This window comes from Centrocercus urophasianus, unplaced genomic scaffold (genome assembly GCF_019232065.1).
Source record: "Centrocercus urophasianus isolate 14NV4802_14NV808 unplaced genomic scaffold, USGS_Curo_1.0 seq_33, whole genome shotgun sequence".
NCBI classification, from domain to species: Eukaryota; Metazoa; Chordata; class Aves; order Galliformes; family Phasianidae; genus Centrocercus; species Centrocercus urophasianus.
In genome coordinates this window covers 4,730,447-4,870,994 of record NW_024884900.1, presented here as the reverse complement: position 1 = coordinate 4,870,994, position 140,548 = coordinate 4,730,447, and the positions used below count along the sequence as shown (strand labels likewise).

At 45.4% G+C, this 140,548-nt stretch overlaps 5 protein-coding genes and 2 non-coding genes across 15 annotated transcripts in view; 4 read left to right on the top strand and 3 right to left on the bottom strand.

Annotated features, from left to right (window-relative positions):
• RABGEF1 (RAB guanine nucleotide exchange factor 1) overlaps positions 1-16,780 on the top strand; it is a 21,774-nt gene extending 4,994 nt beyond the window's left edge. Inside the window, exons 2-10 of one of the 4 annotated variants that reach the window (XM_042830002.1) lie at positions 3,267-3,452; positions 4,919-5,085; positions 6,036-6,155; positions 9,011-9,177; positions 10,385-10,466; positions 11,225-11,357; positions 12,064-12,155; positions 12,486-12,742; positions 13,669-16,780. In XM_042830002.1, coding sequence (XP_042685936.1) covers positions 3,274-3,452; positions 4,919-5,085; positions 6,036-6,155; positions 9,011-9,177; positions 10,385-10,466; positions 11,225-11,357; positions 12,064-12,155; positions 12,486-12,742; positions 13,669-14,067 — 1,596 coding nt within the window. In that variant the 5' untranslated portion in view covers positions 3,267-3,273 and the 3' untranslated portion in view covers positions 14,068-16,780. Of the gene's footprint in view, positions 1-3,266; positions 3,453-4,918; positions 5,086-6,035; positions 6,156-9,007; positions 9,178-10,384; positions 10,467-11,224; positions 11,358-12,063; positions 12,156-12,485; positions 12,743-13,668 lie in introns of all 4 variants that reach the window. The other 3 variants (XM_042830001.1, XM_042830004.1, XM_042830003.1) reach the window with 3 other exon arrangements.
• Positions 16,781-17,668: 888 nt separating this feature from the next.
• On the top strand, positions 17,669-32,501 carry TMEM248 (transmembrane protein 248). Of its 3 annotated transcripts, none has more exons than XM_042830212.1 (8): positions 17,669-17,739; positions 24,206-24,350; positions 24,841-25,015; positions 25,664-25,949; positions 27,294-27,444; positions 28,231-28,414; positions 28,874-29,017; positions 29,762-32,501. In XM_042830212.1, the coding sequence occupies exons 3-8, from the start codon at positions 24,857-24,859 to the stop codon at positions 29,780-29,782; spliced, it is 945 nt and encodes a 314-aa protein (XP_042686146.1). In that variant the 5' UTR covers positions 17,669-17,739; positions 24,206-24,350; positions 24,841-24,856; the 3' UTR covers positions 29,783-32,501. The 3 variants fall into 3 exon arrangements, with proteins under 3 accessions (XP_042686146.1, XP_042686149.1, XP_042686148.1); XM_042830214.1 differs by lacking the exon at positions 17,669-17,739 and adding an exon at positions 22,104-22,372; XM_042830215.1 differs by lacking the exon at positions 24,206-24,350.
• A 15,801-nt stretch (positions 32,502-48,302) lies between these two features.
• LRRC75A (leucine rich repeat containing 75A) lies at positions 48,303-95,116 on the top strand. Its single transcript, XM_042830249.1, has 4 exons — positions 48,303-49,321; positions 63,464-63,592; positions 76,002-76,114; positions 92,820-95,116. The coding sequence occupies exons 1-4, from the start codon at positions 49,061-49,063 to the stop codon at positions 93,379-93,381; spliced, it is 1,065 nt and encodes a 354-aa protein (XP_042686183.1). The 5' UTR covers positions 48,303-49,060; the 3' UTR covers positions 93,382-95,116.
• An 8,594-nt stretch (positions 95,117-103,710) lies between these two features.
• On the bottom strand, positions 103,711-121,655 carry NCBP3 (nuclear cap binding subunit 3). Of its 2 annotated transcripts, none has more exons than XM_042830175.1 (16): positions 121,439-121,655; positions 119,886-119,951; positions 119,036-119,141; positions 117,921-118,046; positions 116,326-116,454; positions 114,315-114,388; positions 113,287-113,395; positions 112,446-112,545; positions 112,006-112,112; positions 111,247-111,532; positions 110,308-110,465; positions 109,077-109,241; positions 105,595-108,992; positions 104,672-104,746; positions 104,311-104,375; positions 103,711-103,882 (listed from the first exon to the last, which is right to left on the bottom strand). In XM_042830175.1, the coding sequence occupies exons 1-13, from the start codon at positions 121,643-121,645 to the stop codon at positions 108,757-108,759; spliced, it is 1,869 nt and encodes a 622-aa protein (XP_042686109.1). In that variant the 5' UTR covers positions 121,646-121,655; the 3' UTR covers positions 103,711-103,882; positions 104,311-104,375; positions 104,672-104,746; positions 105,595-108,756. The 2 variants fall into 2 exon arrangements, with proteins under 2 accessions (XP_042686109.1, XP_042686110.1); XM_042830176.1 differs by having other exon boundaries at positions 121,493-121,655.
• On the bottom strand, positions 103,956-104,029 carry LOC122166605. The gene has a single exon (XR_006170840.1). It is a non-coding gene; the product is annotated as a small nucleolar RNA SNORD65 (small nucleolar RNA).
• LOC122166608 lies at positions 104,828-104,902 on the bottom strand. The gene has a single exon (XR_006170843.1). It is a non-coding gene; the product is annotated as a small nucleolar RNA SNORD49 (small nucleolar RNA).
• A 3,708-nt stretch (positions 121,656-125,363) lies between the features above and the next one.
• CRK (CRK proto-oncogene, adaptor protein) lies at positions 125,364-139,002 on the top strand. Of its 3 annotated transcripts, none has more exons than XM_042830030.1 (3): positions 125,364-125,616; positions 131,733-132,268; positions 137,764-139,002. In XM_042830030.1, exons 1-3 carry the CDS (start codon positions 125,379-125,381, stop codon positions 137,899-137,901), a joined length of 912 nt encoding a protein of 303 aa, XP_042685964.1. In that variant the 5' UTR covers positions 125,364-125,378; the 3' UTR covers positions 137,902-139,002. The 3 variants fall into 3 exon arrangements, with proteins under 3 accessions (XP_042685964.1, XP_042685963.1, XP_042685965.1); XM_042830029.1 differs by lacking the exon at positions 125,364-125,616 and adding an exon at positions 125,744-125,987; XM_042830031.1 differs by lacking the exon at positions 125,364-125,616 and adding an exon at positions 125,744-125,987 and having other exon boundaries at positions 131,733-132,098; positions 137,764-137,854.
• The last annotated feature ends 1,546 nt before the right edge of the window (positions 139,003-140,548 follow it).

Sequence of the window (140,548 nt, the reverse complement as noted above, 5' to 3'; positions counted from 1 at the left end):
CTCTGTGATCCTGCTTGATGGCAACTGTTATTTCAGTGTGGAGATTTGTTGCTTTCCTTACTGTTGTTATTCTGTCCTCCCAGTGCTCAGGCAGCCCAGAGGCTGCTCAGCATTGCCTCCCCCTCTGGCTGCTGAGAACACACTGGGTTGTGTTACTGAGAACATCCAGGGCACGAGCGCAAAGATGAGGTCTGGCCTTGCAAATACATCAAGCAGCTGGTGTTTGAATGGAGTGATATATATCTAGCTGGAGGAGAAAAAGAAGGGACTAGGGAGAGGAATGGAGCATTTTGGATTCTCAGAAGCTCCAACAAAGCTTTTTTAGGAATGGTGTAAGATGGTAAATGATGGAGTGATTCGCTTGTAGGAAAACTGATGTGGGGTGGATTGTTCATAGTCAGGTTTAATGTTTAATAAACTTGTTGTTGTGCTGACATGCCGAACTTGGCTGTGAAGCCTTTTTTTAATGGCCCTGTGTCTTTAAAGGAAGAAAGGCTGTGCTCTGAGTGCAGCATGTGATTTCTTCCTATTGATTCAGGGTGACCTCCTTCGTCCCTGGCTCCAAAACTGATGTAACTGCAATTTAAACTACTTGAAGGGGAAGAAAAAGAACAGGTTGTTTGCTAGTGCCTTGGCCTTCAGCTTTGTAAAAACCCCTCCAGAAAGAATGCAAAAAAACCTGCATTTCACCCCCAAGAGCCCACGTTGCTCCCTGCAGTGTAAGCTGCTGAACTTTGGTTGTTCAGAGCACTGTTTTCAGTCCCAGTGTAGGAGAAGGGTGGGATGTGAAAGGTAACCTCAGTGCTGGTATGTAGCTCGAGCCCTGCAGGTGATGGGAGCTGATTTCTGTGCCTGTGGGGTGGTGGAACATCCAGGTGCCCGAGGCATGATGCTGCTCATTAGGAACAGCAAATACTTGAATTTGTGGAAGTGTCCCCAGAACGGAGTTGCAGAACTGTAGTAACTTGCTCCGTGTTGGTGGGTGATGAGGTCAGACAGCATTTCCTTGAGCGATAGAGATGTGTGTACATTTCTGTGATGTTGTGTTAGGATTTATGTGGCATGTGTTGATAGCTTGCTGCAGCTCCGGCCTGTCAGCCTTACCATTCATGGCAGTGTGCACAGCTGCACGTGTGGTGGCTTTGTGCTTTGCTTTGTTCTCATCTCAGGCATCTGCTTTAGAAGTCTGTGACCAAAACGCTGCAGCACCCTCAGCTTTGGGAAGCAATGTTTAACGTGCAGGTCAGGAGCAGCTGTGGAAGTTGCAAACCTTCACCTCCCTGTAAGGGTGTGTGTAGCACTGAGAAAGGGCTGTGCTTCCAGATCCCAACACCATGCCGTTTCCAGCCTGTTATCCCAGTGAACTTCAGGTGTTGCAGCTGACAAAACTGTGATTTCTAATTTCTGGTCTTTGTTAAACAGTGTTCTGTGCACCATCAGCGAGAGGAGCAATGATTTGAGGAAGGAAAAAATGGTGGTAGTGCAGAAATGAAAACATTTTGGGAAAGGCAGTGGGAGATGGAAAGCTGTCTGGAATGTTTAAAATGTGTTGCTTTCCTCTTTGGTTTGTAGGAATGTATTGATTTCTGCTTAAGGCATTTCTAGGAAAGGGAAGGAAAAGGACCTGTACAGCTACTGGGTCTGTGTAAATAAATGAGAAAACTTGTCTTTAGAAATAATGTCGTTGTGAAATTGATTCTTTTGATCAACAGAATCAATTTCACAGCGACATTATTTCTATTATTTTGATAAACAGATCCATACAGTGATCTTTAGATTACTTTAGGAAGTCATGACTTTTTTCCAGAGATGCTGAAAGAGGGAACCTTAATCCTTGCATCCTTGGATGAGATGGAGAATTTAATTTGTTCGTACCTCAGAGAAAATCATACATTGCTTAAAATAACTTGTTTAGGTTAACAGGAAGCCTTACACATGATGAGTCTTTAAAAACAATTGATCATCTTGCTGTCGTTTCCCATAATGGAAATCTGCTACTGGCAGCCGTGCATCTCCCTGTGTGTTTTGCTGGATGGCCCAGAGCAGAGCTGAGGGATCTTCCTGAGGTGCCGAGTGCCAGAACTTCCAGCAGTGAGTAACCTTTGCTGGGCAGAAATGCAAAACCAAGGAGAACCACATTCTTCAAACACAGGAGCATTAAGTCTCCTTATGAGCCTTGGGGAGAAACAAGATTCCTTCAGCAGTTGCTGACATTGTTTATTTTAAGATTACTTTTCATCTCCCTTTCCATGCGCCGCATCTTAATGAAAACACAGCACACCTTCCACGTGGTGCCCTGATGTTCTGCACAAAGGGGAGCATGTCCTGGAGGCACTGATGGACACGTGTTGGACACGGGGCTGTGGGCAGCCTGATGGAGTGCTTGGCAGCACTGCCTGTTGCAGGGGCTTGGAACCAAATGATCTTTAAGTCCCCTCCAACAGAAGCCACTCTGTGATGTGAGGTACAGCTTCACTAATGAGCATGAGAGCAGGAACCCAACCTGCTGAGATGCTTCTGCAGCATATGCAAGGCACTGTTGTGGATCCAGGAGTGAGAAGGGCAGGTTTGGGAGGCTCAGACTTGCCCTGCTGTGCTGCACTATTCCTAGTTTCTGTGCATGTCAGTATTGCAATTCAAATGGTTTATCATGCAGGCCATAAAACTTGCTAGGGCAGGTGATCGTGTGCTGCCTTAATCCTAAAATGAATCCAGCATTTACAATTGGTAGTTGAAATGCCCCTGGGACTGAGCTGGCAGGTGGGAAGGTTTCTGTCTAAAAACAAAAAAAAGAGAGAGAGCAGGGCTGCAGAGCTACAAAACAAATCATCTTCTTGCAGTCTCTCTATATAAATGCAGCAGAGTTGCACTGGCTCAGTTCTCTTTGGTGGTGGCAGCTGTCATTCTGTTTGCCTTGGTGTTTGTGCCTCTGGTTGTCAGAAGGCTGTGCTGCTGAGCTCAGAGCACTGTGCCTTTGCACACACACGTGCCCATTGCTGCAGGGCTGGCAGTGCTGGCCTGCTTGTCACCCAGCTGCAGAGCACTGTTTACAGGTCACAGCTATGCAAATGTCTGCTATTGCTGCAGTTGGCTTTGTGTGCTTATATAACTGCGCCTTTCCTTCTTTAGAATTTATTTTGTTACTATGGAACTAATTGTTCAATAATTAAAAGGGGTGACATCTTTCTAAGAGACAAGCCTGCAAAAGAAACTGGTTGGAGCAGGTTATTGCTGATTCTGTCTTTAACCATTTTCTCTTTAAACAGGAAGAAAATGAGCCTGAAATCTGAGCGCAGAGGAATTCACGTTGATCAGTCAGAGCTCCTGTGCAAGAAGGGATGTGGTTACTATGGCAATCCTGCTTGGCAGGGCTTCTGCTCCAAGTGCTGGAGAGAGGAATACCATAAGGCCAGGCAGAAACAGATCCAAGAGGATTGGGAGCTGGCAGAGCGGTAAAGAGCCCTCTTTATTCCTTTGTCTCTCACAGTAGGGTGACTTCACTAAATGCTGTCCCTGTCTCGTGTTTTCTGGTGCTGTTTGCTGTGGCTTTTTCATCACCAGTTCTCGAACTTGACCTTTCCAGCAGGAATGAAAGCCTTCCTTTTGATACAAAGATGAATTTTGATGATGTTCTAGTTTAAGACATTTCAAACATAAGTCTGACGTGAGAAATGTAAACACCCCCCAACTTCTCAACAAATAATTTGACCTAATTTGCATACTGAAATCTGCAACTCTAACTAGCAGTTAGAAGGGTGAAAGTGACAATTTTGATTAAAATACTTCTGCCTCTGGAGACAAAGTTATTGTCTTGAACACAGCCAGCACAGTGGTTCTGTGTTTCAGCTGCTGCTTGAAAAATAGCTTGTCTCATCTGTGGTCATTCTGTTAAACTGCAAAGTTAAGCCCAGAGACATCAAAGCTTTTGCTTTATTAACTTGAGAAATACTAATTATTTGAGTAACCATTCATGAGGAAGATGCTAAAGGAGCAGAGAAGCTGCGACTGTTTGCTGCAGTGAGCAGACAGGCTTCACAGCACAGATGAGATGCAATTCCTGCCTCCAGATTATATCATGCAAGGTCATTTATGGGCCATTCTGAGTTGGATGGGAGCTTGAAGATGCTCGACCTTTGAGCAGCATGAAGAACAATAAATTTGACCCATTTTAATCATTCTGCATAAGAAAAAGAGTAGCTGCTGAAGGATTAGTATGTCTCCCCCCCTTGTATATTGAAAGGGGCTTTGTCTTTGCACAACACCTATTAGTGCTGCAGTGAAGGGCTTGCCTCATTCATTCAAGCAAGTGTGTGACTTTGAAATCAAGTTTTGACAGCAATAATCTGTTTCTCAGAGTATTTTTGAGATTGTGGCAGGGTATTTCACTTCCTCAGCTGCGTGCCATGATTTATCTTCAGTCAGATGATAAAGGAAGATGACTGACTGTCTGTGAATGGAAACGCACTTTAACGGCTGACGAGAATGGAGGAGTTGTCTGAAGACAGCCAAGTCATATTTGGGGTTGAAAGGGATTGAATGTCAGTTGGAGGCATCTTAAAACAAAAAGTAGTTCTGGTGATATGCAGCAAAGACCCCCAGGCTAGGACGTGGGCAGGAAACTTACTTGGAGGATTGTTGGAAATGCTTCCATAGTCTTTCCCTTCATCTCTACCTCTGCTTCAGCCTCCTTCCTTTTGATATTTTCCCCTCCCTATTTTAAACCTTCCTTCACGTTCCCCATTACAATGTGGGAATGAATTCAGTGTAGTGAAGGGGTGTGTGAGAGGAAGCTAGAAATGAAGGTGAGCATAGAAGAGAATTGATGTGTCAAAAGACTAATTAATTTACTGCACAGACAGTTAACTTATTTGTGCTGGCATTAACCAGTGAAATTGGACTGATGTCTTTCTAATCCCAGGCTGCAGCGTGAGGAGGAAGAAGCGTATGCCAGCAGTCAGAGTACCCAAGGGGCGCAGTCACTGACCTTCTCAAAGTTTGAGGAGAAGAAAACCAATGAGAAAACACGAAAGGTCACAACTGTGAAGAAGTTCTTCACTGCTTCCTCCAGAACAGGAGCTAAGAAGGGTAACTTTTTCGTTTTTAATGATTCCGTGCGTGTGAAGTCAAAAATGATTTTTGGCAGATGTACTGTCCTGAAAGCAGTGGAATGCTCTGTGGCTCTAAAAAGTTGGAATAATTATTGTGTTTGGGAGTATGTGACATCTTAGTGAAAACACAGAAAAACGTGAGCTTGTAAGTGATGCTGAACTACACTGCTGAGTGGAAGTGTTGCACATGATGCCCATTCATATGAGAATATTGAGTCAATCACTGTGTGATAATATGGTTTAAGACTTGTAGATGAACCTTTCTGTAAGAAAACAGAGAAAAGGTACTGGCTGTCAGTCGTGTGGAACAAGCTAGTATGTGTAAGTGCCATAGAAATGCTGATACAAAGCATCAAGTGATGCTAATTTATCACTTCAGCATCTTTAAGAGGAAAACTGGAATGTGTAAGCATGGTGGCTTTAAATGAAAGGAAACGTGCAAGGAAAGTTGTGGTATGTCTGCATATGTGAGTTGTGAATATCAAGTTTGTGGTTGACTGAAAGTCTGTGCTGGGGCAGATGTACAAGTAAGTGGAATTGGTCACACCATGCCATCCCCCAGCAGTACCTTGTAATGGCCAACATTTTATACTGTTGGACTGTGGAGGAGGAATTCCAGAAGGAAAAAAAAATGCCATTAATGCATCTTAACCTGATAGGTGATGCATTTCCTTAGGAACAAGTCTTAAATGTGTCTTCATTTCATCTTAGAATTTGTCTTGCAAATATATATATATGCATATGCATGTTTATATATATATATAAGCAGCAGATTGCTAAATGAAGCATTCAGCTATGTATGGAAACCATTGTTTTTTACAGTCATTCTTCCCATTTCCCATATTTTCTTTTTTTTTAATCCCATTCACCATCTCTCATGTTGTGCTCCTGCTCTTGGTGTCTTGCTTGATTTTGCATCTATTTCAGTGGCTCAAGAGAAAGTCGTTAAGCAAGGACAGCTTGGGAGGGAGCGAAATGCTGATAACATTCTAAGGGATTTGAAGGAGATTTTTACTCCCTCCTGGGAACTGGCTTCCCCTACTGAAGGTAATGCAGCACAGCTTGAGCAAGCTGTCTGCTTGGTTGTAGAAAGCTTACTCTTTAGTTGGGCTTTGCAAAATACCAGCTAGGGTTGTGCCAGTTATATCTTGTGCTGCTGGGTACAAAAGGCAAGTCTGGAATCTTCAGCTGAAGCTTCTTTCTGCTCTACCTTCGTTTGATACTGAAGGATAATGAAGTTTCAGAAAAAGAATTTTTGGAAGAAGTTCTGGGTCTTGTGCTGCTTTGTGTTTTTATCCAAAAAAAAAAATTCCAGGCTGCCTTTATAAATCTGATTATGAAGTACTTCAGTTGAAGAATTCACACTTCAAGAACTTTTACAATCTCAAAGCATCTCCAGATGTCTGTCATTAAGAAGACAGTTTCATATCACGAGAACATTGGTTTTTTTTTAAACAGAAAAGCACCAAAACCTCTGATACTGACAGCTCTTCAGTTTTTGTCCTGTGTTACCTGTGTGCACTCTCGTCCTGTTGTGCCTACTAAACAAAATTGAAGATGTTTGTGCCTCTGTTTTACAAATTACATGAAGATTCTGAATGCATTTGTGTAGTGAAGCTGATAACACACACTTCACGTTCTTTACTTGGACTCAGATCCACAACATGGCACAACCATAGTGAATCATGGAGTGCTGATGTTCTGCTGTGACAATTAGCATTGTAGTAGAATGCCTTGAAAGGTTTTAATATAAATGATGTTTATTCTTTGTAGAAGATTATCCTTTCTTAATTCTTCCTGAACTCTTCCATTTTGGCATATCTCCTCTAGTCGGTTCTCTTGTTCAGATGGAATCTCCCCCCTGCAATCTGCTGCTTTGTATTTCAATTTGATTCTTGGACAAACTGTGACAAAGCCGAAAACATTTTGTTGCTGGAGCTACACTGGTTCCTGCAGATTCATTTTCCTTAGATCAAGGTTTCAACACAAATCAGTGAAGCTGAAGTATTTGAGTAGCTACATGGAGTGCTTGTGGCTAAGGCAGTTCATTCTGACACTTGATTTTCTTGCTGCCTCTATTAGCAGCAATCTGCCTCAGTTGTCTGCATCTCTCTTGTCCTGTTTTAAATCTGCAACTGAAAAATTCATGTCTATATTCCTTAAGCACAAATAGCAGAATGAGGTTTGTTATTTTTGTGATATAGTGAGGTCACTGTTGAAATAAATGAAAGAACTGCTGAAGGTTTCTTTTCAATTAAACCACTAATTAACTGTCAAAAATAACTTACAATTCTGTCCTTTCGAAGGTGGATCTACTTTTCTTGTTTATTATTTTGAAGAGATGTTTTCTATTTGCTGGTTGTGAAATATTAAAAGTGACAATATTACATCAATAGTAACTCTTGAATACAGTACAGGCATTACACTTTGCATCTTAGTTAAAAAGACTGGAGTAACTCCCTCTGAAAAGGTGTTGCAGTATAACTATAAAGGAGAATGATTTGCACTTCTATCTTCATCACTACAGTTGGAATTTAAATATATGTGAAGCCTTCTGCATTCCTCAATGCTTAAATAACATAAGTGCTCTGATGGTGCCTGTCCAAATCATCATCCAGAGAAGCTTGTGCTGAAGCCTGGAGGCCCTAAGCAAGCCTTGTGCTTTGGTCAGGTGATACATGTTTGTTAGTCATTGAATCACAGAGCTCTGAAACACAGCAAACAAAGCAACAAGCTGCTTCAGTCCAAATTAAACATACTAACTTAAATATGCTAATCCCATCTATTTTCTTTTGCTTTGGAGTTCTGCATGTGTGCTTATTGAAACGAGGAGCTGTTGTTGTGCATGTTAGTATTTCCAGCTTGAAAGATGTGTGTGTATCCCATTGATTATGAATATATTTATGTTTTTTGTTTCTTTGCTGCTTGCTATTCATCATGTTCATTTACATCACCTCTGTTCAATCCTTCATTGTGAACAGTGTTGGCTGGCAAGCTGAAAGGTGGGTGAACTAAATTTGGGTAGGAAAGGTACTGGATTGGTACAGTTAACTTCCTTGAAAGCATACCTTGCAAAATCAGATGTGTTTGTGGAAGAAAACTGTGCTTGCAGCTATGTAAACCTGCATCCAGTGCTGTGTTCCTGCCTCCTTGAGAGCCAAGCAGATTCTTCCTTGAACAGATGCTTCTGCTTTTGCAGAGATGCAATTGGCCACGTTCCTGTTTGGGCTGCAGGTGTGGCCCCATGGCTTCTGCTGCTTTGCCATAGAGGGGCTGCTGTGTTTGCACCAACCTCGTGCTCCCGTTCCTTGTCTTGTGCTGCTCCTGGTGGTAAAGTGGCCTTTTAGTGTGCCAGTTTGGGGCCTAATGCAGCTGGAAAACCCGTAAGAAAGACTGATTTCCGACTAGGATTACTGTGAATTGCTACTCCCCAAGCTAATGAGCCAATTGAGTGAATGCTTGTGTTGATGGAAGAACAGGAGAGGAGCAGGAATTTGAAGGTGAGGGAGAATGGAAATGGGACCACGGCATTAGTTTGAGCTGCTGTGGAATCCCATCAGGAGGCCTTGATCTCATCTGGGAAGGAAAACGTAAGGAACCTGAAAGCAAACGAACACTACAGCAGTTTGCTGATATAAAAGGCCATTTGTTTAATGGGTATGTGGCTGTCAGTGTTTCACTTCTCTAGCACTGAGTAACTCTCTAATTTCTGAGTATTTCACTGTTCCATTTAATAATATCCCACCATTTCACCTCTAAAATTCAAGAAATGGAATGGTTTCTTTCAACTGCAAGATTGAAGGGGAAAAGAAATTCTGAAAATGTAATACATATTAAATGCTTTCTGAATTCATACACTGGTGTGAAAAGGTTAATCTGTTGTGTCCAAACTTTCCCAGCAGAGATCCAAGAAGCCAAAGCTCCCAGCCCTTCTATAAACAGGCAGGCTAGCATCGAGACAGACCGAGTATCCAAGGAATTCATAGAATTTCTCAAGACCTACCAGAAACCAGGACAAGATATCTATAAGCAATGTAAATTATTTTTAGACACAATGAATCATAAAAGGGTAAGTGATTTGCATTCCTTTTACATAAATAAAATGGGGAAACAAGGGAGAAATTGAGAAAATGCTGCACTTCTTCCAGTAGTTTTTTATGTATCATGTTCAGGAGTTTTAAGCTGATGTGCTTAGTCAAATGAAGATGTAGTGGCAATCTTCAGTTCTGAATGCACTGCTTTTTGTAGGTTTGATGTGTTGTGTGCCCCAAAACTTCACTGTCTTGGGTACCCTAAGGGAGGTATGGATAGATCTGTAGTGCCACCTATGGTTGAAATGAGTCAGTATTCAGTACTACATTTTTTCCCCTACCTTTTTTACTTAATAAGTAGCTGCTCATATCCTCAAATTCAACTGGAAATTAAAAGGGAATTCTGAAGGAGCCTTACATGCCCTCTGTTTTGAAAGCATCTTAATTTTTCTTATTTCTTTACTTTTAGAACGGATTCATTCTGAACACAGAGTTTGTGAAAACAGTGAATTATTATTAGTTTTAACCACTTGAGTTGCTCTTAACCGACCTGATTCCTTGACAGCTTGTGCTAATCAAGGAAGTTTCTCAAAACTTAATTTGCTGTTACATATGAGCCAGGTATAAAATGCAGCACTGCTGTCAGAGCTGAGGCATCATCATGTTCAGGCTTGGGTTTGGCCTCAGTTTTCTCTGCATTTGTTGTTGCTAAGTTATGGTATTGTGCTCCCGTTTAGTAGGGAAAAGTGGCTCAGTGAGTAATGTTAATTCTAACCCTGTAGTAGGACAGGATTATTTCACAAACATTGTGAATATATTTCATAGTAACTTCATTAGGAGTGTTCACTGTACAGACATCCTTTGAAATTTATAATTTACACTCGTTTGGTTGTTTTTCTTGGTGTATTGCACATCATTTTTGAAAAGTTAGAGACAGAATCGAGTGCAAACATTCTGCTTTAATAGTCTGCATTCTTAGCATTACTCAGAGATGTGATGGGGGAAATTGCACCTGTCTAGTTTCATTGCTGGTATGTATTTTTGCTGAACAGCTGTATAAGCCTTTCACAAATTAAGGAGCCAACCTTAGTTTCTCATGTTTTTGGATGTAATGTAGCCAATGTAAACACCTCTGGGGAGGATATATTTGCATTCTCAGACTGTTATTGCAGCTGGACACTTGCCATCAAAGGCATTGCTGCCATTTCTTCCCCACGTGCACACTTAATCAATGTTCTGTTACAGGACTTAAGTATTGAGGAACAATCTGAGTGTGCCCAGGACTTCTATCAAAATGTAGCAGAGAAATTGCAGACACGCTGGAAAGGTATCCATGTTCTCCTTCCTCGTATCTGAGTGCTGAAAAAGTAATAAAGAATAAAACTGCTTATATTTTCAAGTAAAAACAGAGTGTTCATAACCACACCTGATATGCTGTTGATAAATTCTAGTCCCAAAGTTACCTGCTATTCCCTGCAGCACCATTTCTGTAGAGTTTGATGATCTAAATGATTTGTTTTTAAAGGTTTTCTTTAAGTGGTTCAGTTGTTTTAATTTCCTGTTTTCAATTCAGTGGTGTTTGCTTAGAACTGAGGTTGAATGTGTAGCCTCAACCCAATCCACAGGCTGTGGTCACTGCATTGCACTGTGATGCACAAGGAGCAAATGAGAGGGAAGTGCTACTGTTGCAGCCTATGTTTCTGTGTCTGGAATGTAAGTGGCACATCTTAAACATACTTAAGGATTGCTTTTAGAGGGTAAACAGGCACGGAGGACCTGGAGGACCTCACTGGATTTATTCTCAAAGACTTTTTCAAGAAATGTTCTCGTGAGCTGCAAACAGCTGAACCAAATTAGCTGCTGAGTGCATGTGCTCCACTGTGATCTTGACCTGTCATCGTGGTGCTTTTCCTGCTGCAAAGAGTGGAAATACTCCAAGTCTATCAACTCAAAAATGTTTATATGACTTGGCTCAAGTCAGTAATACTGATTTAGTGGCATTATAATCAAACTGTATGGAATCTTCCAAAGAATCACGGAATACTGTGTTCACTGTAGTGGGGTCGGGGGATTTGTACCTTGCAGTGCCACCTGAGAAAGTTGAGAAAGCAATGGATCAGATTGAAAAATACATTATGACTCGACAGTATAAATACGTCTTTTGTCCTGAAACAACTGATGATGAGAAGAAGGATCTCGCTGTCCAGAAGAGGATCAGGTGAGCCTCTCAAAGAAAAACAGCTGGGTAATCCACAGTCTGTCAGAGGGCTCTGAATCAGAAGTGCTGGGAGTTTGTTGCTGTGTACACAAAAGGCTTTTTAACCAGAAGGTGTTGAAAGAACTTTCTTTTAGAAATAGGATAAATGAATGAAATGAGTAATGAATATTACTACACTAGGAAAATGAATTGGTATACTTTTGTAAAATTAAATCAAAAAGGGATTATTATTATTATTATTATTATTATTTTTAATAGCAACTTCAGTGAAAGAAGCTTCATGTAATGTCAGCATTCTCTCTGGTGTGTCCAGTCCATGTGGCAGCTTTACTGGTAGCACTTGTGAAGGGAATGATGAGCCAGGCTTCATACGTATGAGGGAAGACTTTTAATAAAACCTGTGTGATTTAGAACAAAAGTGGGGAGAGAAAGAGAGAATGCAAGAAAAAATTTCATCACTGGGTTTTGTTATGGTGTTAATGATTAACGTGAATATAATTGTGACTGATTCTGATTTATCTGTATTTGGGGGCAGAGAATTATTATTTTTTTTAATAGTAACTTCAGTGGAACAAACTGTCTTATAACTGGACTGGTGCCTCACCTCCACAAAGCACTCCTTGTGCATTGAACTCAAGAAGCAGCTGGCTTCGAACACCTGAATGTTACTGGCAAGGAATGGTTTCACTTTTTGTTTTTGTTGTAGGGCTTTGCACTGGGTAACTCCACAAATGCTGTGTGTTCCCGTCAATGAAGAGATTCCAGAAGTCTCTGATATGGTTGTAAAAGCAATTACAGGTTTGTGAGTGATAACACTTACAGGTTTAAATTTCAGGTCTCCTGGTCAGAGAGATTTTCTGCTGTCTTCAGAGAGAGGCTCAGGCTTTTAGTTTGGCAGTAGGCTTTGTTATGTTTCTCATAGTTTGTCATCTGTGAAGCAGGAATAACTTTGCACTGAGAGAAGTGTTTAGACTTACCTAATCTATTTGAGATGCTTGGACTCAACCAAGAAAAAGTTGAATAAACAGACTGAAAACCAAGACTCGCAGTTTTCAGTATCGTTCTCTACTTGTTTGGGTGACTGATTAAAATGGTTGTAATGATTTGAACAACTTTTGTATCTTACAGATATTATTGAGATGGATTCAAAGCGTGTTCCTCGTGATAAGTTGGCATGCATCACCAAGTGCAGCAAGCACATCTTTAATGCTATAAAGATAACCAAAAACGAACCAGCTTCTGCTGATGACTTTCTTCCAACGCTTATATACATTGTTTTGAAGGGAAACCCACCCCGTCTGCAGTCCAACATCCAGTATATAACACGCTTTTGTAATCCAAGCAGGTTAATGACAGGAGAAGATGGCTACTATTTTACCAACTTGGTAAGTGCAGGACCAGCAGTGACACTTTATACAAGAAGATTGTCTTTTATTTAGATACGGAAGAAAAAGTGAAACAACTCTCCCAGTAATACTTGCAGTTGTTTAGAGTATAAGAAGCTTTTTTGCTGTGTATCTCCTCTGTCTTCCTTCTTTGCTTTCCAAACCAGACAGTGTTTTGCTCTTTGAAGTATGAACAGTCTGGTGCTAGAACTTCAGTATGTTTTTATTCTGTAAGGAGATAAATGCTTTCTGTTCCTAAAATCCTGGGCTTGGGCACTGCAGGGTTCCCCATGTAAGTCCATGAGATTTCATCAGGGGTTTGCAGAATTAGACTGTGGAGGTAAACAGACTTAAACTTTCTGTAGGAGGCATTTGCATGTGTGCTTGTTTATGCTAGAAAGAATTGTGATTATGAACTACATGGCTTCCCTACATTTCATCTTATAGCAGCTCTCAAAGAAAATATGTAGTTGAATGAGATAGTTGGAATGTTAGATATTGCTGTCAGTAGAAGTGTGTCCATGAGGTAAGGTGGGCATTCAACGTTCCTTCTTTTAGAAAATGGAGAGAGCATACTGGATCTCACTGCTTGGCTTATTAAATATTAACACAGTGCTTCTGTCTAGTTATCATGTTCTTTCTCATCCCACTTCCAGAATGCAGTGACCCTGTGGTGGGTGCTGTAGGTTATTCAGCTGAAATGACTGGTGTCTTCCTGCATCATTCTCTGAGTTTGACTTCTTCAAACTTTGGGGAGAAGAGAGAGGCCTGGGAGCTGTCTGATAGAGCTAGCTGTCTGAAAAGCTCCTTAGGAATGATCTGAGGCATAAAATAATCAGTTTTGGATCTAACAGCAGGATTAAAAAATAGAGCACCCAAGTTCCAGTCTGTAGCTTGCAATGATACTTCTTCTGTTTTGTTTGTAGTGCTGCGCTGTGGCCTTCATTGAAAAACTGGATGCTCAGTCTTTAAATTTAAGCCAAGAGGATTTTGATCGTTTTATGACTGGTCAGACATCCCCGAAGAAGCAAGAATCTGACAGCTGGTCACCCGATGTGTGCCTGGGTGTTAAGCAGATGTATAAAAACTTAGATCTCCTGTCTCAGTTGAATGAGAGACAGGATAGAATTGTCAGTGAAGCCAAGAAGCTTGAGAAAGACCTAATAGATTGGACTGATGGAGTTGCAAAGGAAGTCCAAGATATTGTTGAGAAATACCCATTAGAAATAAAACCAAAAAATCAAGCCTTAGCAGCTATTGACTCTGAAAATGTGGAGAATGACAAGCTGCCCCCACCACTGCAGCCTCAGGTTTATGCAGGATAATAATAGGTGTTAAATTTGAAGAGCATCATTGTTCTCACCTAGCACTATCTGCTTCTTGGGAAGGGAAGTAAATTCAAGGCTAAAAATCGGATGAGCTTAAATCGATACATTTTTAAAGGTGCATTTTTTGGTTAAGTGTAATAAACTGTATTTATTTTAGTCAATTAGATTTCTATTAGGCTTTTGTGAGTTTTTGAACTGAACTTAAATTTTCTACACAAACCAGTGTAATTTTTAAGCAACACTAGTTCACTGACATCTTTCCTGCAAGCTTCCTCATAGGCATGCACTTAAACGTTTTTAATTATTAAGTTTAACATAAAGATTTCAAGTTCCAGCTGAAACTTGAACGCTACCAATGTTAGTTTGGTTTTATTCTGTAGCTGTAAAGATGAAATGTATCTTGTAAAATATGTACAATTGTAAATAGATTTCAAATCTAATGTCTGAGCTGTGCATGACATCTTGTGTATTAGTGGAAATGAGATGGGTGTGTTCATATTAGCACCTTTTGGTTGAATTGCATTGCAGTCTACAGCCAAGTACACTGTTGGTCTTTCAATAAGCTAAATGGTGTAACTGGTGAATTAGAGAGGGTGTTCTTGTACATGAAGACATCTTCATGTCAGCTTCCTGGTTTTTGGTGGTTTTAATTTTTTTTTCAAGTGCCATCTTAAAGTATGACATTTCTTCATGTAATGTCAGCATTCTCTCTGGTGTGTCCAGTACACGTGACAGCTTTACTGGTAGCACTTGTGAAGAGAATGATGAGCCAGGCTTCATACGTATGAGGGAAGACTTTTAATAAAACCTGTGTAATTTAGAACAAAAGTGGGGAGAGAAAGAGAGAATGCAAGAATTATGCCCAAAGTGGCTTTCTTTTCTGGCACTGCCTGGCAATTTCCTTCAAATTCCACCATTGCACTGGGTCTTGATTGCTTTTCTGACAATCCTGGTTGATAAATGAGATCATATAATTAGAAGTTGCTTTTTAGCAGAAGGATGAGCCGTGGCTCCGAGCAGAAAAGTGCACTTTATTTTCACGAACCATCACTCTTCTGATCTCCAGTGACCCTAAAATTACCTTGCTAAGCTGTTGAGCATCAAGATAAATATGGCATTATGTCACTACAAGTTCAGATCAGTGAATTGCAAATTAAGAACAGTTCACCAAAAAAGTAACCTCTCGCAATGGAACTTTTTAATGCTAGAGAAACATTTTATGTATCATTTTAAATCTCTCAGTTCATCCAGTCTGCCGCGACCTGTCAGCGTACCCGAGATATCTAACATGGAGCTGCTTAGCTTGAACTACTCTAAAGCAACATTAAATTCTTAGCAAGGAGGAGGAGTGTACCTACCTCTGTATGTTCCACTGCTCTGCAAACACGTATTTTAGATTTGCACTGCAATAACTTCAGACCGAAACTGTGGTTTGTTCCTTTTTGTCACGTGTACTCAGCTGTACGAACTATGCACTCCTCTGGGAGAGAACCAGTTACTCAGAATTCCCCTGGTAAGGTGAAGCAATGAGCTAACCAGAATTCACAGAAGTTGGATTGTTTCATACATCCATGTTGTCCACGTTGCCTAGGATCTGACCAGTGCTTACGGTAAATAATAGTGCAAAGCCTTTATTGGGTTTATGAGCATTAGGTGCTAATTTTGATATCTGGGTACGCAGGCTTTCTGCGGGGTGGAAATTAGCTGTTGTGTAAATTGCTATGTTTGAATAAAACTGTGTACGTTACACCCTTGTTAATGAGCTAAAAAATTTCATCACTGGGTTTTGTTATGGTGTTCATGATTAACGTGAATATAATTGTGACTGATTCTGATTTATCTGTATTTGGGGGGAGAGAATTCCTAGTCATTCAAGTGAAGTTTGGGAAACAATGTCTTTTTCTTTGCAGAAAGTTAAGTGGTTAAATACTTTAGATAGACTGACCCGGTGCATTTGTAACTAAGGTATCTCTAATCCATATGCCATCTTGTTATCAAGCCACTGAAGTGGGAGTGGTTCTGGCAAACAAATCCTCCAGATCCTTGTAAGGCAGGTAATGTGGATTTCCGTATCCCGGCTGAATACCTTGTCAGTATTTTATTAGGTGACCAACTTGTCTATAGGTAAAACAATAGTTTGTCTTGCTTAAAAATAAGGTAGTTCAGTCGCTAAAGTAATAACTACAGAATATTGTTGTAGTGTTTGAGATTCAGAATGGGCCAGCTGTCGTGCAGAGTGCTGAGCTGGAGGATGCTGTGTCACCTCACATAAGATGATGATCCCTCTCCTATGCAACACCAGGTGGGCTTGGTGCTCAGTATTGGGCATCACTGTAGTATGAGGAGCTCTGGTCTCACAGATGAGATTGAGACAGAAAGTTCTGTTAGGAAATAGTAGCTATGAACAAGCTGCAAGTGAACAGGAGAGTTTAACTGAAAAAGTGAATTGGCAAAAGGGCTTTGGTAACAGTCACAGCACCAGAATGTCCTTGTTTTTTCCACAGCCTGCTGCTAGTTCTGGGTTACTGAAAATGAAGACTGTGCGTCTCATTACCAGGAATCAGAACATGCTGTAAGCTACTTTGCATGTGAGCTACCTATTTATTTTGCTGTAGTAAGGAGCCTGTTTTGGAGTAGCATTGGTTAATTGAACTGTGCATCTTTGGTTTTGCGTAACTGAGTTATGAAATTAAACTGATTCTTCTACCTAGTTATGAATATTTCCCCGTCTTGTGGTGTATGTTGTCTTTGTGAGGCTCTTTGTGGGGCATCTCGTGAGTCAGGGAAGGATAGAGGTAGACAGTGCTATTTAACAGCAACTTTTAATGAAGTTTAAAATTGTTGGGGGGCAGAAGGAGGCTGTTCCAGCCTACAGCTCCTGAGCTGGGAATGAGGCGGGGGTCGGCTGCTGCTTCTTCATGTTATCTCGGGTAACGGAGGTAGCATGAAGGGCGACGGCCTGAGGGTGGGCGAGGTGGGCATTGGGAACAATTTCATCTCCAAAGAGCGGTGCTGCAGCGGCACAGCAGCACGGGGAGCGCCTCACCAGTCCTGGAGGCGGTCAGGCACCGTAGGGGTGCGGCACTGAGGGCTGCGGTTCGGTGGCAATGAGCTCATAGCGAACGGCCTTTTTTTTTTTTCCTGCTGGTTTTTGAACGCCTCGCGCAAACCCTCGCTCAGGGCGGGCGGGCCTTGAGGGGAGGAGAACGGGGGAGAGAAGAGCGGGATTACAGGCGGTGTCTCTGCGGGAGGTGAGGACCCAAGCTCCGCCCGCCTCGCAGCGCCGCGAGCCCCGACGCCACGTTAGGCGCTGTGCGGTGGCTCCGCCCGCGCTGAGGCTGAGGGCCGGGCCGCGCACCGTCGCCGCCGCCGCCACAATTTTGTCCGCCCCGCGCCGCCGTCGTTGGGGCCGGCCGGGGTGAGAGGTGACGGCTGCGTCCCCGGAAGCGGCGGCGGCAGAGGGAGGAGGAGGCGGAGGAGGCGGAGGAGGCGGCTGTCCGGGTGTCCGGGCCGCGGCGACGGACGGGAGCGGCCCTCCCCGCCCCGCAGCCCCCCGGCAGGGCAGGGCAGGAGGATGCTGCAGAGCCCGGCCCGCCGCCCCTGAGCCCCGCCGCCGCCTCCGGGCCTCCACCCGCCCGGCCCGGCGGCATCTTCCCCCTTCGGGCGCCGGTAAGGCGGGCTGGGACGGGCCGGGGGTCGGTCGGGCCGTGGGATCGCAGCGGGCCTTCACTACGGGGCACTGTAGATATTTCCGTTTCTGAGTAGCAATTCTTTTGCTATTTTTTCTTTTTTTTTTCTTTTTTTTTTTCCCCTTCCTGTTTCCTTATCGCGTTCTCTGTTTGCTTTAATCTCTATCTGAAGGTTTTATCCTGTTTTAAAAATAACACTTCCCGTGCGGTACGGCCGCTGGGTGTCTGAAGTTCGGATCGAGCAGTGCATCATAAGCACAGAACTGCGCACCATGGGAACGCTTCAGCCTGACAAAGGAACGAGCAGAGCCCAGGGCTCCCTGCCTCCTCTTCCCTTGCGCTTCAAGGCTCTGCCTTCCTCAGGAGATGTCCTGAAATTACTTCTGCCCCCTGTTATCTGTTTTTCTCTGCCCACGTTCCTGTGAGACAACCCCGTGGCTCTGGGTATGAATCCCTAAATGCTGCTTTCTGCATCCTCGTTTGTACTTTAGGGAAGTTTGATAATGCATAGCATGTCCTGAAATGTGAGTGGTGTTTAAGCCTGGTCAGTCATTAAGTCGGTTTTATAACTGTTGGTGTTCTGAGTAAATGGGTGTTGGATGTGCCAGTGCCAGTGCCAGGCTGGGAGCATGGGGTGGCTGTGGGTTCACCCTGTGCCACACACCCACCTGCACAATGGGGGATAGCATTGCCAGCAACCGAGTGGAGATAAGAAAATTCTGAGTCCTGCCCAGAAACTGAGTGCTCTCTGACCCCAGAGCTCACTTCTCCCAAGGAGGATTGAGGCCTCTGCAGCTCTGTTGCTTCCCATGATTTGAGGAGTGGCTCTGCACAGGTGAACGTGATTCTTTTCCACTTGAAAAACAAGAATTGAAACAGCAGTGCAGGATTGGCTCTGTGCCGTCTGAGGTTTGGAGCAGGGCAGCAATTGCATGACCAGGTGTCCTTCAATGTGGGCAGGGGCTGGGACTGCACGGTCTCAGGGCAGAGCTCATACCCAGGGGTGCAGCTCCCTTCCCCAGTGAGCACTGCCTGGCAGCTGAACTTCTTTTAGGCATGATCCTATTTTACTAAATGAGCCCCAAGCGAAGCATTAATGAAAACGTTTGGTTTGTTGCTTTTTCCCAGATCTCCTCATGCCACTATTAGGAGTTTTATTTTTGGAGAATAAAACTGCTTCCCAGGTGTCAGAACTCCCCACTTTTGTGTATGGAAAGCTGTGCCCTGGCTGACAGGCTTTGTTGGTTATCCATGTGTAGAATGACAGCCATATTCAGGCTAGTTTGGGTTAAGCAAATTACAGTTATGCATCTTTGGGTCAGGTGTAGATACAGACACAATATTACTAACCCAGCTTTGACATTTGATATTGCTATCAGCTGTTGCCTACTTGTTTCAGTCCTTTTGGCCATATTTGCATTCTTTTCCCTCGCTGTGGCTGCCGGCTCTGCTTCTGCCCTTCTTAGCAGTCAGCATTACCCTCTGTCCCCATGCTCTGCTTTGCCATTTATTTCCACTAACACCATTTCTGCAGTCATCATTCTTGGGATTCAGGCTGCATACCTGTCTGCTCTCTGTCTCATTACAGTTCTCATTACAAACTGTCTGAAGAAGCTTTTTGGGGTGTTCTTACTGAAGAATTCCATGCCTCATTCCTTAATGTGTAGCCTTAATGAAGTCAACCATTAACCTGTGTACACTGGTTGCTAAACCAGTGTGTATTAAAATGTTATTGAGATTTTAATTGCTTCCTGAGCTGAGCCTTTCTGTGAACTGTGTTTTTTTTGGCTGCCATCAGTACAGTAAAGAAAATTTGCTTTCTAATGGAAATTTATAACAACTGCTTCTACTGAGCAGATCCTATACAAATGAATCATTTGCCTTTTGCTTTCCACTCCCAGGCTGTCATATGTAAGAGCTGGGCTAATGGTTGGGCTAGATGATGTTACTCCTCATTCCAACCTTAATGATTCTGTGGTATATAATTTGTAACATCTAAATTTTAGATGCGAGGACTTTGAAGTTCTATGCTGTTTTATGTTATCCTGCTGTTATGCTGCAGTCTGCATGATCCAGACTATAAGTCATGCCGTAAGTCATCACTTTGGCTTCTAACAGTTGGAAGGTTTTAGAGATGCCCAAGCCAGAACTCTTGCATATGAAAACACACTCTTCCCGTCGCTCTGATCATTGGCAGACGGGGCTGTGTTCTGCACTTTGGCAGCAAAATGGCTGTTTTCAGGCAAAAGTTGGGTTTACTTTTTATTTTACAGCTGTTTGGATGAATAACAGTTTTAGATAAGCGTTCCTTTTTGTTTTTTAACCCTTTGGCCTTTATTCTGTTTTCTGCCTTTGACAGAAGTTATGCACAGGAACTTGGGCTTATGAAATTCAGTATTTATTTGAGCCTTCAGATTGACTCCAATGATCAGATCGCTTCCCTTCTCTGCCTTTGTTTTAAGGGTGGAGCTGAGATGTTTGCTGGTTCTGTAGCTCTTGAGAATGTTGAAATGTTTAATTGCGCTTCAAAACGTGTTTCAAGAGGTGGAAAAATACACTTGGTGCAAGTATGAAGGGTTCGACTCTGTTGAGTCCCAGGGCTCTCACACTTCTCTTAATAATCTGCTTGTGGAATGACTCCATTACCACAGTAACATCAGGAAATAATCTCTTTTTCAGCAGTAAGGCTCTCACGGTCACTCAGCATCGTGAAGCATCTTTGGTCTGTGCTCCTCAGTTGGCCGTTTCCATGGCAGAGTTGTGTGCTTCCTTCTTCCTGGGAAAATGTTCCTTTATCAGGAGAGAGATTTATGGGATGGAATAGGTCTGAGAACAAGCAGAGGTTGCCATGAGCCTGCTGAGCTCAGGGTTATTGTGCTTACAGTGATGGAAGGACACCAGGGCATGTGATCTTTTCTCCTGTCCTTGCTAAGGCTGCCTTGCTGTTAGTCTTTTCCTGGCTGAAGAGCCATGCAGTTGTTTGAGTTGGAATGGTCGTCTGGTGCAACTCCCACAGAAGACCAATGGCGTTTCCTCTGAGGCTGAAGGATGGAAGGAGGGGAGGAGAATCAGCCATTGGGGAAAGCCTTGTGTTCAGGTGGATTCTTCAGTCCCAAGGCAGAGATGTCAGCAGGCTGTGCAGTTTCACCCCACAGTGACTCCGTATGGTTTCTACAAGATGAACTGAAGAACCTCCTTTATTTTATTCTTCCATAGTCATCAGTATGGAAAATGGCGAAGGGTTGGACGTTGGACTTGATGATCTCAGTGGTCCTTTCCAACCTCAATGGTTCTATGAAAAATAAGTCCTCTTATGACATAAGTGGGAAAGCTCTCTATTTTTTGCCAGCTGCATGTTTTCTGGAAATGTTTTGATTGCAAAAAGAAAATATTTATCTCATGACTTTTGGTGTTTTAGGTGCTAGACATTCCATTTTGTTTGAAGAGAAGGAAGCCAAATTAAATCCAAGATAATTTTGGTGCCCGCTGCTGTTTACTCTTCTGAAACGAGAAGTGCTTTGGTGTGAGATCAGCACTGTGTCTTTGTTTGTGTGTCACTCATGGGCAATCACAGCTCAGCTGATTTGTGCTGGAGGGTTTTTCTGGCACAGAGCATCGCTTTGGATCAGGGTGGTTAACCCTGAGGTGACCCATCCCCAGTGCCCAGAGTGGTGCTGATAGTGGTGCATCTCAAAGAACGTCATTGGTCATAAAAATGAACTGCAGAGTGGGGGTGAGGTGCTTTTAAGTGCAGAGAGATGGGCAGACGTGGAACACGCAGAAGGGGAAATATCTTGAAGGAAATGAGTTGATTCAAAGCTGCCTGTGCAAACGATGTTAGGCAACACCATGGCAAGAGACGTGAAGAGGTTATGTCATGTGTTTACTTTCATCACTTTGAAATTCATCTTTTGGTTTTTTCTTTTGGCAGTGGCAGTTTTAGTCCTGTAACACCTGTACTAATACAACATGAGGTTCTGTTGTTGTTGTTGTGAGTCGGGCTCTTTTGATGTGAACTCCCAAAAAGTGGATTTTTACCCTTCTGCCGTGATTTTACTGCATTCACTTTTTGGTCTTTGCGGTAGACATCAAGATTTCCCTTGTTTGTAATTTACTCTTGGAAGAACTCATGGATGTGTATCAGCCATCACCTTTTCTCCATACCCTTTTAAATACAAACCAGGAGCAATTGCTTGTGCTGCTTTCCTGAGGTTGCTGTTTTAACCCCTGAGCTATCCTGGTGGAAAAGTGCTCTAAACTGCAGAACCAGAGGGAGAGCAGCCGGCAGCAGCGCTCCAGGCCTCTCTCTCGATTACTTATTCATTCAGCTAAAAGTGTAATGTGATCTTGTTTGCCTGACCTGCCAGGAGGTAATAGCATTCCGTTTCTTTTCTTAACTATGTGAAAGAGAAATGGAAGTTTCAATGGCATCCTTCAGGTTATTCATTTACACAGGGGAAGCTGTGAGCTCCGAGGAGAGGCGCAGCCGCCCTGCGTTCCTAACCAGCTCAGCAGAAAGGAACAGCATCAGTGTACGGACCATTACCCAAACCCAGAGCTGTGGGAGTGCACAGTTTGGCTTCTCTGCCCTGATCTCTTGCACAAATTCATTGGTAATTAATGCTGTTCAAACATTATTTTCCTAAAAATTGTTTCTTGAGGCAGCAGCGTGGCGATGCTGCTCATAATTCTGCTTTGCACAAGCTGTGTCCAATTGCTGTTTTCGTGGCAGCTTGGGTATTAAAATCCACAGTTGTTCCCTTTTCTCTCCAAAGGCACATTACAGTTCAGCTTTCAGCTTTTTCTAATTGCTTGCAAAGCTGCTGACTTGTGGAAGCACATTAGGCGCCCGGCGCTGTAAAGCTGGTGATCTCTTACATAAAAATATTAGCCCCAATATTTTTGTGTGCGTGCTTTTCAGCATGTTGGCTTTTATGGCCTAGTTTAGACGCTCTGGTAAAACAAGAACCTTAATGGAACAGTTGGAAGCCCCTTTAAAAGGGGATCACAGCACTGCGTGTGCTCTGGGTGATGTTCAGCTTTGATTAACGGCTGTAATAAAGCTTGCATCTGTGGTGTTATTTTCCCAAGGAAATCCAGGAGGGAACACTGAATACAAGCCTGCTTTTGGTTTGTCTGGTCTATTTCCATCCCACTGTGCTTTTAGGTGGGTTGCGGGGGGGGTTTAACGAGGGCTGGTGTGGGAGATGGGCTGCCAGCAGGAGGATGAGAGGCAGGATGTGCTGAGCAGCCCAGCATTGATCCTCCCAACAGCAGCACTCCCTGCCCCTCTGTGCCACCTCCAAGGCTTCTCTGGTGGAGCTTCTGCTGCTCCTGGATGAGGACAGCAGTCTTGGTAAGGTGTGTGCTTGTCATCACCTCTCATCTTTCCCTCTTTCCCTTCTTCTCTCTGCTTTCTCTGCACTGTGCAGGACACTGTTTGTGTGACGAGGTGCTTGCAGCATCCCGTCCATCTTGCTGCCAGCTTTCCTGGGCTTTGCAGAAGGGCCAAAAATCAGTCGATGGTGTGAAAAATAAACCCAGGTTGTGATTTTGTGCTGTGCAGTGAGCCCTGATTCCCTGTTTCAGCAGGGTTCTCTGCAGAACCCCTCTCTGCAGGGGAGCAGACAGGGAAGGCTCTGTGCTGTGTTACTGCTGCAGCCCAGGGCTGCCTCACACACCTCATGATCTCTTCTCTGGAGCCATGGTGCAGGTTTAGTCTACGTTTCTGCCATCAGAAATAAACAGAAGAAGTTGCAGTTGTTGTACATGGTGGGATCTGAAGAAACTTTGGAAGCTTGTCCTTTTCCTGTTCTTGCTTGCTTTTGGCTCCCTGTGTCAGAGCACAGCTCTCACTCTCCCTCCTCCAAACCTATCCCCCTGCATCCTTCCACTGGTCAGGCTCCAGCTGGGCTGGAAGTGACATGTGCTTCTGATAAGAGTCAATGAGAACCATACAGACCTGCAGGCAGCAGTCTCCAGCTTAATTAAAGGTTATCAGATCTGTATGAATGCTCAAACGTTAACCACTTCAGTGCTGAATTCTTCAGACACTGGTCTCAAAGCTTGCCTTTTCCTGGGAGTTTTTGGGGCAGGTGGTCTGTAGCTATAGGAGTAGCCACCTTCCTTATGATTTAGCTGGGATTAGAACCTTTGTAAGCCATGCTGTCAGACAGCAGTAAGAGGTTTGCTTCACCTTTCCTTCTTGCAGCTCTGGAGGTAGTGCTGCGGGGCTGCCTCCAATGCTTGAACGTTTGCTTCTTGTGCAGGGATGTAGGAAAGCTGACACAGATTTAACACAGCCTGCAAGTCAAACTCTGCAAATGGGAAAAAATAAATAAGTAAATAAATGTAGGAGGTGAATCAGACAAAATATTGGATTTTGGACAAAAGTAATGATTCGGTGCATTTCCTCAGCACATTTGGAGTCCTCTCCTTGTTCACAGACTCTAGCAGAAGTTCCCTAGCTGCGTGAATCAAAGAGCCGTGCTCTTCTCCCCACCAGTGCTGCTGTTGGGTGTTTCTGACAACAGGATTCCTGATGAAGAAGCCTAAAATCCCCCTGGGCTGCTTCTTGATTCCATTTTGAAGGTACTGTGCTTTAGGGATAGGGGGGAAAGAGGTGTTTTAAGGCTTTAGCTCTGACTTGAAGAGCAGTTGAAGCAGACATGTGTAGAGTTTGATCTGTGGGCTGCATTACGACTTGCATTTGAGGAGTCTGAATATTACTGGGATTGGAGAGTCACAGCATATTCTGCATGGGTAAGTGGGGAGGTGGCTGGTTTCATTGCTCCTCACCAGTATCTGTGCTAGAAGCTGTCCTCGTTTCTTAAAAATCTCTTCCCAGGGAGCTAAGAATGTGAGGTTGAATGTATTTTGATTCTTGTGAACGTGTTTTGATTTGTTTTACCTGAGACGCACCAGTCTGTGTTCAGTGACCAGTAGCAGGGTTCTATCATTTAATCTCATTTTCAGTGCACAATTGGATGTTTTTATTGCCAAACTTCCGTCTTCCCTACTCGCCCACCCCACCCCGGAGCACACAGCCCCAATCACTGCTGTGACATTCTTTCTTTTTCAGGTGAACAATCAGAATAATGTTCAACATAAACCTGTTGGAGAACCTGAAGGTTTACATCAGCAGCCGGCCTCCGCTCGTGGTCTTTATGATCAGCGTAAGCGCTATGGCAATAGCTTTCCTGACACTGGGTTATTTCTTTAAGATCAAGGAGATCAAGTCACCAGAAATGACAGAGGTATGGTACAGGCACTGATTTGTAAAACATCCCCAACACTAACGAATTCTATTTTCCCCCCCCTCAGAAACCCTTCGATGGAAGTACACAGTCTTATGGGATATTGTCTTTGATATGCTCCCTGCTGATTTTAATAGGAAGGTGACATTGGTGTGAATGTTTGAATAGTTTATTTTAGTTTCTGGGTGAGGCCGAACCATCTGACGTGGATCTTCCTTAGAGTAACCAGGAGCCATTCTTTTCCTTAATCCCTTGTGTCAGCTAGCTTGTTTGTGAAACTTCTGATCTTATCTAGCACTGCTGTTCCATAATGAGGGGAGCCTTGTTGGAGTGTGCTCATACTTTGAGCTTGGTGAGAATGGACCGAACCAGTGCATTCTTTCTGGAGTTTAAAGGAGGATGTTCCTGCTGCTTAAGCCAAGCAGCAGTCAGGCAGTGGTTGGGACTGAACACCAAACACTCATAAACTACTTGCCTGTTGTTGAGATGGCCGTGCAGGTGTTTGTGTTCACTTCCTGAGCTGTGTAACTTGCATTGGGTGGCTTGGAACTGCAGCTCAGTGGTATGCAGCAAGGACTGTGCTGCTGCAGGAGGGGCAGCCTGTGGTTAGCTTGCTGATCTGTGCTAAATCTTTGCATTTGTTTTAAGGACTGGAATACTTTCCTCCTGAGATTTAATGATTTGGACTTCTGTATATCTGAGAACGAAACCCTGAAGCATCTCATCAATGACACCACAACTCCAGAAAGTACAGTCACCAGCGGGCAGGCGAGATCTTCCACGCAGTCCCCACAGACTCTTGAGGACTCTGGTCCCATCAACATCTCTGTTACAATCACTTTGACACTGGACCCACTCAGACCATTTGGCGGATATTCCCGCAACATCACACATCTAAGTTCCACCATTTTTGGACACCAGATTGGACTCTCAGGTATGCAAGACTTGGCTTTTATAAGTTTGAACGATACCCTAAACTCTCCAGTGTCATAAATAAGAATCGTTAAGGTTGAAAAGACCACTGAGATCATCTCTGCCAACCACTGATCACTTAGTCCAACCATCAGCTTTAGCTTTGATAATGTATCTTTAGCTTCAGAAATGTATGTTACCAGGTATGTTGTGAGTGCAGTCCTATGTGGAGCCCTTTTCTTTGCTAGAGAAACTTTTCCCTGCGTTCAGAATGGGAAAGAATCTTCAGATTTACCAGGATGAGGCTTTGCAGTGTGAAGCGACAAACTGAATGACAATGGAAGGTTATTTTTAAGCCAAAAAGCTCTAGGCAACAAAACCTTCAACAAGTGACCCTTGGGAGAGTTGTGTCTCGATACAACTTCAAGTGTTGGTCACATTTCAAAGGCATTAATGGTGTGTGCTCCAGCATATCTTCTAAGAAATACAGATCTAATATCTGAAGTGTGTACAGCATTTTAATATTGCAGACAGCAACAAATGCTTGAAATTTCTGTGGTGTGAAGACCTCTTACGTGGCTGTTCTGACAGTTTTGTTAGGAGATAACACTGTTAGTAATAGAACCTCAGTGAATGTAAGCTTTTAGCCCAGGTTTCATTTCATAATCATATCAGAAGGTGTCTTCAGCCCAAGAGATCTGGAAACAAACAGTAGTCATAGCTGTAAATCTGTGTTCTTGTATTGTGTGTTGTTTTGTTACTGCTTTATGAGCTATCAGATGCAAGTTCCGTTTCAAGTAGCCTGGATTTATTTTCCATATGAAGATGAACAAATCCACGTGGAGTACAGTGCTCAATCTGCAGTCCAGTATCTGCTAGCATCCTTTCAGAAATGTGAACTTCTGATAAAGCAAGTGTTCAACAAAATCTTAAGCGGGAGAAAGGCAATAAGTTATTTTACTTTCTAATACAATTATCTGAACGTGTATGGGTTCACTTACAAGTATTGAGGTTTTCATTTCTGAGAGGAGCCTGATGCCCTCACTTCTTCTGGGGACAGGAGATATTAGAGAGGCCAGCAGCTGTTGGCTTTTGTTGCTGTTCCCGGGTTGGTTTTGTTGGTTTGCTTTGCAGTTTCTTTGTTTGCAGGGGCTTTGTTTCGTTTTGTTTATTTGGTTTTATTTGGTTTTAAACATTCTCTTTGCTTTCTGCATTGTTAGTAGAGATGCCAAGTGACTTCAAAGGTATAGACTCAGGCTAAGGTTGCCTTCTTCATCAGTTGCACACTGTCCTATCCCTGTGGTTGTTGCTCAGATACTTCTATGATTGAAAACCAGCTTTCTTCCTCTCTTCTCTTTTCTCAAAGGCAGAGAATCCCACGAGGAGATAAACATTACGTTCACACTGCCGGCTGCCTGGAATTCAGACGACTGTGTTCTTCATGGTCACTGCGAGCAGGTTGTCTTCACAACCTGCATGACTGTGACAGCAGCCAGCAATGTATTCCCTGTCACAGTGTAAGTGGATTTTAAACACTTCATAGACTGGTTGCTGGGAGATTAACCTCTCGGCAGCTTCTTTGAGGCTGGCACATCCTGATGGATGATGTTGTGACTGTGCAAATGGTGTGCTTGCTTTCCTTCCCCCATTGATAGAACCCTGTCTTGAGTCTGGAGGGCTTTGCTGTCTTTCTGCAACGCTAGATTTTTCTGAGGGTGTTTTGACTCCAGGCACACCTGCCTTTCAGCATGCAACCTGTGATTTAAACTTCAGTAGGAACAACAGAATCAGTGAAATTTAAGATATCCTATAATGCAGTTTCACTGCCTGGTATGAGAGCTAAGGCTTGACTCGGAGGTTCTTATCCTCTTCCCTGCTGACAGATCAGCAGAAGCTGAATGTTGCTTTGCTGCCAAACCCACTAAGCACAGCCCTTTCATCACAACCATTTCTCTTTGTCTCCTCTGAACCCCTGACACTATGCACTGTACTCGGGAAGACCATCAGAGGGGTTCTCTTGACTGTACGAAGCCATATGAAAGCCAGTGTTTTTCTAATTAAGCTGTGGGGTGCTGGCTTACTGGCACAACATGCAGTTAAATCCTAATGTTAGGATAGTGATCATTTGGTGTTATATGCTCTCTTGGCTAATCCTTGGGTTTTTTTTTACTGTTTTGGAGATCCAGAATAAAATTGTATTTTATGCAGCTGCAAAGACTTAGGCATGACTCTGTCTTGTAACTCAGTCTTACTGAATGTAGAGAATGGCAATTAGCATGCTAATTATTTCTGTTTTTCTGCAGTCAGCCACCACATTGTGTCCCTGAAACATACAGCAATGCTACGCTTTGGTACAAGATCTTTACCACAGCAAGGGACTCTAATACCAAGTATGCACAGGATTATAACCCCTTCTGGTGTTACAAAGGAGCAATTGGAAAAGTGTATCATGCTTTAAATCCCAAACTAACTGTTATAGTTCCAGATGTAAGTGCCACATCATTTTTCTATCTTATGTTGAGGAAATGCTTAGCTGTAGTTTAAGTGAATACAATTCTGTTCATGTCCTAAAATAGTCAGATGTAGTGATGGCTTACTGTGTAGTGCAGGGGCTGAGACAGAGTTAGGTGTGCTTTACCTGTGGTGGGTGTGATGCTCTTTGTGTTATCTCCAAGGTCCTTGCAACTTGTAATAACCAGCTTTTATGTTTGGAAGTCATTTGGCAAAAAGCACTGCTGGTATATGGGAAGAGATCTCTAGCACAGATTTTTAACATGAGGAGCATTTTTGGCTCTTTATGTGCCACAGTCATTACAATGCCAGCCTTGTATAGGGGAGAAAGCTGATTCATGAAGTAATTTCTGTGCTGATTTGGTAATTATTGCTTTAATAGAAAGTGTCAACTACTGGTGCATTGTCAGTGAATGGTTTTAATTCCCCATGCAGGATGATCGCTCTCTAATAAACCTACATCTCATGCATACCAGTTACTTTCTTTTTGTGATGGTGATTACAATGTTCTGCTATGCAGTTATTAAAGGCAGACCAAGCAAACTGAGACAAAGCAATACAGAATTCTGCTCTGAAAAGGTGAGTTTGTGTAATAACAAAGTACTGACTCTGATAACATAAAGCCTCCTTTTGTATGTACTGCAGACTGGTTGCTCTTATCTCTTGAAATGTAGATTTAATTCCTTTTCAAAGAGACAGGAGTTTTTTCATCCTGGGCAGTAAGGAAGGGTGCTGCAAAATGCAGGTGTGTGCTGTGTAGATCCTCAGGTAGATTTCTCTCCTGCAGAGGTGGATTAGTGCAGTTCAGTGCCATAATACGACTGCCACTCCACTTCTGATGTTATTTTGTATGTAACATGGAATAGATAGCACTGAGTGGGTTTATCTTTCACCACAACTGACTGAAAATAAAATACAATTTTTGAATCAAATGTAAAAATACAATTTTTAGTGGCTGCTAATCAGAATTAAAGCAATCACAAAGGTAATGGAACAGTCGTTATTCAGTACTGCATTGGAGCTGCATGTTGCTTGCAGGATTAAATATGAATGTGTTTATTGTAAAGTAGGAAGTGAATGCTGGCTCCTTTTGATCTTAATGACGTTTTATAGTATAAGCAGTTTTGTTCTGTATTGTTTTTAAACAGATTATGCGGAGCACAAAACATTTTCAGACTTACTTTGATCCTTTCCAAGTTAGACTTTCAAGGTTCTTTGAAAAGCTGGAGGGCAGATATGCCAGCTGTGTGGAGATAAGCAATATCACTGTTACCAGATCAAGAATTTGACTTTAACAAAATGTTTTCTTTTTCTTCTGTTTAGGTTGCTTTGTCAGAAGCGTAATCCATCCTCTCATCTTACTGAGAATGACTGAGAACCGTAATCATTGCCTGCTGAACCCAGAATGGGTCTTGACACTCTGTGAATACATTATCTTGCAATGTTGGTTTATTCCAACCAAAGACATTTCAAGTGCCTGTAATTGACTTGTACATATTTATAAAGGTGTATTCAGAGTAGATGATGCACTTGTTCCGCATTGTAGTGCGGCCAGAAGCGTTCAGTCTTTACCTGTGGACATAGCTGAATGTTGGTGTAGATATGTTTAGTGATATGGCTACATATAGTCAGAGCAAGATATTTTTGTCTAGCTGCATCTGGGCAGGTTAAGATGCCTTTGCAAATGTCTCAAACCAACAAATCTTTGTTATTTGCCCAATGATATGTACAGTGTGTTTGAAACGGTATGCACCTTTGATATAATACTGCATTTCCAGAGCCACCAATCTACTACATGAGTTCAATGTGTGTTTGTGTGGCCTGATACCTTCTTCCATTTGCTCCTTGCTTGCGAGAAAAGATATCAACAGTTTTAGGTTTATTTTTGGGGGAAAAAAGAAATACATATACACGTTTTAATAGTGCTGTATTTAGGACAAACTTGTGCTTTTATTCATAGTAAAAACTTAAGAGGTGAAGTCCCATTTTAAAATCTTTCTTATTGAAAACTAAGTTTGATTCTTATTGTTATTTTTTTTTTCCATTTGGCCCGCTGAATGCCAGAGGGTCAGTCAGCACTGAGACTGCCTGGGAAGCTTTCTGCTTGGCCTCCCATCTGCAGCCCTCAACCCCGGAACGTGCATCCATGCTGCAGAGCAGCTCTCTGTCAGCCTTCTTTCTAGAAAGTGACACTTGGTAAAAAGATGCATTGTGCTGTCTGTGGGGGCTCTGCACAGCCTCAGGCAAGTGCAAATAATGAAAGGAAAAGAAATCCTGTCCTCTGTTACAAAGCCTCACTCTGGGGCTCTCCATCCATCTCTGAAGGGCAGCGGAAAGTGTCACTTTTATTAGCTTAGGCCAATCTCCATTTAATGCTGTCCACTCAGGGGAAGATGACAAGGAGGGAACCAGGGCTGTCGTAATCAAGGTCAAAGAAACCACACAGTAAAATTCATACTGTTCTCTGTGTCCATTCTTCAATCAGAGGAGCTTTATTATGTGTTTTTTTTTCTCTTTTCCATTCTGGCTTTTGCTGTTTATTTCCCTCCTGTTATTCAGTAACCTCATTAATTTTCAGGAGTTGTGGTTTTCCTGCAGACATTTCCACCACTGCTTTTAAAATCTCACTGGTTGCCTTAACTGACCTTCCATCTTCTCTGTGTAGCCTAGGTCTGCAAAAATACACTTAGGAGCTTTTTTCTCTCTCTTTTCCTTTGATAAACTTCACTCTACACAAAACAAGACGACTCAAGTCAAAATCTTACAGTCTCCATTGTGCTGGCATAAGATTCTTAGTTTATTATCAATAGACACTGTTGTGGATGGTACCCTGCTGGTCTGTGGGCCTGTATATATAGGACTTCAGCATTCAGTAAGTTTGCTTCAGATGCTCTGAAGAGCAGTCAAGGGCCACACTTTTTGATTAGAACATTTCCATTCCAGAATTCAGTTACTTAAGCAGTGGTAACTAATATATTTTTTTCTCCAGCGATGTTAAAGCAAAGCTCAAGAGATGGCCCACTTTGAAGTCTAGGGATAAAAGGAAGCTTCCAGTTTTCTCCTGATGCTGCTATGGGCTAATATTGTTTCATTGGCGTGGGTCAGCAAGGTAAAGCAGCTTCTCTTGGAAATTGTCTGGGCTGTTCCTGATCCATGCAAACCACCTTCTGCTTTAGTGCTGACTGTGTTGCCTGGGAGGGTGGCTTGGTGTGGGGACCAAAGGCAGGAAGAGGAAAGTGATTGGGGTGGTGCTGCAGGTTCTAGAAATACCTAGAGGACACTGATAGTGACTCCTTTAAAAAAAACAAACCCACCTCCTTCCAGCAAACTAAAAATCCACCTCCAGATGTCCCATTTACAAATTGATCTGTTGGGGGAAAACATATGGATGTATATTTATTTTTTTTTTAATTTGGTTTTGCTATTTGGTAATGAGAGGAGCCTGCTTTGTGGTTCATTACCCACTGTATGGAAATACAGAGAAATAGTTGAGATTGTGACCAATGGAAGCAAAAGGGAAAACGTTAAAGAGCTGTGTTTTTGGCCTTAGTTTTTCCCTTTGCCCCATTATTGCAGCAGGGAGGAAGGTGTCCATCAGGTTGGGTTGCTGCAATCCTGAGGAATATCAGATTGTTCCTAGGCATGATGTAAAACAAGTTAAATGCAGCCAAACAGAAAAATAAAAACTTAATATTAGAGTTCAGATCATATTGATCTTTCCTTTTTTTTTTTTTTTTTTTTTTTTTTGTTGTTTTCTTTTTCTTTTGAACTATGACTTGAATCAGTTTTGATTCTATTTGTATGTGTTTTCTTGTTCTTAGAAAGCTGCCATTTTCTTTTGCGTTTTTCTTTGGCATTACATAGAAAATCTGAGCCTTGGTTTTCAACCCTCTGCAGGTGGTTGTAGGGTTAAGATGGCTTTTTTGTTTTGTTCTTACATTTCACTTGTCTTGTTGCATGACAGTTCATAGCTGATTTGGAAATGACATTTCTCTCCTAGATTAATTTTGTGTTTGTATGATGATGTGCATATTGCTTTGCAGAATAAAAACAGTGAAGTTTACTCTGTTGTCTTTATTTCTCCCCTAGTTGCTATGGAGGTTTCAGAAACCATTTACATTACATTGACCCTTGGAAGAAATTGGTAGTGAAGTTGGTAATAGGTTGGAATTTCAAACGTTGCTGTACTCGCAGTGCATGTAGAATTGATGGAGGAGTTTTGTATGTATCGTGGGGCAGGGAATCTAATGCTATAGAGTTGCTATAATGGAGAATTTATGACCTTGTCTCTCCTGTTGCTTTTTTGGGGCTCTGCTTGTCTTTTTGTCCCTCTTATCAGGGACATAAGGCTCGCCTTATTGATACAATGCAGGTCTCTGTGCTGAACACATAGGTGGAGCAAATGCTGTTTGTCCTTCGTGTTGGCAACGTTCTTTAGGTTTAGCAGCAGAATGCTCAGTGTGTTGATTTCTCACTGCAGCAAGGTCCTCTGAAAGGAACACAAGAGAAATGAACCCTTGTTTGCTCTGGTCTCAGCTTCCTGCTGGCCTTGGTGGTTATCAGGCCCTCCTTCCCAGCCTCCTTGCTGCAGGTGCTGTGTTACTCAGCTGAACCCAAACCAGTTCCTGAGCATTCCTCAGTGCCTGCAGGTGGCTTGGGATCGTTAAAGGGCATCTGTGGATGGCTGTTGAAATCAAGATAATAGAACTCGTTAAATTCCAGCTCCAGTTACTGCACAGCTGGAACAGGCTGCACCTGTTTGTTTTCAGTGCTGGAGAAAAGGAGAGAAAGACTTGGGGCTGTCCTTCAAAGCTTGTTACAAGCTGGGCACCGTGTGCTCAACAGACACAAGGCCAGCCTGTGTTGCTTTTCTGGAGGATGTGGTTCAAAGCATTCATGCAGTGTTCTGACTCTGGGTGTTTCCAGATGGGGCCTATTGAAATCCTGTGACAAATGGGAGCATTGTTTAAAAGCGGAGCTGTAAAGTTGTTGCAGAGTTTTTGCTGGGGAAAGAAACTCTGAGAATTAACAGGGGAGGGAAAAAGTGAATTTAAGAGAATGGCTGTGACAAATCCCTTTGGTCTGGCTGTAGGAAGTCTGACTAGTTCTGAAATATCTGTCCAGAGTTAGCACAAACGCCCTGTGCCAGCATGGTCTCTGAGTTCATCCATCACTATGAGTTAGCAGAGCAATCCTCTTGGCCTCTGCTGCGCTCAGTCTGTCAGCAGTGAGGAAGAGAGACACTAGCACACGTCTGTGCTTGTTTTCCTGTTAAACAAACCCTCCCTCCTAACACACACAGCCTCTGGTTGGGAAATGCACACGTATGTTCAGCAAGCTCTGTAGACGTGTAACTTCCTTGAAGAAAATCCTGTTTCTAGAGCTATTACTGCATAGCATTACGTGTGAGTAAAAGCAAGGAGGATCAGCTGTGAATTCCCATTGGGGAAAACAATAAATGAAACCAGCCGAGGTCAGGCTGATGGGGCTGTGAGCTGTGAGTGTCCCTGTGCACTGCAGGCGGTGGGACCAGATGGCCTTTGGGGGTCCCTTCCAACTCCAACCGTTCCATGATTAAATCCTTCGTCTTTTTTCTAGAGCAAAGGCTGTCAGGGGTACTTGACAAACCTCCTACATAGGGAGAGTCTTGCTGTCATACAGTGCCAAAGCATTAAGCTGAGTTCTTTCAGGGCCCTCTCCTGGCTCCTCATAGCATGAGCAGCCCGAGGGATGTTTTATGCTGGTGGTGCAACAGAAGAAAACCTGGCTGCTGGGCTAATGTGCAACAGGACGTTTCCCAAAGCTGGAAGGGTGGGGTGAGCAGAAGGGATTCATTTGATAACGCTGTAATCGGGCTGTTTACTTCGTAACAGCAATGTTGGTTAACAAACTAAAATGAAAAATTATGTAAAGGTTGTTCAGCTGGAAAAAATGCATGCACAGTGTTTGCAATCAGATTACATCCAACGTTAGCGGGATTGGGCTGAGAAGCACCATCTGCCAGCAGCCATGGCAGTTCTTTAATCAGATGTTTTGTGCCAAATATTTTGGTATTATGTGGAAGCATTGCTGAAAATGAAGAGCAGCATCTGTCTTGATGCAGCGCCTTCGTCCTGCAAGCAGATTTCTGTCGCTGCCTTTTTGAAAGAGAAGGGTTTCAAGGAAATGTTGTGCTAGGAGATAACGTGAATAAGTATGCTGGCAGCTGCTGAAACGTAGATTGCAAGCTTTTCTCTGCCATCCAGCCTTAATCAAAATGCTGCTAGTGATGAACTGCTTGGGAGAGATCTGTAGCAAGAAGCAGAAAGCCACACAGATGTGTTAAACCCTTTTGGGCCTGTCTGCCTTTAACCATTCATCTCAATGACTTCAAAACTTGATATTTGAGCTCACCATCGTCCTCCTGGAAGATCCCTCAGGATTTGTGTGGACAAAGGTTTCTTTGTGGCCCTTGCTCACTTGAGCAGTTTCTCTGTGAGCCTTTGCCAACTGCTCAGATGTGGGGCACTGACCTTGAGGTGCCCATTAGTGCTGTGTTGAAAAAAAGTTCAGCTAAATAAATGGCAGAAATGCTAAGAACCAGGGTGCAGAGTTGCTGGATTTGGATCTTTGTTCAGCACTGATGCAGGCAGTGTTCCTGCCCATCAGCACTCTTGATTCCTAGCTCTGCCTTGCTGCTAGGTGACTTGGGCAACTTGCTTTGTGTTTCTGTGTCTCAGTTTTCTCCTTTATAAAGGGCTTTTGAAGTGCTGTGACCTTGGTGGAGGTTTCCTAACCTGAGGGCTTCCCAGCAGAATCAATATTCCCCTTTCATCCTTTGAAGATGTCTTTTTATAGCATGCTAAAACTCGAGGACCTGAGCATAGACTTCCTTGCATTATCTCTATCATTTGCTCCTTGCACTGTGATTTGTGCATCTTAAGTAACAAGTAACGATGTAAGATGTCAAATCCATGGACCTTTTGTAGACATTACGAAGGTATTTCCCAATACACTGCACTGATTGGCGAAGATCACCTGACCTCCAACGTAGAACAAAAGGGGCTTTGCAGTGAGGAGGCTGGCAGTGTCCTTTCTATGCTCTGCACAAACCAAGCCATGGAGATGCTCAGTCTGCTCCCACTGTGCAACCACATCTGGAGAAGAAGGAGAAAGCCTTAAAGCAGTTCAGGCAAGGTGACAGAGTGCAAAATGTTGATAAACCCATGAGATTCTTTTTCCCTATTGACCCTTGAGCCCCATATAAACAAAATTACAACCTGGCTGGCCTAAATGGGTAAGGAGAGTAATTTTGTGACCTACAGAGAGAGATGTGGCCGCTTGGAGCTCATCCACAGCGCTCAACACCAACAGGAGGATTTTTGTCCTAGAGCTGAATTCTGGTTTCTTCTGTTGCCTTTTGCTGAGCAGCTGAGGCCGGGTTGCTGACTGGTCCCAGGGGGTGGGTTGTGTTGTGTGCCACAGGAGCTGCTGATCGCCTCTGATTGCAGCTCAGCTGCCTGGGGAGAGGTGATGATTGTGCTGCGGGCACATGAGGTTTTAACAGGGGGGGAGAGGCAGTTCAGGCACTAAGTTGGTGTGGGTGCAGTGTAAGAAGTGCTTGGGAAAGGAGCTCGAGCTGCTGGATTCCTCCCAGGTAAGTCTCAGTAAGCGGTGGTTGTGGTGTGCTGGGCAGTGGGCATATCCTCGTTTGGATGTTTGTATGGAGTGGCAAACATGGATCCCAAAAGTGCTTCGGGAGGAGGCTTTTGTAGGCTGAGAGCTCGGCTTAAAGCAGCCAGGACTGGCTGAGCACTTGACTTTGAGCCTGAAAGCTTGTTTGTGTTGGTTAAGCCTTGGGGAAGGAGGGAGCAGCTTGGAAGGGATGCTTTGCGAGGCGATCCCTAGCGAGACCGGGCTCAGCGGGCAAAAACCTAGCAATGGGGAAAATGAGTTTAGTTTAGGTGTCCGTAGCTTCTGCAAGGAGCTTTTTTAGAGCTCGCAGGGCCGCGGGACGAACTGCGAACCTCCCGAGGGGACGCGTTCAGCTCCGACCCTGCACTGCCCGCCCGGCGCCACCAGGGGGCGACAGAGCCCGGCATGGAGCCGCGGGGCCCGGCCTGGCTGCGGGGCGACCCGGGGGAGGGGCGAAGCGAGCCGCGGTGCGGGCTGTGCTGCATCGAAAGGCGATGTTTGCGGCTGTTCCCAGGTTTCTGGAGAACCTCGGGTGATCCCATCTTTCCCCCTGGATGCCTGCGTGTTCTCGTTTCACACAAAGCCTTCCTGACCCCAAAGGGATGCTGGAGCATCCCTGGAGCTGGTGCTGGCAAACAAGCGTGGGGTCAACCACGTTCAGAACTGATACAGGAGGAGGGAGGTGCTGTTTCCAGGAAGATGACTCAATCGTTTGCTAGCAGCAAGTTAATGCCTCTTGACCAAGACCTGGCTCCTGTGCCTATCTTCCCTGAAAGCAACAGGAGTTAGGTACCTAATTTAATTTATTTGTTTGAGGATTTGAGTTTTTCCTCATCTCCTCTTAGATGTAAAGTCAGATCTCTGTGTTTTCTTGGCTGTAGTGCATCAGGGAAATCTCCTTTCTCCCCCTGCTTTGCATCTTGCTTGAACACACATACATACACCTCCTGCTGGCTGTTGGAGAACAGCAAAGCAAGTGAGGCAAACCCTGGCACAACGTGCAGTCCTTTGGGAGCACAGCCGGTTTGAAATTATTTATGCTGTTTTATTGTGCATGAACAAAGTGGTTTGTAGGAACACAGGAAGCTTTCATCACTGGAGATGTCCCAGCAGTGCCCGTGGCCGTGTGCTCATACAAGGTGTTGGAGCTGTCTGTGTGGTTAATGTCTCATTGGCTTCTTCTGAAGGGACACAGATGGGATCTGTTTGAAGCAGAAAAGCTCTGCCCACGAAGTGGCTGCCCAGATACGATTGTGAATGCCTGGAGCAAACAAGTGACCGCAGTGCAGTGCAAAGCCCTGGCACGAGAAGTGGCCATCATCATCTCCAATCCTGGGTGCAGCTGGAGGCCAGCAGGGACCTTGCTGTTGATTAGAGCAGACAGAAAACTGCTGTGTTTGAGCACAGTGACTTCAAGGAGTCCCCAGTTTTTGAGGCTGTTTGAAGCCCAGCACTGCTCGGGTTCGCTGCCCCTACCTGCTGGGGTAGCACACTGTCAGTGCAGGCACAGCTGCCCTGAAAAAGTCAAAATACTTAACGAAGCTTTTCTCTGTTGCTGAATAATTGGGATCTGAGCAGATCTGCTGACAATTGAGTGGCTGAGCGTGAACAGTGAATAATACAACCTTGAGTCAATGCACCAGATACTTCAGCATCAGAATTTCCCCTTGACTCATTGGTGGCATCGTAGCAGGAGGCAGAGCTAAATTTGGGCTTAAACTCATTATGGCCCGAGAACAAAATCTGGATTTCCACAACATAATGAGTTGGAGAGGATGTGGTGGAGCTCCCAGAAGACAGAATTCTGTACGTGGGGTTTCTCCCATGACTGGGTTCTCCACTGAACTCCTGCAAGCTCCAGGTCCCATCTGGTGCTACGCTGATCTGGCTGCCTACAGGAATCTCTGAACTGTGCTGGGTTAGGGCTGAGTGGTCTTTGTTGAGGTGCAGAGAGCATCAACCTTTGTTCTTGATGTCAATCTGGGGTTAGCACAACATGTCTGTTGTTTCTGGCCAAGTTTCCTGAGAGCAGCTTGCAGGTGCTCCCCTGGAAGCGTGATGTCCCTGAGAGCTGCTGCATCATACAGTCATTCAGGTTGGAAAAGAGATCTCAGATCCCCAACCCCACCCCATCCCACCATTCCCAATGATCACATGCCCACAGTTCTTAACACCTCCAGTGGGTTGGGGATCTCACTGCCTCCCTAGGCAGCTGTGCCAATGCATTTCTAATATCCAGTCTGTGCTGGCACAGCCTGTGAGGAGCTCGGGGGTCTGTCTGTCTGAGGGCTTCCTGGTGATGCTGGCTGCTTCCAGCTTCTCCCAGCAGGATTTCATGTGACGCACAGCTTTGCCCATAAGTGCAGTGAGGATTGCAAAACCAGAGGGTCCCCTTGTTGCCAAAAGGTTTTGCGAAACGCTCCTCTGTGGGGCTCCCTGTGCCAGAGAGAGGGTGCTTTGTTCATTGTTCTGTCGGTCCAAAATAAGTCACTTCCAACCACAGGCATCTGAGGGTTTTGTTGTTGCAGAAAGCTGCTGAAGTGAACACAACCTTCGACAAGCCCATTCCTGGAAATGGGAAGATCTCCATTAAACTGTCAGCCCATCACATTGCCTAGGCTTCTCCATTAGGAGCATGCTGAGTGCGTGCACGGATTGCTGCTCCTCCTGGCAAAGAAAGTGTTTGTTCCTGCTTATTAGTTTGTTTTAACCTTCTGGGAGGAGATGCCAAGGATACGTTGGGGAAATTTAATTTCTTATACTTCCAGAAGTGCTGAAACCAGAGGGTGAATCACCATTGCCTGTGGGAAGTCATGCCTGTGTGGTACCAGCACAGTGTCTGAACAGGGCCATTCTAGAGGCTGACATAAAGGAAAAGCAAAGGGATCGATTTATTTACTACCAAAGCCTCCCCCCAGCAGTGGTAGAAAAAGCACTTAAGATCTCCAATGTCTTTGGGTTGGCTCAGAATGTACGTGTGGGGCATTTTGCCTTCCTTACGCAGGAGCATTGCTAACAGTGAGGGCAGCTGGTGGCACTGGTTTGGCTTTCTTTTTTTCTTTTTTTGCTTCCTTTTTGAATGTTCTCTTTTGGTCTGTCATAATTTTGACAAATGCTGGTGCAGGATGCCCTGCTGTGATGCACGACCCAACCAAGGAGATTCCCAAACTGCTTCGCCATGCTCTCACCCACTGCAAAAATTTGCTGTGACTGCTTTTAAAAACAGGCAGCAACAAAGAAAAAAGGGAAGAAAAGCCAACAGTAGGACCTCTCACTTGTACAAACTTCATGTTCTTGATCACCTGGTGCTGAGGGATGGCAGTTTGTGTGTATTTCTATTAAAATTCATGGCACACAGTGGAAACTGTGGCACGACTAACTGCTGTTCATGAAGAATTTAAGGCTGCTGTTGCTAGTTGGGAAATGCCTTGCTAGGGATGCATCAGGAGAAGGCAGCTCTGAATAAGCATTGTTGTATCTCTGCAGTTGGGGTTTTGTAATAAAGGAATCAGGTCTGTAGTTCTGGCAATGGTGTGAGCTCAGGGAAGGGTGAGGCTGATGGAGACCCTGAGCTCGGCTATTGGAGAACACCACGTGCTCCTGCTCCAGTCTGCCTTGTGCTTCGAGTCCAAAATGGGGATAAAAGCCCTCTGCCCTATGGTTGAGAAGAGAGGAAGAGCCCCTGTTGTGGACAGGGTGGATAAAGGCAGTGTGGAGCAGTGTTGGTGAGAGGCTCTGTGGTTGTTTCGTGGCGGTTGTGCATCTCTGCATCAATTTTGGATAAATGAGTGGTTATGAGTTGGAAGGGTTTGTTGGGGGTGTCAAGATTAAAACAACTCTCCAGGCTGGCCAAGAAGAAAGGCAGGCTCTGATGTACCCCGTGTGCTGTGGATGAAAGCTGTTGGTGCTCCCTGCTCTGCACTGTAGCTGGAATCCCAAATAAGGTGCTTCCAAACCTCTGCGGGAGCAGCTGGAATTCAAAGCACTCCTGGATTATTTCTGCACCAAAGGTTATAGCAAGAGGAACAGCAGCAGCATTTAGCTTTGATTTGATCTCTTTCTTCTCGTGCCTTCTAAGAATCATGCCTGTAACCTTCTTTAGTACCCATCCTTCCATTCATAACTTATCTGCAGGCAGCTGGCCTCGCTCCTGTGCTTGCAGTGGAGATGTGGCTGGTTGTGATGATTGTTGCCTTGATAGTGAGGACCAGAAGGTGCCTGGCAGTGGAGCTTTCTGATGCTTTCATGAGGTTTTTCCCTCTATTTAAGTCCAGGGCAATCCTGCACAAGGCAGGGGGAAGCCTGGTGTGGCTGTGGGTTGACGTTCCAATGCCTGATGTGCCCTTTTCATAATGTGGCCAAGCACAGATATTTTTTTCTGAAGGTTTTGTATGGAAATCTGGACTCTTTCCTTGTTAACAGCTTTTAGCGTGCTGCAAAGAAAGCCAAAGCTTTCCCCCATGAGTTTGTTTTAGAACTTGGGAACCAGGATATCTTGCACACCTGTGCCCCAAATGTCAACACACGTTGGCAAAATAGTTATTTTGGGGCTCTGAGCTCTGCTCAGGGTCACCTGAAATCCCTTTGAAGAGCTTTGCCTCTTTTCTGGCCAGCATAGGCTACCCCAGGCCACCTATTGATCTGTTCCCACTGACGGAGGAGCAACACTGGGGATATTTGGTGCAAGGCCTGAGACTGTTGGGTCTTGGGATGTCTCATCTCATCCTCCAAATAACAGTTTTCTTGTGGCTCTCCGAGATATAACAGCCTCATCTTCTTACTGAGGAAAGTAAGCTCTTTGCCGAGGATGCAAGGGCTTTAGATTAGGGCTGAGAAGACTAAGTAGGGAAGAGGCCTTTGTGTTCGGTCAGCCCTGCTGCCATCTGGTGCTCAGTGGAGCTGTGCTCTCATGTCTCCTTACTGAGCCTTCTGGGCACTCTACATTTTGATTTGCAGCTCATCTGCACAACTCGTCTTTCTGAAATGGCTGTGAAGCAAAGTTCAGAAGCTAAAGAGCCCAAATGCCCTAAGAAAGGGATGCAAGATGTGTACCCAGCTTGGTCTATCAAATCCCAGCCCCAAACTTTCACTGTTTACATGTGCAAGGAGTTGGGCTATCCATCTGTGTCAGCTTCAGCTGGCCTGAGGTTTCCTTGAGAAACCTGTCACTTCTTTTCTTCCTCCTGCTTTCTCCAGCAGGCTTGAGCTCTTCTTGTCTTGTTCCACCTCTTCAAGGAATATGAATCCCATTTGTGTTGCTTAAAAAAGCACAGAGCGACAACAAAAAACACACACAAAGAAAGAAAATAAAAAGACAAAACCATTTAGAAGAGCACTTTCTGCTCCTTTTGGGATTTCCCAGAGCCACGTGACCTGAGCTGCTTCCCTGCCTTCCCTTTGGAACTCCCACACCATTGGTATATAGTGAGCATGTGATGGCATCTTCCTTTAACAAGCCCATTTTCTGTCTGGGCTGCATTATTTTAACATCCCAAGGAATATTTTAAGCTGCTTCTACTCTCCTTACCTTCCTGGGAATGTAATATTTTATGGCAAAGACTTTACTGGCACGCTGGTGGATCAGCAGCTACTGGCCTTGTGTTGAGCTGGCGATTGGGTGTGAGGCTCTTGGCTTCATCATTGGGTTGGAAATGGGAAAATCCTCAATCCTGCCAAAAATTCTCACTCTCTAATGAGAAGGGGAGGGAGAAGGGAAGCGCTGGTCAGAGCAGGTTGATTGGGAAGGCTGAAATCAGAGCTGCATCCACGGGGCACCAGAGTGATAGAGGGCATTGGATGGGCATGTAGTGGTTTTGCAAATACACAAGTATAACCACACGTGGATTTGGTCTTGCAAGGCCTCTGGGTGCTTTGCTGCAGCAGGAGGGAGTGCAGCAAACTCTGATGCTCAGAGGGCTCTGCAAATCCCACTTTGAGCCCTGCTGTGTTGTCTGCCAGGAGCACAGCATGGATGTATCTCTGGATCAGGTCAGCCTGACTTGCATGGCAGTGTTCTACTGAAGTGACCCCAAAGCATTTGATTATTTCAATGAAATGAAATTGAATTTCGCTGCTGCTGCGTTCCCTGATGCAAGCTGCTGTTTATTCCCAGGGGAGGAAGACATAAGGAGATGTATTATTAAAGAGAAACACGGCATCGTGTCAGTGACAGCTGACTTGCTTGGAGTTGCTTTGTCACAGAGAGCCAATAAGTAAAACAGTGCTTCCAAAATCAGAAAGCTTTCCTTGCACAAGCAAGCTAAACTTTGATTTATAGCTGTTTTTGAAATAGCAACTTTTCACTCTATGCTGGAAAAAACACACAGTGGTTTCAGCCTCACTCTGGCCAGGAAATTTTGGATTCAGGTCAGTTCTACACCATGCTTGAGAGACTTGAGCTGCAAACACAAAAAGCTTCACCCGTTCCTGCTCAGGAGATGGATCTCTTCTGGTTCATGGGCAGAGGAGGTGTCCACACTGGATCTCAGCTTCACCTTGAGCTTTGGGACCTTGGTGCAGTCCAAGCCAGGGGTCTTATTACTGCCTGAAAATGCTGTCCCAGGCTCTTCTGTAAACAGAACAGTGTGTGTGTGTGTATAGATATATAGACATATAAATATATATACTAGCTCTAACGAAGTTAAAATGAGGAGGGTCAAACTTGGATTTTGCAGTTGACCCAAGGCTGTGCTGTTGTGCCGTGCAGCTTGGATTTTGCTGCATGGATTTTGCTGCTCGTAACTGCAAGTTTAAGCCTAAATTTTCTGTTCTCTGAAATGCCCTGAAAATAGTTTTTCATCCCAGATAAAGCCCCTGATGGCAGCACAGCTTACTGGAGACACGGACTGTCGATGGGTGCGCACAGTCCAAATGGGAGATGAAATTATGGGGATTTATTTATTACCCACCCTTCCCATCTGCACTCATTTTCCTTTCAGGCACCATTGAAAAACAAGTAACTGAGCCTAGACCTTGTGAATCATTTTTAATCTTGGAGAGCAGCAAATTCCCAGCCTTTGTGGGATGTGACCTTGGGGCTGTAACCTTGCTCATCCCCAAGCCTTCTCCCCAAGCTTGCTCAACCCGTGCCCCACACCAAGCCAGGAGTCTGCTCTCCCAGTGAGAGCACTTAAGCAGCTTTGCACAAATAGGATTTGCATCAGTTTGTTTCTGACAAACAGCCGCTGAGCTCAGCCCCTCCTGCAGGCTGAGGGGTGGTGGAGATGGCTGTCCTCTGAACAAAAGGCAGCCTGAGCCCCACTGGTAATCGCTGCCTCTGGTGCTGAGATTTGATGAGTTTGTGCCTGTGGTGTGTGAAGCCCTATGAAGCCACCAATCCAAACTGGGAATGGCTGGACATGCACTGTCTGTGGTGCAATGTGAGTTAAGTCTTTGTAGCTCCGTGTTGTCCCCAAAACCACTTCAGCACTGCTTCACCACAGGCTCTGTGATGAAGATTTCTCACCCTGAGAAATCATGGAGTAAATAAATGGAGTGCGTCATCCAGAGCCACGTGCTCAATGGCCTCAGTGGGCTCAGAAGCTCCCAGAGTGATGGATGGCCTCACATCCAAAGTCTCAGGCTGGTGGGATGGAGGGGACTGACTGCTCCAAACCATCTGTCTCCATGCAGTGCTGGGAAGCATTTGGAAAGGTTCAAGCTCAAGCTTGCCAAAACACCCTACAAGCATGGGGATGGCTCAGGGAGTTCAACTCACCAGAGAATGGCACGGGAACGGGCGCTGGGTATAAGCAGAGTGCTGAGGCACCATCCTCAGCCAGGAAGGAATGAAAGATATCACCATCACAGGGATGTGCTCGTGTCCCATTGCGAGGACAGGGAGGTGACGTGGCTCAGGCATGGAGCAGCCTTATGGAAAAACACCAGAATGCAACCCGGGGCTTCTGACCCATCGAATTGACTGTTCCTCTGCAGTAAATCTTACCAGCGCTAAGGGATAATTCTCTATTAAAATGCTCATTGATTATTTCTATCCAGCAAGGCGAGACTATACTTTTCCCAGTGGACCAACGTGCGGACGACTATCCAAACTGTTTCAATCCTGCCTATCTGCAAAGGGCTGGAGGGAAAGGAGAGGGTGGTTTGTGAGATGTCTCCATGCAAACATCCAGCGAGCTCTGCTGGCAGCTCCGACCTCTTGCTAAACAACTTCTGGACCCTGTGTAAACAGTCTTCTGCCTTTATAAACACAGCATCCAGATCGTGGAGTGGAAAAAAGCCGAAGCCATCACGTGAAGGGAAGATGTATTGCTTCCGGCAGCTTAAGTATTTTTATGTTCTCTCGGGGTTAAGGGTTTGAGTATGGACATATTTTTGCCTGGGAAATGTGGGAGCAGGGAGAGGTGGCAGTGGAGGGAACAAACACCTGGGAGTGGAGCATGTAGGCTGGTGGAAGCAGCACTTGGCACCTTCAGACAGCGAGGAGGAGGAAGGCTTCCACTGGATTGCACCAATGTTGCTACCTTTGTGCTCCCTTTGCTGTGGGAGATGGAGACAGGGATATATTTTTCATCTTTTCTGTTTGCCTGTTGTACTTGAAACCAATCATGGAGAACGAATTCAAGGTGGATAGGGAAAACTTCATCCATTGCCTGGAGGAAACATACTGCATCTGTGCAAGATTCTTTCATTTCTCCTTAAAAACCACTCTGAGTACATGTAATGTTTCTTTATAATTACATTGTCCCATTTATCCTGAGTTAAGTTCATCCACAATTACATCTCTCTGCGCTCCATCAGCACTGTCTCTGCTGTCAGCCCCCAGCTGAGCAAAGCTTGGGATACAGGCAGACATTTGTTCTTCTAAACAGCCACGTTTTCATTTGGGCCTTTCTCCCTGCAGGTGCTCTTTGGGTCAGGCTCTTCTCTGGCTGGGGTTGATGGTGTCTGAAAGCATGGCTGCTTTTTTAAGTAAGAGACCAAACCTCAGTAACTCTGGGATCCCTTTAAATGCCATCTTGAAAGCAGTATTTCAGATAGCCAGCTTAGCCCTCCCCACGTAGAGTTAACCCAACTCTGGGAGTGACATTTAAAATTAATCCAAACCATCCCATCCCCAGCAAGGACACCACGTGCTGCCCTCTGAAATGCAGCTCTGTGAGCACCAACAGCAGAGCAAAGAAACCCTGGACCTGCGGGGGGGGGGAGCTGATGCCAGGCTGTGGGGTTCTGGGTGATGGGATGGGCTGCACGTAGGAGTGGTGGTTGGGAGCTCATGCAAAGCCCTCATTCAGAGATCCCCCTTGTCATAGAATGGTTTGAGTTGGAAGGGACCCCCATAGGCCATCTGGTCCCACTGCCTGCAGTGCACAGGGACACCCACAGCTCCATCACTGCTCAGACCCTCCAGCCTGACCCTGGGGGGTCTGTAGGGATGGGCACCACCACCACCATCCTGTGCAATGTCTCACCACCTTGACTGTAAACAAGTTTCTCACATCCAGCCTAAATCCTCCCCTCTGTCAGTTGAAAGCCATTTCCCCTTTTCTTATCGCAACAGCCCCCCCAGAAAGAGTCTGTCCCCTTCTTTCATGTCAGTGCCCACCTTGGACCACGCATGTGCAGAATGAATTTTCCCACCTAAGATGTGAACCCTGGTTGGGATCTGAGGTCAAAAAGGGTTTTTCTACCTAATCAACCCTCCCCTCTCAGTCTGAGTGTGTGGGTGCAGAGGTTGGCATGCACAGCTTAGAGAGAGGTGTCCTTGGGTTGGGGATTGGCTCATAGCATTGGGCTGCTGGCTGGCTGGCTGTGGATGTATCCTGGCTCTGGTATGATGCCTTGAGTAGTTTTGCTTTCATTCTGATGTAAAAGCAAGAACATTCTTAAATTTGACATTGGTGGGAGAGGAGAAACCGTCTCCTTCTGTGCCCTCGTGTTCTGAAGGTACTTCAGTTTAGAGCAGTGGATTTTTCTAACACATCCTTTATATTATATATATTAAGTGGTCAGAACTGTGTCAAAAAGCAAGCAACACGAAAAGAGCCAGTTCTTCCTGTGGTCATTGATTAGCAGTTTGCACACATCTGCTCTCAGTCAGAAAAGCTCACTGGCTGCAGATCCAATGACTTTTGCAGAACATTTGGTTGGTCCAAAAGCTGTGGAGAGGGGTTCAGCTCATGAACACCACAGGGATGGGCCAGGTTGCAGTGCTTGAGCTCTGGGTGCGTTCCATCTGTGCATGGGGAATGGTGCCTGCTGCTGTGTGCAGTGGGGTGAGGCTGGGTCGCTTCTGTGGCTTCTTTGCGCCGCTGTAATGAGAGAACACACCATGCTTTCAGTGGCTTTTTTTTTTTTTTTTTTTGCTGGCTTTGTTCTGTGCTATAAATAAGTGTGATCAGGAGCAGCAGATAAACTATCCGCCCTGCTGACAGGAGTGTCATAAGTGCAAAGGTTGTGCTTTATTTATTTACTCTGGACCACGGTTGCTGTGCAAAGCCACCTCTCCTGCCAGGGCGCAGCTCCAGATGCAGGAGAACCACAGGGTGGTTGGGTTGGGGGGGACCTCAGAGCCAAGCCCTGCCATGGGCTGGGTGCCCCCCCAGCACATCAGGCTGCTTAGGGCTCCATCCAGCCCAGCCTTGCTATCCCCGTGCCCGTAAAGCTGTGGCTTCTCATGGGGTTTTGGCCCAAGCAGCCCCATTTTAAGTGGGGAAAATTGAGTGGTCCCATCCTGCTGACTTCATGGCACAGCACCAGGTCTGCAGCGACGCTTCTTCAGTAGGGTTTCCAACATGGGAACTCCTGAATCACTGTTCAACAAAACCTGGGGGTTTCTATAACCTGTGTCATAGAATCACAGAACGGTTTGAGTTGGAAGGGACCCCCAAAGGCCATCTGGTCCCACTGCCTGCAATGCACAAGGACACCCACAGCTCCACCAGTGCTCAGAGCCCTCCATTCTGACCCTGGGGGTCTGCAGGGATGGGCACCACTCCCTCTCCAGGTACATCTTGTATGCTTCACTGCATGGCTTGCCTTGATGTGCCTGGAGCAGTGAAAGGTAGCTTTTATCTCATGACAGCAGTAAAAGATGCAGCTCATGAGGAAGTGTTGGTATTGAGGGAAGTGTAGCACAGCTCTGCAAGACAGAGCCAAACCCTATTGAGGTCTACAGGGCTCTCCACCTTTCTCATGGTATGGAAATGAATTACAGTGGTTGGCCTTTGGGGTTTTAACACAGCTCTGCAGCCATTTGGGTATGGAGGAGGGCTGTCCTTTATTCACCAGCGCAACGAACTGCGTGTGTGTTTGTGGACAGGATGCAAAGGAGGCACAAAGGATGCAAAGCTGCTGCAGGCTTACCTCTGCTACAGCTGCAAGATGCCCCGTAGCATCTTCCACACTGCTTGCCCAGGTGTTGTGTGCTCAGCTCCAGCATTGCTCCAGCCCAGCAGCAGCGTGGAGGAGGCTGCGTGCAGTTTGTGGCTGGAAAGCAGCACCTTGCACCCGGAGCAGCTCTGAAGCTGTTGCTGTGGCCGTGCAAGCTCATTCCTCCCAAGTATTTCTTGAGATATCCGTGTGCTGCAGCCGGTGAGCGTTGCTCATTCGCTGCGGTCCTTATCTAGAAGCTATAATCCATGCCCGAAAAGAAGGGAAGATAAGGAGTGACTGAATATTGGAGAGGAGCTGCTGGCAGGAGCATGGCGAGTGCATGGAAGGGGGCTGAGAGGTGATACCGGGGGTGCGTTTCGGGGGTTGTGATGGGAGTGGAGCAGCCCTGGAGCTGTGCCTCCCTTTGGAGGTCCCTCTGAGGAACCCCCTCGGTGCCAACCCCAGCTCTGCAGGGCGAGAAGAAGAGGAGGAGGAGGCGGAGGAGGAGGAAGGAAGAGCCCCGTCCGGCTCCAGCTTCCTCCGCAAGCCCTGCCTCGGTGCTCGGTGCCCGCCCCCGGCCCTCCCCCGGCTCTCCCCGCCGCACGCACCCCCGCAGCAGCCCGAGCGGAGCCGCTTCCCCGGGGGGAGCCCCGTGCAACAGTTGCCCCGCATCGCGGCCGGGAGAGCCCTTTCAGCGCCGGGAGGAGGAGAACGGAAAGACTCCGAGAGGCGGGGGAGAACCGCACGGAACCGCCGCAGCGCTGAGCACCGCCGCCGCCCGATACCGGGGCAGGAGCCCCGCAGAACCCCGCTCACACCGCGCCGGAGGGATGGAGCTGAGCGGCGGGGACGTGGGGCGGTTCCGCACCGCCGGGCTCCGCCGTTCTCTCTTCCGACTACAGGAGAGGAGCAGCCCCGCCGCCGGGCACCCACCGCCCTGCTGAGCTGCGGGGCTGCGAGCCCCGTCCTCAATCCCGAACCCTTCGTGCACCTTCCAACTCTTCGTGCATCCCCTTTTGCATCCCCCTAAGGCCATCCCTCATTCCCTTTATGTACCTCCCTGGACTCCTGCTTCTCCTTAAACCCATTCTTCACCCCCTTTGTGCCTTTCCTTAAACTCCTTTTGCATCCCCCTAAATTGGTTCTTCATTCCCTTTGTGTGTCCCCCCCAAACCCCTTGTACTCTCCTCCCATCCCCTACTTCAACCCCTTGTGCACTCCGTAAGCCCCTTTTGTAACCCCTTTCACATCTCACACTCCTCCTATATCCCTGTGTGTCCTTAAACCCCTTCTGCATCCCCTTTGTGCATTCCCCCAAACCCTTTGTGCACCCCCACATCCCCTTCTGCCGCTTTCTTTGCACTCCTAAACCCCTTCTCCATCCCCCTTTCTTCACCCCGAGACCCCTCGTGCACACCCCCATCCCCTTCTGCATCCTGCTGCGTGCACCCAAACCCTCTGTGCATCCCCTGCATCCCTTTCTGCAACCCCCTATGCCCTCATAACCCAAGGGGTTCATCCCCTCTGTGCCCCCCCCGCGCACCCTGCCCTGTGCTGGCCAGCTCCAGGCTCCCACCTTTGCATGCAGCCCGAAGGCTGTGGGATCAGCACACCATGGGCACCAAGCAGACCAAGGGCTGCCAGCCAGGCAGTGCCGGGGAGAGCCCCCCAGCCCATCACCGCAAGAAAACATCCCCCAGGGAAAGGGGTGATTTCCTCGCCTCGCTGGTGGTGAAATCGGGTGAGAAGTTTGGGAAGGGGGCCGGCAACCTCCCCCCATACCATCGGAGGATCTGCATGATCCAGGACATGCTGGGGCTGGTGAAGCAGGGCAAGCAGGAGGAGGCCACCGAGCTGCTCAGGCACCTGCGGCAGGTGAGGACGCACGGGTTTCTCCAGGGGGGGGCTGCCTGCTTGGGGTGGGGAGAAGTCGATTTAGGGTCACCCTCCTGGCTGTATTTTTTCTCCCTCCCTTTGCTGCTTGTGCTGATCTGGGCTTTGCAGCACAGCCCACTCGGGGAGGTTCCCACCCAACTTTCCAAAAGTTCTCTGGTTTGAAGCAGCTCTGCAGAGCTCAGAGGCAATCAGAGCCAGCAGCGTTGGAGAATCAGCTTTTTTCTTCCAGGCCTAGCAATGCCAACAGTTGGCAGTTGGCTTTTTTAGTGCGTTCTTTTCAATGCGTCGCTCGGTGGAGTTTTGCTTGCGTTGGCTGGGGCTGGTGGGAGCAGGGGGTGAATTGCTCAGAGCCTGAGACCTTTCCCCTTGGAATCCTGCTTGAGCTGGGCGTCAGCTGAGGAGCAGCACTACAGAAAGTTGATTTGAGCAAACAGAGCAGCGGTGCGCTGCGTCCAACAAATGGCCATGTAACCATTTCTGCTGATAGAAGGCGATAAGGAGACCCAAGTGCTGGGCTCTGGGGCATGCTGAGCTTTGAAAAACTGCACTTTTTGCATGCAAACAGACAACAGACTGAGCCACATTTCTCTCTGCCCAGATCCCCAGGGCTCAGCACAACCTGTTCTACCAGCTGGGGAGCGCTCTGCTCTTTGCTGGGCATCAGGAGCAGCTCCCAGCCCTGTGGCTCTGCTCTGTGTCAGCCTGTCCACATCAAGCACAGCTGCTCCAGGGTCCCATGTGGTTCTTGTTTTAGTGTTGCTGCTTTGCTTTTTTGCATTTTTTCACCCCATTTTCTGGTCCTGTTAACTTTTTTGCAAGTAGTTCTAGATGACCTGATTTAGTGGTTGGCAACCCTATGGCAGAGGGTTGGAGCTGGATGATATTTAAGATCCCTTCTAAACTAAAGCCATTCTCTTCAGTTTCTGTTCCACATATCACTGAGCTCACATCCCTGACCCCATCACCTGCCCCACCCCGAGGCACATTTCCATTCACTGCATCCCAGTGGTATCCATGACTTAATGCTGGCCTTGGGGCAGCCCAGCTGGGAAACCCAAGTGGTTTCAGCTCTTTTTGTGTCCCTTATGGGAATGGCTCTGAACCTCACTGCTGGTTTAGGATGAATGTGCCCTCGCCCCATTTGATAGCAGCTCCATGCCCTAAAGTTCCACCACCTCACCCATGCCAAAGCTTCATCCTTCTAGAATGGTGCTAATTTTAGAGGGTGTTTGTATCACGCCTGCCTCCCCTCACAAGAAATAATCTCTGTGCCTGTGAAATAGATGACTTACTCTATATTCTCTCTGCTTCAGGTCCAGGTTTTTCCCATTGTCTGTCTAGGGAAAAAAAAAAAAAGGAGTCTCTAGCTAGAAATCCATTGAAAAATGGCAGCGACAAACCTGTTAGAGTCAGATCAGTCTTTGTGCACGAGCAGTTCTGAAGAGCTCCCACTGATAAAATAGATCTTAGAGTGTCAAAATAGGGAACGCTCTGTCCTAGATACTATAATAGAGCACATTGTAATGAGGCAGTGTTGTTCCTCGCCTCCAGGTAGCAGCTGTGGGATGCCCTGCTGAGCAGATCCTGGTGCTGTGGGCTGTTTTGGGCTGCCTCTGGCTGTGGGGATGCTGATGAAGCTGTGAAACTGGGGCTTTTCCAGCAAACCGAGTGACTTAGTGCTCTCAATTGCATTGAGACTGTTGTTTTAGGTCACTGGGAGCCTTTCCAATTGATTTCATCAAGATTTGAAGTGAGCTCAGCCTGCTAATGTGGGGGCAGGTGGCAGCGTCCCTGCCTCCTGGAGGTGCTCCATCCTTGGGTTGAGTGGGATGAGTATGCTGGCAGGCAGCAGATTTTTGGTTTTCTTTGACTGAACTCCTTGCCCCATCCATGGGCTGCAAGAAGAGGCTTGTGGGAACCCCTCCTGCCTGCCAGCCCCCCCAAAATTGGATTCAATGATCAGCAAGATGGTAGGGCATTGAAACCCTGCTTATGGCCACCTTGCCCACAGCAAAGTGATCTGTGAGGTCCTTTCCAACACAAGCCATTCTGTGCTCCTTTTGCTCAGTCTGATGTCTTGATGGTTTCTTTTCTGGAGATCCCTCTTGTTATTTCCTCTGTGCTGGTAATGCTGTCATCTCCTCGGAGCCTGCAGTTCTACCCCGACCCCAAGCTGCAGAATTAAAATCCCCTCCCCAACAAGCACTGCCCTCTGCGCTCTTTTGATGATGCGTGTTTTCTTGTAAGCCCTCCTCCTGTGCTCCACATAGTTTGCTTTTGGCAGTTAAATGCAGCTCAGGAGAAGTGGAAATACATTGGAACACTTTCATTGCAGTGAGGCCAACACTTGGGGTGCAATGGCCACAAGAACCTCCCAGTCACTGGGATGGGGCCGCTGGTTTCTCATGGTGATAATCCTTCTGCTGGATCTAGTTTCACTGCTGCAAGGCGCCTTCCTAGATTTACCCGTTGGCATCCTTTACTCAATAGGATGGGCAGGCCCTGGCACTGGTGCCTGGAGCTGTGGGTGCCCCATCCCTGGAGGTGCACAGTGTCAAGGATGGGGCCATGGGCAGGCTGTGCTGATGGGGGACAACCAGCCCAAGACTGATCAGAACAGGGTGGGTTTTGAGGTCCCTTTCAACCTCATTCATTCTGTGAGCTTCTCTGGTTTCCAGTAGGCAATTTTAAGAGGGAGATGGTGAGAACTGGGTCAGTAGAGGTGTCAGCACTTGGGAAAACCTTGAATCCACTCTCACCCATCACCCTAACCCCAACAGCTCACACAGGTGGGAGAACTGTGCTGGTGGATGGCTGTGCCCATCACCCATTGCAGGAAATGATGGTCTTTTGCATTACACAGAGCATCGCTTTGTGCTTTTTCTCTTTTTTGAAGCTCTCTTGGGTTTCGGTGGTTAAAGCAGCCAAGCACTGTCAGTATATTAAATTCTGGGAGTGTCTCTCCTGCTGGGGAGAGGATTTGTAAAACAAAGCATGTTTTCCTCCTCTCGGCTGCCAAACGGATCATTTTCCCAAGCGAAGTGGTGAGGCGCTTCCCAGCATATTACGTCTCACTCGAGGAATTTGCCATTGGTTTTGGCTCAGCTCACTACTCTCATCAGGGCTCAGCCGTCACCTGTGTGGGGCACAGAGGGGCTGGGAGTGAAATAAAAGGGGAGAGCAGGGCAAAGCATCCCTGAAAAGCATCAGGAGGGAGAAGATGGATGGAAGCCTAATTGCAAGGTCTGAGGTGTAGCAAAGCTTCGTGAGTTGGGAGGTGGCTTCTTGCTGGCACTGCGGCGGTTTTGGGTTGCAAAGGGATTGGGGAGAGGGACCAGAGACCCCAGAAGCTTTGGTCTGGAGGAATGAGGTTGGGCTAAATGTGGTCTGAGCCCTTCGCCTGCCCTGGGGCTTTGGGTCTCAGCAGGATTTGGTGCACTGGGGGAAGGCAGCAATACTGGGGTTGGAGATAGCAGCCTTCCTTGGAGCAGGGTACGGATGGCTTCAGAGCTCTGTTTCAGCTGTGTGTTTACTGTTGTTTGTTCTAAGTGGTGTTTTTCTACTTAATTAGTCCCTCCCCATCTGTTTTTTGGTTGCACTTCAGAGCTCTGCTCTTGGCTTGCAGAGGGAAGCTGGCAGAGAAGCGCATTGGGATCGCTTGTGGTGGGTCAGATTGTTCCCAGGTTATTTCCTTCCCCAATTGCCTTTTGGGGAGGCAGATGCTGTTGTGTAGTATAGCTGTGTGTGATGAACTGGTCATGATTGTTAGGTGCTGGCAGGATGAAAGAGATGATTTTCAGTGCCTTCTCTTCTAAGGTTCAAACCAGCTGCCCTAAAGATGCCCCAAACACTTTTACACCAGTCTTGAAGCATGACTTCAGCCCCATAGGTGCCACAATTGGTTGAATATATCCACTTAGATGTGCCGTGCCTACTCATGTGCTAGGCCTGGGGACCATCCATTCTGCAGTCCCTGCTGTCAGACCCCAGCAGCATCACTACTGCCCCAGGAGTGCTGAGCACTGAGGACAGGAGGAGGAAGTTGGCAGCACTGGGCTGGAGACACTGTCACCAATGGCCGTGACATAGAGAGGTGGAAATTGGGCAACAGAGCCTGAGAGGCCCCAGAGCTCCACACCGCTGCTTGGTTTCCTCTGGTCCCAGCTGCTGATGAAAGCAGTGCTCCCTGCAGTTATTTTTAACCCTTAGGTAGCTGGAAGCATTGACAGCAGATGATGACAGCTCTGCTCTCCTTGCTGTGCTCTGCTGCAAGCTGCTCACTTGCACTGTCCTTTCTCTGCTTCTTTGCTTCCCATCATGATTCCTTCTGTTCTCTTCCCTTTCCCTATGGGATGTGTGGGTGGATGCGCCCTGCTGTCTGCTCGGCATCTGAACAGCCCTGGTTTAATTAAAGCCCTCTGAGGGGGCTCCTACTGCTTGTCCTAAGAAAAATGTGGGATTCTGAGATGCAGGGATGGAGGGAGGGCAGATGCAGTGCACTCACTGCTAGTTCAGTCCCAAAACTCCCTGTGCCTCCAGCAGGATCAGGAAGCACGTGCACAGAAATCAGGGTGTTGGGGGATGCGTTAATGCAACGCATGCAGTGCGCCCAGGCAGGCTCCATTTGCTGCAAAGACATTATGAGGAGAACCCAGGCAAACCCTAGATGAATCTCCTTGCTCAGCTGGTAGAGACCCTGGGTCAGCGTTTCTAGAGGAGTTTTAGGTTGAATATTAGGAACAACTCAAAAAGAGAGGTGCTGTGGTGGCACAGCTGCCCAGGGAAGTGGGGGAATCCTCTTCTCTGGAGGTGTTCCAGAGCCATAGGGATGTGGCACTGAGGGATGTGGTCAGTGTGCATGGTGGGGGTAGGCTGGGGTTGGATGTGGGGATCTGGGCCTGGTTTTAAGGGTAGGATTGTTTGGTTATTCTTTAAGCAAGAGGATGTTTTCCCATTTGGTTGTAAAAGGTGTATTCTGCTGGGAGCAACGTGATGCTTCTTTCCCCATGCAGGCAGATGGCAGCTGTGTGATGAGTTGTGCATAGCATTGTTCTGGTGAGGAGTGGTGGACTTGGGGTTTATGTGACTGATTGTTGGCTTTTATGTTCTGTTTGCAACTCAAGTTACGTGCAGGTGAAAACTAGGGATTGAAACAGCATTTAAATGGGATTTGATCTGATAAAATCTCAAAGTGTGATAAGTATTTCAGGCAAACATTGACTGTGGCTTGCCCTCATAGAATCATTCAGGTTGGAAAAGACCTCTCAGGTCCCCACATCCAATCCCATCATGCCCACTGATCACATTCCTCAGTGCCACATCTCTGTTTCTTTCAGGGACGGTAATCCCTCCACCTCCCTGGGCAGCCTCTTCAATTGCTTGTTTGAAATGCATGGTTTAGAGTAAATGGCATTTTCACTCAACAGTAGATATCTGTGTATGTAAAAATATATATGCATGTATGGGTGCAAGGTTCCCAGTTCTGAGTGGTGCAGATTGAAATGTTGAAGGGTCCTTTTGGGAAACTGGGAGGCTTTGAGAGCACTCTATGAAAAGTGGGGTTAATCTGCTGCAGCTTTCACCTCCACCATCGCCTTCCCAGTCAGCTTGCCTCTTATCTCAGGCTGTTTTCAGAGAAACCTTCATCTCAGCAGACAGAATCACTGCCTTGTTATGGGGGTCATTACCAGCCTGTGTAATGAGAATTACAGCCTGCCTGCCTGGTAAACTGAGTAGAGGGCTGCGTTAGTACAGCTTGTCCATGCAGGAAAGGTTTGGAGAGGAATTAAGAGCATTCAGCACGGCTTATTGCAGGTGTTATGCTGTGCCTGCTGCCATTGCCTTCTCTTCTCTCTATTGCAGGGAGCTGGGCTGTGTTTTCCATCCTCTCTTCAGTTGAAAGCAATGTTTATAATCCAAATGCAGAATGCTTTTCAATGTGTTCAGTATCAGGAGCAGAGCATCCCCAGGCTGAGTGATCCAAGCAGGTTGCAAGTATTGCTCATGGCACAGAGCTCGTGTTGCAGTGGGTCTGGAAAAGACCCTGACCCAGCACTTGTTGGATGAATGTCCCTGGGTGTTCTGTTCCTGCCTATAGCAGCTCTGCTGGGCTGTGAGATCACAGAGTCATTAAGGTTGGAAAGGACCATTAAGACAATCTGGTCCAACCCCAACCTATGCCCACCATGCCCCTCAGTGCCACGAGTGATTGAGACTGATGAGTTGACTCCTGCCAGGCTGCCTTGTGCTGCAGGATATGAGGTTGCTCTGGGTTCTGGGATTGCTCTTAACATCCTGAGTGCATTGACCTGGGATTGCAATGTCAATGCAATGCCCTACGCTGTCATTCCCCGCTCCTTTGTAGGCAGTGGCTGCTTTCATTGCAGCGTTGTGCTACGTGGCACTGTTCACTCAGTGGCAGGCTGCTTTCCCTCCCACCCTGTATCTGCAGAGGGAATTCGGGGCAGCCCAGCTGCACCCACGCATCCTCCCCCGCTCAGCAGACAGCAGCAGCTCAGCTGAGATTAATGCCCTGAAACGTGGTGAGGAATCTCTGTGTGTGTTGCTGTCATCTCGTCCCATCAGCTGCTGTTCTCCACAAACACACAGAAAGAAATACGCAAAACTCCTCTCCTGAAAGCCATTTTGTGTTTTTGTTTTTGTTTTTCAAATTCCCTTTTGGTGTTTCTGCACTGTGTAAATCAAATGTATTCTGTAAGAAGGACTCACGTTTGCTCGCACCTCCCTGCAGCAATGGTGCTGGAGCAAAGCTATGGAAACCTGCATTGACCCCAAAGGGATTAAACACTCCTGGGGCAGGAGAGTCCCAGGGCATTTTGCATTCCTTGATTTCAGGGGAGCAGTGACACCTCACTACTGGGCTTGCAGATTTCTCCACCCCCAGCAGCTTGTCATCTTTCTTATTTACATTTACAGCATCCTAAAAATGCTGCAAAAAATTCTGTGTAATTGGACATGAAGGATTAAAATGCCATTTATATGACATGGGCGTTCTTGCAAGCAGCCAAAACCTCACCTCCAGCTTCTGGACAATGGTTGCACTGTGAGGGCTTTTATCCCTGTGCTTTGCTCCTGCATTCCTGAAGCAAATAACCACTGCTGTGCCACGTGCCTGCATGCCAGAGGCACTGAGTACAGCTTTCCATGCTCTCACTGGGGACAACAGCAATGGGGACAGCATCAACAGGGACAGCACCGCTGGGGAACTGCTGGGCTGGGTGTGAAGTGCTTAGAACAAGTCATAGAATCATCAAAGTTGGAAAAGACCTCCAAGATCACCACGTCCAACTGTCAGCCCTTCACCACCATGCTCGCTAATCGTGTCCTTAAATAGGCAGATGGGCTGGATGTACTATGAGGTCCCTCCCAACCCAACCATTTCGTGGTCCCCTGGTGGTGGTTACTCACATCTCAGCGTGGACCCAATGATGAGGTCGCTTCCCATTTACCATTGGCTTTTCATGGCCAATGGAGATGTTTCAGCCCAGGGTCGTGGTCATCCTGATGGGAGCAGTGAGGGAAGGCTCAGCCGGTGCTGGGGCCGTGCAGTGAGCTCATCCTGGCTCTGCTCCTGCTCAACTCGTTGTCTTGCATCAAGTTTCAGTGCTTATTCAGCCCTGCTGTTGTATCTGGAAAGCACTGTGAAGGAGTTGATCCCATATCCTGAAGGCTTCTCGGGTTCTTCTTCCTCTTGTTGTTAACTTCAGGAAAAGCTGGCAGTCAGAACTATTAGTGTTGGCTATTTTGGAGTTGGAAAGTAAATGTTCCCGGCTTCTACCGCCGGGGATGTGGTGGGAGTTGGGAGCTGAAGGCTTTGTTCTAGCACCTGTGGTAATATCCCTCAGCCACAGCATCTCGTGGGTCTGGTTGGGTGCCCAGGATGGCTCAGCCACCCACAGGACAGGATGGTATCAGGTTCTCCCTTGCTCCTAGGGTAGTGTAAGGTTATGGGGATCAGAGCCCAGGGCATGGAGGCTGAGGGCTTTGCCTTCCCAACAGGGAGTGTGTGCGTAGTGTGTCCTTCTGGTCCTCTTTTTGCACCCAAGCAATGGTGATTGGGTAGAAGGGAATTTGCAACAGAGCTGCAAGAACCAAAAGCCTGTGTTGAAACTGAATGTCAAAGCAGAAATATTTGCTTTTTTTTTTTTTTTTTTTTTTAATCAGGGGAAACTTTGACATTTCTTAGTGCCCTCCCAAGGGGACAGCAGCTCCTACCCCATGGGAAAGACCCAGAGGCTTCACATGGAGGTTTGGGGAGTAGGAATTAGCAATGCAAGAAAAGCGTGTGAAGGGGAAATCACGCAGTGCTGTGGTCCTCTTAGGGAGAACCAACAGGCTGCAGAGAGAAACCACAGGAGAGGAGCCCCAGGGCCGGGTGCTGTCATGCTGAGCTGGGAAAAGTGAAATGTATATTAATATATTGCTAATTTTCCATTGACCGTGGGCGGAGTGAAAACAAAGCACTGGATCGCTACCAATACTGAGCGATCTGGGAAGCCTCCTCTCGTCGTTCCCATGAAGAGGGGATGGCACATGATATATATTATTTTGGGTGGTGACGTTAGGAGTGCCAGCCCTGCATGTGAATAACGACCTCCCTGGTTGTCCTCCCTGCTCTACAACTGCTCCGTGCTCTTGTTTATCAAGGTTTATTGCTGGGAAGTTCAACCTGACCACATCCTGCTGAGCTCCTTAGGTGGCCTGGGCTGATCTTCAGGGTGTCTCCATATAAATACCCAGCAGTACAGTTACCCTGATTGTTATGCGAGGCACAGATTGTTCCACCATACAAGGGTGTTATATATTAATGTACCGGTGCTTTGAATCTCATTACAAGAATCTGCTTTATTAATGGACTTTGTCCATGCTTAAGATTAACCATGATGCTGGATTTGCAAATGAAAGAAGTGAAATTCATGTTGTCCGTATTAATTATGTGTGCTCTTGGCAAACCCTTAGAAGCTGAGGAAACCATTTATTCTATTTCTGTTGCTCTGTCCTAGGTAAGAAAATGAGTCGGTGCTGTGGGATTTGCCTGTTTTGCTCCACTGCTGTTCTACCTGATGGGAAGAATATTGGGTAGAACGTTCAGAACTCAGAAGGATCTGATCTCAATTCCAGGTCCCTCTCTCTGAGCATTGCTTTCAATGGCTTCCCTCATGCCCTTCTCTGGGCATGATCTGTGTTGAAGAATAAGCAATACTCATTTTTACTAAAGCCTGTATCAATAGGATTGATAGGGAACCTACTGATGCGTGGCATTGGACTGGATAATCTCTAGAGGTCCCTTCCATCCCCTATGATTCTGTGATCCTGGGAAGATTTGGGGGTTTGTTTTAGCACCTAACTGCTTTGGAGGATCCCAGAGCAATTGTCAAAGCATTCGTATAGTCCTCCACCACTGAAATTTGGTCCCTTTGAAGTACAGCTTGCATTTATTGAACAGTAACAATACATCCCTCAGTAGCTAATGCAATAATAATCAACTTAAGGCTTGGAAGTGAAACCAGGTTTTAGATAGCTGTTATTGGATTGCAAGCCCCTATTATATGTGCAGGAAGGGATTGTTTTCTTCTGGGCACTAGAGAAGATCCAATAGGCCCACAGTGACATGGTAATATTGATGCTGTAGGTTCAGTGCAAGGTGCAGGAGACTTTGGGCACAATGTGGGGACAATGCAGGGCAAGTGAGGCTGACTTTCCTGCAGGTTGATCCAAAGAAATCCAGCTTCTCCCCGTGTCTTCCTTGTGGTCCCAGCTGGGCAACCCTGACAGCAGCTGTGTAACATCTGGCTCAGCTGCAGACCATCTGTCCTGGTATCTGTCCATCTGCTGCCACGTGGGGTGTCCTGCAGCCAGGTCCTGCTCCTTCTCCAGATCCTTTCCCTGACGTCGATTCCCCAGAATTTCTGGGAACTTGATTACCATTGAGATTTTTGCCCCTTTCCCATTGTCAGAGGAAACTGGCTGACGTTTGGGGCTCCTTAGGGAAGACAGAGAGGTGGAAGGATGGACAGACAGCAGGCACTCATCCTGGCTGTGGGATGGATCATTACTGAGGTTGGACGACTTTCATTGGTCATAGCATGTGCTGTCATTTCCAATGGGGAAGGCATGCAATGGTGAATGTTGCTCTGTGGGGAAGGGCTAGCTGTGTGCCCACCCTGGGGAAGTTATGGAGAGAGTAATTCCTCCCCATCTGTCATCTCTGTCTTCTGCTTGGAACCCTCTTCCTTTTTCTGTAAATACTTATTACAAAGACATGTGAGTATTCAGTGCATATGAAGACAACAACTGCATACGTAAATGGAAGTCTTGAGTGCCTGTAGGGCATCTCTTGTCCCCTCGCAAACACGGAAGGTGTTTGAGCTCCTACTTGCCTCCAGCAAAACAGGGGGGACCTAATGGAACCTAAAAACCTCACTGATACTGGTGAATGGCCTGCTGCAAAACAGCTGGGGCTGCTCTTGGATGGAAGAGCTGGGAGTTGAGCTGCACATTTCCTGGGCTGGAAAACAAAGGTGAGAGCAGCACGAGTGGGATATTCCTGCTCTGGTTGCATGAACTGTCTCAGATAAGCTAATTAGAAGGGCTTTTCTTGGCGGCTAACTGATAGAGACAGCCACATCCAGGGGCTGACTCAGCCCAGCTGCTCGGAACTGGGTGAATCATCAGCTTAACACGAGCTGGCAGCAGATCGGGGCGATGTGACGCGGCTGCATCCTCACCTGGCAGGAGATGAGATGCATCCCATCCTCCAGCTCTGTTTTCCAGCTGAGATCTCAGAGCTTTTTGCCAGGGAGGAGAAGTCTGGTCTTGCACAAGGTCAGCCGCTGCCCCGTGTTATAGACTGAAGTTATTTGGAGTTGCCTTCCCCGAGTGAAGTTTCTAAGCTTTTGGAGACTGGGATCCCACTGTACACCAAGATGGGATGGGCAACCGAGGCCATCCATCCTCATTAAATATCCACAGGCACTTTCCTGAAAAAGCCTGTGAGCTGTGGTCTGGCCAAACTCCAACTGGGATAATTACATTTGCCTCGCAGTTTAAAATAAATGCGGCACATTCTTCAGCAAATCTCTTGTTCACAGCTGTTTATTATTGGGATGGCGGCATCATATCTCTGCCCATTAATCCGTCTCTCCTCCTTTCCAAACTTGCAGCCTCCTGGAGGGGGGTTGAGCTGCCACTATTTATTATTGGAGTCAATCTGCCAAGCAAATGTTTACTTCCTCCCTTAAACATTGACTCTTCTCTAAACGTACCCTCACTTGAGGTTGGATGAGCAATCATTGGTTCCCAACCAAAATTTGTTCTCCTAAGCAGAAAATATCCACGCACTTAAACTCCAGTTTTGCACCAGTCCTGCAGGTTACAAACAGATTTGCAGCACCCTTCTCTATGGGGATGGTTATGGGGTGAATGGGGTTGACGCAGGTGCTGGTCCCCATTCATTCTCCCCCTACAAAACAGCCCTACAGCCTTTGTGCAGTCCATCTCCCATGCCCATCTCCAATCCAGCCTTGCTGATGCCCACCTCATGCAGTCATTTCCCCCAGATAACTTGCTGAGGACGATGGATTGCACGCAGCATTAATCCTTCTTTTCCTCCACACTCACTGCTTGTTTATAATACAACCTCTCTGCTCAGCAATTCATTACACTCGTGGTGGAGATAAGGCCCAGTGTTGGAAGGGGTGCTTGCCAAAATAGCAGCTCTGGGGCTATTCATGAGCAGCAGTGATAGCAGGAGCTCTGGGCAATGTTTTGCACAGTAACCTCATTTGGGCACCCGCTAACTGCATTCTCTGTGAGTTAATAAAGGCAGCAACCGAGCAGCACGCCTTATCTCACGACTTCTTGCATGGACCAGCTGAATTTTCCTCTAATTGTGATTCAATTTGCAGTGATCGATGGTTTAATAAGAGAAAAACATGCTTGGTTTCCAGTGCTTATGGCTGCTGGTGGCCCAGGGAGCATCCCACGATGCTGGGTTGTGGAGCTCTGAGAGCTGACTGCTGTGCTGCAGTTCCTGGCAGGCAGAAGGAGGGGAACAGCAAGGTGTTGTGCCCAGAGATAGGGAAAGATAAATGAGGCTTATGGCTCCCAGATGCCTCGCTTGCATTTATTTTGCCTTTTTCATGGGGAAAAGAGCATTGCTCATGTAGTGTTTGCCTGGTGAAAGCAATGGTGAGTTCTGAGTTTGGGTTTTGGGCAGTGGTTTGGGTTCTTTCTTGGTGGTTGCTTGCCAAAGGGGGGAACCAGGTCTGCTGGATTTCCAACATAACTAATAAATAAATAAACAATAAAAGGCGGTGCCTTTTGTTGCTGTGCCCAGGAATTTTCCTTTGCTTTCCTTTGGAAGGAGGAATTGTTTCTTCCTGTTGCACTTAGGAGTTAAATTCCTACTTTCATCGCTAGGGACTGAAGGCATCTTGGCTTTCTCTTGGCCTCCTAAAGGATGAAATAAGTCATAGACTCTGTAGGAAGGGCATGGGTGAGGGAGGATGAGCTGAGCAGGGCTGTGCTTTCAGCCAGGATCTAAACCTGGACATCAGCATAGGGCTGTTGGTTGTGCATGGACAAGGCACTGAACTCTCCTCCCACGGGGGTACCAGGGATGTAGATATCCCCTCTCCTGTCACAAACCATCTCAGCCCTGTGCCTGTCTTTGGGTGTATGCTAGGAAAACACCCCTCCAGCCAAAACCCAGACAGCTGTAGTCTTATTGGATGCCAGATATCACTGTTTTTCACCCATATACCCTTACAACTTGAAAGCTGCTCTTGCTGTCCAGGTAAGGATCCTCTGGGGAAAGGGAACGTGCTGTAAAAAGCCCTATGATTGGAGCCAGATGCTGGGCGTGTTCTCCCAAGTTCACAATCTGCGATTTGCTGACAGCAGAGCTGGTGCTAAGTTATTAAATTGCAGATGAGCTCATCGCTTGGCCTCGGACGAGTTTCAGCCTTGAGTGGCTTTAAAATATTACATGTGGTGGGAAGAGACAGTGCTGGTGTGGCAGAGAGATTTAGGGAGCAGCTGAGAAAGACATCTGCACATAAGGAATGCGTATGGGGAGGGAGGAGGGGATGCTCCATGTGAAAGACGTGAGCTCTCCCAGGAGAGAGAAATGCTCAGATTGGTTGGTTCTATGTTTTAATCTTAGCTGAAAACTGTCAGCCTTCTGAGATGTTCAAAGGGAAGTGGCTAGATGCTAAGCCTGGTGTGATCCTGAAAGATCCCGGTGTGTTGAAAACAACGTGTGGGATTAGTGCTGCCTAGCCCCAAAATCAGCCCCTATGGTAGTTTTGTTTGCACATCCATCTCTGACCTGGTATTTGCTCAGTCATATTATCATTAGGGATGGAAAAGACCTCTAAGATCGCCAAGTCCGACCTACATTACTACGAGGATGGGCTGGAAGAGTTGGCTTTGGGGGTCCCCCTGCTCTACGCATCCAACCCTATTGCTCTTGTATGGGTAAAGGCTGCATCTCTACTGTGAGGCTTCTTGGGGAGCTGTTCAGGTCTTGGGGTATCAGGAAAGACCTCGTTGGAATATGCATTCATTGGAGTGCAGTTCTACTCCCTGATTTTGAAGAGCAAAACACTGTGGAAATGGAATACTTGAAGCAAATGGAATACACTATATATAACCCTTCCTCTCCTTGTCCCTGTGCACTAATGTCTTTCACAGAATGAGTTCTCTGCCAAAATTCCTCAAATTATTATGTCTAAAGATTGAGAATCGGAGAAAATAGCCTTAGAGAGGCCCTCAAGTGGTCTGACCCTCCCCAGGGCAGCATTAGCTCCATCTGAACTGTTCCTGACACATCCCTGCCTCCACCCTTCCCAGCCTGCTCCAGTGCTTCATCACAGCTCCTGAGTTTATCCTTCTGCTTCCCCTTCTGCAAATTTAGGCTCATTCCTCCCTCCTTGTGGTTTAACAGGCATGGTGAGGATGGGTTGGTGTTTGGATTTGATGTTATTAGAGGTCTTTTCCATTCTCAATGATTCTATAATGATCAGTGAAGGGGAATTTAAGATCCATTCGAGTAATTGGCTTTGGAGTTGTGTCTAATGTTGTACCCTGTCTCTGCAGGATTTAGGAATGGAGTCGACCTCTCTGGATGATGTCCTCTACCGATATGCCAGCTTTCGGAACCTGGTGGATCCAATCACTCATGACCTCATCATCAGCCTCGCTAGGTACATCCACTGCCCCAAGCCGGTAGGTAACACAGCATTGTCACAGCCCACAGCTGCTGGCTTGGAAAATGCCTCCACTGGGAGCATAAGGCTTTGCCAAGTGCTAGGCAGAAGGCATCCTCCTTAATTCAGTGCTGATGGGTCTTTGGTCAGAGAAGATGTGCTCAGGCATTGTGGTTTCACTGCAGGATAGTGAGTTTTCCAGGTACTGTAGTGACATTACCCTTATGTGAGTCCTTTGGGTCTTGGTACTTGGTTTTGCAAGTTATCTCTGCTTTCTTTTACTCGTTTCTATGCTAGAGAACTTGTCCTGTTGGGAACAATTTCTGCCTTGCAAGGACACCAGATCCTTCCTCACCCTTGTGCAATATTTATCGTGACCCCAAATGACAAAGAGAGTCCTTGGCTGTCTTGCAAGGATGGGTTTCTGAACAAGCCCAGTTTGTGGGCTGCTGGTTGGGCTCTGCCATAAGCACAGCCCCACACTGATGGGAGCTTTCAAACCCCTCAGCCCCATTTGCTCCCTGGCAGCAATAGCAGTGTTTGGGCTTTTGGAAATCCCATGCTGGCTCGCTTCTCTTCTATGATGAATGTGGCTCTGCGTCGTGGCTGCTGGCTGTTAGGATAATTAGGGTTTTTCTCTCTCCCCAGGCTTTCCTTTTAAATAAGCAATATTGTCAGTGTCTGATCCAGAAAACAGCGTAGGCTTAAGAGTGTTACAAGATGTCTGATTGCTCGGAACGCAATGGATAATGGGGAGAGGGGAGGAGGGAAGACCAGCAGCTGCCAGACATGATTGCAGGAGACACTGCAGATCCGGGGGTTTAATCTCCCATCCTCAGTCCCCCACGTGTAAATTTAGGAGGCACAACTCTCCTAGAACGATGTGCAGTGCCCTGGCGATGTGTCATGCATCAAATTGTGTTTAAAAGAAATGATGTGAGCTGTAGGAAGAGGCTGAGGGATGCTTTCTGCTAAGCGTGGAGGAGGAGTTAGGGGCATCCTGGTGGGACGTCTGGCATTCCAATAGCTTCCGTAGAGTTGTGGGGACAGCTGGGGGGACAACAGAGCAAGATCCAGCCCAGCATGGGGACCGCCCTGTGCACCCCAGGTGTTGTCCCAGTGCTCCTGGAGGGACTGTGTGTCTCTCTGCATGAGCTCATCAGCCTCTGAATTTCTGCCAGGAACACACATGTTGTACTCTGCATCCCAAGCGCATGCTTTATTTGTAAGCTGTTTTTTGGAAAGGACCATCCTTAGGATGCATGGGTCTTAGCTGGACCTGCAGCATTGCCTCTTTCATTTTCTGTAAAATCCATGAGGTTTACTCACTGCTATTCCTTGTGGGCGTTTCACACCTCTACTGAAAAATGGGGGAAACTGATTTTAAACACATTTAAATGGCAGCCCATGCAGTATTGGATCTCTTCTTCTGCATGGGATGCCTCTCACTGAATGCACGTGGTCCTCATCCCCTGATTTTCTGTCTGTCCCCCAACAGGCTGCATGCCTTCACCACCTGGGCTGTTTTCCAGCCCTTTGACTCGAGACTTCTTGCTCTTCCTATATTTCTTTGGCAGAGATTTGGCAGCCTCACACGAGAGCAAGGGAACATGGGGCCAGGAGCCAAAGGTATCCATAACACCCCCTGGCACAAATATACATACATCCTAGATCTCCTATACCTATGTATAGGGTGAGGCAGCTGTGAACTTGCCCACAGGGAGGTGGGAAGCTTGGACTTATGCAGACCCCAATGCTCAGCCTCTATTTATACCACCTTCGCTTAAAGGTGACCCCTTGGCCTCTTCTCCCAGCTAAAATAAAAATGGAATGGGTTTTTCCAAGCTCTGGGTAAATACGTTCTGCGTTGCATGGCCAGGAAAAGTTGGCCTGGGCTCTCTGACGTGGCTGAGCAGCTCCTGCTTCCAGCAAGCAAATTCAAACCAGGAGCGAGGGGAAATGCTTAGCCTAGGCTGGGGGAGGCTGGAGAGCTCAAACATGGAAACCCTTTGGGTTTGCTCTCCTAGGGATGGCCATGTGTTTGGAGCATGGGCTGGGCTCTGCTCTTGTGAGATCTCTGAGGTGCTGGAGCTTGGGTGACTTTTGTTAGAGGAACACCAGCTTTCTTCTGGAACCTGGAGGTTCCAGGGCTGAACCAGGAGGTCAAGGGCTGGATTTGCTCAATCCTCTATTGCAGATGAATGACGTAATTTGACTGACGTTTGCATACAATCAAAGACATTTGAACTAGTGTTTCCTTCCCCACAGCCTTGACCTCAGGGCTGTGTATTTTATCTTGCAGTTTCTCTTTCTCCCAGCACCGTGGCAATGAGCCAGAACAATGCTTGGAGAGTGCATTTCTGCTGCCTTGGGCACAGCCCACAGCCAAGCCATTGCCAAACCCCCAGTGGATTCAAGAGGTGATTGCAGAACTATGGTGCAATGTCTGTCTGTCCAGGGTCATGCTCTGAACGGAGGACATGCTCTGAATGGGAACAAAGAGTGGTGGGAACGCCACAGGGCATGGGTTACTCAATGCCCCAAATCTTCCTTACACCCAGTTAGGTTTTTTCCTGGCAGAGGAGCTGAAAACACACATGTGCAAGGAGGAAAGGACCATAGCAGAAAAAAAAGAAAAAAAGAAAAAAATCAGCTCTTTTTGCCAACAGGAATATCTGGCCATAAACTACTGGAAAATTAAAGTGGTTTCTTTTTTTCCACAGACAGTAGCCATACGTATGGATGACTGATGACTGTGATAGTGAGTGAGTCAGGCTTTCCCCTGCTTGAGAACTTGTTGGACGTGGGATGAGCACCGAGCAGGGCTTGAGGGGGAACAGACAGTGAAACCTTGGGGGACAGCTGCTTTTCCCCTTGCTGCCTTGGTGCAGTGGTTCCTCTGGCTCTTACAGCTGCTGGGGGGAAGCTGAAGTAAATGCAAGATGAAGTGCTGGCTTTGCTTATCCCTGTCCCATGGCTGGCCTTGCAAGAAAACATTTTTGCCCATGCTGGTTCCAAGGGCTGGCAAAGCAGCTGAGCAAAAACCTATTCCCGACCCAGCTTTGCCTGGCTGCTCCTCTGCAAGCCCATTGAGAAGAGAGGTGAGAAATGGAACCCCATTTGTAGGGTGTTGGATGTGGACAAACAGGTCAGCATGAAAACGGGGTCTTGTTTCTCCTCACTGAAAACAGGGAGGTGATGGGCTGAGATGGGAAGCAGGATGGGATTTGCTTGTGCAGGGCCTGATAGAGTGAAGATCTCTTTTCTTGTGCACTTTGTGTCATTTGAGAATCCATGGGTCCCTGGCTCAGATTTCCTGTGTGAGCTCTAAATCGATCAGGTTTGCAGTGTGGGTTTGATTATACGGATCATCACTCATGAAAGCAAGAAAAAGTGCATAAAGAAGTAGCAGTTATCACGACCTGCTTGGAATGGTCTATTTCATCTTCAGCCCTGGGGTATAAGAATTTGACTTACAGATGATGTTGGGTTTTGATGCCCTGCATTTTTAAAGCGTGTTATTTCTGATGGAGCCGTGCTGAAAGTAATATGAGCATCTTTCCTCTAATTTACAGCACTGTGTGCTGTGACACGTGGGTGAGTGTGTATTAACAAACTCAGCTTATGTGGAGTGAATATAGCTGGAATACCGTGACCATCAAAACGAAGCTCATAACCCAACTCCTCCACCATGCCTGTTGGTATTTGCTCTTGAATTCAAATTGTCTGGCAAGTTTCTGACATCACACTAATTTTTGTAGTAGGATAAGCTACTAAAAGCAGTGACCCATCGACCTGTAAATCCCCCAAATATCTGATATAAAAGCAAAGAGAATCCAGTTAAGTCAATTGTATTCTGTATTAATGGCTTAGGTTTTCTTTTTTGTCAGTTTTGCTCCAAGTCTGAAGATCACTTTCTGGGTATTTAAGACATCTGCAATACATTAAAATATCCTGCAGCGTGAAACTGGCTGAGAAGCTCAGGCTCTGCTAACAACTCTGGTTCTATCTCGATATAAAGGGCTGTGCCCTCTGCTCTTTATAAAAAGAGAGATGTTCTCGAAAGCCTTTGTGCACAAGCTAAAGCTGAGCAGAGTGCCTTGGAAACATGAGAAAATTGCACAGAAGGCAATTGCACTTTGCAATTATTTTACCATCAAGGCTAAATGTGAATAATGGTGAGGTCTAGATGGGCTGTGATGGCACCAATGCCAGCAAATTTGCTGGGGAAGATTGTGATTATTTTTTTCTTTAATATGGAATGGGGTGCAGAGAAAGAGGCAATATCCCTCGCTCTTTCTTACCTTTCCCTATGGAAGTCAGAAACCCAGATACAGACTTCTGCACACGATGGCTATTCAGTGTGTTCAGTGTAGGAGAGCCAGGGGAAACCCATCCACATGTGGTGTTTTCAGCAGCAGGAAGAATTCCCCTGAATTTAAAAGCTCTGATTCATTTGTGGAACTGGGCAAAGGCCCGGCAGCACGTGCAGCTCTTGCTGCAGCGTGGGGAGACAAAGGAGCCTTTCACATCCTCACTACCTAAACGATACCATGTGGGGGCAATGAATGGGGAATCTGTGATTCCACAGTCTTGAAGTGCTGCACAGCACCATTCTGAGTGTAGGAGGCTGGACGAACACATTTGTGTTATTGGAACAGCTGGATGAGGTTTGCATTAACAAAAGATAAAAGTATTAAATTTTAAATGCTTGTTTCTCCCTGCTCATCCTCTTGGTCCCATGCAGTATGGCCAGGTCATTCTTATCAATTTTTTATCTGCTCTGCTTTGCATTGCTTCAACTCAAAATCTTGACGCCGGCTCAGTTCCCATAACAATAAGTTGACCTTTCCTAACAGCTGCACCAGTGTCTGCAAACCCTCCCAAATGCCACAGGGTGGATTTTTGTCAGCTCAGGGACGGATCTTGCAGAGCTCCAAAATGTCAGGCGCTGTGCAAGGGCTTTGGTGCACGAGTTGGGACTGGAGCAGGTGATAAAGGAAAGGAACCCAAAGCAAAAGATATTTCGTGATGCTCTCCCAGCAAAGTTCCATCTTTTCTTCAACAATTTGTTGTTTTTTTTCCCAACTACTTCTCCTCTGGAGCAAACCCAATCAGCAGATGATAGACCCAATCTACCTCTGCTGTGCGCCCACTTTTGGCTTTCCGGCTGATGCTGATTGATGAGCATGATTGAAGCCCATGGTTGGGCTCTACTTGTCTCCTGTCTTGGTGGTCTCCTTTCGTGGTGGACAGCAAAATGCCATGAGATCCTGGTCATGACTAACAGAGCCCCCTTTTGGTGTAGTGAAAGCTCGTGGGGAAGGTTCTAATATCTGTTTGATGGGTTGGGGCTCAGCAATTTGTCTCATTTGGGGCTCAGCCACCCCATATCTGAGCCAAGTCCCTGGTCTCTTGCTCAATGCATTGCTCCCCTCCAAAAAATGTCACCTGGGAAGCATGTCAAAGGGGTGCTCATATGGAATCCATGCCATAAAACCAGCTTGAGTCGAGCAGATTTTTTATGGTCCTGCCCCTTGCTACCAGAGAATCTCACATGTGGAATGTTGACAGGAAAACATTTGACAAAGAAGGATGAGTGATGGAAGAAGGCATTTGCTGAGCTTGTTTCAGTAGAGCTGGCACGTTCATGGGTTATCTTGTGAATAATACTATGTGATGCATGATAATTTGAAGGAGTGCTTGCAGTCCTGTGGGTGTGTGGGGCTTTATGCCATGTTTCAAGAGGTGTCCCCTCACACCTCAACCCTGGCAGAAGAGCTTTGCCCACAGCTGATGCCACGTGGATGAGGCCACCAACATGGGACTGAGCTGTTCCCATCCTGCACCCCCCCACCTGCAGCCTCTGCAGATAAAACAGAGTGTCCCTGAGGGAAATGATGGATGGAGAGCCAAGTAGCTCATTAAACTATAACAAAGTGTTTTATTGCTGTTTTCTGATGGCAATTGACATTGGAGTTCAGCTCATTTAGCTTTTAATCAGAACATAATATACCATGTAGGACAGAAGCTTATTGATTGCCTGGCAACTCATGGGAGTGGTGTTGGTGTACCTGGAGCACGTGTTGGGATTTTTTATGGCTGCTCACAGGTTCTGTCCTGGCTGCCGTGGGCACATGGATGGATGTTTTAATATTTGGTTGAGTCTCACTCCTACAAATGTGAATATTAAGTGAGTAAACGGTCTGCTTGCAGCGGGGGTTTGCAGAAATGGATGGTTTAATAAGGAGGATTTGCTGACAATCTCAGAGTGTTGATAGCATGCTGCTAAGGAATTTGCCACGGGCACATTGGACTCGCAAGAAAAACCCAGCTTAGTATTCATCCAAATTGATGAAAGATGCTCTAAAAGATTGCTTGATTCCATCGCAGGGGCAGTTCCCCAGTGTTTGAGGAATATGGGGAGATGAGGGCAGAAGGACAGAGGAGTGAGCCATGCAGAAAAATCTCTTTCATAGAATCATAAAATGGCTTGGGTTGGCAGGGACTCCAAGGATCATCAAGTTCCATCCCCCTGCCACAGGCAGGGCCACCATCCTCCACATCTGCTACTAGACCAGGTTGACCAAAGCCTTGAACACCTCCAGGAATGAGGCAGCCACAGCCTCTCTGGGCAACTTGTGCCAGCACCTCACTACTCTTTGTTTTGCTTGTGCCCCAGATTTCACTTTCTTTGTTGAATTGTGGATTTGGGGTGGGTGAGAAGCCACAGGACTGACGTGCTGATGGAGACAGAGCTCCCATGTGCTCTCATGTCCTTCCCCAGGGTACACGCATGTGACAGCTCCTCACAGGGGTGACACCACTGCCCTGTCTCTGCTGGGGGAAAGGGAATGAAGGAAATGCAAAGAGTCAAAGTCTTGCAGATAGAAGGGCTGCCAGAAGGAAGTTCAGTGATTGCTCTTGGATAGAAGGGAGTGTGATTTCTGGGCAAAGTCCAGCAAGTCGCTGCCTCACACTCTGGGTTATTTGGTACCAGTGCAGCAGGGACTTGATCTCCCCTTCCCAAGCTCTCATTCTAGGGGGTTGGAACTAAATGATCTTTAAGGTCCCTTCTGACCCAACCCAGGGTCCTATGATAATATTGCACTGGTTTCTAACATGGAACTGAATCCTAAACTCAGTGCTCAGTGCAGGTCCTTGGCTGTTCCCCAGCTTGTTTTGATGGCTGCTCATTTATCCTCTCTAGCGGGAGCTGAGCTGGGTGCCCTCCAGTAGATCTTGAACAAGATTGTTATATTCCTTTCTGCAATTTCCCTTTATTTCACATGTTCCCCTCAGGGCCATCCTTCACCTTGAATTTTATTGCCTTCTTTAATTGCTTCTCCAAAGTCCATGTGTAATATTACTCTTGAATTCTCTTAAATAACTTCCTGAGTCAACGCAATCCCATTCATCATGTACTTCTGGTCCTTTTGATAAGCTCTATTGTACTTTGCTTTTCATTTCAGTATGTCAACACCCAATCCATCGTGTTGTACTTCAGTCTTTTGTCAAGGCAAGTGTTGAGTGCTTCTTATGGTAGCATTAGGGTTGCAAAATTGGTTTCTACTTCTTGTCTTTGTTTCTGCAAATTTATTCTCTCAGTGCTCTGCTACTTTTGCAGCATCACCAGGTCCTAACTTGGGCCAAGATTTAATTGAGATTGTCTTTAACACCTGGTGATAACCACACATGAGTGCCCAGATGCTCTTCCTCCACCTGAGTACACCAGAAGGAAGGGAGTTGTCCTCATCCAACATCTTTTATCCAGACACAATCTGGAGTTCTGCTTGCATTGCATTTCTGTGCAACTCCTATTTATGTGGGTCATTATTTCTATATAACTTTCAAAGAACTCTCAGTAGAATTTCCTACAAACTCCTTAATATCTCAGATAGTTGTATACAAAAACATTCCTATGTAAGATGTCTTGAAATAAGATGTAGCATCTTACTGGATGCTTTGCTCATCTTTAAGCTCTACTGTGTTCCTGGGAAGTGAGCAGTGTTCACTGTAAAATACAAAACTGCAGAACAGGAGCAAGGGGGTTGGCTCTCTGAAGGGGAACCAGTGGTGAATGGTGCTTTGATGGGGTCTCGCTTGCTGTTCCCAGGTCCATGGCCCAAATCCTGCACCCCACAGAGCTGGCTCCACCACCAAGTGCCCTTCTGCAGTGGGAAATTTGGAGCTGGTTTATTTTTCTTGACTTTTTGATGACTTTTGGAGGCTCCTGCTGCTCTGTGGATGATGGGATTGGATGTAAGAGGAGCTTGGGATGGACATGGCTGCTGGAGCCGTGCTGAGAGGGGCTAGCAAACCCAAACATAAATTTCCCATGTCAAAATAGATGCATTTTGTCCTGCAAAAATGCAAATCTTCTCATACAGGAGACTTCCATTTTCTTCCAGCTGGTCCTTTCTTGGCCATTTTATAAAGCAAATTAATTCAGAGGTGCATTCTTCCCCTATGGAAGCCATAGGATGATGCTGGTCCCAATCTTGTTGGGGTCACAGGCAGTGGGCAGCCCAGGGCTGTGTGCCTATGGGAGGTTAGGCAGGATGAGAGGACTTGTCTGACTGCTGGATAAAAGTCCCTCTGGGCTTCAAAAGGCAAATCTGGCGCTGCTCTGCCCGCAGATGTCTGCAAGCAACAATAGGCTGCAATTCAGCCCTGTGCTTCAACAGGGAGGGAAAAAAAGAAAACCAGAAACCCATTAGATGACTTCAAAACCCATTAGATGACTTCAGTTCCACATGACTACATTGAAAGGGGAGGCATCTTAAGCTCAGCAGCGTTGGCTTCATCAAAGCAGGATGTGGGGAAAGCCCTTTGGGAAGCACATCCTTTGGGGCAGGGTCATTCATAGGTGTCGCAGGAAGGGACGTAGGTGACAAGCCCAGGAGCTAGTCAAGGCATATTTGAATGCCAGGATCCTGCTGCAGCCATTCAAATGTCAAAATAAATAAAAAGTCACCACTGAATGCATCACAATTCTGGCTTCACCCTTCTGAACACTGCTGAGGCATTTAGGGAGGGACCCAAGTGCTGAAACCTTTCCCTTCCCTTCTACACACATTTCTTTGCTCATCTTTATAAACAGTGGCTGAATCTCTTTTGTTTCTTTGGTGTTCTGCAAAGAAAAGTCTTCCTTCCTTGGCTCGGGGTTTTACGTTTCGTGTTTGCAGGTAAATAAGGTGGGAGCAGGTTTGTTTTACTGCCATTTCTTTCCAATCCCTGCGTGGTTTGCTGGGGGTTTGCTCTTCTTGGCTGCCTGCTAATTTGTAAGAACATCTCTGATGTGTGCCAAAAATCATTTAGGATGATCCGTCTCAGTGCTTTCCAGAGCATCTCTCACTGTTTTATGACTTTGTGCTACTGAGTAATAGCTCTGTTTACCGTTCTGAGTATGATTTTTTCTCTTCACTACCTTTTTTCATAATAATCCAAACTAATAATCCAAACAGTTTGGTTTATTAGGAATAACCTGAAGGAAAAGAAGGACAATCCTAGCTAATCACCTAAGACAAATAAATCAAGGAGTGTGTAGGGGGAAATCTGTCAGCTCCTCCCTTGTTCAGGGGTATGAAATAGGTCATGTTGTAAGGGTCAACATCCACTGACCCATATGGAAGGAAAACATCATGGCTGGGGATCTGTGCACCAAATGTGCAGAGATTTTCTCCCAGGATGAGTGTGACTTCCCTGGGCAGTGGTTACAGTGGGTTGTGCACAGGCAGAGCTTAATTAAGTCCAAATCCTGGTTTGGAAGGCCATTCTGGGACTTGTCGCACATTAGGATCTGCAGTGCAGCACCTTTTCTTGCCCGGAGATTGATTGGGAGTGACAGCAACATGAGACTGTGTAATAATGCCAGTGAAAACCTGTCGTGGGACATGGCTAATTGTTCTAATTTGGGCCGGCGCCCCGCTGTGCTGCAGCAGGAGGGCTTTGTCACAGCTCTCTGGTCATTACTGCTGACCCATTTAACAGGGGGCTGCCCCCCAGGCTCTGCTGCTGGGGGAGGAGTAGACGGTTGCTTTCTTAATGAAGACAGAGGTATCTGCTATCGTGTCTTTACTGCAAGGCGCTAGGAGTGAGGTGGGCAGATGTTTGTGGAACCCCTGGCAGTTTCAGCCTTTTGCTTCTTTTCCCGTCCAAGGTCATGACACGGCTCTCCCTCCCAGCTCAAGCCCACACCTGGTTATTACCCAACCCCATCTCTCTTCTCATGGAGTCATTTTTGGGATTACTCTCACCCCAGTATGCTGATGGCAGTGTGGTCCCATCACAGTGATGCCAGTAGGACTGGATCCCTGTGCTCATGATCCCAAACACACTCTGGCCCTGCCACCCAGCAAGGATTCAGTGATCCCTGTGGGTCCCTTCCAGCTTGGGTTATTCTATACAGGGATTTGGCCACTGTTGAGACACAGCAAGAACAAAGCTCTCTGATGTTTGCTTTCCCATGGTGTCACCCCTTTGCTTCCTATCACAACAGCAGGAGGGCAGCATGGCCATGGCTGCCCCAGCTGCATTTGGTTAAGGGATTGCAGCCTCATGAATCTCCTCTTCCAAGGGCTGGAGGAGGGGAGAGGGGCCCTGTGAAGGGCCCAACCTCTGTTCTCCACTTGTCCCACACTTAGCATCACATCTCCCACACTGGAAAGCATGTGCTGTGCCTTTCAATTCTTCCAGGTTGAGATTTTTTCATGCCCTTTGACCACAAAAACCCAGCTGTACAATGGGCTGAGCAGGGAAAGACTGGGGGATTGCTGTGGGTGCACGAAGCCCCTCTGCCCAGCACTCCCCATTCAGAGGGAAGTGAGGTTCTACTTCCTCCACACGAGTGAGCTGCACGGATTCTTTCAGCTGCATCAGTTTCCAAACAAACTTTTGGGCTCAGTCCCACCAGGGCGTGTGCCAGCTTTGATTATTTCCTAATAGACCTGGATAATAAACAGGGGAAAATACTTTGTTTAAACTGTAGTGTGAGCGTCCAGCTCTGATTTTGGCACGACTTCAACTGTGTCACTGCTTGGAAGCTCGAGTTGAGGAAGCACAGGGTGACTTTTGTACGTGGGTTTTCAGGGCCCAGCCCCATAGGAATGCTGTCCCATGTGCTGCTGATGGTGGTGGGTCCTGGTGGCTTTGGGCAGGTCCAATCAAGAGCGCAGCCCCTGAGGTGAGCTGTGTGTTCTTCCCTGTGCTAAACAGTGACATCTACCAAAACAAAAATCTTTGGGATTAAACCCCTTATTTAAGGTTAAGTGTGATGATATGGTGATGAAAAATAGGGGTTACAGCCCTATGCTGATACTTCTGTTCCTGCAGATGTGCCCTCTGTTTGTTTTGTTTTGTTTTTTTTTCACTTGAGAAGAACCTGATGGAATTGTTTCCCTGCACACCCAGATGCGATTAGTCAAAATCCAGTTTGCTCCTTGGTTAATATAACATTTATAATGTCTTTATAGAACCTGTCGTGCTCCACTGACTGCGAGGTGAGGTGGGAGAAAGCATTGCATAAATCACACTGCAAAGCACGTGGCTCCCAGCCAGGCTGAAGGAGGGGGCGGGAGGGCAGTGATAATTGGGCATCCTGATGGGTAAGACATGGAATCTCCAGCAGCACCCATGTTCAGAGGGCAAGACCTTGAGCAATCAGCATGGATAAAGAGCAGTGGTGAGCTGAGAACGAATTCCTAAGACCAAATTCAGAGATATTAATATTTTTTTTTCAGTCAATCCATTCTCATTTTCTTGCTGTCATTTTGTGTGGAATTTTTAACTGGAATTGAGAAGATTCCATCAGAATCACTGCTTTCCTTGAAGCTCTTTTTCCTATCAAAGAGATATTTGGGGAGTTTCTGGTGAGCACTCTTCATGAGGTCTCTATCAGCTCACCAAATCTCGTCATGTTCTTCTGCAAAATGGTTTTAATGGCAATGGATATGTGATGGGCAGTTCCTTTTGTATGAGTCTTGATGGGTGAGATATTGGCACAGGCTGCCCAGGGGGGTGGTGGAGTCACCATCCCTGGATGTTTTCAAGAAAAGTGAGGATGTGACACTGAGAAATGTGGTCTAGAGCAGTCACAGCCAGGAATTGAAGGTCAGACTGGATGATCTTATTGGTCTTTCCAACCTTAATGATTCAATGACTGTGGCAGGGCAGCCAGCTGCTGCTTGCAGCCTTCGTCTGTGTTTGGAGATGGATTTGCAGAATAATCCCATTCACAATGTCCATGCGTCTGCTTTCTCTTGGTGCAACAAAGGCCTTGTAGCATCCTAGCAATCATTGTTTGGAGTTATTTTGTTCTCCTTCCTTGCAATTTTAGCATGGTCCCTTCTGACGTGGGTAGAGCATCCCACTGAAAGGATAATCATGGCGCAGCCACCTCACCTGTTGTCTTCCCATTGTCTTTGCAGGAGGGAGACAACATTGGGGCCATGGAGAAGCTCTGTCGGCAGCTCACCTACCACCTCAGTCCCCACTCACAGTGGAGACGTCAAGGCATCATGAAAAGGAAGCCACAGTCCTGGTGAGTCGTTTCTCAAAGCCACCCATTGATCTCCATTGCTTGCTTCTTTCCCCCATGCATCATTGAGTCATCAAGTTTCTTCACATTCAACCAGAGGCAGTTTCTCGTTTTCCACTTTCCTTTCCCCATTGCATCCTTGTTTGCATTGAAAATCAACCCAGTTGTGCCCAGCCATGGGAATAAATGGGGAATAAATGAACCAGTGCCCTGGTCCTCAGCAAAGATCTTGGCCAATGATGTTTCTGGTGCTTGGAACCTAATATGTCTGAAAGAGGTTAATGGGGATGGAAAGGTTACTTTGCTTTCAGTGAGGTGATGCATTACATATGTAATTTTTGAAGGAAGTGAGAAAAGTGAGAAATGCAAAAGAAACTGCAATCTGGCAGGGTTAGGATTTCTATCCAGATGTTTGCTTATGATCCTGAGAGAGTTTTGGTTCCTGGCATAGCAGATGCTGTCTGTAGCCATAGCAAGAGACTGATTCTATGAGAAAGCTCAGTCTGAAAAGAGAAGGGGGGAGGAAAGCAGGCTCAGGGAATAAAGGACCAGGGGGCAAATTGGATTAGGACCACATCTCCCACAGTCCTGGCTCGGCATCCCTTGCACCCTGCTGTCTTTGCAAGTGCCCTGTCTGACCTACAAGGGCATCCTGTCCCCAGCTTTGGCTTGACTCAGCTTTGCTGTCAGATGCTTAAGGGATTTTCAAATACTGTGTTTATTCACTTTTTTCTGCATGTGTCTCTTGGCCATCCACAACCCAACAACGCTCCTCTTCTGCTCTGCAATGTAATTAGCAGCTGGCTGTAATGCCCAGGCTGCTTCTCTAAATCCAATTGTCAGCAGCCCTAAGCTGCAGCCACCTCCCTTATGTGGTTCCTGCCCACATCTCTCCATTTCGGACCCAAAATCCCTTTATTGTTTCATGACTGTCTTGTTGGGCTGAATTCCACTTTAAACAGAGTATCCCTTTATCTCTGCCCAATGAGTAGTGCCAGTCAATGCTAGAACACATTCCAGCTTTGTTATGCCTTATGCTGTAATGTCATTCAGTGAAAAAATGACATTGCTCCCAGTTCACTCCAGGAATATTCTTGTTAATGCTGATCTGTGATGCTATTGCAACAACTGTTGGGTTTGGCTGAGGGACTGCCCCAGGCCCCAAGGAACACCCTACTGGTGCAGGACACTATTGCTCTCCTTCAGTGCCCATCTTGCACATTTTGGTTCATGGTTTGCCACAGTGATGATTTTCTTCAGTTCTGCAAGTTCTGTGACTCAATATCAATCACTTTTCTCTTGGGACAAGTTAGGAAATTTAACTTGGATGGGATGTAAATCTCTGAGATGGAGAATGCGTGTAATCATAAAAGTGTCTGACACTGGCTGGCGTTTTCTGTCCTTGTGTGGGTGTTGGTGTGAATGGAGTGAATGTAGCAAGCAGGTTTTTCATAGCTGTTGACATACATTTCATTGAATTATGGAATCATTAGGTTTGGAAGAGACCTCTAAGATCCCCAGCCCACCCCACCATTCCCAACTGTAGTGGAAATGCTAAGTCACAGCCTGAACCAGTGATTGAACACCTGGTGGAAGGCAGGGCCAACCCAGGGTTGCTCAGGTGCAAGCAATTCACCTGAGTGACTGGAATGCATGGAGCCAAGATCCACCCCTTCCCAGACCTCATTTAAGGGTGGCAGTGGTAGAAACAATATCTCTTGCTGGGGATCTCTGCATAGATGAGGCCTTCTAGAGGTAAGCAGATTTTCTTCTTTTGTTTCTGCATTCGTTACTGCTACATTTGGGCTTCTCTTTACTTGGTGCAGCCTAGGACTTGGCTCCCCTGCTATCATTGCTGTGCCTGGAGGTGTTTTGCCCCTGTGTGAGGCACAGCTCCCAGCTCCCATCTGCAGCACCCGCACACCCAGCCTGTCCCATCTAGCTCTCTTCAAACCAAATGACCCCTCCAGCTGTGCTACCCCTCTGTGCTTTGTTTCCCAGGGTATTACAGGAGATGTGGGAACATGCCAGTAAAATGCATTTCACTGAGGAGGAATGCTTCCTGTTGAGCTTCAGTGTCAAAGCTGCTTGGGAATTTCTCTTTAGGCTCAGAAAACTCCTTCTTTTTGCTATAACAGTCTGTTTCTTCTTTGAGAGAATTCAGCACCATTTCAGTGCCAGGTGATTCTTCTCATTGAGATTGCTGGGAGAAGTGTCCTACATGTTTTACCATATTTTAACTGAAATATTTTAACTGAACTCTTGCAGAGAGGATTGCATTTTATCTCTTTTTCCAGGCAGAGCCCAAGCAATATTTCCAACCAAGTGAGTCAGGGTGTATCATGCCTTAGAGAAGAACTTCTACACATACACATTGAGGAGAAGCCATAGAATCATTTGAGTTGGAAGAGACTCCCCCAAAGGCCATCTGATCTCACTCCCTGCTATGAACAGGGACACTCACAGCTCCACCAGGTGCTCAGAGCCCCTCCAGCCTGACTTTGGATGTCTCCACTGATGGGGATCCATCTCCTCTCTGAGCAGCCAGTGCTTCATTACCCTAACAGTAAAGAACTTATATCCAATCTATATCTCCCCTCTTTTAGTTTGAAACCATTTCCTTTTGTCCTGTCACGGATTCATAAAGGCTGGAAAAAAGTACTGAGATCATCCACTCCAACCATCAGCCCATTGCTGCCATGTCTGCTATCCCAACAGACCCTGTTCAAGAATCTGTCCCTCTTTTTTTATAGCCCCCTTCAACCTGCCCAAAGGAAGGGGAGGGACGTGAGAGTCTGCTGATGTTGGCTTTGTTAGGAGTGTATTTTGACCCAGTGGTTTACTCATGGAGGTTAAGCAGCTTTTAATTATTGGTAGGAAACAATGGGTGAAGAGCATTCATCTTGGCTTCCTCTATTTGCCCACTTTCTCTTTGCTTGGTCATGAGTTACTCTTGTGATGGAGCCTTTCTCACTATGGAGGTCCTTGCAGCATCTTTCCAACCTTATTGGCTTTATAACTGTTCCTTGGGCATGATGGTATGGGTGGATGGTTGGACCAGATGATCTTGGAGCTCTTTACCAACCTTAATGAGTCTGTGGTTCTATGGTTTAGTGGGCATGACGGTGAGTGGATTGGTGGTTGGACTGGATGATTTTGGAGGTCTTTACCAACCTTAATGTTTCTGTTTCTATTCAGTGGGGATGAGTGGATGGTTGGACTGGATGATCTTAGAGGCCTTTTCAAATCCCACTTCTGATTTCAGCAAGAGCACAAAACATTTCTGTTCCAGAGGAATGCTGGCTGCCCATTGCTCATGCTTGCTGCAGTGTCTGCTCATGTTTCTATACAAAGCCCTTGTGAAGCAATTCAAGAGGGAAAAAAAGAAATCAACAGTTTTGACAAGGAGAAGCCCTGGTGCATGAAAAATGTGCCCTTCCTTTTGTAAACAGAAAGCAACCAAATGTTTGTGGATGCAGATCTTCAGTAGTGCTGGGAGTCTGGAGGCGAGCAATGGCAGAAGTTAAAGCTTTTGCAACAAATGGTTCCTTCAGAACCTCCAGCCTCCATCCATCAGTGAGAGGAGGTGGAGTGGGGACTGTGTGGTCCAACACATGGAGGAAATCCATGCTGGGAGGTTGCACAGTGCTCTGCTGCTGGGCTGTGTTGCAGATTGCTTTGCAGTCAGTACAGGTGATTTCCAAGGCTGTCTGCAGACAGAAGCAATTCGTTTGCAGGCAGAAGCTGAGTGCTGGCTGCTGTGTGTGTGATATTATAATGGGAGCTGGGGCAGAGTGAAGCTCGTCCCCATGTGCATCCTGGAGCATTAGAAATACTGTGCTTATTTACTATGGTGTGTGTTGTTTTTTTTTTTTCCTGTTAATTGCCCTAAAAGTACAGGAGAGTCTGCCTGACTTCATCATACCATATTTTTGCCATTGGTTGTACTAAGAGGGTAGGAAATCAAGATTTAATCTGTGTGTTGCTGTGCTTTGGCTCTCAAACCTGGCCAAGACAGCAAAGGAAAACCAAATGGCCACGAAGAGTCTCACATCGTGTCATGTCCCCTGGGTTTTGCAGATGTGGTAATCTAGGAACAGCAGGATGGCTTCATTTGATGGGAATACCTGGTGTGACATGGATGGGAGTGATAGCTTTGGGAGAGTGGGAGACAAGGGGAGGACATGCAGGATCCCCTGGGGTGCTTGGTCTTCCAAGTGGCTGCATGCTGAGCATTGGGTGTGCTCAGCATCCTGTGTAATGCATCACCACGGCTCACTCAGCTTTTCTCCTAGAGCACTGCTCTCAGGCAAAGCTCTCAGCTCAAAGCACTCTGCTCAGCCCTATTCATGACCTCTCTCATCACTCCTTGCCCTGGCTGTAAGAGCAGCAGCACTGAGGAATGGCGATAAGCCACGGTTCCTCCAGAGGAAGCAGCAGCAGAGCTGCATGGCTCAGCCAGTGCCGTGCCTGCCCTGTAGGGAAGGAGGAGGAAAGCCAGCTGGCATTTGAAGGATTTCTTTTTTTAAGCTTTTCCACCTCTGTGACCTTTCTGCTCTTCAGCTCCCGTGGCATTTTGAAGTTATTCTGCTGGAAAGCAGCACTAAATGTGTTCTGTTTAGACCTTTTGGGTGTTTGATGGGCAGATACCTGCAGTAGGCAGCAAACTAGGAACACTTGAAGGACTTTTTAATGATCTCTTTGAAACAAAGAATGTTTTCATAATTATGAAAGAAGGCAGAATTCACCTGTTTTACAAGTTTTACCTGTGGCTCTTGATTTTGCAAGGCTTAGATAGACCAGATCAACCTGCCTGTCTCCCCCCCACCTTCCATAGTACGTTGCAAAAGGACATTGGACCCAACCAGAGGGGTCAAGTTGTGCTGTTGTTGCATTGAAGATTTGACATGAGCAAGCTGCAAACTAGAAACAAACAGAAGGAAGTTTTGGAGGTGTTAAGATGTGGCACTGAGGGACGTGGTCAGGGAGATGGTGGGGTGGGGTTAAACTTGGGCATCTGAGAGGTCTTTTCCAACCTGGATGATTCTGAGTCTATGATTCTTGGGGGATCAGCACATCCCAGAAAGATCCCAGTGGAGAGGATCAGCAGGTGGCAAGTTCCCCATTCCTTCATTTGTTCCCACTGGGAGTTATCTGGCCACCAGATATGCAATTGTAGGGTGGAAATGAATTGTTCCTGCAGCAGCATCTGGTGGGAGGGACTGCTCCGGGTCACTGCCCTCAGCTTTCCCAGCCAGCACTGCTCATCCTGGGGCCCATTTTGTGCAACAGAGATGGAAGTACTGTAATTTCCCAGATGCTTATAAGTTTATATCATCTGGCAGAGGCCAGCTGCTCCATCGAGCTGTTTGTTGCAGCCCAGCAGGTTGTTCATGGCCTAGCACAGCTCTGAAGGATGTGATGTTGCCTTTGATGCTGCAGTTTGCTGGGACAAAATGTGAGCCCTAGTGGGGGCAAGGGATGCTGTGCCCCTCTGCATGCCAAAACCGTGCATTGGAATTGGGTTGAGGTGTCCAAAGAAAGGTTCATCCCAGCTCCTATGCTGTTGGTGTTCATAGTATGAATGTGCTGGGGTTTTGCATATTCAAGATATTTGGACTGATGGGATTTGGGGCAGATGGAGCAGTGGTTGAACAGGCCAAATCCCAACACTACACATACAGAAATGCCTTCTGGAAGCTGAGGAGTTTCTGCTTGCAGAGCTCTCCTGGCCATGGGCAGGGAGCACAGTGGCCATCAAAAAGTACTGTGGCTGCCCTGGGACGCTTTCAGGACCTCAGAAAGTGGGAATGCCAATAGGTATTGGTGTGAGATGGCTGTGAATATGCAAACTTTCAGCCAAAGCTGGGGGAAGAACAACGTGGGCAAGCAGGGGTATGCAGCACTGGGGCATGGCAGTTGGAGAAAGAGGCTGTGTGCTATGTGAGGTCTGCATCCATCCAACCCACGAGCATTTACTCTAAGCTGGGCACTAATTTCAATTGGTATCAGTTGACTTGGAAATAGGGAATTTGCCTAAGCTGCTGCTATGGACAGCATCCCTTTGCTTATGGACAGCAAAGAGCCTCTTTGAAGGGCTTTCTGCTGTCTGAAATAGCTCCTGGTAGGGATGTTTTGCAGGGTGACAGCCAGCTCTGATTTTGGCTGGGATTTGTGTCCACGTGTCCCATTGCACAGAGCAGCCAGAGCCCTGCCTTGCAGTGGGGCTCAATGCCCTTGGGTCAGCATCTCCCAGCATTTAAGTGCTTCTCTATGCAGCATTCAGGATTTCTCATTTGCAGTGTGTGGCACTTACAAACACGTGGTCATTATTCCATGCATAGCAATGAGGATTTCCATTGATTCCAATTTCTGCCTCGTGTTCCGCTCGCTCACACAGCCCTGCAGCAACACATCACAGCTCACTGGGGCTGCTCCCACTGCCACACAGACCTGATTTTTAAGCCTGTTGGAGCTAAACAGTAAATTATGCATGCATATTGAAACGCCATCCGGGTGCGTGTGAGATGTAGAGTTGGAAGGGGCTTTGTGTTTTCCATTCAATCACTGTAAACTGAGCCCTTTCCCTGTGTGTTGCCCCGTGCAAGCCTACTGGGATGCTCCAGAATTTAAACCAATTAACCCAAACGGTGCAGCACCATTTATTTTTTTCCATCATTGAATACTGATTTTGACAAATGCTTGAATTGCCTTAGCTCTTCGTGGTTTGAACAAATGAACTGACAGCCAGAAGTGGTAGAAAATCTCCTAACAGAGAAGAAATCTTTCCTGGCAGTGAAGGTGGAAGGAGGTGATTTATAGCACCAGGGCTTTCCTCCCCTTGGAGGGAACATCTGTAGGTGATAATTGGCTTGAAGGGAGCTGGAGCTGTGCTCTGGTCCTTTCCTTTTTCCTCCTGGGCGGGTGAGGAGGGAGGAGGACCAGCAGCCCCACTGAGGTCCATTGCTCTTTGAATGTGTTTCCTGGTTCCGTGCCTGATTAGAAAAGGCTTTGACTATTAAAAGTGTGATTTTTGTTATTTATAATTACTCCTCCACTTCCTCTGTGTCTGGAGGGAGTGGAAATTAGATTTGCTTTCAGTACATCGTCTGAATCCACCCTCAAAACTCAGGAAAGCAACTAGAAGGAATTGTTATTAAATGAGGAACTGGCTGCTGAGATAATTAACTCCCCCCACACACTTCCTCCCCTCCTTGGAAGCCCTCCAAGCACCTCGTGATGGGCTGCCTTGTCCCAAGCAGCTGCTGCCCTATTCCTTTCCATTGCAAGAAGTGCCCAATGCAGCTGGCTCCTGGGCAGCCCCCGGCTACGTTCCCCAATTAAGAGGATCAAGCTTTATGATGAAGCTTTGATAGAGCACTGAGTTGGTGTTTTAAAGCCCTTTCACATTGTGCACTGTTAGTAAATGGAGGTGCTGAGTGAGCTCATGCATCACATGAGCTCTGGGCTTGAGGCTGTGCTTCTGCTCAGCTTTTTGGGTTTGCTGCTGCACAATTTGTATGAGAATAATGCTGGGAGTGATGAAAGCATTATGATGAGATCCCAGCTCACCCTGCAGTGACCCATACACTGGGACTTGTCTCCTTCAAGTCAAATACTTTGTAATTAAATGTAGTGTGTTCCCTTGTCTGACTGTGCCAGTAAGTGGAAAAAAATAGGGGGGAAAAAAAGCCCCTTATGCCATGTGCCCATCTGGGGTGGCCAAGTATCGATCCTGGCCGTGCTCAACCCAGTGCAGATGGGGCTTCTGCATCCCAGAAAGGGGCTGCCAGCACCTCAGTGCCAAACTGTGTGGTTTGGCTTTTGCATTATCGTGCCAACACATCACTGAGCTGCTCCTGCTTTCATCAGCTTTTTGGTCATTTGGGATGCTGGGTGATAAAATGCAGCTCATCATCCTGAAGGCTGGTAAATAGAATATATGTATATGTGTTCATGCAATATAGATAAGTTACCTTGGGAATGTTTGTGCTGATCTCTCCAGCACTGATCCAACAGCTGGCTCAGAGCATGTGAAATGTCATCACCAATGGGTACAGAAAACAGAAAGAAAGGGCAAAATGTTTGCAGTTGGGAAGCTGAATGGCAGAGGGCAGCCTGCTCATGGTTGGTTGTTCTTTTTTTTTTTTTTTTTCTTCAAAATTTGATACAGCTGATAGCAGGGCCTGTCTTGTGTCAGAAAAGCAAGGATGTTGAACAGGCAGGGAGGGAAAATGGGGGAAAGTTTTTGTGGTTTTCCTGCTTGTCCAGCACAATGTGCAGCCCAGGAGGGGCTGTGTGAGCTTTGCAGCACGGAGCAGAGCAGCATATCGTGTTACCTCTGCTGTGCCCAGCTGAAAGGAATTCTTGGCAGCTCACGTCCCTGCTGATATTAGCTCTGTTTTCATCTTCTTAAGGGAGATGAAGGCTGAAATCCCCACCATTAGTGGGGCAGTGGTCTGCCAAAAGAAATGCAGCTCCGCTGGAAGAGCGTATTTTCTTTGGGCTTGGTTAAATATGCTCCTCGTTGCCTCTTTCCTTCCATTTGGCTTTGTGTCCCCAGAAGTGGCTGCACCCCAGGCTCATGGAAAGGGTCTGTTAAAAGGAAAATAGCAAGGCCAGAGGCTGGGCCAAGAGGGTTCACCTTGGTTTCCTCCATTTGCCCACCTCCTCTTTGCTTGGCTGCAAGTTACTCTTGTGATGGAGCCTTTCTCACCATGGAGGTCCCGGTGCCACAGCTCCTTTCCAACCTTAATGGTTCCATAACTCTGTTTCGTGGGCATGGTGGGATGGGTCCATGGTTGGACTAGATGATCTTGGAAGTTTTCACCAACCTTAATGGTTGGAATGGTTTGAGTTGGAAGGGACCCCCCAGAAGCCATCTAGTCCCACTCCTAGCAATGCACAGGGACACCCACAGTTCAGAGTCCTTCCAGTCTGACTGTGGGTGGGGATCCACCACCTCCCTGGGCAATCTCCAGTGCTTCAATACCCTTATTGTAAAAGATCAAAGGCATCAGCCCCAGCGAGGAGCAGAGCCCTGGGAGCCAGGCTGCTGCTCGTGCTCTGGCTCTCATCAGCACAGTGGAGGCAATGGGGGACCCCTGCCTGCTTGAACTCTTCCAAATGTGATCTGTGCTCCAACAAAATAAACAGTTTAGGGAAAGTGAAACCCCAGGCATACACTCTAGTGGCTGATCGCTCCCTAATTGCAGGAAGAGCAGTTGGGAGAGGGGATTTTTTTGGATTCCTTGAGCTGGTTTCTGGTGAGAAAACTGAGCTGGAGGAGCAGAGCTGAAGCTCCTCTCCATCCCCAGCCCCAAACATCAACCTTGTTTGCCTTCCACTCATGCTGGTGGAATGTAAGGAGCAGGAAGGGCAAATAAGTTCCACGAAGGGTGAACATCCAACTTCCAATGAAATCCTGTTTAGTTTTCTATGTGTTATTTTCTCTGTGCTTTTGTGGAACCTTTCCCAGGCAGGAACAGATGATGATAATTAGCACCAGCCCCTTCCATCCACATGTGGACCATCAGCCTCTGCTGTCCCATCCATCCCAGCCCCTGCCTTTCTCTCACCCTCCCTATTCCTTTCCTTTTCCTTCCCTCTGCCTTTCAATTCACTATTTCAGATCTGTTTTTAAAACATTGGCAGCAAACAGTGTGCTTTTATGATCAATTTACTGATGATTTCCTTTCCTGTGGCCTCTTCCCTTTAGACACTAAGGACTAGAACCCAATTCAAAGGTCTTCTATTCCGATCACACTGGCTCCTCACCAAGCTCCCTACTCTGTTCTGGGGAACTGTTCGTGTAAACCCAATCAGGACTTGGATTTGTTTTTAATTTAATACACTCAATTGTAAAATTCCCTTTCCAAGGGCCTTTTCAGCTTCTTCTATGCTAGAATTTAAAGAAAATATTCCTATTGTTTAATGCGAACTTGAAGAAATTCAAATTCTGGTCAAATTCTCTTCCAGGAGGTCATTTACAGAAGCAACAAACCCAACATGTTGTTTTCTTTTAAATTCTTGATTGGTTTTCTGTTGGCACTGGTGCAAATTGCCTTTCCTTCAAATGCCTGTTATTAATGGGGCGTCAGCTGCAGTTTCTTATTACGCTGGAGTAGATTTTGTTGGAAATACTCCAGCACATTTTCTCTATAGGAAAATGCAGGTTTGTTGAGTGCAAAATGTAGCATAGAAGGAAGGCTGTAAATACATTTCATCTTGGGGAGAATGAGGGAAGAAAAAAAGGAGTACTCCAACAGTGAAATATTTACATTTTTCTGCGAGAAGTTAAATAGGGCTGTAATTACAGCAAAGTGTTTTGATGCCAAATGCTTATTTTTAGAATTTTGTTTGGCAGGAAATTAAAAACAAGTTGGGAAAAATCCCTCTTTGTGTAACACATAAATGGTGTTTTTTTGCATAGAGAATGATTGCTTTCCACTCAGATCCAACCTCAGCTCCGGACCATGATGAGGAGCTGGCTGTGCAATGTGCAAATGAAAGCTGTTCTTCTGCTTAATTATCCCTGCTGGAGATATTTATCAAGTTGCTTCTTCGGCTAACAGTGCTTCGTTTTCTGAGTCTCATTGCTTCTATTTAATTGTTTTTTTTTTGCTAAACGTCAGGGTGATGCGGTGCCAGGGGTGCAGCAGTGATCTCAGTGCAGGGAAGGAGTGGTTTTCTGATGGCACAGCCACGGGAAGCAGTGGGTGCTCTTTCCATTAAGGTCAGAATAATTAAGACCACCAAGTCCAACCATCCAATTTTGGTCCATCCCAGACCTTTGGCTTGGTTTAACCCACCCACCTGTGCTGGGGGCTGCTGCTGTGTACCTCTATCAGTGCCTGTAGGTCACCAAAGATCCCCCAGATGCAGCTGCTTCCCCAGCAGCCTGGGTGTGAGCTCTGGGAGTTGGACTCAGAAGGGTTTTCCTCAGGTTCCTGGAATTGGAGGCATGTGGGGAGACGTTAGCCCCAAATGAAGAGTCTTTGCTTCTTTTTGTTCTCTTCATCTGAATGCTGTTCCTCCCTAAAGAGACACTGCACTCAAAATACCAGGTTCTTTCCTCCATGCACACGTTGTTTTGAATATTTGGATGCTTAGGTGTATTTAGAGCCAGCTGTAAATGTGACGTGTTGCTTGTAGGCACCACGGGCTGGGTGACACTGCTCTCTAGTGGATGGCTTTCCATCGAGTGATGCAGGAGCTGAAGCAGAGAGGGTCAATGCTCATCCATGGGTGAAAATGACTTTTTCTCATTGCTTCTATCGTGAGCTTTTAGAACGTAGCCTATCCACAGAGAGATTATATGGGCACAGGGCAATGTCCATCTTCAGTAATGAAATGTGAACCAGAGATTCTCAACTGATCTCACTGTGATGGGAAGGATTTATTGCTCAAGGTTCTTCTGATGATCCTTAACGGGTCATTTCCAACTCAAAATATTCTATGATGCCAACAGCCCATCCACTAATGCATTGTGGACGAAGCTGAGACCCTTGTCAGCTCTCTCAGGTGCAAGGGGTGCTTTTGGGTGCCCAGAAACTACTCTTCCCATCAAGTATCCCATACATTTAGTGAGCTTTGAGCTTGCAATAGGAGAGGAATAGGCCTGCATAGCTTGGTGAGGAGCCAAAGAAAATTCAGTTGGGTTTGGAAAGGAAAACAAAGAGCTATTCCTGGAGCAGCCCTGCTCTCGGGCACGCAGGGGAGGTGTGCTGCATGCAGAGCTGGGTGTCCTGCTTGCTGCAAGAGGAAATCTGGGAGAGAATTGCAGAATACCTTGCAGCTGTGCTCCTAATGACATGCTTGAAAAATGCAGAACCAGAGCAGAGAAATAACCTGGTGTTCAGTCTTCAGTGCTGCCACTGCAATGGAATTTAGGGCTGCCTTGTGATGTCTGTCTTACAGATGGTTCTCAGCAGCCAGAATGCTTTATAAATGGAAAAGAAAAATCATTTTGATGTCACACATCAGGGGTAAAATGAGGAGCGAAGCCCACAGCTGAAGAGCTGCAGGCTGGGTGTTGTGCCCTACCTCTCCCCACATCTCACAGTGCTCAGCTGAGGATGGATCTGTAATTCCAGTAACAGGGGAAGTATGCTGACAGCAGGGATGTTGGCACGTTATAGTGTGAAAACTGCAAACCTCAGCAAAAAGTTCACTGAGAGAGAAGAGACTAAACAAATTAATCCCCACTGGTACTTTCCTTCTTAATAGCAGAGACTTAGGAATATTTTAAGTGTTTATTGGTAAGCTCTAAAGGAGTTTTAACGTTACGTATTTTTATATTTAAAAATCCTCTTTACCCCAAATCTCTCTAAGGACAGGAGTGAAATCTTTCTCAGCTATTCATTTGCAAAGGCTGTGAAAGCCAGACATCAGACTGCACCATTCATAATCCCTAACCCTTTCCATGGCAATAAGCAAAGCACAAACCCAACTGCTGAACCATTACAGCAAAGAGTTGAGGAATGCTGATGAAGGCTGTGGTAGCTCTGGGTGTTTTAACAACTTATTATTATGAGAGAAAGTTGGAAAAGGTAAATACCCAAAATATGAGGCATGTTTTCAAGGCTGATGTCATCTCATGTTCAGTAATTTTTGCTGGCATTTCTGGAGAAAATTTGCTCACTGGTGACATCATCTCCATTTCTTACTGCAGTTCTTCACTCTCTGGAGCTGCCTCTTCTTGTTTCTTGATTCCTTTGCCCTCCAAGAAGTGGTTAAATTCTCCAATTACACTTTACTATGAGACATGTTGGCGTTGCATGTCCTCAGTCATGCTTTGGGGAAATGTCATCAATTTAAATGACAAGGGAAGCCCTTTCTACTAGTTCCTCTTTGATCTAAACATCAACATTCTTGTCCATGGGAACGTTTTGTGAGCTGATCTGGTGCTGCACACAAACCAGCTGTCAGAGAAAGCTTTTTTAAGTGGAAACCAGCATCCTGCTTTGCATGGGGGAACAAAGCATTATCTGGGCTCTAGGGCATGGTTTTATGCCCAACCCTCTCATCATAGGGGTCAAAGCCCCATATACAGTTTCTATCTGGGAAGAAAGCTGTGTCTTTCCCTATGGAATATCCACATAAAGCAAGAGGATGAAACCAACTGGGTGTAAGTGATCCTCCACTGTAACTCACAGGGATTTACATAATGCTGAGATCTTCCTATAGAGATCTGGGGTCATTCTGTGGCAAATTTTATGGCAGGGATAGAAGTTTTTACAGCTGTTTGTTAACATCATACCCCACTCATTGCCGTGAGACAGTTCACAGTCTCCAGAGCTATTTTTATTAATCATGTTTGTTGTTGGTTTGCTCGTTTCCTGAGGGACAAGGGGGATGTAGGCAGATACAAGGCAGCTAGCAATCCCAGTGCAGGGCTGCTCCAAAATGGGCTGCAGAGAATTTCTCTCTACAGGCTGCAAGTCTTCAGGATGAATGAGCTGTTAATGCAAGGCAGTCTATTTGTGTGGGGATCCACCAGATCCTTCTTGATGGAAAGAGATCCCTAGGGAGCTCCTGCTTTGTGCCAGGGATTGCATGCGTACATCAATAGGACAATGTCACACCAAGGCAGGCAGAATTGCTCCACATTGGATAAAGCAAAGCTCCATGCTTGCCATGCTCTTTTTGCTGTGCTTTTAAGGAGTTACCACTCATTCACAGGGACTTTACATGCTGTAGTCAATATGAGCTCCTGGTATATCCAGCTTTGAGCTCCCGGGCTATAAGATGAGAGCACTTTGGCTTTCTCAGCTTAAGCATCTGCCAGCAAATGAATGCAAGTATTGTTTTCCAAACAATAAATACATTATTTCAGCCGTTTCATTCCTATTGTTGCCCACCCCAAAATAAAAAAAAATGCCAGAAGAGATTTCAAACACATCCCTAAGGCAGGGCAGCGGGGGACCAGCACTGCAGGTGGAGGGATTGGCATCAATTAATTGACCAACATTTCCTTTGGTCCTGAGGCTGGGCGAGCTGTTTGCCAGAGGCACACCCCCCTCCCCAAAAAGCATCATAGTGGGGTGTAGCAGATGAATGCTCCTTTGGAGGATAAGCAGCTCAGATGGGAGTGTGCTAATGGCAGTCTTGCATCAAAATTAATAATAATTTTTAAAAATACATGAAACGTATAAAAATCATCTGGCCACTCAGTGAATAATTTTCCCCGGGGCAAACTGGCAGTTGAAACGCACAGATAATGATGGAGGGTGGGAGCAGCTCCTGTTAGTCATTTCATCTTCCCCAGCCCCAATCCCCACTGTGCCCTCACCCCAACGGGTCGTACCATGAGCCACACTCTCGTGCTTAATGATCCAAAATTTGCTAAAGGAGAAAGCCTGATTCCAGTCAGTCTTGCCTGCCTATGGGCAAACCTCAGAGCCTGCTGAGGGTGACTACAGGCTGGGGTTTCTGTTTGTAGGGAAGCACAGCCCCCTCAGCTCCCAGCACAAGAGGGGCTCGTCCATCAGGTTGGGCTGTGCTCCTCAGATCGCAGCCAGGATGCCTGAAGCAATGCGGAGAATTGCAGCCAGCTGTGCTTATGGTTTTCACTGGCTTAACCCATGTAAGGATATTGGGTTTTAACCCCAAAATCCTACTGTGTGGGACCTGGCAGGAGCAGCACTGCATGCTAAGGCTTCACTTCATGTCAGCTAAAGCTAGTAAGACATAAGCTGGAGAACCCTCTTGGATTTTGTCCAAGCTGGAGAAGCAAAACCACACATTAAATATGTAACACACAAACCTTAGCACGTGTTGGCTCTGGTTTCCTTGCTCCTGATGCCACATGCAGAAGATGGCATTCCCTCTGCTCCAGCTGTGTTTGGTTCTCTTGAGCAGCTCTTGCCTCATCCATCACTCTGTGTCCTAGCTGACCATGCATGATATATCCCTTCCCTCCCAGTTTCTGTTCTTAAGATTCCCATTACGGAGTGAACCTTACCTGCTGCTGACAGACAAGACCTTTCTCATCCTACCTCATGATAGGTGGATGCAGGTGATGGATCTGCCAGGGAGCTCACCCAGTCTCACCCCTGTCATGGAAAGAGAAGGACAGGGCCTGATGGCTTGTCTCTGGCTTGAAGAGCAGCAGGGCTTTAGGAAGACCCTCCTGGTGGAAATAAATAACATTATTTCAGCACCAAGTCTTTGCTGTTCTTATTTCTAGCTTGCAGGAGCTGGTGACAGTCCAAGATCCTGGTGGATGGTCACTTCCCAGTCCCCCAGGCACCTAGGATTAGTCAAATGCTCATCTTAACGATGGCTAAATGAAAAAAGAATTGGCTGTCTGCTGCACAGTCCTGTGTTGTAAGGCCAGGAAATTAATTTGTGCAGCTGCCATTTGGATTGGTGCCATCCACGCGTTTCCTGGGAAGATTGCTGTGCTCTCTGGATGCCTGCAATGTATCTCCTGGTCCCTCCACTCACACACACAGCAGCTGGGAAGTTTCTGGGCCACGAAGAAAGGAGAAAAATTATTTCCTAAAGGAGCCCTTCACATTTCACAGCCACTTCTAGGTGAAATTCAGTCCTTTTGCTTCCAGCACAACAGGCAGGTGCCTTTCTATTAGAGCAGAAAACTCACATCGTTCTGTGTGAGCCTGTAAAGGGATCAGGGAGCCACGAATGAAAAAGAAACTTAGTTCTTTCCTCTGGGGTATTCCCTGAACACAAATGGCTTTCTGTGCTCCCTGTCCCTTCCCTAAAACTTTGCATGGAGCAAAGCCTTTACCTGTACACCATACTGGATGAGCACCAGGGGCTCAGCACCAGGCTGATAGGAGCTATTAGCATGCATAGGGCTCTTCCCTCCTCCTAACTCAATCAGAATAATTCATCAGCAAAAAACCCTCAGTGTCAACTTCCTCTGACAGGTTGTGATTGTAGATGTGCTCTCTGATTCACTTTGGGAGACAAATTGACCAGTGCAGCTCATCGAAGTCAGACTAACGAGTCTCTGTAGGGTCACTGGGAGCACTCATTTATTTATCTATGGATTTGGCCATGGTGCTCATCTCCCAGAGCATACATGCCTAAGCCCTGAGCTGCCAGCTTCTCCAGGAGAGAGTGTGGGGAGGCAGTGCCACAGATCTTACCAAAGCCCAGGTAGATTACATCAGAAGCCCTTCCCTCATCCACCATGCAGTCACCCGATCGTAGGAGTCACACAGGACAGAATCACAGAATGGCCAGGGTTGGAAGGGAACTCAAGGACCGTCAATCTCCAACCCCCCACCACACGCAGGGCCACCAATCTCCACATTTCATACCAGCCCAGGCTGCCCAGGGCCCCATCCAATCTGGCCTTGAACACCTCCAGGGACAGGGCATCCGCAGCCTCTCTGGGCAGCTGTTCCAGTACCTCCCCCCTCTCACAGTAAAGAACTTCCCCCTGACATTCAACCTAAATCTTCCCTCCCTCATCTTAAAACCATTTCCCCTTTAGGTTCTGAAAGGCTGCAATGAGGTCACCCCACAGCTTTCTTTTCTCCAAGCTGAACAAGCCCAGTTCTCTCAGCCTGTCTTTGTAGGAGAGGTGCTCCAGCCCCCTGATCATCCCCTGGCCCTCCTCTGGACCCTCTCCAATGCTGGCCATGACCTGGCAGTGCACTGTTGTCCCACCACATAATCACACTCAAGACAATACCCCCCACATTCACACCTCTTTCGTTTCCTTCCCATGCAGTCTGAAAGCTGTGCTGATGGGGAAGCCCCAGGACAACACGGTGGACTTGTCGGGCATCCCGCTGACACTGAAGGACCTGGAGCGCGTCACGTCGTACCTGCAGCACAGCTCGGAGCACATCGACACGGTGGAGCTGTGCTTCACCGAGCTGACAGATGAGATGCTGCTGCAGCTGCTGCCTGCACTGTGTGGCCTTCCTCACCTCACCACGTTGTCCCTCAACGGCAACCGGCTCACCAAAGCCATCCTGCGGGACCTCACCGAAACCCTGAAAGACCCCAAGAAGTTTCCCAGCGTCACCTGGATCGACCTCGGGAACAACGTGGACATCTTTTCCTTGCCTCAACCCTTCTTGGTCAGCCTGAAAAGGAGATGCCCGAAGCAAGGCAACCTGCCCACCATTTTGGAGTTTGGCGAAGGGCAGGTCAGCGATTTGGAGAACCAGGATGGCCTGGCTGAGAGTCAGGAGGACCTGCGGAGTGAAAGTTGCAATGAAACCCCATTGGGCAAAGCAGAGGGCAGGACAGTGGAGGAGCAAGGCGCCGAGACACCGCAGACGTGACATCGGCTCCACGTTGGGTACATTTGGGTGACAAACCCAAGATCTCCTCATCAGAGGTCCTGGCAGGGGTGAATGCAGGCGGTGGGATGCTCTGGGAGTACATTGCCTTCTTCCCCTGCGATGAATATCAGTGCTGCTCCCATCATGCAGAAATGGGATGGTGTTGTATACTTGTATCTCATTCCCTGTTCATCGCAGGGCAGTTGGACTAGATGACCTTGCTGGGTCCCTTCCAGCTCAAATGATTCTATGAAAAGCCAGAAGGGTGTTTTTAAATGAGAGCACTGTGCTTTTTAACCTCTCCAAATACGAATCGCCAAAGTGTTGGAACATGAGGCCCTTAGAAGCACAAAGGGGAGCAGGAAGGCGACCAGATCCAGCAGGATCCCAGCTGGTCACCCCCACACAACAGATGGACAGACTTCACCCACAAGCACTGCACAGAACTGCAACCTTCTCCCATACCAACTTCAGGAGCTGCTGAATACCGTGCCTGGTGAGATCAACACAAAGCCTGATCCCTCTCCAAGGGAACCACTCCAAGCAGGGTGTTCCCACTTCCAGCCCCACAGCAGAGCTTTGCTTTCCTTGTGCTGGCATGGAGCTGGACCGCAGTATGCTCATCACCTGGGTGCTGCTCCCCAGCCTTACTGAGTCCAGCCTTACTCAGGCTGGCCCTGCTGCCTGCCCAGTGCTCACCCAGCCCTAAAATCCAGTTGCTCACCTGCTGAGCTGCTGTGATGACTTCACAGCTTCCCATTCTTGCACCAGAGCCCTCTGTGTGTTTGGGGGAGCAAAATGTAGTGTCTGAAGCCGGGGCTCAGGTCAGGCTCATTGCTGTTGCTGACAAAGGAGACCACAATACTGAAGGTTTATACAAGAAAAAGAACAAACCTTGGGGCTCTTCCCTCTATCACTGCCATTCAGGTTGGGTGGATACGGCCAGCTGAAGGTCCAAAGCACACCGAGGCTTTCAGATCACTTGGCCACATCCTTCCTGACCCAGAAGTGCTTTGTTTGTACAATGCCGTTTTGGTTTTTGGCTTGTTTTTATTTTACTCTTTTTTTTAGTAACATTCTTCTTATTTCTGGATGGAAAACAGCTCCCAACAGAGCACAGCAATTCGCACTTTGGCTTCTAAGCCAGAATTTCATGTGATTCAATGGGTTGATGGTTGGACTAGATGATCTTAAGAGGTCTTTCCAACCTGAATTATTCTATGATTCCAAACCCAAGGGAAGCTGGGAGAGTGGGAAACACTTCCCCTCCTTTACAATGCACAGACCAAACAGACCTTCCCTTCCCAAGAGGGAGCTCACCTGCCTCTGCCTGCAGCCCTTCCCCTGCACAGCTTTGCAGCATTGCTTTGCACCTGGGAGCAGTGACCTCTAGTTTTGCTTTTCTGAGTGCAAACAGCATTGTAAGCACTCCGACTTTTTGGTTGTCCCTCATTTCCCATGGCTGCACCAGGAAGCTGCACGCCTTTTGCAGGGGGGTTCATGCTGACAGTTGTTGTTTCTCCTCCAAGTACGTAACTTAGAAGAAGCTCTGCTGCTCGTTTTAATACACATAGCAAAGTTCTGTATGATTTGCATGTACCTAAGCCTTTTGTTTGTCTGGTTGTTTTTTAACGCTCTTTCAACTGGCATGAAAAACACTTTGCAGTGAATCAACTGTTCTGTTTGAAATAAAGGAGCTATCTGTAATCAAAATAAATGCCAATGTTTAATAAAATGTTGAGGTCTCCTCTGTTACAGCTGATGCCCAGCATCCCAGGTCTAGCCTGCAAAGCCACATATAGTGCTTCCCATAGTACAGAAGGCTGTTTGTTTTGGCCAGCAGCTCTTAAACAGACCTAAAAATAAGGACTCGAGAGCTGAAAATTAGAACGTTAATGCTGATTGAGGTCATTTGTCATCAAGGTGGGGAGGGAACATCCACCTTAAAATTGTGATGTCCATAATATCTTGGTGCTGGGGCTTGGTTAGTTACCCCCAGCAGCACCAGGCTGCTCTACTCAAGCATGGAGGAAGCTCACCTATAGGAAGAAGATGCATTCCTTCAGCAATAAGGCTGATTATTCATTTACAGAGTCAATGTCAGTGGGGGACCTGAGACTGCAGGGCAGGCGTGGGGGCTGGAGAGGCGGCAGCCACCCATCCCTGAGAGTGGGAAGGAGGAAAGCATCAAAGCAGCACTGGGAATGCCAAGGAGCACAGGAACACTTTGGCACTTCTGCTCAGTGGTTGCAGAGGAGATGCCCAGAGCCCACACAGAACCACAGCAGGGGAAAGGAAAAATGGAGTGGAAGCAGCATCACAGCAGGACAGACCCCAACTCCGGGTTGACTCACTGGGATTGATATTGCATTTGAGCACTGATGTTCCAGCACTTCCCTACAGTTCAGTGCACCTCATTTCAGCACTGGAGGAGGAGGATGCTCACGCATGGGCTGCTTTTGTGCCCCCAAAAAACCAAAACCCCCCACATCCCATTAACCAGCACTGTCTCACCTCCAGCTGCTATTGCCATGGAGACTGATTGACCTTATTAGCAGTACTCACAGAATGATGAAAACTAACAAACCTGTAACCTCTCCAGAGTGATGCACTGAGCAGAGGATTTGCCGGCACTTGCAAAAGAAGGGGTTCTCTGCTGCAGCCCTGCTCTTTGTCTCAGCAAAAAGCAGTTTGTAATACATTTCTTTTATTCCCTCCCAAGCACTCCAGAGAGAAAACCAATAGAAATTAAAGCAGAGGAGGTGGTGGGTATGGGTTGTTTTTTTTTGCTTATATTGGTACTTTGTGGCCTCAAGAGCGTACAGCAGGATGTGCATACACATTAGCAGGAAAATATGCTGCTTGGGAGCATGAAACATGCTTCTCTGGGGACAGTGCAAGGTTTCTACACACGGCACACATGTCTGGTGAGCTACCTGCAGAGTGCAGCCAATGGGAAACACTGATTTTTGGTATGATTTTTGGGTGGTCCAACCCAGAGCCAGGAGTTGGACTCAATGATCCCTATGGGTCCCTTCCAACTTAGGATACTGTATGATTCTATTCAATTATTTAGGATTTTGGGGGCTGCAGCTCAGTCATAACAAATGCTACAGTGATACCGTGGTTATCACAAGGAACATCAGCTCCTGGAAGAGGTTATGTTAAAGATTGCAGCTGCAATGCCACGGTGCCTGGGGTCCGACGTTTTTCTCCTTATTAGCAAGAGGAAAAGTGCTGGTGAGAGGAATCTGTTGCATTATTTACTGGCAGCTCGCAGGGGTGTGCTTAGTGCTGCTTGTGGAGGTAGCACAGCTGCTGGAGCTCAGCTGATAGGGGAAAATGTACAGAGCAGCAGCTGGAGAAGTAATGAAGTGTTATCCCTTAAGGGTCACCTGGGTGATACACAAAGCACTGAGCAGCACCAGTGGTGCACAGCCCTCACTGGAATCACTTTCCTTGGTGGAGCAATAAGAACGCTGCAGGACCCACATGGCAGATATGGAGCAGCAGGAAGGATCAGCTGTGAGCAGGGGTGGATGAATCAGGTCATCCTCCCATCGCCATCCATCATCTCCTGCATTCTAATGAGCAAACATTCCTCCCAGTTGCCACACTTCCATTCTGCTAAGACCACAACCCAAAATACTCGGTCTCTCATGTTGTGGTAATGCTACAGGTCTTGGCCAGGAGCAGGGCTCTCCTGTAGGAGATGCTTACAAACAGCCCCAGCGAGTTGTACTGGGAAGGGACAACCCTGGGTCTTGCTGCAGCACATGAGATGCAGTGCCCAGGTGGAAAACAGCAATTGCCCTTGGCAGACAAAGATCATGGCATGCTCCACCAGCACTAAATGCATCTGAAGCACATCAGGCTTGGAGTTGCTGTTCCTGCACCAAAGCTCAGAAACCAACTCCTGACATCCTAGAAAAAGCCATTCTGCTCCTTATAGGGATTATCAGTAACAAGACAGGCACTCCAGATCTCTCATTTCATGTCTGCTGAGCATCTGCAAAGCCATCTCTGCTGGAAGTTATTAAACTGTTCTGCTTTGCAATAGACACAAACTGCTTTTGTTACTCATCAGCAGCCTCCTGCAGGGCTCCCCCACCCTGTGGAGTTGCCCTGTGTGGTCTTCAGCCAAAAATCCATGCTTCCAGCAGCCCAGAGAGAAGCACCCGGCGGCTTCCAGGTCTTCTCCATGCCAGGGGAAGAAAATAAACCAGTGGAGTCTACACAGCAGCCCTGAGGAAGGCCTTTCTAAGCTGCATTTGGTGGATTTAGCCAAGCAATGGGTTGCAAGTATGACGGTCTAGTAGCCCTGTTGCTCCCTCTGTGTGGAAATCAGAGCCACACTGAGACCTCAGAGCATCGTAACACAGCACCTCTGTGTCAATAGCTGGGACACATGCAGTGACCCAGCCTGGTTATATGCAATACTACAACATAAGGGAAGGACAGGGGCCTTAATGAAACTGAGAAACAAATCCAGGTGTAAAACACAGGAATGAGCCTCCCTTTTCCTCTTTTGCAGCCACCTCTACTCCTGGCAAGACCTGCAGTTTTTATACAAATGAAACATAAGGCAGCAGCAAAGGACCCATCTGAGCACCATGCTCAGGAATGTGCTAATCCAGCTCTTCCCTATCAAACTCCTATTGAACTCTGTGCAGAGAATTACAGGCAAAAAAAAAAAACACAAAATGAAAGGGCATCCACCTTAGAGCTGCCTTCACGCATAGCTTTCCAATAGAACTTCACTTTTTTCTTTTTCACCTCCTCCACTGCACACAGATGCTTCTTAAATTACAAATACAAAGGGTAAGTAATTTCCCAAGCACTCTGGGGGAAGCTGTGCTTCACTGCAAGCTCAGAGCTCCCCTCCAACACACAGGCTGGAAACTGCTTCTCACAGAGCTGAAGGCGAAAATGCAACATTTCAGCTTTCTGTTCCACATTGTGCCCTTTGCCTGTCTCCATTTGCCAGGCAGACCTGACAGCTATGTTCAGGTTTTTGCTCAAGATGGACAAAGAGCAAGAGGGCCTTTTGCAAGCATGTTCCAATCCAACTGGCTGGTAGGCATTTTCCAGACAACATGCAAAAATTACTGTAAAATCAGGGGGTGTTCAGTCAGGAAAAATAGCAGAGGGATAGCTTACAGCATTGCAATGCTCAGCAAAGCATGGGCTCCACCTCAAGGTCTGCCCTGCTGCCATCCAGAGACAGCATCATGCTTCCAGCTGCACTCCCAAGGGAGAGATGGAAGGCATGAGCTGTGCTCCCTGCACATTGAGCCAATTAAGATCATCAAATCCAACTGTCCACCCATTCCCACTAAAACTGCACACGTCCAACAAGAGCCTGGTGTCAGCATCAGCACATTCAACACAGCTGACATAAATGGGATTAAAGCAGAATTCTCTGATGACTACATGCCGAATTCAAGCACTCTGTGATATCAGATAGAAAATGAGGTCCCAGTGTTTCTGAAGGGTATTTCTGAAGCAAATACAACAGAACATGAGACATTTTGTGTATTTCTGGGTACAGAAGTCTTTACTACCTTCTCACAGAATGGTTGGAATTGGAAGGGACCCCCCACAGGCCATCTGGCCCCACTCCCTGCAGTGCACAGGGACTCCCACAGCTCCACCAGGGGCTTAGAGCCCCTCCAGCCTGACCCTGGGGGTCTGCAGGGATGGGCACCACCACCACCACCCTGTGCAGCACCTCATCACCCTCATCGTAAACAACTTCTTCCTTAAATCCAATCTAGATCTCCTCTCTTAGTTGGAAACCATTTCCCCTTGTCCTATCACAACAGACCCTGCTCAAGAGCCTTGTATTTCAACCCACGTGCCCTTCCAGCTCATCAGTTCCATTCCCCCTCCCTCCCAGCCCACCAAAACCTTCCAAAACCTAAGCTGCCCCTCACAAGGAGTTCCTCCTGCAATCCCACACACCATCTGTAGCCCATTGATGCTTCCTCCTCCCTCCTTCACTGCTAGGAAAACCTGAAAGGTGGAATCAGACTCCACATTATCTGGGAAGTCACCATTTTTCCTACCTGCATTTTGTCTTCACAACAGAGATTGGCACCAACTCTTCTTCCTCTGCCAAGTTTGACCTGTGCTGCTGCTGCTCCACCTGAATGCCAAAGCTGCCAGCACTGCCCATTTTGCTGCTTGATCCTACCACTCAGTAGGGCAGATTAGATAATAAACATTGTAGTACTTCTTTTTTTATAGAGCACTAAATTGCATTAAAGAAAGAAGAACCCTGCCTTGTGCTCAAGCTGCTGTTTTTGAGGAGCGTTAAATGGAGGCATGTGTTTAAAATGAGGAGGAGGGGCACAGCCTCACCTGTGGCCCCAACAAGCACCAGCTGTGGCAGCACCAAGCTCAAGCCCTGATGAAAGCCTCCTGGCTTTTAATGAGGTTTGCGTGTTTAATGAGGTTTTCCAATCTCCAACTCAGGTTGTGCCACTCCTCACAGCTACCTGCTGTCCTCAAGACCAGATTGTCAGAGGTTGCAGGGGGGAAATTCTGTTTGCAGTTCTGCAATAATACCCTCTGTGAACCGACCCCTGCTGCTCACTCCCCATAGCAGTGCTTCTGGTTGTGCCAAGGGGAGGGCAGATGTTCCCCAACTATGGTGTAGCTGTTGCCATTTTCTGCTGCTCTCTGCCCCCAAAGCCAACTTTTTCCTCACCTTCAGTTGCTGACACGCTGCCAAGTGACACAGCGCTGCTGTCATCTCCAAAGACCTTTTTGAAGCTTAAAGGCAGCAGCTTTGAAACCCTTTTCCTTGATGTTTGGGTTAGCAAACAGCACAGCACTGACACACAGGCTCTGCACTGCCTTCTGCAAACATGGAGCTGCCCTGCAGAGGTGCTGCTTTGGAAGCACACAGGCTGGCTTAGCAAGGTGACTGGACACACTTTAAATCCAACTTTGGTTCAGAGACTTTCCATTATTTTCTAAAATCACTGTGGCATCTCATAGCTGCAGGTTTGTATCTGGCTTTGAGACAATTCTCATCATCTTCACAGCAGGTTCCCTGCATATTTCCCATCCCAAGGAGCACTCCGCATAAAGATTTTATTTATTTGCTGCTACAGCTGAAAGTAGCACACATACTTGATTTAACACACTTAAGCAAAAGTGTGTTGGCAACACCTTACCAAGCCCTTCCCTTTCACTCTATGATCCCCAAATTCTTCCTCTGTAGTATGGAGATGACACAGCTTCATGGGAATGCTGGCAGACCATCTCAAGGTTATCTGAAGGAGGCAGAAGAGATGTAAAACATTTCATCTGCTGTTGCTGTGGGCTAGAGTTGAATAAGAGTTCACCTGAGCAAACCTGAGCTCATCATCCTCCAAAGGGACCTGGAAAAGCAGAAGTGAGAAGGTGACTCAAACATCCAGAAAACAAGGTGATAAAAAACCAAAGGGAGCTCATAAAAAAAGTCAGAGGCTCATATTGAGAATAGCTGTGCAATTAATTTACAACAAGCCCTAACAAGTGAAAACTCTATTATGAAAAATCTAACTAATTGCAAAATTGAACAAGTGTCTGACAAAGAAACCCTCTGAATTATTGGAGATGACAGCATTTGAAGTTGATTAAAACTGCAGGGATTTTGAATGCCATCTCCCCACTTTGAATTATTTACTGCTTTGTAATTTGCTCAGGTTTCTCAGTGCAGGTGTTAGGCTGAAAGGTGTTTATTGGTTTCAGCTGAGCTGGAGCTCAACATTCACCACCATGGAGACGCACCTGGGCTTCACCGCATGGACTCCTGTCTGCACAGTGTTCTCCTCAGCCTTCCTGAATCAGAGCACAGGAGCTTACTCTTTTCTTACCGTGTTATTTTTGCATGCTCTACATCCAATTCCACCTGTTAGCTCCTTTAAAGTCAATCAGGTGCTACGAACATGCATGGAATGGTTTAAGTCCAACCCCCTTGCAGTGAACAGGGGTGCCCTCAGCTCTGTCAGGGGCCCAGAGCCCTGCCTGGCCTGACCTTGAGCTGAGCTCTGGATAAGGGTGAGGAAGGCCAAGGATCTCATTGGCATTTGGAGTCTTTTCCCTCCCAAGTAGCTCAGAGTCTCTGGCAGCTGAGGAATTGTAGCAAAGCATTTGTTAATGCAGCAGTTGGAAGTAAACAAACCCCTCAGTTTTCCTTGCATGACACTAATATCATTTTAGTCATCCCTGCTAGAAAACAGCAATTCCTCTCGCAGTGCCTTGCTCTCTCCTCCACTGATTTAAAATGATGAGGGAGAGAAGAGTTTAAAAATTAACTGCTCTTCTATCTACCTTCAAGAGATAAAGAGTGAAACATCACAGTCGAAAACCATCTTTATTCTGAAATATGCAGTAGATCACTTCCTCCCTTCTCATTAGGTGGATACAGGCAGCTGGAAGTGATTCAACCAGAACAGCAGCTACCAAGCCGTGAAAGAGCACATTATTCGGACTGGCTAATAGCTGAAATATATTAATTACAGTAATTCATGGTTTCACTGGTGCTTAATTTAATGCTTATGTACATAAAATTGCCTTACAATAACTAATCAAGAAATGATAGCCAGCACTGGCATGAAATGTGAAGCTTGCAGTTTATGACCATGCTGGAAAGGCAGCCATCTCCCTACACTCACTTCTCTCCTGAAGGCACCCACCACACCATGCTTGCTTTCTTATTCCACATCTTCCTCACACATTAGAAAGGACTTGGGGTGAAACCAACACACCTCCAATGGCATTTGCAAACCATGTGCACCATGTTACTGAAACTCAGCCTCCTGTTGTTCTCTCTTCCCTGGACAGAGATCACAGGTCAGCCTCTTCTTGTCTTGTTTAGTGCCCAACGTTAAAGAGTGAGGATTTCTGTCTTACCACAAAGCCATTATTCACATCACAGAGGGCATTTTTGAGCTGGCATCCTTGGCACCACCTCAGTACAGCAGGAAAGACACCAACAACGCGAGGTCTCTTGGAGCAGCCCCTCCACATCAGGGCAGCAGTTACAGCACGTCTTGGGGGACAGCAGCACCACGTGTCATCGTTATGCTTTCTCACAAATGAATTAACAACACAACATCATCTCCCTTATTGCTGTGAGCTGGCACTCAGCCATCTGTGGCTCATTGAACAACTGAGCCAAAAACTTGTTTCCATTTACAGAAAGCGTGGCCATGCTATAATTGTCATAAATGGTGCACAGAACCTCATTTAGAACAAAACCAGACTCCACGAGCTCCTTCTGAAGCCTTTAAAACATTCTTAACTACAATGTATATTATTAGCTGCTTGTAGCAGCTAAAAATCATCATCTGTCAACCAGTCCTAATACAAAAGCTCTTAAAATTAGGTGAAAATAGTTACATGACAGAGCCATATTCATTATTTTTTTCAACTTTGATATCTGACCAGGTATTTCAAAGGCTGCAAATGAACTGTACAAAATGGCTTCTAGGTCATTCCTAACCTCTTGCTACTTCTGAACTACCATTTTTGACTGACAGCTGCTGTGTCAGCCTTGCTTAAGGGCTGTTTCCTGGCACACATCCTAAGAACTTCGTATAGGATGGAAGTTTTGTCCCTTTCAAAAGCAACATCCATGTATGTTCCACCTGGAGCTGTACAGCTGATCTAAAAGCTTTAGATTCCCACTCCCACTGCATAAGCATACGGTCACATGCAATTAGTTTATTAATGTCATTACCTCCTTTCTACATACGCTCTGAAGTACATTAAAATCTTTCACTTGGTGACACCAAGTGGGCAAAATGGTCAGCAACATCTGCCTTCTTTACTCTTTACCACCTACAACAAAGACAGCTGTCAAGCCACAGAGGATCTTTTTCTTCCCATCTGGAAATCAGTTCCTATTTGAACCACTATTTAGAGAAAATATGTACAATTAGCTAGAACAAATGCTGCTGCTGCACAAACAGATTACACACTGTCCCCATCAGACCTTGAGGCCAAGTTTCAAGACTGAACAAGCTACAGAAACAGTTGCATTTGCCCTAATTTGAACATTTGCTTTTCTTGCTGTTGGGGTATTAGGGCCTAATCTCTACAGTAAGCACAGTAGCAATCTAGTTGTGTTTAAACTGCTTTAACTACCAAACACCAGACAGAATGCTTACAACTGAAGCCTGTTCACACAATCTGCAGAAACTTCACTGTCTCATGTATACACCCACTGCATCATATTACAGCAAATCATAGAAGCATGCATGTGTATCAAAGATGTGTTGGGCAATAAAGTCTCATTTCTTTATGCAATGAGTGACAAAAGCAGACTGAAGGTTTGGTTTTTGTTTTACAACTTTAATGTGTATCAAAACAGTCTGAACATTGTTTTATCTTCAAAGTTCATGCACAGAAAAACAGGTGGTGTTTTCAAAGATCAGCTGCCAAGCTCACTCGTGTTCCATTGGGTTCCTTCTTCCTCAAACAAACGTGCTTTCAGCATCAACACCTGCAATACAACGGCAGGAATAAGTTGACCATCCAACATTCGTTGCTTACCTTTTTGTTAATTTAAGTGATATCATCAGAAAAACCTTTGCTCACCACCAGTCAATCTGCCGGTAATTCCAGCAATTTTTGGTTAATTTCATCATATGATATCCTCAGATACATTGCTGTGTTTCTAAAACAAGCACCTTTGTTCTATACTGCTGTATATAGCGCAGAAGACAGCAGCTCCTGTATGTTTAACCTCAGTATTTCAGCCCAACAAAGTGCTGTTTTGTCCTACAACTTCATCAATCACTGTTTTAGAGCTAAAAACACACAGGAAAAAAAAAAAGGCCAATGAAAATGCTCTCAACCACACAACGTTTGTGAGACTGCAGCCCAAAAGCACCACAGTGAATTAAGAGCACACAGAATGTTACAACTCACCCACAACAAACTCTTCAAACTCTTGCTCTTCCAGTCTCACTTCTGTCCCAGGGCCGTGTGAAGGGCTGTAACATAAATAAACATTAATCATTATGATTCTATGATTAACAACTATGAGTATGTGGCAAGTGGTAATTATGTCTAAGGATCCCAGAAAATTGGCTTTATATTTTAAGTAAGAGAGGAAGGAAGAGGAAGGAAAGTAGACTGATTCAAGCCATGAAGGATAACCATACAAAATATGCTTCCCGTGTGTTTTTTTTGTTTTTGTTTTTGTTTTACGATCAATAAGATCCATTTATTCTCAACAGATTCTGCCTTTTAGGAATCTCTACGTGGCCCAATGAAATTCACCACCTACCTTCACATTACGGCCATCTCCAGAGATGCCTGCTCCCAATCGTTATTGTATCACATCACCTGGAAATCCCAGGTTCTGCAAAGCAAATAAACATTGACCCATTAGTCCTAGCAGACAAGGTGTAGATGACTTCAAGTTCACACACGTGCAGCTGTATTTCAGACAAATAAGAAGGTTATCGTCAGTTCTCGCATCTGACGGCACTTCCTATTCTGGGGTATCATCATCAACAGCCAGCAACTCTGATAGGTCAATACACAGAGGAACAGCTTCACGCTGAATTGACTGTACCCTCTCCCCTTTGCTAATATAAAGCATTAACTGTGTTATCAGGACATGACGTTTGCTTTTCATAGCTTTATATGCTTAATTAAAACTGCTACAGGTTATTTTCAATTAGCAGCCCTGCACTTAGCTACTTTATATCACTGGTATACAACGAAAGATCTAGAATGTTCTTAACACGTTACTCTTTGCTTCGAGGCACCGTTCCGCTGGGGAAACAGACACCAAACAAGCATTAAAGCAGTACTCCTCAGCAGTAAGTCTAGCAACTCGCAGAAGTACATTTGCTACAGTAAGTCTCTCAAGGATCAAAGGAGGAAAAGGGGGGGGAGGGGGAGGAAAGGGAAGTGAGGAGGAGGTATAAAAGTAAAAACCCACAGTAGGCCTCAGAAGGCTCAGCACTAAGAATCTGCCCCAGCCCAAGTCCTCCCAGCCTCGCTCACCTCAGTTCGGACCGCGGCGCAGCTGCCAGAGCACTCCGAGCGGGGCCCTGGGCCCCCATCCGCCTCAATGAGGGCCTGCGGGGACGGGATGAGCGAGACCCATTCTCCTTTACATCCCTCAACTGGCGCCTGTAGCCCCTGGAGGGCGAGGAGGAACGGCGTGCATCACCGCTGCCCGACGGTGGGAGTCCTCACCTCAGCCCTGCCGAGCGCCTTCCACACGCCACCGCACCGCGACCAGGCGCACGAGGAGAAAGGGCGGGAAGAGCTGCTGCACCCGCTTATAAAGGCTCGGGATGTGCCATCCTACGGCGGGGGGGCAGGCCGCACCGCTGTTCTCGCGAGATGTGGGTGGGCTGTACCACTGCTCAGGCGAGGCGGGGGGAGCAAGGCGTCCATTTCCTGCAGCGAGGAAGGAAGGGGTGGCAGGGTTCAAATGGGGGCTACAGCTAATTGCTGGGGGATGGAGGCTGTGCGGCTCCAGAATCGCAAAGAGAAAGAAGGGACTTGCAGGAAACTCTTCTATCAGTCTTCTGGATTTATGTTAGTTATGATAAAGTGCCCACTGACGATTTAAAACACAGAAATCCACGTCTGGGTAACTAAGGAAGAACAAAAGTAGCATTCCTGATAGCAGCAGGTACCTTCCGAGGCTTCTTCGTACAAAATCAGGAAAGAAAATCAGGCGAACACTCTTATTGCAAAAAGAAAAAGGATGATTGAAGAGAAAAGGGAGAAAAGGAGGAAAAAAAAAAAAAAGGAAAAAAATGAAAAAGGGGGGAAAAAAGGTTCTCAGTACGTCCCTAAAACAGCAGACTTGTATTTCCTGGCAGCTGGGATCCTGTGCTGTCATTAACACACAATCCTCCCTTCCAAACAGAGGTGCATTTCTGATTACATGGAAGACAGACGCAGTGCTAAAGGCTCTTCCTCCTTAAATGCCAGCCACTGCCCACACTTTTCTCATTCATACACCCATCAGATCAGCTCTCAGCTGAAGAGATTTTCTCTTCCCATTCCATCTTTCACACCAGCAGCCCACCCTTCACCAGGCTCAAGTGATGAATATTTACCTGGAAGCACAGTGGTTATCAGGGAGGTGAAGAGCAGCCCTCGGCCAGGCACTGACCTCAATTCACAGTAACACAGAAAGCAATGCTCACAGACACGACGTGTGGTTGATACCTACCTCCTCTTTTCAGAAAAAGGCAAAGTCAGAATGGATTCAAAGCAGTAACACAACGTGAAGGTTTACTGGCAAAAAGAGACTGGTTAAATGAATTTCATCAGGGTCTTGAGGAATGGGTAAGGTGTGATTCTACTTCAAAGCTTTGGAAGGGATATTAATGAAAGCACACACTGAAATGAATTCTTACAGTGATCAGACATTGCAGTTGTTTACTCTCAACAGCACTTTTTTTGTGAGTCATATTTATATATTCAATAATTAAATATAAACTGCAGGGTGTCACAAAACAAGGAAAGAAGACGTGAAGCCCAGGCAGTCCCTGGCTTACATTTCTCATCACTGTACCTTTCATTTCAACTCTCATTTTACATGCTGCTTAAAGCAGTAAGAAAGTTAATTGCAGACTCCTTACTTCCGTGAAACTTCAAACCTACTCCAACTTAGTAGACAACCAAACAAACAAAAACCACAAATAAACAAAAACACAAAGAGAGGAAGAGGAAAAAAAAATGCTAAAAAGGCAGACAGGAGAAGAGAGATATACTCTCAATTTGGACTGACAGAACCTGGGAAGTAGGGACAGAATCACAAAATGGTTGAGAGGTCGGAAGGGACATCTGGAGGTCACCTGCCAACCCCCTGCACAAACAGGGCCATCCAGAGTTGTATCCAGGCAGCTTCTGACACCTTCAAGGATTTCAAAGCTCCACAAGCTCTCTGCACAGCCAGTGCTCCATCATCCACAGTGTAAAGAAGTGCTTCCTGAAGTTCAGACAGAATCTTCTGTGTTCCAGTTTGTGCCTTCTGCCTCTTATCCTAACGCTGGGTGCCACTGAAGATAGCACAGCTCTCTTCTTTGCATCCTCCCTTCAGGTATTTATATACACGTTGATAAAATCCCTCCCCCCAACATCTTCTTCTCCAGGATGAGTCCTAAAGACAAAGCAAACATCCTCAGACTGTCAAAAACATAGCAGACAATGTTTTTTGCCACCTGTTCTGTTCAGCAAAACACGACGTGCTATCATTAATTCTCATTTAGAATTACTGGCAATTAAAATATATGCCACAGGCAACAAGAAGAAGAAAAAATTGCAGCTGCACTCTGATCAAACTTTTATGTAGAGAGGATACGCAGGTAAAAAAAAAAAGCTGAATGTAACAGGTCAACCATGTGCACATCCACGTGTACTATACAAGAACACTCAAAAATATTGACATGGGACAGTGATCCTATAGTTTTCCTTTTCTCTTTCAGTTATATATATGTATAGTCAAACAGCACATAGGAAAACATCACTATAGCTTTTTTCACCATGGCCAACAGGAAATTTCCACAAATATAAAAATGTAAGTATTTAAACTGTTAGATTTCTTCAAAACATAATACAGCTGAATGAGAGAAATGTAATTTCTCAATATGTAACTAGAAAAAAAAAAAAAAAAAGATAAGAAAAACCTTCAGGAATTTGCACAATTCTCTCAACCAACTTTGCAGTCTGAAACACTGCAATCCCCGCTAGAGCAGAACACAGCATCACCAAAACAAATACATGAATTCCTGGAGAGCAGTGATGCCATATGGATACCTCATGAAACCTCACTATACTACAACGTTGGATTTACATTCATTATTTTGGAGGAAGGGAACGTGGCAGACCCTTCATGCTTTCTCCTTGCTGGCTGCTTACCCAGGAAGCATTATTGTTATTACTTTAAGAAGAAAGGTGCTGGTAAGTGCCAGAAGGGCAAGGCAATGGTGCTGACTGTGAAATGCCCTGTTCTTTGGATGAACTGTGTAAAACATTTTGTTAAAAGACTCCATGTTAAAAATATTAAGAACAAAAAGGTCTTCTTAAAAATACAGAGTATTTTTCCCTCTTCTTTTAAATTCAGAGGTTAGGGAAAAGTGTTTGGCTAGAATTAACTACAGGTTTGCTGTAATTAACATATAAGACAACGCCCTACATAACACAGGGCCAACCACAGACTCCAGACAAACATGATTGCTTTAGGTTTCAAGTGGCATATGCATCTCTATTTTAGTATAAAAGGAACTGAGACATTTCTGGAACCTTCACTGCAGAGTCTTTGCCAGTGTTCAGCTTTTGGGCAAAGGAAATCTTGCCACACTGCAGAGTCATGATCTTGAGGATCAAAGTGTAAAATCATGATTCAGTATCTGATCCAGAACTGCTTTCTCGGCTGATTTCAATTTGTAGAGATGGTAAATTATCCAATCGACTCTTTTTTTGCCGAGACTCCTCTTTTTCCTTAATGAGAGCACCCCAAACCCGCTGGAGCTCTGAATCATCTTCCTCTGGAGATGCCACGGAGTTCTCAGGTTTATCTGAAGTCTTTTCTTGTGTCTTCGGAGCAGAACCTAACCGGGTCCATAGATTACCTAGTAAGATGAAAAACAAGCACATTGAAAACTAACAGGAATGTACTGCATTTCTTTAAACTTCCACTCCAGCACAAAACTGACCTGATTTCTTCTCCCTGGTATCAGAGTAGAGGCCTTTTACATCCTGCTTTGGGATTCCTAACCGGCTGTGTACGTCTGATATTGGTTCTCGACGAGGAGCAGAGATGCTGCTTGGAGGCTTAACTTCTGGGGAGTGTGGTCTTTTTCCCAGTCTTTGCCGCACATCTAGGGATATTTTCAGTGATCAGAACAACAAAAACCACGCTGCTTTTACTTTAGTTCTGCCAGCTAATGTGACGCTCATTGCACACTTCATAGAATTCAGAACTAGACAAATGTTCTCATCTTTTCTATCCTCTTTTCACTAAGTCCTTCATATTCAGATTTCAGTCTCGACAAAGCTTGCAATAAAATGTTATCCAGATTCTGCTGTTCTCTGGCAATAAAATGTGGTATTTAATGTTTTCAGGTTATATTTTGTCCAGATGACCCAAAAATTAGCTGTTAGTCCATGGCTTGTTGCATTTGTTTTAGCAGCACAGCATATACGTGTCCAGCATGAGCTATGATTATAAGGTAATTGTGAAGCCTCCAATGATTTTTTTTTTCAGATTATAGATACTTTGCCTTAGAGTTCCAATACCTCTTAATATTTTACAGAATTAAATGGAAATAAGAATATAAAAATGCTAAATATACTGACACTTAACCCATGATCAGTCAGATAATTCTCTGGATACTATCTGTGTCAGAAGCTGCAATTACACACACCTGTGCCAAGAAGAGCAAGTCAGCATAAAATAAATAAAGACTGCCATTTGAAAAAATAGTTCATATACACATATATATAGCTAGACACATATATACTTCCATATATGTATTATTTCATGTAGTTATGTCATGTAGTCATGTAGTTAGTGCCTCATGTTTCAGTTTGCTCATGAGCTTCCCATCAATACAGGTTCCCATGATGTCATACAGAATCTGCCTCAATAAGTAAGCAAATTAAAAGGGACAAAGTGTGTGTGGGGGGGGGGGGGGAAATAAATGCAGGCAAAGAAATTAGATAAAAATAAATGTCACTCTGTCACTTAAATGGAATAGTACTCTTCCCCCAAAGCAACCTCCAACTCTGCCTCTTAGCGAGGAGAAATTAACCATTGGAATGCAGAAAGTGCTGATGAATAGGATTTCCTCATGTTTCTAAGTTGCATTGGAGGACTGATGTAAAATGACGACATCAATTAGTAAGAGAGTCATAATTCTGCACAGCATAAGAGTTTCACATTACCTGATTTTACAGTGCTGTTCGGCTGGCGCAGCCCGTTGTTATTCTGACGTTTTTCTTCTAACAGTAGTCTTACATCTACAACTTTGTCTGATAATCCTTTACTGCCAATCCTGTTTTTCACATTACTGGTTGCTATGCTATCTGCTCGCATGGAATTCCTAAATAAAACAATAATAAAGTCCCTTAAGCAAAATGAAATCTAGTGCAGTTCTCAGATCTTCTTGTATGTGGAGTGATAGAAAACAGTGTTATCAGGATTGCTCTACTGAGAAACAGAGGTAAAAAAAGCAAAAAGACCCAAAAATGTTACTTATATGAGCATGCTTTTCAGTGAGAATCCAAAGTCTAACTGTAATCACACAAACTCCTCAGTATCTGCTACAAGGCAGATATCAAGCTTGTCTCTGTAAGGCTGTGCCCTCTGCATCAAAATTCAAAGCAAATGAACAACCTCAGAACTGGTAAAAGGTCTGATGTTAAAATGAACTGTTGTAATGACTCATACTGCCAAAGGGATGTACATTAAAATTATTCTGATTGCCCACAGTATATGCAGCTTTGGTTAATGAGTCCACAATGAACATAAATTACTTTTTTCTCATCTACACCTGAGGATGGCTGCCCTACCTATGAAATGCAAGAGCTTAATTTTGCTTCCTTACATTTCCATTGATTCCACTTTGAGTTTTATCATCATCATGGTGCTGGGTTGCAGAAATCTACAAAGGAAGCTGCATTTTAAATACGTTAATTGGAAAGAAAAGACCAATACAGGCTTTTCTGTATTTTGCATTTCACCTCTAAAATGTCTACTGCAAAATTATGTTAAGAACTGAAATAGCAGCTTCAACAGTATGCCTTTAAGCTTTGACAGCACTGTCACTGGTTACATTTGAAATGCCTTTTCACTGACGCTTCTAAAGAACAGGGAACCTTTACCTAATATTTTTCAGTTGTGATTCCACTTCGTCTGCATACATTGTCATTTTCATGCTCTTTTTGGGAGAGGGGGTCGATATCATTTTCAGTTCCAGATCATAGTCCATTTCATCAGAATCAGATGCACTTGCACTCGATCGCCTCGCCGTACCGCGGTCTCGGGACTGTTTGAAAGGCTGTAAATCATCACGGTACTCTACAACAACTCTGTCATCTTCATCCATATCCTGAACTTCTTCCTCCTCCTCTTCCTCCTCAATAGGCTCCTCAGGAACATTTACCAAGCCTACAGCAACACAAACTGATTCTGAGAAACTGAAGTTTATCATTTATCGTAGGTAAGAACAAGGCAGAAAATTATTACCGTAAAGAAGTGATGCAATAGAAATGAGTCTCTGTAGTTCTTCAAAGCTAAAAAGAATATTTTCCAAAATATTCTAAGTGGAATCTATACTACAGAATAATCTAAGAGGGAGAAAATCACTACAGGAGAAAAAAAGCCCATAGTGTTCCAGTACCCCAGGATACTGCTCAAGCATGTAGCTGGACTCAACACACACGGTATAACTGCCTCTTGTTGTGGGGCAGTTCATGCTGACCTGAACATAACAATTCCTATCATCATGCAGGACTTAATGTGACAACTGCTGGCTTATGAGAATCCTCTCCACTCCTGTAAGTAGTAACATCACAAATAAGGCATCCAGCCCTCCACTTCCCCAGTTACACTGGTACAGCTTTGACACTGTCAGCAATTACCCGAATGCCGATGTTTGTAAGGAGGAGTCAGGCCAACATCATCCCCAATGAAGGTCCTTTTCTTTATCACATCCCGATGGATTCGACGCGAATGGTACCTCCGTTTCCTGAAACACCATTAAAAGAATGATGTTCCTATCACCAAGAAATGAGCTGTAACCAATCCTGGATTAAGCACGTGCAGTTATCACTCACTTCAACAACAGCCATTTATGCCAGAGAACTGTTCTGTGTGTGTGTGTGTGTTCTGAATACAAAACTTTTTTACTGTCACAACAAAATATTCCCCAGCAAATACATCATCACTTTGCAAAAACATTACTCACACTTGAGATATATCTACAGGAACCAAAAGAAAAAAAAAATCTGCAAGTTACAACAGCTTTGAACCACCTTGTCTGAGCATCTGCAGCATTCCAATTCCTGCATCCTGCACTCACCAAGAATTACTAAGAATCCCCTTCATGCCTCCATAATTGGGATTGCCATACTTCATGTAATACTGGCTTCTCCTTGCAGCTCCCAGTTCTTTTTTGTCATCTGAAAAAACATAAGTTAAAAGAATATTTCCTTTCCTCTTTGAATATACCTCGCTAGCATCCAGTCAGACAGGCACAGAGTGAAAGGAAGACTGATTATGTGTTACAGGTCCCTGGTATTTCTTTCAATTTGTTTTCTGGACAATACAATTTTGCTGACAACCCAAATGAAATTTCTCCTACAGCCACAGTTTTATTTGTGCCCAACTCCGTGGAGACTGAGTTTCTGTATCAGCTTAAAGGAACACTGCATCCCACTGCAACTGCTGCAGGCCACACTTACCTTATTCCCAACCTTTCTTTTCTTTATGGATCTGCCACCTTCCACATGGCTCAGAAATTATATGCGTTTTCATTTTATCCATAAATATAATTTAATATCTCAACTGCATTAAGTGACAATTTCCATCAGTACCTCATAAACATCACAACTGATTTCCATATTTATAAAATGTGAAATTTTCCTCGGTGGAGAAGTGCACTGTAAAACCTATTCTATGGTATTGGGAAGAATGCCCTGAACCCAAGATAATATTTTATGTACAATAATCTTCATACAATATGAACTGGATTTAATTCACACACTAAATGTGTATTCATAGCAAAATCTTAATACCTAATAATTAGCAAAAAACCTAACCATTTTGCAAATAAAAATTAGGTACTTCAAGTAATTAATTAGTCAACAAATAAAACTGCAACAAGCAATTAATTCATTATGCTTGTTAAGCTGTTCATTTACCTTTAGTAGCAAATCTCATGAATAGCTTGTTTCCTTTAGCCAGTTTATTGGCAGGGCGAAGATCATTACGCAGGAGAGAATCCTCTTCTACCTGGGTGAGGGCATCCAACTTTGGGGGCAAAAAAGGTATTTTGGACTCAAAAATAAAATTACTTTTGAATGAAAATGGATTGCTTGCAGAAAAGCAACCCCTTGGTTATTAAATTACTTTTCAGATTCTGTTCAGACTAACTCCACTTCTTTCTTGACAAATTACTACGTATTGGAATTTTTTTTTTGTCAACAGGTTTTAAATATTTTTGTCTCTTCCTTCATAACACTTCTTCAGATTATTCAATAAGTTTTCAAATGAAACTACAATATGACTGAAATGAATAAATAAACTTGGACACTGAAAAAGAAAGATGTGATTTCTTTTGTTTGTTTTATTTCATCTACAAACAGTCTCACCAATGGGTTCTCCTGCCCTCGCACACCAACTTACAGGCATTGGTTTGTTTCATTTATAACTGCTTTCTATAAGCTAAAATTCACATTTCCATAATCTGGGTGAGTGTTTGCTGCGCCACTCCTAAAGAAAATACTGATGACACCCATTATATGTATTCAACCAGTGAAGATTAAACTACTTACAGAAATCAATGTGTATGCTGATGCCCACATATATCTACGGGCAGCCTAAATCCCCTTTTTTTTCCCCACTTTATACACTGCCTTCTATACTGAAAGGCTGCTGCCTTCCACTGTTTTCTTTTCATTGTCTCCTTTAACAGGATAGAGCAGTCAGTCTAGCTCTTACATGCTGGCTGCCCTATCAGTCTTCAGAAATTACTTTCACAAAGCACTTTTATGAGGCTATTCTCACCAGCAGCACGTCTGCACTTCCTGCCTTCTTCCCCACCTTATTTGCTTTGATAATGAAATTGTAAATTATGAGCATATATGGTAAAAACCATCATGTCATGAATACTTTCCATCACTCAGAGCAAAACTCCCATAATGGGTTCTCATTTGCTTTCTATACTGACCTCAATGTCACTTGGATTTTCATCCTCAACCTCGCCTTCTTCTGTCTCATCATCAGTACTTTCCTCCTGTTTTTCTAAAGAGGAAAATAATAGAGAAAAGAAATCTACATTTTAATGTGCTGGTTCATTTCAATATTATTCTCTACAGTCTCTGAAATCAGACTGAAGGTGTTATCAATTCCTCTGTGCAGCCTAGAGAGTAATCGAAACAGTGAACGTCTACAGAAAGCTGAAGCACACATGAGCACAGATTAATTAACATCAACCAGACAGACCCCATACAGGTAAGTGCCAGAGGCATGGATTATCAGTTTACTTATCTGAAAGCAAATGAAATTGCACTGTAATTTCTAAGTATGACAGAGATCAGCAAGGACAAGACTGCAAAAGGTGGATCAAAGCCTGTTTCCTTCCAACTCCCTTTCAAACGCTGCAAGTACCTACAGGTATCCAATATTCACAACGTGAAACAGGTTTTCAGGTCTTCTTTGTTGTTTTTTTAGCTCACAGGAAGAAAATTGTTGGAATTGTTGGAAATTGTTTTTGAGCCTCCCCAAAAGACACACAACTAAAAAACCCTCTTCTATATTTCACAGCTCCTTGTCTTAAATCTCCTCTGACTGGACTTGACAACTTCTAATATGGAACCACAGCTATTAAAAAAATCTTGACAACTACACCCAAGTTCAAAGGAAAAAGTAAAGCACAATGAACCAATCTGACTCCAAAGAGAATTTCAGGAAACAAATTAGCCAAAATCAAACGTTAGCTGACTTCTATCAGGGACAGCATTCAAACATCCAATTTTGTATTAGCCTCTCACTGTAAAGACGTGTCTCCTGCAACCCTAAATGTCTACATAGGCCTCAAGTTCTTACCTAGAAAAGAAACATACCTGAGCCAGACTACTTTAATACATCTGTATGCACCTCACACCTTAAGATGTAATCTGCACAGCTTGTACTCCATCCAGCATCCCACTTTTCCAGCTGAACAGGTGAGTAAGATTATGTAGGAGGAATTTAAATGACATGATTTTGATGATGCAGCGTGGATACTGTAGCCAACAAGATTAATATACATATTTTTATGCTCCATTTAAAAAAGACATTCACTAATCTGCAAAAACCTTGTAGCAAATCTTACTTGAAGCATTATCAATATTTTAAAGTCACATGGATGGTGGAGGAGCCACTGCATTGTAGAGAAAAGCAACAAGAAAAGGGAATGAGTTAGAAGCATCCATAAGTTTAAAGCCCAAATTTTACAAAAAGGCTTTTGGTAGCACTGTGAATATAAAATAGATTGTCCACCTGCATTTTGTTCAAAGAGTTCATAAATAAAACACCTCCCTTCACTTTGTACTCCTCAGGACAGTACTTTGAAACAATTCATCATATTGGTCTGACTCTTAATTTACACCTGTAGAACGAATTTACAACTGAGGCATTCAGATACCAAATTTATCACAACACTGAGCTGTATGTTCACTGCTTTGCTCTTTTACAGGTGACCCTTCAGAGTGCTTCTGTCTTGAAAGTAAAGCAGTCAGACGTAGAGATGATGCACACAGCAGTGAGGTGGTGCTCTGCACAGCGGTGTGGATGGTATACATGAAGGATGGTGTGAAGAATAAACCATGGTATTTCAAAACCAGCACACGTTCTTAGACCTGCTGTGTCCACAGTTAAAATATCCATCCTTCCACTGCCTTTGCAAGCACATAACAGACTTATTTCTGTGCAACCACCACATCTCAATCTGACCCTGCATCTAACATGTTGAGTGCGGACCAAATTACTGCTGTTGGTCTAACTCCAACCCACCTTTTAAGAAGTAGTTCTTCAAAAGGTTTCCAAGATGAAAGCCTTTTTTAAAGTGGCAGAATACATTTACCTGAAACTATATGATAGAAGCTCCTTCAGTCATTTAGATCACGCAGTACCCAAGCACAAGTTTAAAGTTTAACTGATTTAACCAGATGACATCTGTATATGCACATCTCATCTACCTTTCTTGCTTTTTTCAGCTGTCTTCTCTTCATTGTTTTCTCTGCCTTTTGCTTTCTCTTGATCAGGAAAGGAACTCATGTTTATTAGAGCCCGTGTTGCTGTTACTTCATCAAGCCAGACCACATTGCCTATGACATACAGATAGAAACATACACAGAAACAAAATGCAGTTTGTGTCACATGCACTGCCTTACTGGAGGGAAACAGCAAACAAAAGTTCAGAAATGTTCTTATCATGGGACATGACTAAGAAGTAATCAGATCTTTCATAAGGGAATTCCTGTTCTTCAACCCTTGTTCACCTGGGGGACACACAGCTTTTATCCCACTACAAAAACACAACTGACCATAACCAAACCCACCAAAATGCATAACCACGTGTATAAACCAGAGCAAACAATACTGAATAACAGCCACTGTATATCATGAATGTGTTAGCACAGAAATGCAATTAAAGATCAAAAAAATAAGAAAAAACAACAACCCAAGGCTTATTTCTCCTTTTTTATTTAAATTTAACCAAACCTTGGACCTTAGCACAGAATTCTGTTAACCTTTTCCAAAGAGCAGAAAAATAAGAGACTGCTCAAGCACTTCAGAGGCTACACAGTGCATAGGTTAACAACACCAGTCAGTAAGGGCTTCCTGTATGTCTCAAGTATCAGCAGGTGCTGTTGAAGTAAAACTTAAGTAAGGCTCATTAAGAGCATTTCATACATGTTGATGTCGAATCTTTTATCTTTCTGGCAACCTCACTGCATGCATACTCCTCACAACAGCCCTTGCTATGTGAATTTGCATTCCCTTCCCAATCTATGCATGTCTCATTCATCAGCCACCTTCCTCCACCCACTATTTCCTCCTTGAGAAGGAACTAAACAAATATAGGAACAAGTCTGCTCCTTCCCAGCACAAAACCATGCCAACCTCTCTAGTTGCATGCAGTTAAATAATCTGCTCTCTGAACATTATCCTTTGTGACACAAGCAGATACACTATTTGTGCCAAAATACAAGCAGCACCACATTTTTAGACCATTTTTTCCCCACACCAGAACTGGCAAGCTACTTTCCGTTGTTCCTTTCTGATAACTTCAGATTGTCAACAAACAGCTCCTGTCATGTTTTCTTCACTCCATTTTCTAAGAGCTACATAACTTGCTGCTCTATGCACCAGTCACCTTCCCTCTTCAGCACTTCTAATTGTATTAATTAGACCACCATATTTTGAACAATACCACTTTAACTTGTAATGAGGTCAATTCACACCCTCCACAAGTGACTCTCTTGCCATGACACTCTGATCACTGGCCACCCTTCTATCTACCAGCATATTTATTTGAGTCTCCTTCAACGTCAGTAATTTGTGTAATGCCAAGATGTTTAGGTCATTTTTAAATCATTTTCTTTCTAAATACTCATTCAGACAGTGGGTTTGATTTTCACCACACCCTGTTAATTCTTTCCTTATAAATCCCTTTTGGCTAAGGTTAATGAAAGGGAAACAGACAGACAAAACCACAAAGACACCCAAGGTACAGCTTCCACTGATATAAGAGATAAAGAATGACAAACAAAAGATTCCATTTACTTACATGAAGTATCATCTAACCACTCGATGTGAGCAGGAGGATATTCTTTGAAATAGGCAAAGATGTCCTGTGTACTCATTTCATCCACGCCACAAATGTAAATTGTGTCCAGTCTCACTTTAGGAATTGCTATAAAAGAGGAAGAGAGGTCAAACTGACACTCGTTTCTGCAAAGCAAGCTTTTATGTTCATAATACATGGATTTATAAAGCAAACATTGAAAGTAAGCTAAAGTTGTAGAAGTATGATGTTCACCAATCTGCAACACTAGAACTTGAGTTACCCCACACTGTAAAATGTTAACTGAGAATTAAAGAGAGAAAGGTGGTTGTAACATTACAAACACTGGGAGCTGCAGGTACTGAAAAGCATCAAACTGCCTTACAGAGGTTTTCTTCTCTTTTGTCATGGTTCTATGTTTTTTTGTTTGTTTGTTTTGGGGTTTCAGTATTCCACATTTTCTTTATAATGCTACTAAAGTAATTTCACTCAGTGCTGAAGAGACATAATGCTAACGAGACCCATGACCAGGACATAGTACAAGTTTTGCACACATCTCATGGAGAGAATTTACAGGCCATAGCTTAGTTGGTCCAAGCTGCCAGCTGGACAAAGGCCTTGGGAACAAACTGGATGCCAAAGATGCCGATCTGTTGTGTGTGCACATCTCTCAGATTATCTGCTTATACTCCAGCACGTCCAGCTTGTCATCTGACAGCACATGTGCCATCACTCATGGAACCTGATCTTTCTATGCACAGGACAGAGTCCTATGCTCACACACAAACAGTGCCTGAGGCCTTTTCAAGGAATTTAAATATTCTTAAGGCAGCACTGGTCCTGAAGACAGACCTTGGACACGTACATCAGGTGTCACTGCCAAATATCAAATAAAAAATGTTTTCTTTTCTGGTGTGAGTAAAGTAAGGAGTGAAAATGATAAGCACTGTTACAAAGTAGTTCAAAATATTGTTTTCAAAATAAAGTGATTTCTCTTGAAAATTATCTGGGAAAAACATTGGGAGATGTAGGAAATAAAACAGTATAAATCAAGTAAAGGAACTGTGAGGAAGTAAACAAAAGGATCTTTCCTTCTTGATTGCTGGGTAAACTCCTACCTTTCTTCATCATGTCCCGATCCAGAGCTACATTCCTTTGGGCAAGATTCACTTCAGCTCGAAAATGGAAGCGTTTTGCTCTTTGTTCCTTTTTCTCAATTGCTTCCTGCAAAATGCGAAATGATGCAGTCAAAAGAGGAACAGCACAGCCTTCCCAGCAACTTACATCATAGGACTGGATATTTAAAATACAGCCAACCAAGCAGCAACGATCTATATTAATAACTCTGTTATTTCTGAAGAGATCTGTATGTTTCAGAACACAAAAAGAACTCACTGAAACGTTACTGTGCCATTTAATACTTCTAATGCAAGTTTGGCAGTGTAATAAGGACCAAGACACAGGGAAGACAAACTATCCTGAACCCACGCCCAGCTTCCATGATGGAACATTAACATTCATTTTTCCTTCCTAACAAATGTACAAACAATATACAAAACTAGTACAAACTAAAAAAAAAAATGCCTGCCTTAAAATAAGCACTTTCACCACCTTTCTCCATCTTGAACAATGAACATTCATCATGTAACAATACTGAAATACCATCACTCACAGAAAAGAGAAGGCTCACCTGTCTCACACAGTGATACTGTTTTGCAATACTGAGTGGCATCAATGCAGTTTCAATACAAACATTTTCAGGTTTTGGACACAAATTTTGCTACTTTAAAATGACAAGAGAGAACCTATCCAGATGTCATTTGCAATCTATAAAGAAGAATTCTCTAGTTATTGAAAACAGTGTTTTCATAATGGTAAGCTTCCATGCTTCTTAGGAAAGACACAGTGCTTCCTCCTTTCCTGCAGCAATAATTAAAACACTTCAAAGAACCACAGAACAAAAATTACCTTGGATGTTACATCTATTCCAGTAATGAAACTTCCAGCTTTGTTTTCGTATCTCCTACTGGTGTCCTGAAACAAAGCAAAACAGGGATGAAAACTCAATGAATGCTGACAGCACCGTAATCACTGTGCTAAAACAAATCAGGCCTATGAGAAATCCATCTCTTGCCCTTGATCCTTTCCAAGCTACACATCCCTACAGAGACAGGTAAACAAGCACTTAACCTCACTGACAGCAGTGAGATTTAAAGCACATCAAGCGAACCCAAATTCCTCTACTAGGAGAAATGTGTGCTTTTACAATATTTAATTGCTCAGGTTTTTACTTTGTCTCAGCAACACAGCAGAAGCCATCAAACACCTTTTCCTAACTACAGTTTTCACCACTTTGGTGCCAGGTGTAATTTTCTTGTAAAACACACACAGATTTAACAGGGCCGTTACAAAAATAGGCGACTCCTGAAATTTGCCATTTTCAGTTTTGAGCAAAGTCAGAATGCCAAACCATTTCCACAGTTCAGCAAGTGTCTTTCACTGCTATTTTTTTATCATTATTTTAAAGCCAGCTTCCAAAAGCAGCAATATGAATGATCACTGGTTTGTTACGAGGCTACAGACCAAGAGGAACACTACCAATGATGACAAACAAACGCATAAAACTCATTTCCACCAATGGAGACCGCTGAAATTTAAGCCTGAAGTGAACAACACGAACCCTGGAGCAGTGACCCAGCCCTGTCCCTGTCTGCATGTTTAACAATGGCACTGCTTCATTCTGAAACCTCAGAACCATCTCCTAGGGAAGGTTTGTGACATAAGGATCATATGTTGCCTTCTTATCTCTAGGGATAAATGTTCTGTTTACCCTTGTGCTCCAATAATTATTTTGGCTAAAGGGCTTTTTCTAGAAAGTAGGTCAGTCACTTAGAAAACAGTCACACACTGAGCCTAACAGCTTTCCTTAGTATCAAACTTCCCTTAAAGTTGCAGGTATTTAAAAGATATGAGAACAGCAAAATAAACGTATTACTTTTTCAATGGGAAAAAAAAACAACCAAAACCACCAGTTTGGGGTGACTGATGGAGCACAAGGAAGTCCATAGAGAAGAGTGCCGTCTCTTAGGCCACGTATTTGGTAGAAGCTGAAGCACGACGATCAACCAGCTAATTAGAGATTAGTTTCTCAAGCATTTTCCACACGCGTTTTCAGAACAAAAGCCTACTTAGGAACGGAGATCAACTCTGACCCACTTTCACACGTTCAACCTGACCGTACCTGAACTTATCTAAGGACAGCAAGTAAGAAAAAAGACTCAGAACAAGAAACAACCCTCAGAGCCCACCCCGCCGGATGCCTCCCGCTCACAGCCCCGTTCCTCAGCCGGTTCCCCCCGCCCTCAGCTCCCCACAGCCCCCACCCTTCCTCTCCTCACCTCCCCCTTCCCTCCCTTCGCCCCCTCGCTCCCCTCAGCCCCCCCCACTTTCCTCCTCCCGCCCCGCGATGCCCCGTTCCCTCACAGTCAGCCCCCAGGTGCCTCAGCGCCGCCCCTACGTACCCTGCCCCCCCTCAGGTGCCGGTCCCTCCTTCGCTCCCCCTGCCCGTCCCTCACCGGGATGAGCTCTCGGAGCGATCGCCTCACGGGGATGGTCTCCAGCTCGCCTTCTTCCACCTCCATAGGCTCAGGCTCCGGGCCGCGGAGTTCTGCCGTTGTCGCCGCTGCCTCAGCTTTCACCGAGATCCGCAGGCCCCGCACGGCCGCCATGGCTCGCCAAGCCCGCCCTCCGCCCGGCCAACGAGACGGCCCCGCCGCGGTGCAGAGCGCCGCCGCCCGGAGCCACCACAGAGACGGCAACGCGGATAGAGCGCCGCCCGGAGCTGCTGCAAGAGCGGTGCCCACGCGCTCAGCGCGGCCATAGAGACGAAGAGAAAGAGCGGCTCCTCCGCTCGCCGCCATTTCCCCCTCCTACAATGATAGTGGCGAAAGTAGTCTGGCTGCTGCAAACGTTCCGGTTTTGCTCCCCCTCTGTGCTGCTCAGGAGCCATGTGTCTCTATGTGTCTGTTCGCAGCTCGGTTGTTCCCTTTGTCACGTACTGCCTTCCCACCCGGCGGTATGTCAAGAAAAGCCTTATGGAACCATAGGAATCATTTCATTCTTCGCTATGCTAAATTCCATTACAATTCCATTCAGCAATTCTCACGAAATAAGTTATTTATTCTGCTAATTATCCTAATTGCTCACTGTAGTTCATAGCTATCCCATTGGACACAGTGGTACAGAACCATGCTGTATCTCAGGGCTTGTTCCTGCCTTGGCCAATAGCGTCAGTATTTTAGCATCCATCGCATAATACAACTGATGGCTCTACAGCTGTGTTTCCTCAGTTCGTGGTCACCAGCATCACATCCAGCTAATTCCATTACAAATTCCTAATATTTCTCTGGTTGCATGACCCTCCCATCCTACTTCATTCCTGTGTTGCTGCTTCTCAAACCAGTCCTCCAGCACACCCCCCGTGATAGGTTTCCTTAGAACAAAAGGTAGTGGCCTTAAATTACAACGGGGGAGGTTCAAGTAGAATATTAGGAACAGTTTCTTCTCAGGAAGAGTGGTGCTGCAGTGGTACAGCTGCACAGCAAAGTGGGAGAGTCCTCATCCCTGGAGGTGTTTGAGAGCTGTGGGGATGTGGCACTGAGGGACATGGGCAGTGGGCATGGTGGGCTGGGTTGGGGTTGGACTTGGAGATCTGAGAGCTCTTTTCCAATCTTAACAATTCTATGATTCTAAAATTCAACAGCAGATCTTGACTTCGGTATAAAGAAATTTTGCAGCTGGCAACATAAAAGCTCCTCCCTTCATCCATACTCATCACACGCTTCAGATTTATTTATTTTCAACAGCCTCTGCACTGAGGTCTTTACACAATAGTTACTGGCAGTTATTTTGCCAGAACTATCTTTGGTGCTGACATCACACAGCCAGCACCTGACAGGAACCACCAAGTGATATCACCACAGGTGATATTTCCATGCCAGATGTGAATGGTTATGGGAGAGGCCACATATGCATAATGTGAACATGTGAGAAGTAAACAGGGCAGAAACACCTGCTCTGAGCAGCAGATTCTGAAATAATCCGTAGAGAAAACATTTCTGTGACAGAAACGCTATTATAAGGGAAATAAAGGACACATCTTTTTCTCCTTTTGGTTTTCATCTTATAAGTAGAATGCAGTGATCTAGATCTATATGTGATATAGACCATATTTACAAAGCCTAACCCTTCAATGTAATAGTTGGAGCAGGATTCTGTGACATCAGGTTGCCTTGCACTACTGCTATAAGAGTGCAGTTGAAGCCATCACTTCACCCAAATGCTTGCTTACTTTGTTTGAAAATCCTGGAATGTTTGCCTAGGAAGATCCTTGCTATATAGCCTTACCACAGCCCTCTCTGCTTGACATGATCTCATGACTTGCTTATTGAACTCAGCATGAAACTTTCTACTGATAAGTTGTGGCTTTAGGTAAGTAGCCAAAGTTTTAGAATTCCTTAGGAAAAAATCACCTCTGACTGGCAAGAACAGTCAAATCAGAAGAGGAAAACCAGGCCTGAGTGCCTTCAGGGCCTTTACTGCTGGGTAGGTGAACAAAATATTCTCCTGATATTTTCCAGCTTCTTTTAGAATATTATTATGAACTGCGAATTCTTCACAATTACAAGCTGATCTAATCTTATTAAGTCTCCAGTGAAGAGCTTTGTTCTTTTCCACTCACCTCAGACTTCATCCTGTGCCCATAAAAGGCTAGTGAAAGAATGCAGGTTGGGGCAGAAAAGCTCCACCTTTATGGCAGCCTTTGTACAGAAAGGATGAATCAATGGTAGTAAACTATTGAGGAGTGGAGTGTTAATTATGGGAGGAAAAAGGAATTTGGAAAAGGTTACCAGTTATTATCTAGAGAAGCCTTAAGTAAAGAAAGGTTGTTAAAAACACTGAACAGAGTGACTGAACAATAAATCCTTCCAGTATAAAAAAGCTTCTTACAGAAGTATTATTCATTTCCCCATTACTGACCGCCAGAGGGAACTCTTGCAGTAATATTCCCAACTGCTAGCAACTGAAAAAGAAGTCTGATGAAACCCTCTAACTCCTGTAGTTTTGTGGTTCAGCTGTAAACAAGGGAAGATGGGGTACAAAAGGAGGAATGGGGAAGGAGAAAAAGAACAACAACAAAAAAAAATCAGCCAGCAGACTCTCAGTCAAAAGGCAGCTTTTCTTCTTTCTTTTTTAAACAGTGATCTGGCAGGAGTCTAAAAATGATTACTTTTACCATTGCAAGAGAGTTCTGGCTTGTTTATTTGAAGCTTGTGAAACACTACATAGAATGGCCATATTTTTCTGCTGCTGGGATTTAATTCTCCTAGCAGCCTGGGCTTTCAACAACAATCTCCAGCTTTTCAAAACTATGAAAAACCTGGGCACAGAAGTGTGCTACTTCTGCAGCCAGCTTGCAAACTCCACGCGTCACCAGGGAAACTGGGACTCTAGGTTCCAAATAGATTATGACTGGCTCCTACCTACAGTCCATCTGGAGAGAGAACAGGATCAGCAAAGGAAGGATGCTCATTTGTTAAGCCATCAGATAAGCAGAAGTCAAACACCTGGTGTTTTCTTACATATTTAGCAAACCACAGCCTGCCACCTGTAAGATAGAATATTTTTTTTCATTGGGATACTGTGAAGGTTCATACAAAACTAGTTAATCGACACAATAGCAAAGCCCCATCCATGAGACAGTTACAAGGCTTTCAGAATGCCCTACAAGAAAGCAAAAATGCTGTGAGCCATCCAGGCAGGAACATGGCACTGGTACAGTTAAGGACAGCTGTGCTCTGTTTATGCAAGTGCTGCCACACGGAGGCCACACAGTTGTAAAAACACATTCCTATGGGGAAAAAAAGCTTACAGAACTGAGCAGAGCTGGAATGGAATTCTCTGTGCAGTTATCCAGACTCTGAAGACGTTATACTGGAACTTGAAGATCTCAGAGAACAATCTAAAATCTATTTTGTCATCCTTAGAGATGCCATTCTTAACTGCATGCACCCACACACGTGTTCCTCTGCAGCAGAAGTGGAAGTTAAGCAATTCTCTGTCTGCAGGCCCCCGAGGTCAGTGATCTCAGGCTCAGAACAAGCTTTTTCTTTCACAGGGCTATACTTAACACTGAACATCTCACTGGAAAGACACTTTTCAGTGAAAACAGCTGCACTGGCACAGCTGTGAGGTGGGAGCATACCGCTGGCAGAGGAGGGGAGGGCAGGAACTGCGGGTGCCAGCACATCTCTGAAGAAAAAAAGACAGCGAACTCAATCCTCAACGTGCCTGCCTGCGTGCAGACAAACCCGGCTTCACATGAGTGATCACAGCAAGCGTCAAGAACTGGGAAACCACGGGTAATTGTGGCACTCCGGGTTACGTTCGCCTTCTAACGAGATGCACCAGAAGCACAGACCGATCCTGGCCGCGCTCACAGCACAGCACGCACACCGGACAAAGAACTGGGGTATGAACAAAGCATCCCTGGAAACGGGTAGCTGCCGCTCTCGGGTGCCCTGCAATCTCCTTAGAGCGCATGCGCAACCTCCCCCCTCCCGGGAGCCACCCGTCCCCAGGGCCGCGCGGAAAGATGACGTCACGTATCCCCCGCGTCTCCCGCTTGCGGTCACTTCCGGTAGGTGAGGTCAGGGCAGGGGCCGCCATTTTGGTGTGGCAGGGCTGGGCGCGGAGCGGGGCACCGCGGGCGGCGGCGGCCCGCGGGGCGGGGGCAGCGAGTGCGGCCTGCGGGTGGGGCGGCCCCCATGGCCGGGCAGTTCGACTCCGAGGACCGGGGGAGCTGGTACTGGGGGCGGCTGAGCCGGGCCGAGGCGGTGTCGCTGCTGCAGGGGCAGCGCCACGGGACCTTCCTGGTGCGCGACTCGGGCACCATCCCCGGAGACTTCGTGCTCTCGGTGTCTGAGAGCTCCCGCGTCTCGCACTACATCGTCAACAGCCTGGGGCCGGCGGGAGGCCGGAGGGCCGGCGGCGAGGGCCCTGGGGCCCCGGGTGAGTGACCCCCAGGGCTGGCGGTGCCCCTCAGCCGCTGCGGGCCCCGCTGAGCGCCGCGTCCCGGGAGCTCCGCTCTCCTCACGGGCGGCGCTGCGAGTCGCGTTGCTCTTTGTAGAGGAGTTGAGGCTCGTCTTGCAGCCTGCACCTGCCTTGCTGCTAAACGTGCGTTGGGATAGAGCGCAGCCCGGAGCCGTCACGCGTTTACAGCTTTGTGCGTTCTTTTGTTTTCTTCATAAAGCTGTGAATGTGAGTGGTAAAGTGTGGATGCGGTGTGTCAGCTGAGCCTGGAGATGGATCTGTGGAAGAGTCACTTAAAAGGGTGAATTCGGTTGGAATAGTTTAGCTTTAAGAAGACAGGTTGTGAGGCTAAAACTTAGTCGTGAATCAGAGAGCTGGGTGGATTAATAAGTAGTGGGAGCTCCTCAGGAGTGTAAAGGCATTTGTTCCTTTAGATATAGAATTCAGGGCTCCCCCTCCTACACACACCTTGTGTTGTAAGGGGAGATTTGATGTTATTCCTCATTAACCTCTAATACAAAAACAATGTACTTAAATTAACCCTTAGAGAGTTGCTTTAGTATTGTGGAGGAGAAGACTGTATTGCAGAAAGCAATGATTCTGAATGAACAAGTGTAGCTAAGTGAACAGGAGCCCCCAGCATTGTGTGATCTGTAGATGTGTGGTGAGAAGGTTTAGTTAAACAGCAGCCCTGCTGGGGACGTTGCTGAAGTTGGTGGTGGAGCCACTCCTGTCTGGATATTAACGCTCACAGAACGATGTGGGTGTATTGCTGGCATCTCAGAGAGAAACCACTACAAAGTTTGAAAATCCATGTAATGAAGCTGTGTAATAGGAGATCTAATGAACTTGACAAGGATTGAAGTTGCTACAGAGACAAATAATGGATTTTTTTCAAGCTGTGCAGACTGTAGTTGGTGAAGAAGTAATCTGAAAAAAGAACAAATCTGTTGTTGGTGGGTTTGTACCATTTTACAATGATCTCTCCTGCTTGCTGTAACATTTAGAATTGGCAGATTGGTGAAAGCCTGAAGTCATTGGGTTCGTCACAGGAATCTGCTGTAAGGTGCATGCCAGTCACAGAAAGCTCTGCAATGCAGGAGATAAAGGTGGCTGCATTGAACTGGAAGCAAAGCGGGCAGTGAAGTGGTTTACTACAAGACGTGGTCGGTTCCTCAGCATTTCGTGTCTTATCAAAGCCAAGGTTTATTTTCATAGGTTTGTGGAGGCTTCATGTGTGAGATGTGTGACTGTTGCACAAAGCAGAATAAGTTTCCAGGGTGATTTGTAGTGGAATCCATCCTGATAGGATTTAAAAGTGAAAAACACTGAAGTTTGTGTGCCCGCCCTCTTTCTGGGCAGTTGTTTTCTGTAGAGTGGTTCATCTGTGGAAAACCAGTATTCTTTGTGTTGTTGAATGTATAATCCACATTCCTGTTGGATCACCTCAGTGAATGTAGGTGATCTTAAAGGCTCCTTCCAACCAGAGCCACTCTATGACTGTGAGATGTGCTTGATGTAGTTATCTTCTGTTTTAAACATCTGCTTTAGAAGACCAGCTGCTGTCATCGCTGTGTAGCTGCTCTGGCAGTAGGTTTGATTTGTGTTCAAAAGCTTAATTATTTTTTGGAAGTCCACTTTTTTGTCCCACCTTGATGTTATGAGAGTAGGTACTGCTTCACTTTCGCTCCAAAGATATTTCTGTGCTGCAATTCTAGTGGGTTTAGATGAAAGTCATGCTGATGCTGTGCTCTTCGCACTCAAACCCAAAGAAAGAAAGAGTGTATGTGTAGTAAATTGCATTTAACATCATTTCCATCAGAAAAAGTAGTAAGGAAAAAGGTTCTTTAAAGGAAGGGACGTGGTATTATTGGTAGAAGATTGAAGATGATTTCAGGTTTGGATGGGGAAGGTAGCACGGTGAAATGAGGTAAATGTTCACATAGAGCTGATTAGGAAAAATGACTTTATGATGTTATTTTTCTATATGGTATACTTATTTTTTTGCAATTCATTGTTTGGCAAATGCACACAACTCACTGAAAAGCCTAGATATGCCTGGTCAGGTTCCTGTGTTGATTTATTGGCTTCAGGCAGTTGAAGTGCACGTGTGATTCGTGACTGCTTGTACACTGCTGTGTGCAGGTGACAGTAGGAACCTAGCTTCAGTACAGAAGGAAATATTTGAACACATGTCTTTGCAGTTTGGCATACAAGCATAGGGTGAAAATGTCTGATGTGCACTAAAACAAAATGCCTAAAACATCTAAAGACATCTGAAGTGTTTTTTATTGAAAGGCCAGAAACCTCAAATCCATAACATTTTTCTTTGTGACATAGAAAAGTGTGGCAGAGTGGAAGGTGATGTCTTCAGTAAGTATGCATTTTACAAACACGCTTACTGCACTCCGTTGTGATTTTTTGAAAGATTCAGTCTGTGCTTCCTGGGCTCATGAAACCAGTGAGCTGGGTTTCACTGTTTTTTTAGAGCATTTCTGGGTGCTTGTCTGTTTTGCTCAGTAGTGAGCAGAGAGGCACTGAAGAACAAGGAAAAGAAGGCATCTGAATGAAGGTGGGGGACACAGGCAGAACGTTTTGCCTCTGTAACAGTTGCTCTAGGAGGAAAACTGTCATATGTCAGTGTGATCTCTTCAGAGAGCCTTGTCTCACCACCCTGAGCACCAAGAGCAGCCTTTCTTTCCCCAAACATGCTTTTGAAGATGGGGGGTAGGGGCTTACGGAGTGTGTCTAGAGATGAGATTGAAAACCTATATTCCTGTTAAGTCTTCCATGCCCTAAAAAGGAAAGCTTACCAAAGCTTAGGGATAAAGAGAAAACTGCCTAGTGGCACTGACAGAATGGGAGTGCAGAGAGAAATGTGAAACCCTTGAGGGTCTGATGAAGCTTGAAGCTGCTCTGTGGTTACGCCACCTGCCCACGCTCTCAAGAAGAATATTAGATGTTTTATTTAACACCTCTGTGAATGATCTTTTCCACACTGACACAAAGCCAACCCAGTGTAAAAGTCCTCCGTCAGGAAGGCCCATGTGTCACAGAGATCAGTCAGGGTCCAGATTTTACTCTTACATTAACTACGGGCTGCTTTGGATTTTAACCCCTTCATCACCCCTCTGGGAGCGGAGGTTTCGCTGTCTGTTTCCAAGTGGGTGGAATCACATTTAGTCCTAGCGCAGTTGGAGCTGGGATGGAGTAAGTAGGAAGGGTGATCCTCAGCTCTTTCCCTTTCTCATTCTAAGGAGCAGTCTTACAGAGCTGAGCGGTCCTGCAGCCGGAGGTGCGAGCTGAGCTGCTGTCCTTCCTTTGGCTCTGCAGAGCTGGGGAGGAGGGAAGAGGATTTCTTCAGTTGTCCAACTTTAATAGGAAGTGACTAAAGTTCCTCTAGAAATTAGGATTACCTTTGCACACATTCTGCTTTTCCTGAGAGCCCTCGGAAGATGCAGACAATATGCTGCTAGCACTTGTGTTTTCAAGAAAGCTGTTCCAGGGTTGTGAAGCAAAACAGCTCTGCTTCTGCAGAGAAACCAAAAAACAGCTCTTTTGCTTTGACTTCCTCATGGTAGATCATGCTTTAGTTTTTCCACTGGCCTACAGGTATGAGAAGTGTTGCAATTCAAACAAGTAGCTGAAGAATTCTGAGCCTGAAATCTGTTAATCTTTGAGTTTCATTGTAGCAGGGAATGGCAGGACTTGGAAGCTCCTAATGCATGGAATTATTTCCCTGCTGTGTGACATCACTCAGCTCGTTAACTTTGTAGCTGAACAAGAGTATGCACCAAAGACTTAAACTGATGAAGAGATTACCGCCTGCTTGGTAAGGTGTGGTTGTGTTTCCAACCTGTGTTTTCCTAATTGTGACTTTGAACTCTTCAGGCTTGTCGTGGTGTTTTTAGGAACCTTCTCATTAAAGTTTTCCGGGCAGTGACCTGGTTGCTGCCTTGATGTTCTTCAGCAATTTGAATTAAGCTCGTGTCTTTCTTGCTGCAAAGGTCTTGTTTTCCAGACCTCAAATTGCTGTAGCTGCCCTCTGCTTCTAAAACAAAAGAATCAGAATCAGCATGTGGCATTTGGGGCGTGTTCCCTTTGTGCAAATGGTGTGACTTGGTTTCGTCCCTTTGAGGAGCACGTTGAGCACTGTGATCTTAAAGTATTTGAAGGGGCTGCGTTCCCTCACTCTTCAATCACGCCAAATGTATTTTGGAAGGCTCATTTCTAGGCTGCAGTGCCCTGATGTCAGTCGCTCCTTCCTCACGCACAGGACATCAGTGGACTTTCCTCTAAAGAGTGAGTTTTATGTAGGTATGTTTGGCAGCTGTTTCAGGCTGTTAGGTGTTATTTCTAGAGTCTTACTCCTCTTTCTGAGCCAGGTTCACACATCACACTGATATTTACATTAGTTTTCTTATCTCTTGGTGAAGCCAGTGTGATTTTGGTTACTTTGGGTTTTTTTTTTTTGTAGTTATTTGAGACTGTTGCTTTTTTTGGCTCATTGCAGCGGGGCTGATTTCTTTTGAAAGCCCTTCAGCTTTTGATGCATCTCAACGTGCATTTTCCTATGGCTTAGTTCTGCTGCTTTGAATTTTTTGTAACCAACTTAACTGACATTTCTGTTCCTTCAGAACTCATCTATTGGCTGCTTGTGTTGATCTTACCAAATCTGTCCTTTCTCTGTTAGAGCCCCTTTTTGCTCTCTTGAAAGACCTTCTTGTAACGTTAGCTTGTTGTGCTGACGGTGCTACTTTGAAGGGAGTTTTGGATCAGCAACAGCCTGAAAAATTCTGCTAGCTTTGTACTCGAGAGCTCATTCTCAGAACTGTTAGATATTCCCTGCAGAGAAGCAGACTTGCAAAGTAAGCATCTCTTTCTTGCTAAGAGTTACTCATTAAAGCATAAATCTTTTCCTCTCCGCTGCCCTCCCCCAGCCTTCCACAATTCTTCCCATAACTGATTACACAGTGTATGGTGCATGGTGGAAATGGAACATCATACACGTGTTTTCCCCCAGCTGAGCCTGATGAGCATAAAAATGAAAAGAAAAAAGAAGTGCAGCTCCCAGATTGAAAACTGAAATGGATTATCTGCAATTTGATACTCCTGATGTCTTGAATATGAACATCATCTGCATTTTAATGTATCTGAGATCCGCATTTGCAGCTTAGATTCCATCTGGCAAATATGGCACAGAAAATATAAGAATGGAGATTAAAAGAATGAATTATAAGCCTTATGAGAACGTATTGTTGCTTTGCTGTGCTGTTTTTCTGTGGAGTCTGTGCTGTTAGAAATTATACCAGGACTTTGTTTGCTGTCCAGATTTAGACTTTCAGTGGTGGGAAAGAAATGAATTCTCTGTTCAGTGAAAATTGTGTAGGCTTCTGAGAAGTGCAGATGAACTGAAGGTCCGTAAAACATTGCAGGATTCTAGATACTTCTGTCGTAATTCAGGAAGTTTGGCAGTGTCAAACAATTTGTTGCATACTTTGGTATCACGAGCACCATCTTTAAACCTCTATCCTCATTAACGATATAATGCTCCCTTAAATTAAAAATACCAAGAAGAGCTGAATATGATAAGTGTTGATCTAAGGATGACCAAAATCAGTATCAGATTACTTGTCTGTAGAGGTATCAGTCTCCTCAGATGTTTAATTTGCAGTTGTAACTGTTGTTCACTCTCTTTGTTGACGTTTTGCTTTCTCTTTTCAGGGTTGAATCCCACCAGATTTCGAATAGGTGACCAGGAGTTTGATTCTTTGCCATCTTTACTGGAATTCTACAAAATACACTATTTGGACACTACAACCTTGATAGAGCCAGTTTCCCGATCCAGGCAGAATAGCGGCGTCATCCTCAGACAGGAGGAAGTTGAATATGTGCGAGCTCTCTTTGACTTTAATGGAAACGATGACGAAGATCTTCCGTTTAAGAAAGGAGACATACTGAAAATCCGGGATAAACCTGAAGAGCAATGGTGGAATGCAGAAGACAGCGAAGGAAAGAGGGGAATGATACCTGTTCCTTACGTCGAGAAGTGTAGACCTTCCTCTGCTTCAGTATCTACTCTGACTGGAGGTAACCAGGATAGTTCCCACCCACAACCACTGGGTGGGCCGGAGCCAGGGCCCTATGCCCAGCCCAGCATCAACACTCCGCTCCCTAACCTTCAGAATGGCCCTATTTATGCCCGGGTTATCCAGAAGCGAGTCCCTAATGCCTACGACAAGACAGCCTTGGCTTTGGAGGTACATAATGGGCAAAACTCAGAAAGAAGAGATCTGTTCAAGGGATTTCCCTTTCCATCACATTATAATTCTGTAGGAATAAGGAAGGGAAAAAAGCACTGTAACGCTGGTTTTGCATCATGATTGATAAGTTATTGATATAGCTTTGATTTTTTTTTAAATAAGTGACTGAAGTCACTTATGGACTAGCTTGATTATAAGCATGCTTAGCTTACTGATCCAGTGTTGTCTCTTGTCACACATCACTAACATAAGTGTTTCCCCATCCACATTTCACTTCTGAAGTCATTATTTTCGGGGGAGGGATTGGGTGCGGCTCATAATGTTGTGTGTCAGAACCTGTGTTCAGTGTTGCGTGCCTCCACCCCAGCCTTTAAAGGTGTGCTGAGTCGTTCTGTCATCCTGTCTGCCTTTAAAAGCAACCAGTGGAAGCACTCATAGTCGCTTTGAAATTACTCACACTGAGGCAGTAATGATCCTGCGTAGGGGTTTATTTTAATGCCTTGACCTCAAACAGATTGCTTCATTTTTGTAGACTGTGAATCATGAACATATATTATAACTCAGTAGGGAGGAAAAGTAGTGACTGATGGAGTATTATTTGTAATAAAGCAATGAGTTTCCCTAAGGTTGATTCACTTCTTGATATGATCAAATACTGATCCGTGCTCTTTTTGATTATTTTTTTTTTTCCCCTCTTAAAAAGGAGAATAGTGCTCAATCTCTACACACCAAATAGTTATCCTCCAAGTTACATTTGAGGAAATTGAGGCCAAGGTATTCGAAGTGGCAGACCTTTGCCTTAGGATGATATGTAAATGATATCCTTTAATCTAGGCTTTCTTTGAGTTAAACGCTCTGGAATTTCCTGATACCTAATTGACTTCCTGTTTATATGACAATTTAAGTACTTGGGGAAAAAACAGTTTCTGTGCTGAGTCAGAACATCTCTGCACTCTTAATAATTTGTTTAATTTTGTGTGGCATAAAATGCACTGGAATATTTCAGCAATGTGGCGAGCACATGTGCGTGTCTTTAGAACACAATTGGCAAATGCAGCACATTCTACAGATCTGGTGTATAACCTGGGAGAGCTGACATTTTTTCCCCACTGTACATAAAAATTTGCCTAGGGAAGCAGTGGAAATATATTCTCAGTTATTGTAAGCTTTGTTGCACTTCTGGATTGAGAGCCAGGATACGGAATGGAGATTTTGGGGTTGAAAAGCATCTGTGTGGAAGTTCATGCCAACTCAACAAATTCTGGGGAAATATGCAAAGATTTTAACCTTCCAATTTCTGTAATACCTGAAATGCTGTTTCCTTTCCTCTCTTTCTCACCATCTCACCTAGGCACCTCCTGGAGCTTCAGAATATTTCTGAGCATCATGGAGTGTTCCAATCAGATTTCCTTAGAGGCATTCTAGTTTGCTGCATATTGTATCAAAATCTTTTGGTTTTCTTTCTGGATTTTGTTTTTAAGCTTTAACTAACCCCAATGTGCTGCCAGTGTTCCTTTAAGCTTAAACTTGTGTCGTTTCCTTTAAAGCAGAGCCCCACCGTGCCACTCAAATTCTAGTTTGGTAGCATAGAGCAAAATGGTGAGGATGAGGAAAGTGCTGATAATCTGGGCTGCTGTGAGCAAATCCGAGTGAAAGCAGAATTCCTTACCCACTGGCTAACAGCTTGCGAGTGCTGTGGTGGTTTTCTTATCCTCTTCAATGACTTTCTGTCAAGTGTGTTGTGCTTTTGGAAGGTGTTGTTTCATGGAGGGCATCTCATTGTTCTGAACCACCTCCCTCTGCTGTGGTTTTCTCGTGCTAATATGCTGCATAGCAGAAGTGTGCAGGGGCTGGAATGGAGAAGTGCACAGGTTCTGCCTGTTGTGAGGACAGAATCAGATTCATAGCACCTCTGCCTGTCTGTTAGGGCAGGGATCTTCATGGACCATGTCATCTTACTGGAACGCTTGCTGGTTGGCAGGTTGGGCCTCTCAGAGAGGATGATGTGTACCCATCCTGCTGTATGCTGTTAGCAGCAGTAGTTCTTTATTCTGTACTTAATATTGGGAAAACTTACTTGTAAGACTTGAAGCATGTATCCCTGCTTCTAATTGTGCTTCCTTTATGTTACTCTTCATCAAATCACAGTGTTATTGAACTGCTTTCCGTGTCCATACAGGAAAAAGCAGCGGTGTGCTCTTTACCCTTCCCAGTTTTTCTTCATCCTGTCTCTCCAAGTACTGTTTCTCGTTGTCTTTTTTTCTGTTTTTAACATTCCCTTTCACTTCATGGTGTTTCTTCTTCATTTATTCAGAGATCTCTTTCTTCAATGGCTTACCAGAAAGCATTATGTAAATCTTTTCAGTCCATTTTTGCCCAAACCTCTTAACTATAAATCTAAATTTGTTTCCTCCAAATGAAAACTCTGTCTTAAATGGGGTGATATTTGTAGGTGGGGTTTGATCCCAGTGTTTGTCCTAAGCAAATAAAATTGTTAACATCAAACAGTTTTGTGGCCCAAACTGCAAACAGAACTATCTGTGCTGTTAGGTTCAAACTAACATGGGTTTGAAGAGCTTAGAGGAGGATCAAAGCAAATTATGTTCTAACAAAGGCTGTGCTGTGCTGTGGAGGAAGGTTTTAACCCAAGGCCACACTTAATTTGCTTGTAAGTGGACCTCTCCAAGAAGTCGTTGGGTATCTTTGAGGGAAGGGAACATCGATTTAGTTAACGACTCTGAGGTCGTTCCACCTTAGTTTGTTTCTCCTCCCCTCAGTAACAGTACAGGACTCTTCCATCTTCACATTTCAAGAGAAGCACTTGGAATAAAAAAGTCTTTACATGAAGCTTCGTATTTTACTTTGAAGCAGCAATTGAAAATTCATAAGAGATCTGCTCCAAGTCTGGCTTGATAGCAGAGTGCAGTGCTTTCCTTGGGTTCTGGGCTTGGTGGGATGATGTGCAACAGACTGGTAATAGCATTAATCAAAGTGAGCAGAATTCAGAGGGAATATCCTCTTCTGGTGTAAAAATGTGGAAGTTCCAGCAATTGTAATAATGGGTAGCTTTGCTAGAAGTTTCTCTGTGTTGTCTTCATTTTGTAACTTAGTGGAGGCAGAATTGCCCATGCCACACCACTGGAAGTTTCCGTGCAGTTCTGCTAAGCACAGTGGGCACATTGCATCACTGTTAATACGTTACCATAGGTAAGTAGTGTGGATAGAATGAGCCTTGGTCTGTGGTCCACAGAACATAGAATGGCTCCCACAATAAACATAGAAGTGTTTCCAACTTCAGTAAGGATGGAAAAGGGAAAATTACAGGTAGGAGGGAAGTCTGAGAGAGCAGATGAGAGCAGTGCATGCACATTTAGCTATTTAAATATTACTTTGTTGTAAATAAAAACAACTGAAGTAAGATTATCCAGGATCTATTAAGGATACAATTCTAGCTTGAAAAAATACAATAGAGAAGCACAGATGACTACAAGTGTCTTTAATTGCAGATTCCATCAGGATAAGTCGGGCTGTTCAGTTAGACAGGACGTGCTTTTCTCATTCATACTGGTTTGGAGGCCATACGCTTTGCTGTTGGAGCACTGTGTCCAGATCTGAAGTAATTTAGTGTGTGTAGGATAGTGTTCTTGTAATGGTTATTGTTAGGAAAGAAAATTTTTTTGCTTCTACTATAGTCAGATTTAATTTTTTCCCTATTAAATTATAGCTTTCTATTGTTTTGGTCAACGGAGTATTTTTTTATTGCTACAGCCCCCCAGTGATTATTAGCAGTAGCAAAACGATACACACTGCGTGATTAAATTCCTTCAGAGCTGAAGCTAGCGTACAGAAGTCATGGAAAGCTTCCTTTTTGCCTCTAGCAAATACATAAGAGGATTTTCTTCAGAATACGGCTCATGAAAATGTCTATGCTAATTACTACAAAGGGAAAGAAAACAAAGCTGCAGCAAGAGTCCCCTGTGTGCCTCTCATTACCAGATAAGTAATCATCAGAGTTATGGGAAGCTTAATTAAATGTCCATGCAGTGTTTTAAATGTACGCACTGTTAAAAGCTGCTTTGGCAAGAGATTGCAAGGGATTAGAACTTGTACAGTTAACAGAGACTACTAGCATCTGAAATTGCTTTCCTTATTCTTCGTTCACTGCCTGGGAAGTGAGAATAATGAGCTTCTGCTTTGGATGAATTGGGCACAGTGCTGAGCACGTACATAACTGTATACTCAGTGACTTTCTGGGTTAAATGCAGTAAGACACTGCAGCTGTGCCTTGAGAGCTTATTTACAGCATTAGTGAAAGAAAATAGAGTATATCTGTCCCCATAGTATTTTCTGTCTGTGACACAGAAAAATTCTGAAGATTGCTGTGTTCCTCGTAAGTAAGATTACTGATAAAACTGTACATAGAGGGGTAGAAGTGGGCAGGCAGCTTTTTGATGTCACACGTCTTTCACTGAGTTTGTAAATCATTGTACAAGTTCTAGTTCACGTATCCTTTAAGGTGCAGAGGAGTTGGGCACTGAGCAGGCCTAGAGTTGTGGCCCTGCTTGGAACTGCATAGCTATGGAACGACACACAAAGTCAGCCTTGGGAAAATATCTGCTGTGCAGTTTTTTTGACCTTGTCAAAGGAAGGCAATTCTTCTAGATTTAATTGGTTATGAATTATGCTGGAGATTAGAAGATGAGATGCATTACTGTGCTTTTAGTCAGTGCAGTACGTAGAACTGGATGCTTTTAAACACAGCACGTTGTTTTGTTGGGCCACAATAACTATTATTTTTCTAGTCGAACATTTTGGGTATAAAAGGAGGAGGGCATCAGTTGTCTTCACTGCACCCATGGAGTTTATTTGAGGAATCTGTGGACAAAAGACTGAAAGATCATCTGGCCTTGCCTGTGGTAATGGCTTGATGTGAATTCGCAGAGAGTAAGAGCAGTGCAGTGTTAAGGCAGCACTTCTCCAAACATTCTCCTACTGCTTTATAATCTGTGACTCTGCAAACGCAGCCCCCAGTTATCCCAAACTCCTTCAGTGCTACGTGGAGAGCACTTGGAGGAATTTCAGCATTAAGGAGCCATTTAGTTTGTAGATGTTTCCTTCATCCACCTGCATTCCCTCACTCCCTTCTCTTGCAGGGCCGTTGATGCAGTACAGCAGAGCACAAACCTCTGTCAGTTCAGCCACATCCAGTTACTGTGATAGCAGCTGATGTCAGGGCCCAGACGTGCTCTGAAAGTTTGGTCTTGCTTGCAGACTAAGGGGTAGTTCTCACCTAGCCTAGCTAGTTTCTTTCTATATGTTCTTCATGAGTGAGAAACGTGAGGTGGTAGGCTGGTGCATCAAAAATGGTTAAGACTGAAACTGCTTTGATAGAATTATCTGTGGTACACTTGATGCAGCACCGAGGGGGAGGAGCAGCAGCTCATCCTGTGCGTGCGTGTGAATTGTAACTTTCCTTATTCCTTCCCCTGCAGGTCGGTGAGCTGGTAAAGGTCACAAAGATTAACATGAGTGGTCAGTGGGAAGGAGAATGTAATGGCAAACGTGGTCACTTTCCATTCACACATGTCCGCCTGCTGGATCAACAGAATCCTGATGAGGACTTCAGCTGAGTGTGGCTCAACAGTTGCGCTTGCAGATGGGAACAATCTCAACTTGTTTTTATTGCAGAAGCCATCCAGACTGTGTTCTGACAGAGGCTGAAAGCGGTATTGCTTGTATAAGCATTCTGATAACCTGCAAACCCCTGGGACTGAACACCACCATTCCTTAATCAAGGGTCACGTAATTCAGGGTACGACAGTAGATAAGTTGTGTGTCAAGTGGCAGAACTAGTACATGATTATAGGTTGTAATGCCTGCTTATGTCCATGTGCACAGCAGACTGGACCTTGCCAGGAGCATCAGCTGGAGAGAGCAGTAACAGAGACGTTAGGACAGCATTTACAGCTCTCTCCAGTCCTTTTCTTTATGTTGCTTCTCCCTCAGGCAATGAACATCAACCTTAGACAATTCAATGTATAGATAGTTTGTTTGGGTTGGTTTTTTATTCCCCACAAATTTATCCTGGAGCTTTCTCCATTTTATTTTTTCCATCCTGAATTCTCTGTCCTAGAAATGCTGTGTAGTACTTTGCATGGTGAGTTAACTATGCACAGTACAGATATTTTAGAGCACACTGGGGACAGCCTTATGATTTACAAATACGTACCATTTTAATGGTAAATGACAGAACAAATCAACCTCAGAATTCTGGACGCTGGTGGGCACTAGATTGATTTATTCAGTACTGTTGATGCTTCAGACATAGCAGCTAATTTTAATTTAAATTTTCTATTAACACGCCAGTAACTCTTTATCCACAAGTAGAAGGCTTATTGAAGTGTAAACGTCCATACCAGTGCTGAAAAATAAATGTGTAAAAGCACTTTAAGGCGTAGCTTTAAGCAGTGTTTGATTCACTAAATGTACTCAAACGTTTACACTGCTTTGAGAAAAAGATAAATTCCACAGGGCCTGTCTAACTAGTCTAGAACTGTTCAATACCCGTATGCATTACAGTACAAATCATTGTCAAAAGTGGTGAACTGACAAAGCAAATACTACTTCTATTTTGAAATCACTCTGGGGACTCTTCTGGCTTAATTCTCATCTGTAAAATATTTGATAGTGAATTCATGAGGATTTTATTTTTAATAAACTAATGGAAAATACTTGTGTGCTTCTGGATTGATTTTCAAAAGGAGTAATAGAGTCACTCTGGCTTCATAGCTCACAATGCAAATCAGTGCGTTGGATAGTTGGTATTATGCACTGCTTGTTGGTTTTGTTTGTTGTTTTCTAAGCCTGTTCTTCTAATTATCTGGTTTTCTCTAACATAAATCAGAATGGATTCAGTAAGTTTTGTAAACTGAAATTAAACACTGAAGTAACGAACCCTTGTCTGTACCCTGGATTGCTTTCCAAATACAGCACTCAAGTGACCAAGCAAACAAATTCTCTAACTTTGACTAGGTCATAACCCACACAGAACAGCTGTTTCTAAATAGTATCAAACTGAAGATGTTGATGTGGTTGATACAAACCGTGCCAGGCTAGAATGTCTCACTGGCTGTAGATGCTGTAGGGCCAGTTTTCCCACTGCAAATGCCATTGCTGCAAGGCACCGACCCAGCAGACAGAATACTGGTAACACTTTACCTCAGAACTGTGTAACATGCTGGAAACGTTAATATTTGTTATATTTAAGTACTAGTTGCTTTCCTTCAGAACTAATTCATTAGCAGGTCTAATTTTCAGGTAACGGGCACCCGATAATCCTGTAAATGAATGCCAATGTACATTAATTGTACTTTTCTATCACCAATCCCTTAAGCAGTACTAAAGATTATTAGCAAACTGATAGTTGTTATAACAGCAACCCAAGAATAACAGTAAGGAAGGAATTGCAGAGCTGTTCCAGCTTGGATGGTTCTTCTGGGCAGGGTGATCTGCTGCTCTATTGAGAGATCACTTCTAGCTCTGTACTCAGTCTCCACTGAGGAAACAAATTCAGAACCTAACTCAAGGGCCAGGAACAAATTGGTGTATTTAAGGCTAAGCTGTATTTTTCCTCTGGTCTTACTGCTTGTTGCCACTGATTTTTCACTAGCTGCATTCTAATGCAGGCGTAACACTGAGTGTATCAGTTGCCCATATATGCTAATACTTCAGGTTTTACAGAAGCAGCACAACAAACTGTTCTTAGAGTGACACAGTTTGTTCTGAAGCATTTTTTTCCAGTTGCAGTTAATTGAAGTCCATACGTTTATACCTTTCCAGTCAGCAGTTATTTTAAGAGAGCAAAATAACTTTTTTTTTCCTGAAAGGAATTTTATTATGCAAACCTTGCCTTTTTAATACGAAAGACATAAATGGAGTTGTTGACTAGCAAATACCCTGCAAAGTTTGTAGATGTGTTTTTGTGAAGACTGTATAAATTGCAAATATTTGTACACTTTGAGAGAGCAAAAAAGAAAGTAGAGGAGTCTTAATAGCTGCTGTTGCACTAGAATCTTAAGTTCTTGTCAAGCAGTTTTTCTTAATCAACCAATACATCCATGCAGCTGTTTTCCACTGTTCAGTTCTAAGCTGAAATGTGAGTTTTTTTCATAGGTGATAGAAATTAATGTTTGCATTTGTGCGAAATAGACATTTCAACTTATCGAGCTCTTTTAAAGGAAAATAGCTAGACCATACGTTCATGATCATGTAGATTAA

What these genes read in the sequence shown, in the direction of transcription:
- TMEM248 (XM_042830215.1), top strand. Translation starts at nt 24,857, where the DNA reads ATGTTCAACATAAACCTGTTGGAGAACCTGAAGGTTTACATCAGCAGC. An exon ending in AGTCACCAGAAATGACAGAG is followed by an intron (nt 25,016 to 25,663) that starts GTATGGTACAGG and finishes ATTTGTTTTAAG; the next exon opens with GACTGGAATACTTTCCTCCT. An exon ending in TAACTGTTATAGTTCCAGAT is followed by an intron (nt 28,415 to 28,873) that starts GTAAGTGCCACA and finishes TTCCCCATGCAG; the next exon opens with GATGATCGCTCTCTAATAAA.
- LRRC75A (XM_042830249.1), top strand. Translation starts at nt 49,061, where the DNA reads ATGGGCACCAAGCAGACCAAGGGCTGCCAGCCAGGCAGTGCCGGGGAG. An exon ending in ACATCCACTGCCCCAAGCCG is followed by an intron (nt 63,593 to 76,001) that starts GTAGGTAACACA and finishes TTGTCTTTGCAG; the next exon opens with GAGGGAGACAACATTGGGGC. An exon ending in AAAAGGAAGCCACAGTCCTG is followed by an intron (nt 76,115 to 92,819) that starts GTGAGTCGTTTC and finishes CTTCCCATGCAG; the next exon opens with TCTGAAAGCTGTGCTGATGG.
- NCBP3 (XM_042830175.1), bottom strand. Translation starts at nt 121,645, where the DNA reads ATGGCGGCCGTGCGGGGCCTGCGGATCTCGGTGAAAGCTGAGGCAGCG. An exon ending in AGCTGAAAAAAGCAAGAAAG is followed by an intron (nt 114,389 to 116,325) that starts GTAGATGAGATG and finishes TTTCCTCTTTAG; the next exon opens with AAAAACAGGAGGAAAGTACT. An exon ending in TTACAAACATCGGCATTCGG is followed by an intron (nt 111,533 to 112,005) that starts GTAATTGCTGAC and finishes GTGTTGCTGTAG; the next exon opens with GCTTGGTAAATGTTCCTGAG.
- CRK (XM_042830029.1), top strand. Translation starts at nt 125,744, where the DNA reads ATGGCCGGGCAGTTCGACTCCGAGGACCGGGGGAGCTGGTACTGGGGG. An exon ending in CGAGGGCCCTGGGGCCCCGG is followed by an intron (nt 125,988 to 131,732) that starts GTGAGTGACCCC and finishes TTCTCTTTTCAG; the next exon opens with GGTTGAATCCCACCAGATTT. An exon ending in AGACAGCCTTGGCTTTGGAG is followed by an intron (nt 132,269 to 137,763) that starts GTACATAATGGG and finishes CTTCCCCTGCAG; the next exon opens with GTCGGTGAGCTGGTAAAGGT.